We start from the raw sequence: 125804 nt of genomic DNA, 5'->3' as shown, positions 1-125804 counted from the left end.
TAATCTCCATGTCCCTCAGGGCCTGGCACAGTGACTTTAGCAGGCCCTCAATATATAAATATTTAGTGAATTATTGAACCTTTGAAATCCTGGTCTGGCTTTCAAAGACCCATGAGAAGCAGGAATCTGTACTGAGTAACTGCTATGTGCCAGGAACCATAAACATATCATTCCTTTATTTTGTTTGTCTTCTTTTTGTTTATTCACGTATCATTTCCTTTATTTTTGTTTTTTTTATTTTTATTTTTATTTATTTTTTTTTTTTGAGACAGGTCTCACTTTGTTGTCCAGGCTAGAGTGAGTGCCGTGGCGTCAGCCTAGCTCACTGCAACCTCAAACTCCTGGGCTCAAGCGATCCTCCTGCCTCAGCCTCCCGAATAGCTGGGACTACAGGCATGCGCCACCATGCCCGGCTAATTTTTTTCTATATATTAGTTGGCCAATTAATTTCTTTCTATTTATAGTAGAGACGGGGTCTCGCTCTTGGTCAGGATGGTTTCGAACTCCTGACCTGGAGCAATCCGCCCGCCTCAGCCTCCCAGAGTGCTAGGATTACAGGCGTGAGCCACCACGCCCGGCTATTTTTATTTTTTTGAGATAGAGTCTCGCTTTGTTGCCCAGGCTAGAGTGAGTGCCGTGGCGTCAGCCTAGCTCACAGCAACCTCAATCTCCTGGGCTCAAGCGATCCTCCTGCCTCAGCCTCCTGAGTAGCTGGGACTACAGGCATGCGCCACCGTGCCCGGCTAATTTTTTGTATATATATTTTTAGTTGGTCAATTAATTTCTTTCTATTTTTAGTAGAGACGGGGTCTTGCTCAGGCTGGTTTTGAACTCCTGACCTTGAGCAATCTGCCCACCTAGGCCTCCCAGAGTGCTAGGATTACAGGCATGAGCCACCTCGCCTGGCCGTATCATTTGCTTTAAAGAAACATGTCTCATTTTATCCTTACCAACATGCATTACAGTTACTATATTGTTTACAAAGGAGGGGACAGAGACTTAGAAAGATTAAGTCAATTTGTGAGATTTCAGAATCCCATTTCTCTTCCTAACACCCCTTTTCTTAGCTGGAATTTTCAGCCAACATCCAGTAAATAAAACACAATTTCTCAACCTGTGTGTTCTAACCTGGAGTGATGGTTGCTATAAATACGGCCCTTCCCAGCCGCACACTTCCAGCCCATTACTCCACTGTTGGACTTTTTTCTCCTTGTCTTTCCCTTTCTCTCATTTTCCAAGACAATGGAAAAGTCTTCTTTGAGAAGAGGCTTAGAAGAAGAAAGCTATGATTAACACTCTCAGGGCCCAGGGCAAAATGTACATTCAAGGCTCTTTGTTCAAAAATTGTTAAGAATTTCACTGAATGTAGGCCGGGCGTGGTGGCTCACGCCTATAATCCTAACACTCTGGGAGGCCGAGGCGGGTGCATTGTTCAAGGTCAGGAGTTCAAAACCAGCCAGAGTGAGATCCCCCCCCCCCCCCCCCCCCCCCGTCTCTCCTAAAAATAGAAAGAAATTAATTGACCAACTAAAATATATATATACAAAAAATTAGCCGGGCATGGTGGCGCATGCCTGTAGTCCCAGCTACTTGGGAGGCTGAGGCAGTAGGATCACTTGAGCCCAGGAGATTGAGGTTGCTGTGAACAGGCTGATCCCACGGCACTCACTCTAGCCTGGGCAACAAAGTGAGACTCTGTCTCACAAAAAAAAAAAAGAATTTCACTGAATGTGATGCACTATAATCCCAAGGCAGGAGTATCACTTGAGGCCAAGAGTTCACAACCAGCTTGCGCAACACAGCAAGACTCTGTCTCTCAAAAAATAAAAATAAAAAAACGGCGGGGGGAGGGGGCAGGAGGGGGTGGCCTGGCACAGTGGCTAACGCCTGTAGTCCCAGCTACTCCAGAGGCTGAGGCAGGAGGATCACTTGAGTCCAGGAGTTTGAGGTCGCAGTGAGCTAGGCTGATGCCACTGCACTCTAGCCCAGGCAACTCTGTCTCAAAAAAAAAAAAAAAAAAAAAAAAAAAATTAAAAAAAGGAAGAAAGCTCAGGTTAGACTACTGAAATGATGAGAGACCACACAGAGACAGAAGGAACTGGCCATCCCTTAGCTCTTCCTGATACACCAGTTAAGTCACCAGAACACCCATCTTGGTCATTCTCACCCTAGCCAGGCTCCCACCTGAGTGTGGTCACATGAATGACCCTAGCCAACACCACATAGAGCAGAAAAACCACGCAGCTGAGGCCCACGCCATCTCCTCCTCCCACATAACACTTGGTGCGTGGCTGAGTGGGCCAGCCCACACTGGCTGAGCAGGCCCAACAGCGGTTCTCGCCTTGACTGCGTTAGAATCACCTGGAGAGCTTTTCAAGACTTACCCATGGTGAACCCACCCCCCGAGATTTGGATTCCTTGTCCAGGGAGAGGCAGGGCCACTGGGATGGGTGAAGGGCAGTGGGGATGGGCAATAGCTCATAATGGAAAGAAGGAAGTGACTCTGCAGCCAGAACAGCCCTAGGTTCAAATCCTGCCCCTGCCTCTTACTAAAAGTATTAATACATCCCCTCTGAGCTTTCTCTTCTATAAAATGGGTGACTATTGTCTCCCTCCCCAGGGAGCTAAGGGGAGTCAGTTGCAGTAGGACAAAGTGATTAAAAGACCTTGGAGGCAGAGACAGCGGGGTTAAACTCCTGGCTCTAGTACTTCAGAACTATGAGAAATAAGGATAGGTTATGAACAACTATATCAAAAGATTTTGCAGCTTAAAGGAAATAGATCAATTACTTGAAAAACCTAAACTACCAAAACTCACTTAAGAAGGAATAGGCTACCTGAGTAGTCCTATGTGCACTAAATTAAATTTGTAGTTTAAAATTCCAGGCCCTGATGGTGTCTCTGGTGAATTTAACCATAACCGTGGGAGAGTCCAGGTTATATACACATATACTTAAAATCTCAGAAGATGGAGATGATAAAACTTACCCCTGCACTAACTGCAAGGTTCTGGACTGCACTCAGCCTGCTGTGCCTCTGCCTGGAAAGTGATTTTGGGTAAACCCCTTCACTTCTAGGTGCTGCAGGATTTTTAGCAGGAAAACGTTAAGATTCTAAGAATGCTCCGCTGTGCATTATGCACGGGAGAAAAAATATGCCTGCTTATTGCTTGAAGGGGAGGCAGGCAGACCCTGGACAGTAGGACTCTGCTTGGGGCCAGAGCTGATCACTAGTGGCTCTTTCACAAGAGGACACTGGCCCTGGGGGTCCACCTAGGCAAGAACAAGATTTGATCAGTGGTTTGACCATATAATCAATGATAAGGATTTTTCAGAAAGAGAAGATATGCTTCTAAACACTGTTTATATATTACCTTTTTTGGCCGGGCTAGGTGGCTCATGCCTGTAATCCTAGCACTCTGGGAGGTCGAGGTGGGTGGATTGCTCAAGGTCAGGAGTTCAAAACCAGCCTGAGCAAGAATGAGACCTTGTCTCTACCATAAATAGAAAGAAATTAATTGGCCAACTAATACATATAGAAAAAATTAGCTGGGCATGGTGGCACATGCCTGTAGTCCCAGCTACTCGGGAGGCTGAGGCAGGAGGATCGCTTGAGCCCAGGAAATTGAGGTTGCTGTGAGCTAGGCTGACGCCATGGCACTCATTCTAGCCTGGGCAACAAAGTGAGACTCTGTCTCAAAAAAAAAAAATATATATATATATATATATACACACACATATATATTACCTCTTTTAATGACCCAAAATTCAGGCAAAATTATTGTCCCCATTTTAGAGATAAGAAAACTGAAGCTCATGGCTCACACCTGTAATCCTAGCACTCTGGGAGGCTGAGGTGGGAAGATTGCTCAAGGTCAGGAGTTCAAGACCAGCCTGAGCAAGAGCGAGACCCGGTCTCTAATTAAAAAATAATAGTGTTCCGAGGGCGGCAGCAGGGACGACGGACACCGCCCCAGGAGCGGGAGCTGTTTTATCCTAGCCCCTCCTGTTACACTTGCGTTGCAACCAATAAAGGCCATTTCTACCGTAAAAAATAAAATAAAATAATAGAAAGAAATTAATTGGCCAACTAAAAATATACAGAAAAATTAGCCAGGCAGGTGCAAACCTGTAGTCCCAGCTACTTGGGAGACTGAGGCAGAAGGATCACTTGAGCCCAGGAGTTTGAGGTTGCTGTGAGCTAGACTGATAACATGGCACTCTAGTCCGGGCAACAGAGCGAGACTCTGTCTCAAAAAAAAGAAAAAAGAAAAGAAGAGAAAACTGAAGCTCAGAAAATGTAAGTGCCTGCCTGACATAAGGTCACCAGCACTGTCTGACTCCAAGGCACTGCCACCCACCATGGTAACAGTACAGAAGCATTGCTTATTTTTGTTTTCTAAAGTCCAAGGGGCATAACTCTATTCTCTCCCATTGGCTCTGCTTGCTCTTTCTCTACCAGTGTCTGCATGCCTGAGCACCTAGACCTCCCTGCTCAGCCTGGAGACCCTCCAACCCAAACAAAAGCCAATGGCCAGCCATCTTCTCCAGAGAAACCCTTTGATGATCTAACTTTACAACCAATGTTAATATTACCACCTTTCAGACAGTTGCCGAGGCATATTAAAAATTGCTACAAATTCTGCAACATTCCTTCCACGGACAATGTGGGATCTACGCCCCCTCGTCTTGAATCTGGGCGGGCTCTGTGATTGCTTGAACAATAGAACACAGTAGAAGTGATTCTGCGCCAGTTTCCAGGCCCAGGTCATAGCGTCTGGCAGCTTCCTCCTCCTGTCCTTCGGACACTTGCTCTGGAAGTCCTGAGCCACCACAGGAGACTCTATTTACCCTGAGAGCATCATACTGCAAAGGCCACAGGGAGTTCTTGGGTCAATGGCTCCAGCTGAGCCCAGCCTTCCAGCCATCTTCACCAAGGCACCAGAACTGTGACTGAGGAAAGCATGTTTTTTTGTGTTTTTTTTTTGAGACAGAGTCTCGCTTTGTTGCCCAGGCTAGAGTGAGTGCTGTGGCACCAGCCTAGCTCACAGCAACCTCAAACTCCTGGGCTCAAGCAATCCTACTGCCTCAGCCTCCCAAGTAGCTGGGACTATAGGCATGCGCCACCATGCCTGGCTAATTTTTTCTATATATATTAGTTGGCCAATTAATTTCTGCCCGACTCAGCCTCCCAGAGTGCTAGGATTATAGGAGTGAGCCACCACGCCTGGCCGAGGAAAGCATCTTGACCCTCCACACCAGCCCAGTCACCAGGTCAATATACCTGGGTGACCCCAGTCAATGCCACATGGAGCAGAAGAACTGTAGAGCTAGGACTTGCCCAAATTCCTGACTCCAGATTGTGAGATACAACAAAATGATTGTTGTGTAAAGCCAGTAAGTTTTAGGCTGCTTGTTACATGGCAACAGATAACTGAAACAGTTGGGGGGGAAAAAATCTTTAATCTCATTAATTATTTTCTTCAAATCTTTTTACAAGATAATGAAAAAAAAATACATACATATACAACTCAGAAGGGCAGAAGGGAACTAACATTTATTGAGCACCTAATTTGATTTCTGCCTGGCACTTTGACATGAATTATATAATACTGAAGACAAGCCAACTTGTATTTTATCTACATTTTATTTTTTTTATTTTTATTTTTTAGTTTTATTTATTTATTTTCAGGTTTTTTTTTTATTTTAGCATATTATGGGGGTACAAGTGTTAAGGTTACATATATTGCCCATGCCCCTCTCCCCTCTTTATCTACATTTCAAAAAAGAAGAAAACTAGGCCGGGCACTGTGGCTCAGGCCTGTAATCCTAGCACTCTGGGAGACCCAGGCGGGCAGATTGCTCAAGGTCAAGAGTTTGAAACCAGCCTGAGCAACAGCAAAACCCTGTCTCTACTAAAAATAGAAAGAAATTAATTGGCCAACTAAAAAATATTAGCCGGGCATGGTGGCGCATGCCTATAGTCCTGGCTACTTGGGAGGCTGAGGCAGGAGGATTGCCTGAGCCCAGGAGTTTGAAGTTGCTGTGAGCTAGGCTGATACCATGGCACGCTAGCCTAGGCAACAGAGAGAGACTCTGTCTCAAAAAAAAAAAAAAAAAAGAAGAAGAAGAAGAAGAAAACCAAAGCCTAGAGAAGTTAAGGAACTTGCACACAGCTGGAAAGTAGGGGAAATGGAAATCGAACCCCAGCCTGGCCTATCCAGCTAGAAAATCCATATTCTTGTCGCCATCCCACATCCCCACACCTCCTCTCTCGGCTCTGAGGGTAGTCTGCATTCCACCCAACATGACATCATATGTGGTTTTCCATGTTGCTACAAAGCCTTTACTTTTTTTTTTTTTCCCTCATTTTGACATGTGTAGCTACAAAGCCTTTAAAACCCTCCTTTTACAGGGCCATATACTATTCCAACTATAGTTTACATACCAGTCCCCTATTTTAAGTATTTGCATTCCTTCTGAATCTTTTTGCAATAAAACGGAATTCTGAAATGAACAAGCTGTATCATGTAGATATAAAGCAGAAATGCCAGAGGGAGAGGTGGGCCATTCTTGGGTTTCTTTGGCATGGCCAGCAATCTCATCTGGTAATCCCAGCTCTGCCCCTCTCATCTGCCCCTTCTCCACCCTGCCTGCCCTAATGAACCTGGTTGCCCAGTCACCTGAGGGGAGTGTCCTGGCCTTGTTGTGTCCCGGTAAGGTGGAGCAGCAAAGAAGCTGGAGAATAACAATTCCCTTGGAATTTACATGCCATTCAGGCCAGATGAGTTAACCACCCTTTAATGATTTAGTGTAGACCTCATCCGTCTTAAACAGCTTGGACAGCCAGAAAAATTAAGATCATCTCAGGAAGCTTGTTGGCTTTGAAAAGATTATAAATCCTCTTATCTCAGAAAGGCCAGGTGAAGGATTTGTAAATCCTATTAAGAATTTTAAACTTTATCCTTTATCCTGAGGCCAATGGGTAGCCATTGAATGGTTTTAAACAAAGGATGATGGCCTGATCAGATTTTTTGTTTTTTTTTTTTGAGACAGAGTCTCACTTTGTTGCCCAGGCTAGAGTGAGTGCCATGGTGTCAGCCTAGCTCACAGCAACCTCAAACTCCTGGGCTCAAGCGATCCTACTGATCCTACTGCCTCAGCCTCCCGAGTAGCTGGGACTACAGGCATGCGCCACCATGCCCAGCTAATTTTTTGTATATAGATTTTTAGTTGGTCGATTAATTTCTTTCTATTTTTGGTAGAGATGGGGTCTTGCTCAGGCTGGTTTCGAACTCCTGACCTCGAGCAATCCGCCTGCCTGGGCCTCACAGAGTGCTAGGATTACAGGCATGAGCCACCACGCCTGGTCTGATCAGATTTTTTTTTGATCTGGAAAGAACCCTCTGGGTAGAGGCAGTTGTAGGATTTAAACATGTTATGTTTTTTTTCTTTTGAGACAGAGTCTCCCTCTGTTGCCCAGGCTAGAGTGCCGTGGCATTAGCCTAGCTCACAGCAACCTCGAACTCTTGGGCTCAAGCGATCCTCCTGCCTCAGCCTCCCAAGTAGCTGGGACTACAGGCATGCACCACCATACCTGGCTAATTTTTTCTATTTTTGTTAGGACAGGGTCTCATTCTTGCTCAGGCTGTTCTTGAACTCCTGAGCTCAAAGGATCCTCCTGCCTCGGCCTCCCAGAGTGCTAGGCTCACACTTACAGCGTGAACCACCACGCCTGACCAAGTTGTAGGATTTAATGATTAAGAGACTAGAGGGTGGGAAAGGGAGGACTCCAGGTGCCCCTGGGATTCTGCCCAGGACAGCTGGGTGGGGAGGAGGAGGAGCAGGAAGGGGAGAGAAAGACAGGGAAGTAACTCCCTTTCCAACCAGGTTAATTAGCATACCTAAGGGTAAGGCCCAGGGCAGGCTGGGATTTGAGGCAAAATCTAGCAGGCTGACTTCCAGATGCTTGTGCCCCCAGGGCTTTTGCTGGTTGGCTACTTGGTCACAGGGACCCAGGCCCAGGAGGGATGGCCCCACAGGCCAGGCTGGCCCAGGGAATTGAGCATTCTGGGAGGCTGCTGCTGGCCCAGCAGCGGAACTGGGAACACTGGGGAAGACCTTGAGACTGTGGAGATTGCTGAACCCATGAGACCGCTAATCTCTTTCTTCCTGTGTAGGGAGTTCTAGACCACCCCTTCTTCAGGGGCTGTTTGAGTTGGAGGTTATCACATTCCTGGAGCTTTTCTTTCCTTTTCTTTTTTTGAGACAGAGTCTCACTTCTGTTGCCCTGGCTAGAGTGCTGTGGTGTCAGCCTAGTTCACAGCAACCTCAGGATTGCTCAAGCAATCCTTCTGCCTCAGCCTCTCAAGTAGCTGGGACTACAGGCATGCGCCATCATGCCCTGCTAATTTTATATATATATATAGATAGATAGATAGATAGATATAGATTATAGATATATATTTATAGATACATAAAAGATATATATATCTTTTTATTTTATAGTAGAGATGGGTCTCACTCTTGCTCAGGCTGGTTTTGAACTCCTTACCTTGAGTGGTCCTCCCTTCTTAGCCTCCCAGAGAGCTAGGATTACAGAGCTAGGATTACAAGCATGAGCCACCGCACCCGGCCCTGGAGCTTTTCAATTTGACATGTTTTACTAATTTTATACTTAAAAGAAAGTATCATCCCAGGTGTAGCCCCAGGAAAAAAAAATCCCCGTCCTTCCCCTCCCAAAGATCCACAGCCTGCAGGAGACTGGTGCCAAGGTGACTTAGGACAGCATGGGCTGGGACCAGTGCTTTAAGAGCAGTAAAAGACCCAGGCAAACCTTGGAGAGTCAGAGTTCATCCAAACTGTGGGCATCAGGGAAGGTGCAGAAGGTGATTAGTTTTCTGGGCCCTAAAGAAAGGTTGACTTCCACAGGTAGAGAGAAGAGGGCAAGACATTCTCAGAAGAGAGAACAGTTTGTGCAAAGATCCAAAGATAGGAAAACATAGGACATCCTGGAGCCAAGGGAGCTTTGCAGGAGCACAATACCTTCAAGATGTAAAGAGACACAATTGGTCCTATTGCTCAGATTCACAAGATTGTGACACTCTTGGGACAACAACCTAGCCTTGGCCCTGAATGCAAGCATCATCATCAATGGCTGAGATAGAAATTTCCTGGTGATAGAAATTTCCAGCATTTCATGCCTGGAAATGCTAGGAAACTCAGTCCCTAATTGCCTTGTTCCCAAAAAGCAACTTTCCAGATCCTTAAGATGTACATTTTTGGTAGTACCCTCATCTCTCTTTGCAACTTACTTCCTTACCTGTATCTTTCCATTTCCCTTCTATTTAAGCTTTTAGAGGAGAAGATAAGTACAAACATCCCTACAGAACACTAAACTCATCATATTATATTTCAAAAGAAATCTAGTGTCCACCTAATCTTCAAAGAGGCCAAAGGTGCCCCGTGAGTCTCAAAGGTGAGACTCAGATGTGAGCAGAGCAGGCGGGGGCCAGCAGAGGACCTGATAGGAAAGTCCAGTTCCTAAATGAAAGGCAAGAAGGAGCAAGCCTGCTTGAGAGTGAATTGCACTGAAAGCACAGGACCTCCTCAGGGACTTCAGAAGGTTAAAGTCCACCTGCATGCGTAGCTTCAGCTGAGGCTGGTCGGGCAAGATCAGATGGTAATTTCTATCCAAATAGTATCTCAAGGGTTAAGAGAGGAGATTTTCAGGCTTCACATTTTTCACAGCCAAGAAATGAGGCTCCTTTCTCTGTAGGACATCCTGGGGAGAGTGAGTGGCCTTGGGACCTGGGAATTGGGTTGGGATGGGTTGATAAGCAGGCTCCAGTAATTGCAGATTTGCTACAGTATGGCAGGGTGGGGACCGGGTAGGTGGGATCTCTTAGTCCATGCTTTGCCATGGAAGTTGGGAGTCAGGGGAGAGGCATAACACCATTATTCAACTTTTCGTTGACTTTGTTATTTTACTGAGAACCTATAAGTCGAGTTATTATTCTTCGTTGAATAATGAAGTTTGGAAGCAAGTTCAATACATAATAGGTAATTGTAAACTACTGACTTGTAAACATTCACAATTGTTTACAAATACACGACTAGCATTGTGTTCCTTTAGGGCCTCTTGGCCCACAGATCCCCATAAGGACCAGATTTTCCAGCAACAAGAGTGAAAGCCCAGACAGCCTCACAAAAATTTCCAATTTCGGCCGGGCGCTGTGGCTCACGCCTGTAATCCTAGCTCTTGGGAGGCCGAGGCGGGTGGATTGCTCAAGGTCAGGAGTTCGAAACCAGCCTGAGCAAGAGCGAGACCCCGTCTCTACTATAAATAGAAAGAAATTAATTGGCCAACTGATATATATATAAAAAATTAGCCGGGCATGGTGGCACATGCCTGTAGTCCCAGCTACCCGGGAGGCTGAGGCAGAAGGATCACTCGAGCCCAGGAGTTTGAGGTTGCTGTGAGCTAGGCTGACGCCATGGCACTCACTCTAGCCTGGGCAACAAAGCGAGACTCTGTCTCAAAAAAAAAAAAAAAAAAAAAAAAATTTCCAATTTCTATCCTTTGGTGGTCCTCAGGCTGGGCTTCCCATTGCATGGAAAGACCTGCCTGAGGCCAGGGAGGGGTTGGGGGCCAGAACCCAGAATCACCCAATCTAGGATTAAATCTAAGAAGGAGGTTGGGCCATCAAAATGCTTTCTTCCTCTGTAAAATCATTTCACAGGCAGACAAGCAATGATTACCTGAGGCTTCCCTTGTCCCTCCCTCAAACACTTGCCTTGGGCATAGGCCAGTAAGTCAAGTTTTATTTGGGAAAGGGGGAAAGTGAAGCTCCAGCTCCCAAAAAGACTGAGCAAGAAAGCAGGTAGCAGTGAGGTACTTAGGAATGAGCCACAGCATCACTAAGCAGATGGGGTAATAATGTATAGTGGCTGTTTTGAGGTCATGGATGGGTTAGCATGAGGAGTATAAACTATATATAAACAGAGAATTTCAGAAAAGAGACCAAAATACCAAGGTATTTCATATTTAGTAACTGCAAATGCAAAGCATGAACCTTTACTCTGTTTTTTTGTTGGTTTTTTTGAGACGGGGTCTCTGTCGCCTGGGCTAGAATACAGTGGCATCATCATAGCTCATTGCAACCTCAAACTCCTGAGCTCAAGCAATCCTCCTGCTTCAGCCTCCCGAGTAGCTGGGACTACAGGTGTGCACCATCATGCCTGCCTAATTTTTCTATTTTTCTGTAGACATGGGGTCTTGCTCTTGCTCAGGCTGGTCTCAAATTCCTGATCTCAAGTGATCCTCCTGCCTTAGCCTCCCAGAGTGCTAGGATTACAGGCATGAGCCACTGTGCCCAGACGTTTTTATTCTTTTTTGATTCCCGACCAACGTTTACTGATTGTCTACTATGGGGCAGTTATTCAGAAGGCACTGAGGATGCTGTGGTGAATGGGTGGTGGGGTCACAGAGGACAGATGAAAGGACAGTCACCAAAGCCCCTGTGTACTATAAATCAGGATACCTGTCAGCATAAGCATCATCACCATTTTCATCGTGGCTAACACTTATCCTAACATTGTGTTTCCTATTTTGCTGGGCACTGAGCTGAGTGCCTTAAATTCATCCTCTGGTTTAATCCTCACATCTCCTCAAGGCAGGTGTGTTTATCATCCCCACTTTACAGATGAAAAAGTCTGAGATGCAGAGAAGTTAAGACTTGCTAGGAGGAGGCAGAACTGTAACTTGATCCAAGGTCTGACTCAAGAAAGCATGTACTTGACCATGGGGTAAAGAGCAGAATCCCTGAGAGAGTAGAGCACATGCCTTCAGCTAAGCACAGGGGAGATCCCCCAGCCCTCTCCACTCTCACCCTCTCCCTGCTTTTTTCAGCCCAAGAAGGATGACAATACCATTGCCCTACTGACCTGGTAACCTGGACCAGACCAGGGAGGCTCTGAGTCAGAAGCAGAAGATGCCAGACAACTTCACATCTAGTTGTTAGGTCATGAAGTAGGATCAGGAATGGAGTTGAAGTCAGGGACAAGATAATCGTGCCTTCCCAGTATAATTATATCCCTTGTACTCTGTGATGAAAATGATTGAGTCAGAAGGTCTTGCTTTGTGCCAGAGTCACTTGACTGGCTCCCCAAAGTGGCCACCCAGGGTAGCTTTTCCTCGGTAAATTTGCCACACAGCTTAAGCTGGCTCACAGCCAAATCAGTGTCCTGGGGGGCTTATCTGCCTGGAGGATCCTGACTCCCAGCAATCCAACTCATAGGAGGCCAAAGTATATAACCACACGCCAATATAATCATTAGCAGTTGGTGTTAGCTCTTCAGTAACTGGAATGTTCCTCCCCCAACTGGGGCAGTCTTTTTTTTTTTTTTTTTTTTTTTTTAGACAGAGTCTCTCTCGCTTTGTTGCCCAGGCTAGAGTGAGTGCCGTGGCGTCAGCCTAGCTCACAGCAACCTCAAACTCCTGGGCTCAAGGAATCCTCCTGCCTCAGCCTCCCTAGTAGCTTGGGACTACAGGCATGCGCCACCATGCTCAGCTGATTTTTTCTATATATATTAGTTGGCCAATTAATTTCTTTCTATTTTTAGTAGAGATGAGGTCTCACTCTTGCTCAGGCTGGTTTCAAACTCCTGACCTTGAGCAATCCACCCGCTTCGGCCTCCCAGAGTGCTAGGATTACAGGCCTGAGCCACCGAGCCTGGCCAATGGGACAGTCTTTTCTCAACATCAGTGATCCCAGGGAGCCAAATTCGTCATTGTCAGGCTGGTTGGTGAGTGTATCTTGAGAGTTAGGAGAAGCTGACCTTCCTTCTGAGGGTGATTTCACCTAAGTCAGGGTGGGGTCTAGTGAATCATCTCCACCCCACAGCAGGTCACATCTGTGTGAGCACCAATTTCATGCTGCTCTTTCCTGGACAGTGAAGAGCAATAAGTGTGAACTTCTGGCTTTTGGCTTTATCCTATTTCTTTTTCCTTCCTCTTTCTGTTCACCAGCCTCGTCCCTCATCCTTCAGTTCACACATTCCCCATACAATAAAGTTGATGAGCTTGCTGATCATTCAGTTGTCATCACATCCCAGCCCTCCCCCTCAACACACACATCAGGGAAGTCACCTTGATGGGTGGGTAGGTTGTTCCCAAGCTCTTCGTTTCATTTACAAAACTTTTTGGTTTTTCCTCAAATATATTAGGTCGAACCTTATGAGATTATTGTTTTGGTAGATCAAAAACAGTGAAATAGCAGCAGCTTCATGTGATTAAATTAACAGCAAACCAGACCCTCTGGGGTTGGATGTGAGTCTGACTCCCTTCCCCAAACCTTGGTGGTGGGTATGTGTGTGTGTCTATGTCAGGGGGCGGGGAGGGGAGGCATGCATAGCATCCCTTTCCCTCTTATGGAAGGAAATAAGCTCTCCTGGCTAGTATCCGGTGTCTGGGGCCTCATTCCTGTTACTGTTCATGCATCCTCCAACTAGGGCCTTAATGCCAGGGATAAGCTAAGGAGGGACTTGAGGTAGAGGTTGAAGGTTGAATTCTTTGTTTTATGTGGCAGAGTTAGCATGTGTTCAGAAGCCAACAAAGAAACACTTTTTGATAGTCAATGGTTTGTGCATTCTTCTGTTAATGTGGAAAATTGGGGGCCGGGTACAGTGGCTCACACCTGTAATCCTAGCACTCCGGGAGGCCCAGGCGGGAGGATGGCTCAAGGTCAGGAGTTTGAAACCAGCCTGAGCGAGACCCCATCTCTACCAAAAATAGAAAGAAATTAATTGACCAACTAAAAAAATATATACAAAAAATTAGCCGGGTATGGTGGCACATGCCTGTAGCTATGTGGGAGGCTGAGGCAGTAGGATCGCTTGAGCCCAAGAGATTGAGGTTGCTGTGAGCTAGGCTGATGCCACGGCACTCACTCTAGACTGGGCAACAAAGCGAGACTCTGTCTCAAAACAAAAAAAAAAGAGAGAGATAAAGAAAATTGGGGATTCACAGAGACATTTTTCATTTCACAAACATCAGCCAAATGCTTGTGTGATGTAGGCTGTAAGACTCAACACTATTCCTGCCTTCAAGAGTTTTCAATGTGCTGTCATCGTGGGTATACTCAGACATCTGCTTCTAATTGCCAGTTGCTATACAGTAAGCTCTGGGAGGGTAGGACCTGTATCTGACTTACTTTCCTTAACTCCTAACACAGACAGGGTCTTACATATAGTAGGTGCTCATTAAGTAAATGTTTTATATAAATGAAAGTAAATGTAAATATTTTATATAACATATAAAAGTTACTTTTATATGTTATATAACATATAAAAGTTGAAGTAAATGTAAATGTTTTATATAAATGAAATGAATGAATGAAAGTGGTTAAATAATAAACCAAACGTGAATACCCGAAGGCTTCCAATATCATACCAAAGAACAAACTCCGGGCATCGGAAGACCAGGAAATCAAGCTGCCTGTAGAGAATCAGAAGAGACCTTCCCCAGAAAAGAAGGTCTGCTCCTCAGTTGAAAAAGGGTGGAACAGCTCAGGCAGTGGTATAGTCTGCTTCACAGATGTTAGAGAGGAAGCCACAAATGAAAAGAAGGATTTTAGCCACCCATTTCCTGGCTAGCTCTTTGGCCAGCATGAGCTGCATTCCTTTGAGCTGAGCATGAGTGGAATTTCCAGCCTAGGTAGCAGAATGGAACTTGGAACAAATAGCTCAGCAGAAAAGAACTGAGAAACAATGGGGCCGGGTCCAGCTGCCCTTTGCCAGCTCTTGAGCTCATGGAATACTGGAGTTCACAGCAGGCCTTATCGAGGGAGATAAATGATGGTTTGGACTATAGGTCAGAGGACCCAGACAGAAATTCCCATGTTCAGAGAGCATTTTTAGGAACTTTGGATGTGCTGAAAATACCTGGGAATAGTCCTCATCACTATTCAACTTTCCATCTGGCAAGGACAAGTGAAGATCTGGTTTGCTTTAAGGATGGGGAAGATCCAAAAACAATGGAAGATGGAGGGAAGACACCTTCATCAAGAGAGCTGGAGGATGCTTCAGAGATGGGGGCCTGGTGATAGTGAGGGGGGTAGTGATAGCAGGATTCAGTGCACTGTGCAACCAATCTGAAGGAGGGTGGCAGGGGAAAGGAGTAACTGGTAGAAACAGATGCTATCTGTTTCAGGCAGGGGATTCAAAGAGAAAGGGACCAGCTTCACATAGGAGAGAATAATCACATACAATGACACAGACAGACACAAAGACACTGGTCTCTCTACCAGCCTGACCTGAATTTCTTACACTTGATCAAGTTCTGGGTGCATGCCATCAATCACACTGAAAAATGTGGTGGGAAGTTCTGCAGTGTCAGCCCTCAACTGCTGTTCCTTCTCTGCATTTTCTCAAGTCATTAATCCCTTGAAGACAATGATGTACTGATGCATTTCAGTTATTTATATCTAGATCTTCTCTTCTAGATTATAAGGGAACAGAGGGCAGGAGTCACAAATTACTTAACTTTGAATAGAACACATTGCCTCAAATATAGCTAAATAAGTGCTTCATAGATGAGGAAAGAAAGAAAGAGGGGGAAGAAAGAGAGGGAGGGAGAGAGAAAGAAAGAAGGAAAGAAAGAAAAATTTGATTAGAGATGTTAAGGGGTGGTGTTGAGCTGGTGCTTGGCCTACATCACAGGAAGATATGTGGTGTCACAGAAGGAAGTTACCTAGGACCCTCCTGGGCGGTTGGGGGCAGTTTATGTTTGGGGAATAATATATTTTGTTGGCCAAGGCTAGGTCCTTTACTTCTTGGACATATTCACAACTTAGTTCTTTAATAGTATGTGGTGGAAGTGCCCATCAATCCAAGAATGGATCAATAAAATGTGGTATATGTATACCATGGAGCACTATTCAGCTCTAAGAAACAACGGTGATATAGCACATCTTATATTTTCCTGGTTAGAGCTGGAACCCATACTACTAAGTATCCCAAGAATGGAAAAACAAGCACCACATATACTCACCAGCAAACTGGTATTAGCTGAGTAGCACCTAAGTGGACACACAGGTACTACAGTAACAGGGTATTGGGGAAGGGGGAGGGGAGAGGGGGACGGGTATATACATAATGAGTGACATGTGCACCATCTGAGGGATGGTCATGCTGGAGAATCAGACTTGTGGGGGGAGGGGGGAAAGGGCATTTATTGAAACCTTAACATCTGTACCCCCATAATATGCCGGAAAAAAAAATAGTATGTGGTGGGTAGGAAATGACAATCTCTCACAGGGAAATTGTAAAGGAAAAGACAAAGAAGTCACTCCATTTACTGGCTGGATTCAATCTGCCCCGCAAGACTACCAACATCCATTTCCTCAGTGTTGTGATAGCTCTCACCTCTGCCTTTAGAAGGAGGAAATGGAAAGTTAAAAGTCTTACACTAGACCACCATTTGCATACACAAGAATTCATTTCATTCTAAAGGCCCCAAGGGTACTGGTTTCCACCCCTGATAGCCATTCCCCTCCTTTATCAGGGATAGGAACTAAGGATAAACTGTAGTCCTCACCCAGACTCAAGTCAGGGTAGGAGGTGCTCTTTAAATGTATTTTAAAAATCAGGTGGGGGCGTGGTGGCTCACACCTGTAATCCTAGCACTCTGGGAGGCCAAGGCTTGAGGATCGCTCAAGGCCAGGAATTCGAGACCAGCCTGAGCAAGAGCAAGACCCCGTTTCTACCAACAATAGAAAGAAGTTAACTGGACAGTTAAAAATATATAGAAAAAATTAGCCGGCCATGGTGGCACATGCCTGTAGTCCCAGCTACTCGGGAGGCTGAGGCAGGAGGATCGCTTGAGCCCAGGAGTTTGAGGTTGCTGTGAGCACTCTAGCCGGGCAACAGAGTGAGACTCTGTCTCAAAAAAACCCCCCAAAAATCATTTATCTCGCATCCATGCGTGCTGAGCACTGTGCAGGGCAGCAGCTAACAGGTACGTTCTACCTTCCTACTGGCTTATTAAAGATCTTTTAGTAAATGGGATTTAAAGTTCACTGCTCCTCTCACTTTCATAATAACCATCCCGTAAAGATGAAAAGTAATGGTTGCCAGACCACAGGGTGGAAGTACAGAGGCGAGTATTGGGGGAGGGATAATCTTTAAAATAGTTGGCTTAACACAGTGCCCTTCCGTTTCACGAAAGTTCAAAAGAGTAAGAGGCCACAGATCGCTCCGGGCGAGCAGTCACAAGTGTACCGTACGCATGCGCCCAAACAGCACCCACCCGCCCCTACTGCTGGACCGCTTTGGCCAAGTCACCAACCGGCCCTCTAAATGCCCGCCCTCAAGGCTAAACCGTCGGCCAATCGGAAACCGGAGTCTTCAGGCACGTCATTATTTGCATATACCCTCCTCTCCCCGCCCCCACGCCGGGGTCCCGCCCTGTCTGAGGCACAGATTGTCACCTAAGCGCTCCGTCATGACACCTGATTGGCTCTTTTGCCAGCTCCGCCTCCATCTCCTCCCGCCGCCCGCCCCTCCGCGCTCCCACAGCGGCGGGCGGAGCAAAGTACGCAGGCGCGGGTGCTGCCTCTCTCTTCTGGTGGCCCGCCCTCCCTCCTCCCCCTCCCTCCCCTCCCCACCCCCTCTCCCCTCCTCTCCGGGCCTGCGCGCGCGCGTCTTCTTCCTGCACGCGCCGCCGCTAGACAAGCACTCTCGCCGGACCTCTGGCCCGCGCGTTCCTTTTCCTCTCTGGCTGTGAGGCGAGTGAGACCCTGCACCGCCGTCGCGGCAGCAGCGGCATCCCGGGCGGGCTCAGGCGGCGGCAGCGGCGCGCGACCCCCCGGGCGGACCGTACCACCGCTCGCCAGCACGCGGGGGGAGCCGCACGCCCCGCCGCACACGCCTCGGCGACCCCGCGGGGCTGAGGCGTCGCCGCGCCCGGCAGCGTGAGCGCAGAGCCGGCCTCGACCCAGAGCTCGGAGACCCGAGGGCCGCGCACGCCGCCGGCCCCACCCATCCGGGCCGAGGAGGCCGCGGCAATGGCCGAGACGGAGGAGCGGAGCCTGGACAACTTCTTCGCCAAGAGGGACAAGAAGAAGAAGAAGGAGCGGAGCAGCCGGGCGGCGAGCGCCGCGGGCGCAGCGGGCAGCGCCGGCGGGAGCAGCGGAGCCGCGGGTGCGGCGGGCAGCGGGGCGGGCGCGGGGCCCCGGCCGGGAGACGGCGGGGCCGCGAGCGCGGGGGCCGCCGGCCCGGGGGCCGCTACCAAGGCTGTGACGAAGGTGAGGGGCCGGCAGGCCGGCACTCGGGGCCCGGCCGCGCGCTCGCACCCATGTGCCCGCCCCCGCCTGCCTGGGGAGGCGTCCGGGAGGGGCCGCGGGGCCGGCCAGCGGCGGGCGGGCGCGGGGGCAGCCACGTGACGTCGGCTTCCCACGTCGGGCCGGGCTGGCCGGCACCGGGACCCCCCTGACACCCGTCCCCGACCCGCCCCCACACCCCGCGGCGCTCGGCTTTAGCCGCGGCTGAGGCGGCAGCACCCTCAAGGGGCACTTGGCTTGGGGCTGCAGTGCCCGGCACAGCGTTTATCGGGTGACGTCTGCTCTGAGTAATTTGGTGTGCTGGCTTAAGCCCGGTAGTTTGAGCTGAATTTTCTCCTAACAGTCGTATTTGTGGCACTCTGTTGTCATGACTTGGTCTCCAAGTCCGTAAAAGAAAAAGTCTCGTGGCAGTATTGGGGTAGAAATGTAGTTGTGGAATTACTATTGACTTTTTCATTCGCCTTTTTCTAGTTGCTTTAAAGTAACAGCTCTCCTGCGGGAACCCGGCGGAAGTAACAATGTTAGACTACTGAGCACGTTTGTCCTCCATCCAGTCTAGTCTCCTCGGGGTCAAGCAAGGGCTTCAGCTAGAAAATGAATCCATACTTAGTTTAGCCACTTGATCTCCTTTTCATAGTCTGTTATTTGTGTAGTCTTATGTTTACAAATAGCTTTAATTGATCAAATGGTATTTGTTTTACAGGATGAAGATGAATGGAAAGAATTTGAGCAAAAAGAGGTTGATTACAGTGGCCTCAGAGTTCAGGCAATGCAAATAAGGTATGGTCTAGTTACAAATGTGTTTAGGTAACCTTTAGGCTAGGTATTGGATACAAGTTTGCTTTTTTTTTTCTCAGTCCTTTAGTCCCAGAGCAGCATCACAGTAGCCTTGTGCTTTAGATTTGCTTATTAGGACTCTAATGGATTATGTCTATTCTTTCTCACTCCAGGAAGGCAGTCCTTCTATTTGCTCATCAAATTAGCTGCTAGCTCTAAAATCCTGTGAGAGCTTGCCTACTTCAGTTCTAGTTTGGCCTTTTCATTTGAGCCAGCTAAAATAGATTTTGTCACTTCCAATTTTGGTGCCTGAACTTAGTTTTTCTTTTTGTCTCAAAGATAATGTGGATGTTTTCAGATTCTCCAATAAGCAAGTTAATATATATTTTTGTAATTGAAGTATAGCATATTTCCAGAGAACAGATTTTTATGTGTTCACACTGAAATCAACCTGTGTAATCAGCACCCAGGTCAAGAAAATGAACATGACTAGTATAGAACAAGTACCAGTATTCCTAACACCATCACTGTCTTCCTCCCCAAAGATAACCACTATCCTAATATCACAGCTTAATTTTTTCCTTTAGAACTTGATAGTAATGGAACCATACAATATAAGTTGTGTTATCTTTAAAGTTCAAGAAAACATAGTAATTTTTAAAAATTAGATTGGTTTAGGGGATTTGGAATCAAGAACATATTTTGTCAAGTCCAGTCTGTGGTATTCAACTTTAGATTGATGTTAAATAAATGCCATATTTTGAAGCGTTAGTAAAGTTGGGAAAAACCGATGAATGTGTGGTTCTGGTTTAAGATAAAAAATGCTCTACTCCCAGTTTAAAGAAATAAAGGATCTTAATAAACTGCTTCCATTTTTGAAGTTTGCATTTTGTATGCAATGTCAGTGACTTCGTGGCGCAGTGGAATAGTTTCCTTAACTGAAAACTGTCTTTTGGTCTTTCTGGATGACAGTGTTTATGGCCTTAGAACTTCTTCAAAAACCAGGGCTAATTTATATATATATTTTTCTATCCACTCTGCTTCTTACATTGTTGAGAACAGGGCTTCTATTTTTGACATTTGTTGAATACCTATTACAACTAGGCCTTAATGTCCTAGGTGTTTGCACACCATTTTGTGAGTTTAACCAAAGTGAAACCTTCTGATCGATAGTGGGAAACTTTTCAGGAAATGTGGCTTTTCCATTCTTGATTCCTTTATAGTAGTGTTCAGTAGAAGTGATTTGACTGGAGTTTGATTCCCAGCCACTTGTTGGCTTCCTTCATGTATTAGATGTTTTTGAAAAGCTGTAGTTTAGAAAATACCCCTTTTCTTTCTCCCAGGTCTTGACCTATAAAATGGGAGAGGAGGGGATGTGAGGTTCTTACATTTGGGGTTGTGGGACTACCCATGTGTGTGGCTCTTGTTCTGCTGTAAAGATAAGGCTTTTCTTGGTCTGCCTTTTCTTTGTTGACTAGCTGGTGTTCTTACAAACTAGAGTGACAGGAAGAATGGTATTTCACCATGTTGAAATTACTGGGTAGGAGTAACACTTTCTGAAGAGAAAAGGTTTCAGGTTTACTGAATGTTTGAAATTGATTTTGTTAAATTATGGAGAATGCTTAAGCAGAATCTTTGTGGGGGTTTTTTTGTTATTGATTGTAAATCCCATATTCATATTCAGGGTTATTTTAGTCTTTATTTCGGCTACTCCTGAGATAGTGAAAGGTTTCTTAAATAAGTTAAATACTTTACCCTTGCCAGGGGCTTAAGTAAATCTCAGCTAGTATGAGCATTCATATCTGCTTGACCTGAAGTAGACCAGCTTTTATAGTGTGTTTTTTCATTCTTAGCATCTAGTCATTGCTCCTAAGTGGCCATCCTAGAGGTTTTCCAATGACCTGCTAACATTGAAAAATATTTCTTCTTCCCAGTGCTCTTCACTCAGATCCACCAATCTTTGCTACATCTGCTTTATCTTTATCCATATACTGAACATTAGCTGCAGATTTTGCATGCAGTTTTAAAGTTCTTGGCACCAGTACTTGTAGTAGGTTAGCATGTTGGGCCTTTATCAAAGATAAGTGTACGTTTGAAAGGGGGGAAATTTCCCTAGCAACAAACATACCATGTTAAGGTCCTATCTCATGTTTATCAACCAGTTCACGATTTAAGTACCAAGAGTACTTAATGTGCCCAATTATGTGCCTAAATTAATAGATCTTATTCAGGGTCATGTCATGACAGACAAGTTCTTGATGGGGAAGCCATGGAGATGGCGACAAAGGAGCCTGACACTTGGAGCTTAGATAATTGGTTGATGATAGGGCGTGAGGCCCTCTCCCATCTTTAAAATGGATTTTTGGAAGAAAGTTAGATTTCATTTAATTTTTGAGGTTATACAATATGGGCATCTGTCATGTTTCAGTAAAGAATTGGGTTATTGTATTTAAACTTGACTTGGTAGAGCTGGTTAAGTTGTATTTTGAAAAGAAATTACTCCTGAATCCATGCTGGAGTCATTATAGCAACTATTTGTGTGATGACTGTCAGATATTGTGCGCTAGGTTTTCGGGTTGTAAAAATAACTCATGCTCTAATAGACATCAGTAGATAATTTCAAAGAGATATATAGGGTATTCTGGGGCACAGTGGACAGTCTTCCATGAAGGGGTCAGGAAAGATTCTTAGGATGCAGTGCAGTGACATTTTAAGCCACCAGACATAGCTCATCAGGCCAATTTTTATCTCCCCATTTTACTGTTTTAACAGTGGTTGGTATGACAGGGACGGACCTATGGAGATGCCCAGCATTCCAGCAGCTCAGTCAAGTCTGAATTTTTTTTTTCTTAATTTTTTTTATGTTCACCTGCAGTTCCGTGCAATCAAGTCTAGTTTTTGTTTTAGCTGCTTCCCTCTAGTGTTGGGGAAGGGAAGTTAGGATGCATAAATTCTCATGTTATGTCCCTTGAGGTAAGGGAGTAAGAATGTTCAGTTCTTTATAAATATAATCTGTTGCAGGATATGTGATCCTGATCAGCTTTGCTAAAGAAAATGAATTTCTCAAACCTCAAAATGAAGAAAATTTCTAAGATAGCTGTCAAGAGGATAAAGTTAAATAAGAGGCAATGTGAAAGAATATGGGCTCTGGAGTCCCACTGTCTTGGCTCTCCTACTTTGTAGCCTTGGGGAAGGTACTTAAATGTCCATCAGTCTCATATACACAATGGGTTTCCTCCCTGCTTTAGTGTTACTGTGAGGTTTAACTGTGTAAAGTGTACTAGGCTGCCTGGCTTAGTATTCAGTAAATGTTCCTTTTCTAGTATCATTATTCCCTCTTCCCCACCAATAGTACATTATGGACTTACACATATTTTAAAATGTACACTTCCTTCCTTGAATTGTGATGAATTTACCAGTAGGATTGTAGTGTTTAAAAGAGAAAATTTAGCTGTTAAGAAGCTGTATGTTATATGTAGGTCAAACACTGAATTTTAGCCTGTCTTCTGTGGAAGTCACTGCAGCATGTTTCTTGTTCTGGCTTTGGCATTTGGAGAGTTGACACTTTCTGGAATATGTAAATATGAAAAAGTAATAGGATATGTAAAACATTTCTCCCCTGCGTTTAGTAGTGTAGCATTTTTAGGCAAGGCTCTAAGTATCTATGGGCTTTAGTTCCTTCATTTGTTGGATCAACAGTCTTGACTAGATGGTGTCCAGTGTTTACTATAGCTAATATTTCAGAATCTGAACCAAAATATTAACTTTTTCCTTGTACTTTTTATTATACGTATATAGTCCATCTAGTTAAATGGAATTTGTTTTTTCCTGAGAGCAAGGAGGTGGTAGAAAGACACTGAACAGTAAAGGAAACTTCTTTTGCTTCAGATGCTGCTAGTATTCTATTAGACCACATTGGAGTTTTATTTTCATGAATTAGAAAAATAATATGCTTGTTTTTAGAACATTTGAAAAAATTGAAAGCATAGGTATGAAAGATAGGTATAAGAATTATCTATAATCTCTTTAATTTAGGGGTAATCAGTATTAAAGGTTTTTTGCTTTTCTTTCTTTCTTTTTTTTTTTTTTTTTTTTGGAGACAGAGTCTTACTCTGTTGCCCAGGCTAGAGTGCCATAGTGTCAGCCTACCTCACAGCAACCTCAGACTCCTGGCTGGGCTCAAGCAATCCTTTTGCCTCAGCCTCCTGAGTAGCTGGGACTACAGGCATGCACCACCATACCCAGCTAATTTTCTTATATTTATATATTTTTAGTTGTCCAGCAAATTTCTTTCTATTTTTTTTAGTAGAAATGGGGTCCCACTCTTGCTCAGGCTGGTCTCAAACTCCTGAGCTCCAACAGGGCTCAGCACTCCCAGAGTGCTAGGATTATAGGCGTGAGCCACCACACCTGGCTGGTTTTTTGCTTTTCAATTGAAGATTGTTTATTGCAAAGTAATAATTTTGGAGCTTAGATATTAGTCACTAAATATTAAAGTAATTTTGGGGAAAATATATTTTAGAGTCTAGTATGTGTGTGAAAAATTGTGATTTAGTACGTGGGTGAGTTAACAACTGTTTAAAAATGTAAATGACCAATTGAAAGCCATTACAGCTTGGAAGTATAAAAGAGTATATAAGCAGCATGAATGCACTTAAATCCTTGTGGAGGACTCTACCTCTCTGGCATGGATTGGGTTGCGAGACATTGCTAATTAGTCAGTTGTAGCTAGTGACTAGCACTCATACTTTTACCCTTGAACCAAGCAAATCCCATTATAATGTAAGTACACTGGCACTTCAGAATTGTTTTTTTTTTTTTTTTTTTTTATTGTTTTGGGACAGTTCTGATGTTGATACCACTGGTTAGACTCCTGGATAAATTATGACCTTCATATTCTTACTTGGTCATTCATCTAACTTAATAAGCTACCTTTAGAAAACCAGGTCATACTGTTTGGTATTGATTTTTTAAAATCCATTTTAAAAGAACATGTTATCATTTTTGTTATTTTCAAGTAAAAACTATTTCGTGTTATGAAGGTGTGATATTGCTACTTGTACAAAAATTCAAATGAATAATAAAAAGCATATCATAGCAAACAGTGTTTACTATGTGCCAGGCACTGTTCTAATAGTATATCATTTAATCTTCATAAAATGAGGTTGTTAGCTCCATTTTACATAGGAAGAAACTGAGGCATAGAGAAGCTAAGTGTCATACTCAGTCTCCTGGCTAGTAAATGGCAGAGCCTGGATTTGAACCAGGCATTCGGGCTTTAGGATCTGCTCCTAACTGCTTGCTACATGAAAGAAATAAAGTCATGCATTCTTGTACCCAAAACTATTCCTTGTAACATTAAAAAAATTGTTATAGATGTCTTTCTATTTATATTAGGTACATAGGAATATTGTTTCAGTAAGTTGTTGGTTTATGACATGAATATTACTTCCATATCAGCATAGGCTTAACATCATTTTAAATGGCTGCATAGAATTCTATTATGTTGTTAGTCAAAAGGAACACTGAGGATGGCTTGGCCATGTGTTCTCCAGCCTTTTTTTCTCTCATATACAGTCTTCAGTAAAACCTTGCTATAAATGCAGGTCAAACATAAATCTGTTACCCTTTCCTCTTTCTAATTGTCACCCTATCCTGTAAATTCTGAATCACCTCTGGTAGGTGGTTAATTCATATGATACTGCCATTATTTTTGAAAAATTGTTAAAGTATCTTTAAAGAAGACCGTCAAACTGGTCAAGAACTTTAATCAGGACGTGTCTTTTTTTAAATAGAAATGGACATGAGGCATCCTTAAATGTACTTTAGCAGAAGCCAAGAGAGGCTGTGATGTTCCCAAGGTCACACAGTTAAGAGAGTCATCTGGGGTCATCTGTACATTTTTATGGCCATGATTGTGGGTCAGAAGAGGAGAAAATGTCTAAAGGAGTGGAAGGACCAGGAACAGAGATTTGGAGACCAGCTATGTTTTTAAATAGGGGTGGGAAAAGGTAGACAGGTGAAAGAGATTTAGAAGCTGAAGACCTAGGAAAACCCCCCATGGTCGTGAAAAATAATTCTGGGAAAGTTTGGTAATCTCTGCTAGGTGTATCTGCAAGTTCAAAGAGTTGTAAAAAGGACATTTGATTTAGCAGTTACTATACTGAAAATCCTTGCTGTGAAGCCAGCAGTAGAGAGGAAAGGTAAAATGTACTTGGTAATTTAGGACTTAAAAGTTTACATAAAACGGTAATAAGTAATTCAGCAAAGAGAAATAATGAGAGATATCTTGGAGAAATAGATTTGACTCAAATACATTTAAGAATAAAAAAATAAAAACTGGCATTGAATACACACTATAAGCAGTCTTAAGATGGTGTGTTACCACTGCATATCTTTTGCATTTATAATAACTGGTAAGCCAAAGACTGAATTCTTAGATTTTCTAATTTTTTTTAAACAAGTGACAGATACATGTTTGATGTTAGGGGCTAGTTCTATATATTCTCTGTGCCAGACAGTAGAGACTGGCAACTAATGAAATCTGTATCACTTATGTAAAAACTGGACACAGACTTGTTTTCTGTTGGATTGTGAATTCTAATTTGAGAGCATTTTCTTACATGTGCTAAAGGATTTGCAAATAAAATTATACAACTTTTCAGAAACCGCCTATTTGCTTGCTAAAAATATGCTTACATTAAATGCCTGTTTATACACTTAGCTCCAAAATACGTCTTGTAATTGTGCTTTTAATCCTTCAGGTCACTCTTTTCTCTGCATTTCAGGGTTCATCAACCTCTCTTCCTTCCCTAGCCAGTAGCTAGGGTCCTGCTTTTAATTGGGGCTGCTATAAATAATCATACAGGCTGTCACACAGGCATGCCAGTATTTTAAATATTTCTAAATTTTCTTGAGTCATAGTATGAGGTGGTTTGCAAAAAAGGAAGGAGAGACTATCAGACTTAGTGGTTTTCTTCACCTTTTTAAGCAAAGAAATCCTTTTTTCACATGAAATCAAGTATAAGTCCCAATGTATAAGATAAGTAAAATTCTCTATTTCTCTGCCCCTACCCGACCCCCCCCCCTTTTTCCCCAAGAAGTGAGGCATTTTGGCCAGCGAGGTGGCTCACGCCTGTAATCCTAGCACTCTGGGAGGCCCAGGCGGGTGGATTGCTTGAGGTCAGCAGTTCAAAACCAGCCTGAGCAAGAGTGAGACCCTGCCTCTACTATAAATAAAAAGGAATGAATTGGCCAACTAAAAATATATAGAAAAAATTAGCCGGGCATGGTGGCGCATGCCTGTAGTCCCAGCTACTCGGGAGGTTGAGGCAGGAGGATCGCTTGAGCCCAGGAGTTTGAGGTTGCTGTGAGCTAGGCTGATGCCATGGCACTCAATCTAGCCTGGGCAACAAAGCATGACTCTGTCTCAAAAAAAAAAGGTGAGGCATTTAGGTTTCTAAGAAGTTAAGTAACTTCTGCTGGGTCACACACATAAGGATTAAGGATTTGGACTGACAGTTTCCTTGGTGAATCTTTAATTGAATTAACTTGTTTGCTTGTCCTATAGCGAAAAGGAAGAAGAAGATAATGAAAAGAGAGAAGATCCAGGTGATAACTGGGAAGAAGGTGGAGGAGGAGGTGGTGGTATAGAAAAGTCTTCAGGTCCCTGGAATAAAACAGCCCCGGTACAAGCACCTCCTGCTCCAGTAATTGGTAATCTTGCTATTTCAGTTTCAGAAAGATGTCTAATTCATGTATAATTTTAATGTGTGGTCATCTTTCAACTATAAAGACTTTCAAATCCTAAATAAAAGGAATCTGGAAGTTAATAGACATACTTTTGTTCTGTATGGTGCTAAAATTTATGGGATAAATTTATAGATAGACTAGTCAATTAAGTATAAAATTTATAAACTAGTTAAATATTTAAGCATTTATTCCAGTTTTCCTCCCTAAATATTAACTCCTGGCTAGTGGGGAAATAGGTAAGGAAAAGACTTTCATTTACTAGAATTCAAGGTAAGCCTCATTCAGGATATTTAGTAGTGGGTTTAATTCCAAACGTTTTCATAGGAGAGGCAGTTCCCTAAAGGTTTTTGACAGCTGAGTAAGGAATATTGGACCCCCTTGTGTTTCACTTATGCTTGTCTTTTTTCCCCATTCCTTATTTTGTTCCTACATCTTGAAGCATGAATTCTCAGCAGGGCTGATGTTATCCTTCTCAAGGGTGAAAGAAAGTTGGTGGTTCTTTGGAGGTGAAGAAATCTTAGATCTCAACAGTAGCTTGTGGCACACCAAAGAAGCAAAGTACATAAACAGATGTATATCTGTGGTTTTAAAATTTCATAGAGTTGAAATTTAGGGAAAAGATGTCTCAAAGGGCTCCTTAGAAGATAATAATGAAAAAGAAAGCTTGAAAAGCCACAGCTTTAAAATAGTTATATACCTCTTATTTTATTGAATAATATAAAGACAGATCATCCCAAATCTTGCTATCCAGAGATCATAGATTACTACTACATGTTAACATTTTTGCATCCATTCTAGCTTTTTGCTAGGTATATATATTTGTTTAACTTTTTAACTGTTCTGTCAGTGGTCCCTAATAACCCCTCTACATTGCTAAATCCAACCCCCAAGTCTCAGTCCTCATCTGACTTGACCTATCAGCAACATTTGGCACAGTTAATCACCCCCTCAAAACACATTCTTCTCGGCTTCCAGGACACCACATTCATTGTCTTCCTTTGTTGGTTGTTTCCTAGTCTTTGCTGGTATCTCCTCTGCCTCTAAATGCTGGTCTGCTCCTGGGCTCAGTCTTAGCTTCTCTGCTGTCTGTTCTCACTCCCTTGGCAGTCTCTTTTATATGCCAATGACTCTTGTGTTTCCATCTTCAGCTTGGATCTCTTATCTTAATTGTCTACCCAGCATCTTAAACTCATCATGTCTAAAGTTGAACTAATTTTCACCCTTCACAAATCTGTTCCACCCTACAGCCTTTCTCATCTCCGTGTTATTGTTTCAGTCACTTAGACCACAGTTTTGGAGTCATCTTGACACGTTTCTCTTGCTCCACACCTAAATCAAATCCGTTAGTAGATTCTTTCTGCTTTTATTTGCACAATAAATTCAGTCTGTCTTGACTATTTTTCACCAAGTCTACTGCTACCACCCTGGTTTGAACTATCATTATTTCTTGTGGATTATGGAGGTAGCCTCTTACCTGGTCTGCCTGCTTCTACCCTCATCGCATCATCCCACCCACACATATGCTCTGTTCCCAGCATAGCAGCTAGAGTTGGTGATCCTTTTAAAATGTGTCAGAGCATGTCATTGTGCTGGTCACATACTCTAGTGTCTACCCTTGTAGTTCATAATAAAAGCTAAAGTTCTCAGTGATTTAGAAGACCTTGCACATTTGCCTTGTGATTCCCCCCCCCCTTTTTTTCTTTTTTGAGACAAGAGTCTCACTCTGTCACCCTGGGTGGAGTGCAGTGGTATCATCGTAGCTCACTACAATCTAAAACTCCTGGGCTCAAGCAATCCTACTGCCTCAGCTTCCTGAGTAGCTAGGACTATAGGCACACACCATATTCAGCTAATTTCTTTCTTTCTTTTTTTTTTCTGAGACAGAATCTCAGTCTGTTACCCAGGCTAGAGTGCTGTGGCATTAGCCTAGCTCATAGCAACCTCAAACTCCTGGGCTCAAGCAATCCTGCTGCCTCAGCCTCCCAAGTAGCTGAGACTACAGGCATGCATCACCACACCTGGCTAATTTTTTGTATATATTTTTAATTGGCCAATTTCTTTCTTTCTTTTCTTTTTTTTTTTTTTTTTTTAGAGAGGGGGTCTCACTCTTGCTCAGGCTGGTTTTGAACTCCTGACCTTAAACTATCTCCCCGCCTCAACCTCCCAGAGTGCTAGGCTTTCAGGGGTGAGCCACCTCGCCCAGCCAGTTCTCCCTTTTTCTGACTTTATTGTTAACTTGATCCTCACTCACGCTGCTTCTTGAACATACAAGGCACACTGCTACTGCATGCTCTTCATGCTGATGTCTTCAGCTTGGAATCCTCTGCTTTATGTAATATCAGGTATCTGCAGACTTGCTATTAAGGGCCAGATAGAAAATAATTTAGGCTTTGAGGGCCATGCAGTCTCTGTTATAATTGCTCAGCTCTGCTGTTGTAGCATAAAAGCAGCTATATATGATACACCAGTGAGCATATCTATGTTCCATTAAAACTTTATTTATAAAATCAATTGTTGGGCCAGATTCAGTTTGTTTGCCAACTCTAGCTTTCTGTTTTCCTGTCTTTGCTCAATTTTTACCTCATCACTGAGACCTTACCACTTATTTAAAATAACAGCCTACACCCTATCCATTTTGTACTCTCTTTACAAACTCTTCCCTACTTTAATTTTTGCTGCTATAGCTCCTCTCTGTTTTTACTTATTTTGTTTCCTCTCTCTGGAATACCACTGTCTAGTAGAACTTTCTGTGATGATGGAAGAGCACTGCCTGGTACAGTAACCACTAGCCAGCCACATGTGGTAATTGAGTACTTAAAATGTAGCTACTGTGATCAAGAAACTAAATTTTAAATTTTATTTCATCCTACTCATTTTAAATAAAGGTATGGCTAGTGGCTAGAATACAAGATTCATGAAGACAGGGGTTTCTGTTTTGTTAATTATATCCACAGTATGTAGTTCAGGTGCTGAGTAAATAATGAATGCACATATAAGCTTTCCCTCATATAATCAAAAACTATACAAAAACAGTGTTGAAGTGGCTGTCTTATTTCAGTTGGCAAATGTTTAAATAGATGTTTATTTGAAATGACATTTGATAAGTGGAAAACATGTATATAACACTATTTGAATCTATATTGAGGACAGAAAAAAGAAAGATAGGAAAAAACTGGAAGGGGAGCTGTGTGTCCAAAATATTAGCCACGAGGGAAGACTTTGGGCTGCTGAGCTGCTTCATTTTTTTTTCCTGTTTTATCCATATTTTCTAAGTAAATAGTCGTAAAATCCACCAATGATGTAGAAGACAGTGAAATAAGTTATTATTATTATATAGAAGACAGTGAAATTAGTTATTTTTAATTTTTTTAATCTTTAGAATATTTAAATAAAGGTAGGCACAGTGGCTCATGCAAGTAATCCCAGCATTTTGGAAGGCTGAGTCAGGAGCGTAGCTTGAGGCCAGGAGTTTGAGACCAGCCTGGGCAACCTAGTGAGACTCCATCTCTACAAAAAATAAATTGGTCAAGTACAGTGGCACACACTTGTACTTATGTAGCTACTTAGGATGCCAAGACAGGAGGATCAGCTTGAGCCCAGAGTTTGAGGCTGTAGTGAGCTATGATCTTGCAACTGCACTCCAGCCTGGGTGATAACAAGACCTTATCTCTAAAAGAAAGAAAAATTTTAACTACTTTTATTAAACGAGTTCTTTACACATGGCATCTTATTTAACCAGCCAGATAAAGAAGTCATTATCATTATCCATATTTACCGGTAAGTAAACTGAGGACTAACGTGGTCACATTCTGAAAGGCAGCCCCTGATGAGCCGTGTTGTTCAGTTCCAACAGATTCTTTCCCACTTCTAATAGCGAGGCTTACAGTACTCATTCACATAGATTATTAACAATGTTCATGGAGGAGGGGTTAGAACACTATCTTAGGAAAATAGAATGTTTCTACTTTGGGACATTATCTCTAAAAACTTTCCTTTTGTTATTTGACCCAGAGACCCTTCTTACATCAGGTATTGGCTTTTTCTGTAATTGCTAGATGATCAAGAATGCAGGAATAGCTTATTTTAAATGCCCAGCATTTGAATAGTTTGTCTAAACTGTTATAAAATATTAGTTACAGAAACCCCAGAACCAGCAATGACTAGTGGTGTGTATAGGCCTCCTGGGGCCAGGTTAACCACAACAAGAAAAACACCACAAGGACCACCAGAAATATACAGCGATACACAGTTCCCATCCCTTCAGTCAACTGCCAAGCATGTAGAAAGCCGGAAGTAAGTACTATGATTGCATTTTATTTGGGACCTCTATTCATTGGCCAAGGTGTGGGCAAAAGGGCTATAAAATCTTACCTGGGGGGGAGGATTACTCCTAATTGGCAAAGCCCAGGCTGCAGCTGACAGGCAGCTGAGAACTAGCATGGGACTTAATATGTGCCCTGGAGGGAGGAGAGAGGCATTAATAAAAGCCCTGGAATGAGTGAGGGGAGCGAGCTCTGCAGACTTAGTCTGCTGTGTGCAAAAGTTTCTCCTATCCCCAGTTCATGTTTTATAGCAATGACAAGTCTTATTTAGTTAAAATTATTTGCAAGTACTTTAGTAGTGGCTGCTGCTCCTTAAAATACAGAAACTAGAAATGTAAAAGTGGTATTTCATTGTATTCCCAGTTATTGTGAACAGATGAAAGATGTTGGCATTTATAAATCTAATATTAAAATAATCTTATTTCAGCAGGTACTTAAAATGAATGCTACCTGGAGTTAAATGACCACATATGGCACATCTACATCTTATTTAGGGACATGAATTTTAAAAAGTAAATAAAATGGGAAGAAATGTAAATGACATCAGATGGAAATGTTTTTTTGGGGTGGCTTTTAGAGTTAATTTCAGTCTTTTCGCCACTTTGAGAGCACAGCTGGCTTGAATTTAAACCTCCACTTGGACTTACTCCTCTGGTCTGTCCTACAAAATGTGTAAGGGACCTACGTCTGGGAGGGGAGTTGACTCACCACACTCATCTTTCTTTACCTGATCTAATCAGGTCCACTCCCATAAAATAGAAGTGAGGAGAAATTACTGAATAATGAGTAGAGCTTACTTGAATGAGAAAATTGTTACCATTACTTATTCATAAAGAAAGAGATGTATTATCTATTTGCTAAAAGTAAAAAGTGAGTCTTAGGAAGAATGCCATTACACACTTTTTAACTGAACAATTGTCTTCATTAAAAACTGTTCAGTAGAAAATAGGACCATGGAACTTCAGTACAATGTCTTGTGTTTTCTGTTCAATTGAAGCCTTAAAAATGGTTTGGTAAGGATTTTATATACCAGTTCTCCCCTCTTGTCCCTCCCCAAGATTCTTCCAAGTGGTGGCTTTTTTTTTTTAATTCAAGGAAGAATATTTTCAAAAACCCTAGTGAAGAAGAAATATTTACTGATTACATTTCTTTTCCCTTAGGGATAAAGAAATGGAGAAGAGCTTTGAAGTAGTAAGACACAAAAATAGAGGTAGGGATGAGGTTTCAAAAAACCAGGCACTTAAACTTCAGCTAGACAACCAGTATGCTGCACTTGAAAATCAGAAAAGCAGCCACACACAGTACAATTAAGGAATGGTCTTTGCTAACCCTTCTAAGGTATCTAGACCACAGCTAACCACCATGAACAGCCATTCATCATCTGATCTCTGCTGGATCTACAGCAACTGATGCAGACCACTTGATTTAAGGGACCGGCCCTATTGCACTATGGAAGTTTAAAGTGTCACAGCTGCTCTTTATGTATATTGGATTTAGAGGAATTTTCATTGTTATATAAATGTGCGAACTAGATTCCACAGTGTTCTTTCATAATTACTCTGCAAATACAAAAAACCAAAACCTGCAGCCAGTGGTCATTTCAAAATCTTTTTATGTTCAGATACTGAGCCTTCGTAAGGGTTGACTACCTCAGATTTGCTGCACTCATTGTGGACTTCATGTGGATCACAACTTCTGGATAAGAAGGTTACAGCTATTAATTGTCGACGTGAACCTTGAAACCAGCTCTACTGGATTCCTGTCAGAAATCCTGCAGAAAGTCAGCCATCTGGGTTCTGATCTGCTGTAAAAGATGAAGATTTAAGTGACCTTAATTAACCTGTCCCGTGCCCCACCCTTAAGGAATACTCTCTAGTAGGCTGTGGCTATATTAGACTTCCTGGAACACGCTTATCTCAAGAGAACTGATGTGTTCAGATCATCTGTGTAGGGCTGTGATTTGTAATTTAAACTTTTAGTTGTGTTCTGAGGTAACCACAAATTAAATTCAACCAAACTTGGGTCCTCCAAGTGGCAAAGGGGATGGGGGAGAGAATAATCTTGTTTCTCTTAGTAATTTTTTATTTGGATAATGCTTTTTTTCTTTGTTCCACATTAAGGCCTTTTTTGCTTTGACTTGAAATAAGTTCTTCGACAGAGCATATTGCTTGGTTAAGTAACCTGAAGTATGCATTAGAATTGTGAAATGTCTTGTGAATTTGCCAATCCCGAGAGTAGAACCAAATAGCCTTTGATGTAAAGGGCAGTGGATGCCAGAGGCTCTACTTCAGGTGCTGCTAAAGCCTCCTCTAATCAGGTCTAAGATGTGTAGTAAACTGCAGTGGAAAGAGTGGTTTCTGCTCAGGCTAAGGGATTCACTGAATTGTCCTTACAAATTCAAAGCAATGTAAGCAAAAAACCTCAGCTAAAACCCATAAAAGGTAAAGGGATCATGCATGATCTTTAGGAATTCCATATATACTTGTGCCCAAATTTAAGGGATTAGAAGTTCTGTATATGCAACGATTGTCCTAGCTAGCTCTTTTATCAACCTTTTGGTGTGTCTTTATGTTGTTCATTTGGAGTCAGGGTAAAAGACAGGTGGCAGTTTCTTAGTTCTCTCTTGGTTCAACAGAAATATTTCAGAGTGGTATGTAACCACTTGATGGAGTCTGGGTTTCTCTATAATAAATCCCTTTGCCAAATGCAGGAGTTGCAGACTTGCTACTGGCAAGAGTCAAGCAAATGGGCAAGTGAAACTATCCTGATGTGGGGCTATTTTCCTGTAGCAAGTTCCATCTTGATGGACGTGTCAGTGCAGGAATTGACTTCTAGGAGGTTACAGTATCTCCTGACAGGATCTGCCAGCCACATTTTTGCAATAATGTTGGCATTATTGGAGGTGGTGGGCAGGATGCCTTCTGATGTATTTGGGTGGAAGTAACTGAGCCAGCCAATGGGAGGTTGGATGATTAAACAAGAAACGGGATTCTTGGTTAAACTGAAGACTTCATTTGGGAACCAAAACCTTAGTAAATAATCTCTTGGACCATGAGCCACATGTTTTCCCTGAAAAGTATGCCTTTTTTTCCAGCAAAATTTTGTTGGGGTTATGTTACCGAGGAACGAACTAAGGTGAATATATGGAGGTGTTTAATAGCATACTGTACTAGAAATCTGAAGACCTGCAGCAAGCAGATTTAAATTCCAACACTTGTTACAACTTTTTAAAAGATTGTGAAAATATCAAAATGTACATGAATCAAGTTTTAATATACTGTATGATGGGTGGATGAGGCTGTCCATTGTACCATTTCTTTCTTTGAATTCTCAGGCATGGTTTGGCAGTGCAAGAACTCTGTAACATTAACAAATTCAATAAAAAGTAAATATATGGATTTTGGAGTTTAATGGTTTTTATTAAATCTTATCTTTGTACATGATGAGTTGATGTCATGCCTCTTTTACTGTGGGAAGATGATGATGCTCTCAACTCAGGAATGTTCTTTGTGTTTAAGATGTGTGTAGGGCACTTGGAATGTTGGGGGAAACGTGGCTGCAAACTGATAAACACTCTTCATCTTTAAAAAATTATTGAAATATACTTTTGTTCTGGTTACTATATTAAATTTTACTACCTTAAACTATGGCAAGGCAATCTAAGATTTTTATTCTGTAGACCAGATTTGGGGCTTTGTCCCTTGAGAAACTTCACATTTCCCAAAAGAGCAGTAATTTTAAATTTAAGGATTTAGTTTGGATTATAGTCGCTTCATTTCTAAACTAGTGAAAGTATACTTCAAGTCACTTTTGGTAATGGAGTTTAAATGTTTAATGTTCACAATTTACTATTTGAATATTCTTTGTGCTTGAAGTTTTTTGTTTTTGTTAGAATTATTTATAGTAGAACATACACATATAGAAATTTATACTCCCTATCTTCCCTCATTTAATTTCTTCCATAGTTTTTTTAAACCTTTCTTTTAAATAAAAATCACCTTTTTAGAGTGTACAGTGTAAGTAGTTTTTAATAAGTCTCCAAAGTTACACAGCCATCACCACTCTTGATTCCTGAACATTTTCATAACTTAAAAAAGAAATCCTGAACCTATTAGTCATCTTTTTTATCCCCCTACTCTCCCACACACATATCTCAGCCTTAAGCCACCAGTATTATATATTACTCTGGAAATTTCATTTAAACAGGGTCTTCTATGACTGGCTTTTTACCTTAGCATGTATTTGAGGCTCGTCCATGTTGTGGCCTATATCAATACTTCATTCCTTTTTATTGCTAAACAGTAGTTGTCAGGGAGGGAGGGAGCTAGCAAAAAAAAGAGTCAGATGTGCTGTCTTTATACATGCATCAGTTGGACATTGGGTTTTTTTCAGTTTGTCATGGATAATGTTGCTGTGAATTATCATGTACAAGTTTTTGTGTCCACAGGTTTTCAGTTCTCTAGCCATGTACGTAGGGGTGAAATTGCTGAGTCATATGGTAACTTTTGAGGAACTGCCAAACTTTGAAAGTGTTTTCACCACATATTTCCCACTGGCAATGACTGAAGATTCTAGTTTCTCTTGTTTCAGACTCTTTGATTGTAGTTTTCCTAGTGTGTATGAAGTAACATCTTATTGTGGCTTTGGTTTGTATTTTTTCATGGGCTTAGTGGTCATTTGTATATCTGGGAAAATGTCTATCGCAAATCTTTTGTCAAGTTTTAAATTGTTTTACTATTGAATTGTGAGTTCTTTATTCTGTGTATTAGTCCCTTATCAGATGTAAATTGCAAATACTTCCTCCCATTTTTTTCCTTTTCTTAGTAGTGTCTTTTGAAGCACAAAATTGTCAATTTTGAGCAAGGCATTGTGGATTTTGCCTGTAATCCCACCTACTAGTGAGGCTGTGAGAAAGGAGAATGGCTTGAGAACAGGAGTTCCAGACTAGCCTGGGCAATATAGCAAGACCCTGTCTATAAAAATTGTTTTTAATTTTTAAAAACTTTAAAAATTAGCCATGTATAGTGCTGTGCATGTGTAGTCCCAGCTACTTGGGAGGCTGAGGCAGGAGGATTGCTTGAGCCCAGAAGTTCGAGGTTATGGTGAGATATGATTGTGTCACTGCACTCCAGCCTGGATGACAAGACTCTGTTTGTTTGTTTTTTTTAATTCAGTTTTGATGAAGTCCAATTTATTTTTGCTTTAGTTTCTTGTCCTTTGAATGTCGTATCTAAGTAACCATTGCCTAGCCCAAGATCACAAAGATACACTCATTTTCTTCTAAGTTTTATAGTTTTAGCTCTTTCATTTAGGTCTTTACTCCATTTTGAGTTAATTTTTGTATATGTGAGTTAGGGGTCCAACTTAATTCTGCATGTCGATATCTACTTGCCCAGAACCATTTGTTAGAAAAGACTCCTCTGTAGTAATTACTCTTTATTTGGCACACTAAACATTTTGCTTTTGTATCTCCCTCTATTAGAATGTGAAATTGGTTTGGGGTAGAATAGGTGGAGATGTCAGGACGTTGGGAGTGTGAGGTCAGAATTGAGAGGTCATACCATTTATGTAGTGACTAAAAAAGGAACGCAGAGTTGGTCAGAATCTGTAAGGAGTGAAAATAAATTAATAGGAATACTCAGAGATCAGGGAGAGAACAAAGGAATGAGAGTTTTGTTTATTTTTTTATAGGACAGAGTCTCGCTCTGTTGCCTGGGCTAGAGTGCAGTGGCATCAGCTCTCTGCAACCTCAAACTCCTGAGTCCAAGCGATCCTATTGCCTTAGCCTCCTGAATAGCTGGGACTACAATTGTTTGCCACCACGCCTGGCTAATTTTTCTATTTTTTGTAGAGATGGGGTCTTGCTCTTGCTCAGGCTGATCTCAAACTCGGAGTTCAAGGGATCTTCCCACCTTGGCCTCCCAGAGTGGAAGGATTATAGGCATGAGCCACCATGCCTGGCCAGAATGAGAGAATCTTACGAACAGGTATTCTAATATTAATTAGTTCTTAGACCACATATTTGTAATGGTTTTTCATCAACATCTATATATAATAAGTAGGTATTAATGGGGCATGCAGAATGCAAGTAAATTACGAATTCTTGTCCTTGAAATAAAGATTATGAAAGATATATTTAAGAAATAATTGCTTTAAATAATCATATTTGTATTATCTAAAATAAGAGGAATTGTGTCCACATCAGGGATTTAGGATATTACATGAAAGTAATCATTAAGGTAGTTCAAACGTTTTGGAATTGCAGCCCAAGGGGGAGCTGGAGTTCTAAATAGTAATTGAATGTAGTAACACAGAAGATGGAACTTAAGTTGACAGCTTTAAAACAGTCTTTTCAATCCCTTAACTGAACTGTTCAGGGGTTCAAAGAATGCAGCAAGAAACCTGTGTAAAGATAAGATCCTTTGTCTTTAAATATGATGGAAAATAGTAAATATGAGGGAAACAGCATTCACACTGTCTTATTTGTGATTAGAGCAGACAGCTTTAGTATCAGGTGAGAAGTTGGGTTAACTAAGGAGTCAGTCACTTTCTCACTAACAATGGCAGCAGCTATAATAGCGGGAATGACTTAAATTTATTGCAGATAATGAGTGTGTGACATTCTATGTTTTGCATTGACATTTGAGGAAACATGGTTTTCTATGATCAATTTTTGTTTTTCTTCAGACTGGATAGCAATTTTTGACTTAAATATACTAAGTTAAAATCTTAGTACATTTTACCTTTTCTTGCCTTGCTATGACATCGTTGCTAGCAATAATTTTATGCACCATCTCTTTTTACCTTTTTTTTCCCAGAGAACTCAAATTTCAATTTTATATTTTTTGGGGGAAGGCAAGATGTACAAAATAAAGTATTGATTGTTTTGAATGTCAGCATATGGAAATTTGAAATGTTGCCTAAGGACAGAGACTTTATGTCTCTTCCTTTTTAACTTCGAAGTTCAGATAGTATATCATTCTCTAAAAAATACTGCAGCTGAAGTTTTTTTTTTTACCTCATATGTAAGTCTGGGGGGTGGGACGGAGAGGGGAACTGATACCTTCCAAGATTAACCTTTACTTTTTAAAAATTATTGTACATGTGATTTTTTTTTCCTGTTCATACATTTGTGCTGCCCATGTACTCTTGACACTTTTCAATAAAATTGGGGGGAAAAAAAGAAGTGGGGCAACTCTATAAGATTACATCCATGGTTCTTAAACTGCATTTTTGAATAAATCTAGGGATCTTAAAAAAAATACTGATGCCTGATTTCCAACCCCAGACATTCTGATGTAATTGGTATGGGGTGTGACCTGAGCAGAGGGATTTTTCTTGAAGTTCCACAGGTAATTTTAATGTACTACAGAATTTGGAAGCCACTGTGTTATGTCAGAATAAGAGAGAAATTACTTCCCTCATAGGGAGCTGGAAAACAACCACAGGGCTAGTTTATGTAGGAAATCCCTTACATTGCATTCTTACCCCAAAAGGATTACTACATTTCTAAATTTTTGGATACTGTTTTTTTTATTTGAGACAGAGTCTCACTCTGTTGTCCAGGCTAGAGTGCCGTGGCGTCAGCCTAGCTCACAGCAACCTCAATCTCTTGGGCTCAAGCAATCCTGCCGCAGCCTTCCAAGTAGCTGGGACTACAGGCACGCACCACCATGCCCGGTTAATTTTTTCTATATATGTAAAACCAATTAATTTCTTTCTATTTTTAGTAGAGACAGGGTCTCTCTCTTGCTCAGGCTGGTTTCGAACTTTTGAACCTGAGTGATCCACCCGCCTCAGCCTCCCAGAGTGCTAGGATTACAGGCGTGAGCCACCACGCCCGGCCGTAGATACTGTTAAGTGAGGGGAAATGGCTACTGAAGTGGGGAAAAGACCTGTAAACTTAAATACTAAATTCTTTTAGTATTTAAAAGAATAAATGTTGTTGGAGACAGGGTCTCACTTTGTTGCCCAGGCTAGCAAGCAGTGGCATCATCATAGCTCACTGCAACCTCCAACTCCTGGGCTCAAGAGATCCTCCTGCCTCAGCCTCCCAAGTAACTGAAACTGTAGGCTTGTGCCACCACACCCAGCTAATTTTTTCTATTTTTTGTAGAGATGGGGCCTTGCTCTTACTCAGGCTTGGTGTTGAACTAATTCCTAACCTCAAGTGATCCACCCGCCTCAACCTCCCAAAGTGCTAGGCATAAACCACCACACCTGGCCATATGTACACTTCTTATAGTTTTGTAATTGTCAGTATAAGGACCGTTTTTTATATTTCATCTTCATTTCTTAGAAAACCACCTCACCATTGATACAATTTCCATAGCCACTTGCTAACCTTCTCTAACAGTATTTTCATTCTGTTTGACTTGTCTCTTGACAGTAAATCTCTAACCATTCCAGAGTTTACTCACTGTTAATCTGCCCTACATTACTCCTGGCTACTTTTAATTTGCTCTTCCATTATGTTCTTAGTTACAACACCTGGATTTTAATGGTTTCTGTAGAATTCTTCAGTTCTCCCTAGTGACTATGAATTGAACCATGATTAATTAACTTTAGCAGAGATAACCTTGGGCAACTGCAGCATTCTACAGCTCATCTGCTTAGGAATTGGAACTTCAGATGCTTGGACTGCCTTGCACTCTTGGTCTGTGGTTCAGTTTGCTCACCAGTTCCTGTCTTTTAAAGTTCATGTGGGTTGCACTTAAGCATCCTTTTTAATGGGGTTTGGGCACCAACCGGAGTCTCTTAGATATTATCTTTGGTTTTAACTTGCTGAGACTATCGTGGCTTTATTCCTGGATTTCTCTGAGATTTACAGTTCAAATTTACGCCTTTAATTAGAATTTTAATTAAATCTGGAAGTCAGGGACTGTCAACCTCAGTGACACCATGGTAATGGGGGTGAAGAGCAGGTTGCAAGCTTCCATTATATTCCTTTGTTCTGCCCTGACATTCTCTCGTTTTTTAAACTTTAGCTCCAGCCTAGCAAGAGTGTTAAAACACTGGCATGTTTAAAAATTATTTATATATTATTTACATATTAACAGTTTTTAACCTTAGGCTAGGCACTGTTCTAAACAGGTAACAAATATCTCGTTTAACCCTGAAAATCCCTTAAAGACAGGAAAATCGGTTCTGAAAGGTGAAATAGCTTGCTTGAAGTCACAGCTAGTAACGAAGGAACCAGGATTCCAACCCAGGTGTTTTGGCTACCGCATGTTCTTTTTTTTTTTTTTTTTTTTTTTTTTTTTACTTCACTCGTGTTGAGGTTGATATCGCATGTTCTTAACCATGAGGCTTTGCTTCCAGAACTCTTCTCCCTAGATTTAAGGCTAGAGGAGGAAAATGGGAAATGCTCCTTCGAATTTGACTTGAAAGTACCCTTTTTTACCCTGTCGCTTTCCCAGGTTATTGTGGATGCACTAGAGCCTCACTTCAGGCTCCCCCTCAAAGCAGCAGAAAATTCCTAATGTTGAGGTGAGTTGTACTACCCTTTTTTTCTTTTTTGATTGCTGGGGGTGGGATTTAATTTTTTGAAGACTGTTTTATGATGCCATTCTTCAAAAAGTCATAGTATAATAAATACCCTTGAGCCCCTAGCCCAGCTTCAACAATTATCAGTTTGTGGCTACTCTTATTTTACCTGTGAACACCCTCTCCATTTCCTGGATTATTTTAAAGCTAATCCCAGACCTATTTCATACACAAATATTACACCAATGGATAAAGACTTACCAACCAAAACACCATTATCATGCCTACGAAACATTTCTGTAATATCAAATATCCTGTTGATGTTAACATTTCTCTTATTTCTCATGGTGCTTTACAGTTGGTTTTTTAAAAAAGAATCCAGATAAAGATAACCCATTGCTTTCAGTTTTCTAAGTCTCCCTTAATTCTCCCACTTTATTCTTTTTAAACCATTTTAGTTATTGAAGAAACCTGCTCACTTGGCGTGTAGAGTTTTCCACACGGTATTGCCTTTCTACATTTCCTATAAATGGGTAGAGTGCCAGTTATAACGCTGGATTGAGCTGGAATTCATTGGTATGGGTGCCCTTAACTCGAGAGTCTGGATTTAAAGGATTAGCCCATTAAGGCTCTTAACAGCTTGCTTGGTTGGTTGACTGAAACTTGGACTCCGTGGTGGCCTATGTTTAATGAAGTTGTTGTGCCGGAGGGGGAGGAAGGATTAGGCTTAGGGAGATGGATTTATAACGCGCAACCTGCACATCCCAGTCTCCCAAACCACACCCTCTGAGGAGGTCCAGAAGACACCACTTAATTAAGACATCGAGAAGTCTGTTAGTGAGGGGAGTACCCACATCCTTGAAATCTCTGAGGCTGCTCTGCCCAGGGGAGGCACGACTGTGCCAGTGAGATGAGCTCCCTCGTCTCAGTGAGGACTGTGGGGTCTGAGTAGCAGAAGCCAAGTGCAACACTTACCTGGTTCCATTATCAACAGACTGCGTTGTCAATATACGGCGCTGTTGAGACAGTGGAGAGCTAGAGCAGGAGGAAGGGACTTCAGTGTGCTGTTGTCCATAGTGGCCGGAAGTGTTCTCTGTGTGGCCCTTGTGGTTCTGCAGCAGTCCACACCCTCCTGCAAGCTTCTCCCCACTACAGCACTGCTTCCCACCATCAGCTGGGGCCCAGAGCCCCTGGCACGTTTTCTTGCTACCTAGTGGCAGGAGTCTAGGCCAGTTGATGCCTCCAGCAAGTTTCTTCACCACTTCATTTTCTTTTTTTTTTTTTTTTTTTTTTTTTTTTGAGACAGAGTCTCACTTTGTTGTCCAGGCTAGAGTGAGTGCCGTGGCATCAGCCTAGCTCACAGCAACCTCAAACTCCTGGGCTCAAGCAATCCTGCTGTCTCAGCCTCCCGAGTAGCTGGGACTACAGGCATGCGCCACTATGCCCGGCTAATTTTTTATATATATATATCAGTTGGCCAATTAATTTCTTTCTGTTTATAGTAGAGACGGGGTCTCGCTCTTGCTCAGGCTGGTTTTGAACTCCTGACCTTGAGCAATCCGCCCGCCTCGGCCTCCCAAGAGCTAGGATTACAGGCGTGAGCCACAGCGCCCGGCCCCACTTCATTTTCTGAAGTGTGACTATCTTGGGGAGAGGTCCAAGATAGTCACACTTTTATACTCTTTTTATCCCCCTTTAGTAGCTTTTACTAAGTAACAGTTCTTTAAAGTTGCAAGTGTGGTTTTGTATCCTGACTCAGTGTTGACTGATTCTACATAGATCTGGAGGCTTGATCAAATGTGAGTCTAATTAGCAGGAGTAGGGACAAGAATACTTCATAGATGGTGTTCTCAGCTTCCTATCAAATCACACCAGAGCCACATAACTGGTTGTCTTGAGGAATCAATGAGTTTACGTATTGTCAGCTTGATCCATCATTATAAAATTCCTTGTTTGCCTTTTTTTTTTTTTTTTTTGAGACAGAGTCTCGCTTTGTTGCCCAGGCTAGAGTGAGTGCCGTGGCGTCAGCCTAGCTCACAGCAACCTCAAACTCCTGGGCTCAAGCAATCCTCCTGCCTCAGCCTCCCGAGTAGCTGGGACTACAGGCATGCGCCACCATGCCCGGCTAATTTTTTCTATTTGTATTAGTTGGCCAATTAATTTCTTTCTATTTATAGTAGAGACGGGGTCTCGCTCTTGTTCAGGCTGGTGTCAAACTCCTGACCTCGAGCAATCCGCCCGCCTCGGCCTCCCAGAGAGCTAGGATTACAGGCGTGAGCCACCATGCCCGGCCATGCCTTTTATGTAATGTTTTTTGCAGTTACTGATGATCAGTGCCTAGATCTATGATCTCGTTAGGAGCTGTAAATGGTGTGCTTCTATCGTTTATTACCTGGAATTATTCTTTATAGAGAGCTTTTTCCATAACTATCAGATTATACTGAAATGTGTGCAGTTCATATTGATACAGCAGGATAATTGCTCGATTCTTTCGTTTATCAGTGTTTTTTGTTGTTAAGAGATGAGCAGTTGAGAGGCTCTGTTGCCCAGTCTGGAGTGCAGCGGCCACTACAGTAGCTCACCGCAGCCTCAAACTGAACTCCTAAGCTCAAGTAGCTGGGTCTACATGTTCGAGCCACCACACCCAGCTTGTTTATCAGTTTTTATTGCTTTTTTAAATTAATTTATTTATTTTGAGACAGAGTCTCGCTTTGTTGACAGGCTAGAGTGAGTGCCGTGGCGTCAGCCCAGCTCACAGCAACCTCAAAATCCTGGGCTCAAGCAATCCTACTGCCTCAGCCTCCCGAGTAGCTGGGACTACAGGCATGCACCACCATGCCTGGCTATTTTTTTCTATATATATTAGTTGGCCAATTAATTTCTATTTATAGTAGAGACGGGGTCTCGCTCTTGCTCAGGCTGGTTTCGAACTCCTGACCTCAAGCAATCCGCCTGCCTCGGCCTCCCAGAGTGCTAGGATTACAGGTGTGAGCCACTGCGCCCGGCTTTATTGCTTTTTAAATTTTCTTTAACATACTTTTACGGCTTGAAAAGAACTTCCAATAAATATCTGTACCATGGTTCCCCCCTTCCCATAAATACCTCACAAGTTTAAAACAGTTGATAGTTTTCATTGCAGATTCCCAAATGTTAAACTAGCATTAAGTGGCTCTGCCTAATGGCTAGTACTACTCATAGGGTGGTAGAAAAACAAAGAGCTGGGTGCCTTGCTTGTTGGCAGATCTAGATTTTAAAATATTTTTAGGAATATAGAGCAGGGGTCAGTCAACTATGGCCCAGTACCTATTTTTGTATGGCCTCAAGCTAAGAACGGTTTTTACATTTTTAAAAGGTTGGTGGGAAAATGTCACAAAGCTTAAAATGTTTATCATCTGTCCTTTTATAGAGAAAGTTTGCCAACCCCTGATATAAAGCAACCTGTGTATTAAAGCACCTCTTGTTGAGAGGTATATCTGTGAAATAATAGGTCTAGATGAGAACAGTGGGGTTTGTGACTTTTGGGTGGGAAGTCACAGACCTAAACTTTAGAATTATGAGCTTGACCCTAAAAATGCTTGCGTACAAAACTGTGCCTATGTCCATTCACAGGTATCTTGGGCCCCAGGCTAAAAACCTTTGCACTGTAATATTGTCATATTGGTCTGCTTGGGCTACTATAACAAAACACCAAGGCTGAGTGGCTTAAAGAACAGAAATTTATTTTGTCACAGTTCTGGGGATTGGAAATCCAAAATCAAGGAGCCAGCAGGATTGGTATCTGGTGAGGCTTTTCTTTCTGGCGTGTAGACAGTCACCTTCTCACTGTTCCTTACAGCACTTTCCTCTGGGCATGCGTACTCCTGGTGTCTCTTCCTCCTGTTGGATTAGGGCCCTGTTCTTATGACCTCCTGTAACCTTAATTACCTCCCTAAAGGCTCTCTCTGCAAATGGTCACGTTGGGGTCTAAGTTTTAACCTATTAATTTTGGGGAGACACAACCCAGTCCTTAACAATATAAACACTAAATCTAAGTATAATTGAGTACTGTATCTATGTTAAGGATTCCTGTCTCTTTAAGCTCTGAGAGATCAAGTGTTCTAGGCATTTGCTGCTGAATCCCAGGCACTATCTTACAGGCTTGGAGTCCTACTGAGTCAAAGAATGTTGGTGAAATTAGACTAATGCACAAGAGAATTCATGGAGGGATATGTGGTGCTAATTTAAGTATCACAGATTAAAATAGTGTAGCAATTCTAAGAAACTCAAAATCAGAATAATCAAAAGAACCACCCCCCACACACATTTTAAAGGAGAGAATGACCTTTAATGCTTGCATTTATTAGCATGCAAGAGGATATTCTTGCTGGCATTAGGACATTTACAGACTATGAGCCAACACCAGAGTTGCAGTGGTTTTGTAGGGTGTGGGCAGGTAGATGCTGGAGAGTTGGGGAGGACACTGAGATCTGGAGCCCTGGAATTGTAAATTGTAATGCATTTACAATCATGCATCTGAGACCTGAACTGGAAAATAGTTCAGAATTTTGGCAGAAAAGAAAATGGTAGATAAGGTAATTTTATCTGGGATAGAGAGAAATACGATCATAAAATTGATCAATTCTCAAAGAATTTTAAGTGGTGAAATTTAGGGGAAACATTGCATAACTATGGACTGATTCAGCTAACATAAAACAGTTCTGATAAAACCAGGTAGTTTTTGTTTGGGGGAGGGGATAGAGGGCAGTGTGTACATGATAATGCTACCGATTTCTCCGTGTACAATTTGTATTGTCCTAAACTGTGAACTATCTCAAAACTGAAAACTTCCAAGTGCCAGTTCTCTTGAGGGGCTGGGACACCCTCTACTCCATTTTGAAGAACACCTGATAAAAACTTAAAAGGCTTCATGTCCAAGGTGAGGACTCTCTTTTTCACTGTTTTGAGTTTGCTTTTCTTTTTTTTTTTTTTTTGAGACAGAGTCTCGCTTTGTTGCCCAGGCTAGAGTGAGTGCCATGGCGTCAGCCTGGCTCACAGCAACCTCAGACTCCTGGGCTCGAGCGATCCTCCTGCCTCAGCCTCCCAAGTAGCTGGGACTGCAGGCATTCGCCACCATGCCCGGCTAATTTTTTGTATATATATTAGTTGGCCAATTAATTTCTTTCTATTTATAGTAGAGACGGGGTCTCACTCTTGCTCAGGCTGGTTTTGAACTCCTGACCTCGAGCAATCCGCCCGCCTCGGCCTCCCAGAGAGCTAGGATTACAGGCGTGAGCCACCGCGCCCGGCCTTGAGTTTGCGTTTCAAATAATCATTAGGAATTAAACAGTTTACATCAAAATTACAGTCCTAACAGATTCTGGTTTGTCCCTCAAAATGAGATGAGTTGCTTTTATACTTAGAAGATTATGGTAATACACATAGTATCTGGTGTTTAGGGTTACCATAATAAAGGCTAATACAACTAAAATGTTTTTTTTGCCCAATAAAAGTATTTTTTTAACCTAACCTCTATAATTCTAAATAAATTATTCTAAATAAAAAATTTATCTGAACACATTTTAATGCTAATTTCAGTCACAACTTTTATTCTTTATTGTCATATTTTCCAAGTTTTGGCACCCAAACTTGGCAAACATCATGGAGATTTGTACAAACATACATATACATATATACATTACATGTTTAAGTTTAAAGCCCCAGCTTCCTCATTAAACCCTGTGCTCAGGCTCCTGTTAAAAAGAGGTAAAATGGGGAGAAGATAAAAATCGGGGAAAACATTAATCCCAATTGATAACGCTTATCATGAATTAAGGCTGACATTTTAAAGCAAAATCCATCACCTTGCTAAAACTTCCAAGCTACAGCCTCAGATATTTACAACCAAAAAAAGACAGAAAATATCCCCTTTTACACTTAATGGGGTTTAACAACAAGCTAGTTGTACTGTGTTGTTATTTCAGTAACTTTTTATTATTATTTCAGTGATTAAAATTTCAGGTATTCAGAACTCAAATGGGGGGGCATCATTATACTCTATTCTTCAGGTACTCATCTTTAAACTACTACAGAAATCCATCACAGTAACATTCAGGCTTTTTAAAAAATTTTAATGTTTAGTAACTAAAGAGTAGATATAATCAGTGTACCCTAGGTCGTTTGATCTTATTTTTCTCTGTAGGAGCTTTTCTCTTCTGTGATAATCCGGCCTCAGGTTCCTTATTATTCTGAAGAAATGCAACAGCTTCTGGTAGACAGTAATTTTCTACATGAGGAGGGGATTCCTATAAAAGGAAAAATGAACATTTTTTTTTTTTCACATTTCAAACTCTTAAATGATCTGGTAATAGATTCCTTTACTCTGCTTTTTGACAAACTTAAAGGAAAGTGCACATTCATTCCTAGGTTCTTACAAAGAAAACTTCTGTCTTTAGAGGTATGCTAATTAGCATTTGCATTTAGTGAATGAACCCTGTGGGACAAAGTCTCCCCTTTTATCAGAAAAATTAGTGTACAGCTCAGAGTGGGACCAGCTCAGATCTTAATGATTTCATTTAAATACAGAATATGGAGTGGGAAAATATAGTTAAAAACTATCATTTCAGTGTGAAATACTGTGCTTAGTGTAATTTTTAAAAATCTTTTTTACTTTTTACAATAAAGGTGATATGGGTGCTTTTAACACTCATTTTACAGCGAGGTCAATAAAATTACCAATGTCACATAAATAGCAGGTAGCAAAGCCAAAATGCATATCCTTCTCTACCTGACTCCAAAATACTTGTATTTTTCTCCCTCAAAACCATTTTCCAACATGGAAGAAAAGGATCTTTCACTCCTTATAACTATAACACAACTTAATTTTCTGGCAACATGGACTGGATAACCTGAAAATGAATCACCACAAAATACCAAGTAAGTACCTTCTGATTCAGGTCTTCCAGAGATAACTATAAATTCTGACCAAAATATATTAAAAGCAACTACCATAAGACCCTGGAGAATAAACAAATCAAGCAACATTAGAGGGGAGTTGACATTAGAAAGAGAATGGTATGGGGTGGGTTGCCCATGTCATTTGTTTATGGCTTTTGTTCTGTGAAGAGGTCCCAGTCTGTGTCATGTGGGTTGGCTACAACTAACAGAGAAAATCTGCAGTCTCAAAGACTTGAAGAACAAGAGAGGATGGCAACTACAGCCACTGGAAAATGAGGTAGGAAATCTCAGAAAGGCTGTGGGAGGGGGAAGCCCCAAACCTAGTGTCTGAACTCTGCCCGAATCTTTGCTTGACCCCTGAAGGCACTAACACTATGGCTAAAGAAAGTGCGATTTGAGCTGCCACTCACTGCAGAAGGTCAGTCAAGTAAACTGCCCGCTAAACAAACAAGATCTCTATGCTGAAAATTACAAAATGCTCATGAAAAATCAAAGAAGACCTAAATTGAGAGATATGCCGTGGTTCATGACTGGAAGACAACATGGTAAAGATATCAATTTAAACTGATCTGTAAGTTTAATGCAATTACTATGAAAATCCAGTGAGGGTTTTTTGTAGACATAAACAAGCTTATTTTTAAATTTACATATTTATATATTTATATATTTTAAAATTTATATAAAAAGCAATAAAAAGTAAAGGCCCCTAATCTAGCTAATATAATCTTGAAAAAGAAATAAAGTAGAAGAACTCAGTACCTGATATTAGGGCTTGCTTTATATAGCGTAAGTAATCAAGCCACAGTAGTACTGCAGAGGAAAAGATGTATGGATCGATACAACTTAATAGGAAAACCCATAAAATAGACCCACATAATAAATAAGCCCAACTGAATTTTTTTTTTTGAGACAGTCTCACTCTGTTGCCCAGGCTACAGTGCCGTGGCATCAGCCTAGCTCACAGCAACCTCAAACTCCTGGGCTCAGGCGATCCCCCTGCCTCAGCCTCCCGGGTAGCTGGGACTACAAGGCACGTGCCACTGCACCCAGCTCATTTTTTCTATTTTTAGTTGTTTGGCTAATTTCTTTCTATTTATAGTAGAGACAGGGTCTCTCACTCTTGCTCAGGCTGGTCTCAAACTCCTGAGCTCAAGCAATCCTCCCGCCTTGGCCTCCCAGAGTGCTAGGATACAGCGAGCCGCCACACCTGGCCTCCAACTGAATTTTGATAAAGCAACTCAATGGAGTAAAGTTCTTTGAACAAATGATGCTGGCATAGCTGGACGTTTTTTTATAGAAAAAAACCCAAGAAACAACAAAAAAAAAACACCTTTGACCTAAACCTCACATTTAATATAACAGTTAGCTCAAAATGGATCACAGACATAAAACTGTAAGACTTTCAAGAGGAAAAAAACCTTCAAGACCTAGTGTTAGGCAAAGACTTGACACCAAAAGCACAATCTATAAAAGCAAACACTGTTAAACCTGACCTCACCAAAATGAAAAGGTTGGCCCAGCGCAGTGGCTCACAGCTGTAATTCCAGCACTTTGGAAGGCTGAGGTAGGTGGACTGCTTGAGTATAGGAGTTCAAGACCAGCCTGGGCAACATGAGACCTCATCTCAAAAAAAAAAAGAAAAAAGTAAAACTTTTTCTCTGCAAAAGACCCTGTTAAGAGAATAGAGTTAAAAGGATAAAGAGACAAACTACAGACTGGGAGAAAATATTTGCAAAGTACATATGCAACAATGGACTATTATCTAAAACTCTCAAGGCTTGACAGTAAAAATCAATTCAATCAGAAAATGGGCAAAACACATGAACAGACACTCCAATGAAGAAGATAAAAACACAGCAAATAAGCACACCAAAAGATGTTCAACTTCACTAGCCATTAGGGAAGTGAAAATTAAAAGCAAAATGAGATATCAAGAAATACCTACTAAAAATAGCTAAAATAGAAAGTACTGACAATACTAAATTTTGATGAGAATACATAAAAACTAGATGACTCATACATTGCTAGTGGGAAAAATGATACGGCCACACTGAAACACACTCTTGGGCATTTATTCCCAGTGAAATGAAACATTCACATACAAACCTGTACACAAATTCACAGCAGCTTTGTTCAAAATAGCTCAAAACTGCAAACAACGCAGATATCCTTCAACAGGTTAATGGCTAAACAAATTGTAGTACAACTCGAACATAGAGTACAACTCAGCAATAAACAGCAACAAAACTATTGACACAAGCAGCAACCTGGATGAATTTCAAAGAAATGTTGCTGAATTTAAAAAAGCCAATCCCAAAAGGTTACACAATGTATGGAGTCCATCTATGTAACATTTCTAGAATGACAAAACTACAGAAATGGACAACAGATGAGTGGCTGCCAGGGAGGAAGATGGCTATGGTTAACAAAGGGCAACATGGAGCCAGGTGTGGCAGTACATGCCTGCAATCCCAGCTACTTTCAGGAGTCTGAGGTGGGAGTCCACCTCAGACTTGAGCCCAAGGGTTCGAGGCTGTACTGTGCTATGACTGCTCCTGTGAATAGTCACTACACTTGAGCCTAGGCAACATAGTATAACCCCATCTCAAAAAAAAAATGGGGGATGACACGAGAGATCTTTGCCGTGATGGACTATTCGGTATCTTGATTGTGGTGGTAGATATACAAACCTATGCATGATAAAACTGCACAGAACTAAATGTGCGTGTACACATACACACACAGTACAAGTGAAACTGGGGAAATCTGAATAAGCTTGGTGGGCTGTATCAACGACAATATCCTGGTTGTGATATTATACTGGAGTTCTACATGATGCTAACATTGGGGAAAACTGGGTAAAGTGTACAAGGGATCTCTCTGTATTATTTCTTACAACTGCATATAAAACTGTAATAATCTCAAAAAGTTAAAAAAAATCAACAGACCAACCTGTTCATGACCCAGATGTTGGAAATAATAGGCAGTGATTTAAAAGCAGCTATTATGACTGTGCACAGTGATGTAAAGGAAAATATGCTTGGAATGAGTAAAAAGAATAATCTCAGCCAAAAACAGACAAAAGAACACAAGTGCAATTCTAGATATAAAAAATGTCTAAACCCCCAAATCTCACTGGATACACTTCAAAGCTGAATGAAGATAACAGGGAAAATATCAGTGAAGTTGGAGGCAGATAAATAAATAGGAATCAACAATCAAAAGAACACAAAGAAAAAAAAAGATAGGAGAAATGTGGAACACAGCCATAGGAACCTGTGGGACAATACCAAAAGGTCTAAAATGAGTAACTGAATTCCTAGACAAAAAGAATCGAGCAGAAAAAATATTTGAAGGAATAATGGCCAAAATTTCCCAAACTTGGTGAAAGGCCAGGTTTGCAGATTCAAGAAGCTCTGCAGACACCAAGAAGCATTAATATAAAGAAAACCACACCTGGAAGTAGCAAATGGTTGACAACCAAAGATGAAGAGAAAATCCTGAGACCAGCCAGGAAAAATTGCCACAAGGCATACACAAGAGCAACTCAAACTGTCACTGACTTCTTAACAGAAAAATGGAAGATGGCAAGAGAGTGAAATCTTCAAAGTAACAGAAGAAAGAAAAAACTATCAATCCAAAAGTCTAAGTTACCTGCAAAAAAATTCTTCAAGAATGAAGGTGAAACAGACATTTTCATATACAACTAGAATTAAAGGAAAATGACACCAGATCTTCCAGAAGAAATAACACTCAAAATGGTATGTGTCAGAGTAATTATAAAAGACTATTATTTTCTTTTAATCTCCTCAAAATACATAGGACTATTTAAAGCACAATCTATTTAAAATACTGTATTGTAGGGCTATAACATGTATGGGGGTATGTGTATACATATATATAATGACAACTATAGCATAAAGCAGACGTCAGCAAACTTTTTTGTAAAGGCCCAGATAGTAAATAATGTAGGCTTTGTGGAATACTCTTACCATTATAGTGCAAAAGCAGCCATAGGGAATATATAAACAAATGAGTATGGCTGTGTTCCAATGAAACTTTATTTACAAAATAGGCAGCAAGCCTGTGGGCTGTCGTTTACTCACCCCTGGTATAAAGCATAGGGGAAGCAAATGAACCTACTCAGATGCAAGAGTTCTACATTTAATGTAACATAAAACAATATTAACTCTGGATAGATTGGAAAGTTAAGGACATATAATCTGTATACAAACACACCTCCTACCCTCAAAAAGCAAACAGATTTTTGCTTTAAAAAGCTAATGTATAAATGGAATTCTAAAAATACTGAATACCAAAAGCCAAGAAAGGAAGAACAAGCTACATATCATGACAATTAAAAGTACAATACATGAAAATGACACTCATCATAACTGGATAAACAACTAGTAACAGCTTTGAAATACAGAGTAAAAGCTGACAAAGAGAAAAATAAATAATCCACAATCAAAGCTGGAGGGAGATTTTAATGCCCCTCTCTCAAAAATAATTAATAGAACTAAACCAAAAAAACCACACAAAATAGACACAGAAAACCTGATCAACATTATCCCATACTGAACTATTTGATATGTGCAGAACATAACACCCAATAATTGCAGAATATAAATTCTTTCACATATACATGATACATTCATCAAGATAGACTAAGCTGGTCCAGAAATCAAGTCTAACTTTAATTAAAATCATACCGAATATGTTCTGATTACAGTGGAGTTCAAAGAAATCAGAAATTAAAAACACACAGAAAATCCTCTTATATTTGGGAATTAATAGATTCCTAAATAAGGACCTTATAAATGAATATAAACTGCCAATATCAGGAATAAATGTAGGGTCTATCGCTATAGTAAAAGGGTAATAAAAGGTAACAAGAGAATGTTATAAAGAACTTTATGCCAAATCACAATGCGATCCCACTATAAACCTACCAAATGGCTAAAAATCAAATTACTATCAACACCAAATGCTGGGAAGGATATGAACTCTGGCACAGGCTGAGTATCCCTTACCTGAAATGCTTGGAACCAGCAGTGTTTGAGACTTTGGATTTTTTCAGATTTGGGGATATTTCCATTATGTTTACTTATTGAGCACCCCAAAGCCAGAAATCTGAAATCTGAGATGCTCCAATGAGCATTTCCTTTGAGCATCATGCTGGCATTCAAAAAGTTTTGGATTCTGGAGCATTTCAAACTTTTGCATATGGGATGCTCAACCTGTACATTGTTGGTGGGAATATAAAGTGGTAACAATCGCTTCAGGAAAAGGCCTGGCAGTTTTGTAAAAACCTAAATATACATTTATTCTATAACACAGCAACTGTACTCCTAGATATATACCCAAAAGAAATGACAATGTCCATAAAAACACTTGTAGCAGTTTTGTTCATAATAACCAATGGAAAACAGCCCAGGAGTCTATCAATAGGAAAATGAATAAACCGTGGTATACTCAGAGGAATACTACTCAGCAAAAGCAGAATGAACTACTGATATACACTACAACCTAGATGAATCTCAAAACATGTTGAGTGAAAGCCTTAAATAAAGTAGTACATATACTGTATGATACCATTTGTATGACGTTCCGGAACAGGCAAAACTAATATACAGCGGGAGAAATAATCAGAACAGTGGTTAACAATGGAGCTAGGGTAAGGAGTTATTGAGAAGGGACACAAGGAAACTTCCTGGGATAATGATCAGGGTCTGTACTGGATAAGGTTTAGATTGTACAGGTGTATGCTTTTATCATAATTCAAAGAACTGTACAGTTAATATCTACCAATTTCATTGTATTAATGTTAGCTTTATACTAAAATGTTAATTGTATAAATAAATGTTAATGGTAGATCTGAGAGATAGGTATACTGTTCACTGTAAAATTCAGTTTTTCTTAATAAAATGCTGCAAAAAAAGATTTTATAAAGATCAAACTTTTAGAATGAAAAATACACTCAATGAAATTTAAAAGTAATATAAGTTCTTTATAGAGAACTTACAATATGCATAAAAATATTTTGAGGAAGTAGGTAAATAACATTAACAATCTCATCAGAGGCAACCACTATTGGTACTGTGGTATATTTCCTTCTAGTTAGCTTTTTTGGTTTGTTTGTTTTTTTTATTTATTTTTTATTTTTTTTATATATTTTTTTTGAGACAGAGTCTCGCTTTGTTGCCCAGGCTAGAGTGAGTGCCGTGGCGTCAGCCTAGCTCACAGCAACCTCAAACTCCTGGGCTCCAGTGATCCTTCTGCCTCAGCCTCCCGGGTAGCTGGGGCTACAGGCATGCGCCACCATGCCCGGCTAATTTTTTTTTTTTTTTTATATATATCAGTTGGCCAATTAATTTCTTTCTATTTATAGTAGAGACGGGGTCTCGCTCAGGCTGGTTTTGAACTCCTGACCTTGAGCAATCCGCCCGCCTCGGCCTCCCAAGAGCTAGGATTACAGGCGTGAGCCACAGCGCCCGGCCTTTTGGTTTGTTTTTAAGCATGTTTTCTTTATTTTTCTACATAGCTTACTGTGATATTACCAACATAAAGTAAAATATTCTTTTTCATCATTTGCTTTTGTTCATCTGTTTTCTTGAACAAGAATTTACTTCTTCCGAAACTTGAGGTGAAGAAGTATTTTTAAAAACCACAGCTAAAGGACATTCATCCGTAGCTACTTAGACAATGGTGGACCTAGTTTGTCATAGCTATCCTCTTTTTTTTTTTAAGACAGAGTCTCGGGTTTGTTGCCCAGGCTAGAGTGAGTGCCGAGGCGGCAGCCTAGCACACAGCAACCTCAAACTCCTGGACTCAAGCAATTCTCCTGTCTCAGTCTCCCAAGTAGCTGAGACTACAGGCATGCACTACCATGCCTGGCTAATTTTTTTCTATATATATTAGTTGGCCAATTAATTTATTTCTATTTATAGTAGAGACGGGGTCTCTTTCTTGCTCAGGCTGGTTTTGAACTCCTGACCTCAAGCAATCCGCCCGCCTCTGAGCCACCGTGCCCGGCCTTTTTCTTTTTGAGATAAGATCTCACTCTGTCGCCCTGGCTAGAGGCGACAGAGAGATGCCACATGCAGTGGCATCATCATAACTCACTGCAACCTCAAACTCCTCAGGTTATCTTCTTGCCTCAGCCTTCCACGTAGCTAGAACTACAGGTGAGTACCACCAGGCCAGGCTAATTTTTCTATTTTTAATAGAGACAGGGTCTCACTCTTGGTCAGGCTGGTCTCAAACCCCTGGCCTCACACAATCCTCCCATCTCAGCCTCCTAGAGTGCTAGGATTACAGGCGTGAGCCACCATGCCTGGCCAGAAATGAGAGAATCTTACGAACAGGTATTCTAGTATTAATTAGTTTAAGGATATGGTAGGGTTCTCTATGTTCCCCTAACCCCTGCATTTTTTCCCATTGGGTAAAATTTTAAGACCTCACATCTCTATAAATTGAGCTTTTTAATAAGTTATTTAGGTACTCAAGGAGAGCTATTACTGAGTTACTAATTCCTAATCAGTATGCCCATTATTTTATGATAGAGGCTTCACATTTATGTTTTAGGCATTCTTTCTATTAAACCCTCAAAGTCACAAGGCAGGATGAGTTTTGCCTTCCCCTTATTTCTATATCATCCGTTAGAAATCTTTTGTAGTAGGACATTTATAATGATATGTCATGCTCTGCTGACTCCTGGTGGCCTTTCAGGCACTCAGATGTCAGGAAGATTTTTCCTTGCCCGTTCAAATCCCACAATTCTGAATATGAGTGTAGTAAGCCCTCCACATAACAAATGCTTAAATCTACCACAGCATCTAACATAGGTATTTACTGTATATATCAATGCAAAAGGTAAAGAAAACTAAAGAAGGACTTTTGGATAAATGTTTCTCATTGGCCTCCTGGAATCAATTTCTGCTTTCTTTATATTCTAACATTTTAAAGGGCACATCATTTTTTTTTTCTTTTTGCTGTTGATAAAATGGCTGGAAATAAAGAGTACTTTTAAAGGTTTCAGAGGCACCTAGATTTTTATACCCTTCTCATATTGGACTTCCAAGCTAAATGTTCATATATGTGTTCATTTTTGTTTTTAAAAAACAGAATATCCAATGGTTTGACATGTGGTAAAAAAACAAACAAACAAAAAAAAAAACAAAAACAGAATGAATTGAAAGGGGCTGAATAGAGGAGAGTAATAGGAAACTAACACTCTACTAAAAACAAGCTGAGGTTCAATGTGTAGTTACTTATCTATGCATATAAGGATAGCCCTGGTAATGAGGAGGTCAAGGATAGAATCTTACAAACCTGCACGAGATAATCAGCAATGTATTCTGTTTTCAAGCAGTGTACATTCTGGGCAGCGGCTTCTGCTATATTAATTCCTGAGTCATCTGGTTTCAGTTTATTAAAGTCAGAAAAAAGATGTGTGGCCTCTTTAAATAAAGGTACAGAATGGCCAGGTAGCACCTAATGAAAAAACAAGAAGTATCACAATATACCGGTATTCCAAAGAAGTTCAACAGTACACTATGTCCTTAAGGATTACCATCTCAAAAAGCAGAGAAAATGAAGAACAATCATAGTAAACTTGGTTAGGTAATTATTTACATAAAAAATTCAGTAAATAAATTCAGTACAAACCTTTGCTCCTCCTGACTGAAGAAGGCGTTTGAACCCTGCTTCTCGAGAAGGACCAACATGTAAAATAACCTTCCATCCGCTAAATGCCCCCTACAAACAAAAAATAGTCAGTATTGAAATCATTTAGAAAATTATGAAGTAATACAGATAATGCATGATTTTATCTGTAGATAAAATTAATCTAATCTGTATATTAGTTTTATAACCAATGAATTTTACTTTTGCTTTTTTTTTACCTTTACTTTTGCCACAGCGTAATTGTCTTTAGTCAGAATACTCTGAACACACAGCCATGGTTTCTGGCACATAGTAGGCCATTAATAAATACTTGAGGAATGAAAAAAACCATTTAATGATTATGTGACATTAAAACAAAACAGCCTGGCTTATGTTCAGCCTTTAATATTCTTTTTCTTACCATTAACCATGGATACAGCTTAAAGCACAACTTCTTAGATTAGATGAAACCTACGATATATCTTTTGAAAATGTCTGCCAATTGGAAAAACAAAATATTTAAGTAGTAAGTAAAAATTAACAGAAGGCAGTGGAATTTTCTTGAAAGGGAAGCAAAGCTAACAGGATTGGGAGATATCAGAGAACCTGGAATACACCATGAAAGATGATTTAACTCAGGGGTTCTGAACCTTTTTGGGAACCATGGACCCCTTCTCTAAATGCATTTTTTAAAAATAACAGCTTTATTGAGATGTAATTCTCATACCCATACCATATTGGTAATTTTTTTTTAAATATTCCAAATAAAATATAAAGAATTACATAGGAAACCATTTTACTGAAAGTTATCAAAAATTTTTTTTTTTTTTTTTTTTGAGACAGAGTCTCGCTTTGTTGCCCAGGCTAGACTGAGTGCCATGGTGTCAGCCTAGCTCACAGCAACTTCAAACTCCTGGGCTCAAGCAATCCTCCTGCCTCAGCGTCCCAAGTAGCTGGGACTACGGGCATGCGCCACCATGCCTGGCTAATTTTTTCTATATATATTAGTTGACCAATTAATTTATTTCTATTTATAGTAGAGACAGGGTCTCGCTCTTGCTCAGGCTGGTTTTGAACTCCTGACCTCAAGCAATCTGCCCGCCTCTGCCTCCCAGAGTGCTAGGATTACAGGCATGAGCTACCGCGCCCGGCCAAGTTATCAAAATATTAAAAACAAATCTATGATATATAATAATAGATATGTTTTACATTAATGCATTAAATCACAAAACCTAGCGGTGGGTCTAATAACTACTATAATTTTAAAGTACTAATGAACACAAACAGTATTTCAAGATACCTGTAAATATAATGCAAATCAAAAAACATCTAACTTTTGTGCAAATGCAAAGTTACAGGTACTGTTGATAGTGTTGTGATTTTTTGCCTGGATTGACTAGATTTATAATTAAAGGAAATGCTAACTTTATTAACCACAATTAGAGTTTAATAAAAATAAGGATGTATTTTTCCCCCATCCAATGTATATAGTCTTCCCAAATCTGATCTACAAATTCCTTTGGGAGAGTCTCTGGACCCAGGTTAAAAACCCCTGAAAAAAGATGCTAAAAAGATTCTTTGGAAGAAATGTAGTATGGGCCACATTTTACATATATAAATTATTTTTAAAAGAGCCATATCAACATTATATATAGATATATTAATGCCGAACACAATTAGAAGAATTAGGAATTAACATTAAGCTCAATATAGGATACCCAAATTAAAAGACAAGTAGAATTATTCTTACTTGGTCAACAAATTCTCTTAAAAAAAAAATACCGGAATAGTCACAATATGGAATCCATTTATATTACCTATATAATTATTTATGTTAATACCTCAACAACGCCCGATTCTTGTCTTTGCTGGATCTTTTTCCTCCATCTCATTGCTGCAAGTGCTAGTCGTCGTTGCTGTACATTGATTCCAGTTAAAACATCAAGTATGGAACTACTTCCCCATTCATAGTCTTCTTCCTAGAGAATTTGTCCACCAAACTTTTCAGTTTCTACAATATGGGGAGCCACTGTGTTGCATACAGGTTTCTGTCCTCAAGGAACTCACCATCTAATAATAGTTAAAACTACACATTCAATTGTAGTCAAGTATATCTGGCTTTTAATTAAAAATAAAAATACTGCATACATTTGTAAGAAACAATGATAATTACATACTGGCAACTGATAATTATTATGAGATTATTGGGCTTCACTTGCTGTAAGACTAACTTCACAGAAGGACACAGAAGGGTATGATCCCTTAAGAACTATAACTGAAAACTTCTGCAAATACATTGTGGATACTATTGTGATAGTCAGGAACCAAAATACATCAAATAAGTAGTTTCATATTTAATGGGCTAGTAGTAAAGATAAAAGCTTATAATGAGATAATCTTGAAACTTTCTAATGTTAAGAGAATGTTATTTTAATTAAACCACTAACATTAAAATTAATTTTAAAAGTGAATAAAACTGAATCCATTTCTGTGATCTCTAAATTTTTTTTTTTTGCTTTGTTATTGAAAACCTTATAAAGTTGGTATAATCTGGTCATATTTGGTTACTTCAATTATATGAGCAGTCAGTGGAAGTGTAGGAATCTCTTAAAACATTTACTTAAAAAAAACCCAAAAAAACCCTCCATGATTGTGAACACACACCTGCACAAAGTGCCCAGCAGTCCTGCATGCTTCAAGGTAGGAGCGATGAAGCACCCACTTCCCAGCTGCCACGGAGGCTAAGTACTTCTCATTCCGAAGAGGTTGTCCCACAACAATGTGTGTACAGCTGGGATCAAAACTCTGCTTTTCTATCACTAATCCACCTTAAGTAGAGAAAAACTGCTTGTATGTTATTGGTTCTTCTTTCTAGGAAAAATAATCTCAACTGTGCATACAAATCATTTATAAATAAAATGCACCAAGCTATATAAACCAAAAAACCTTGACTGACACTTATTTCCCATATAAAATTATATCTATTATGAAAATTTCCCTTTTTTTTTGAGACAGGGTCAGTGCAGTGGTGAGATCATAGCTCCCTGCAGCCTCAAACTCCTGGGATCAAGCCATGCTCCTGCCTCAGCCTCCTGAGTAACTGGGACTACCAGGGTGCACCACTATGTGCCTGGCTAATTGTTTTTATTTTTTGTAGAGATGAGGTCTCATTTTGTTTCCCAGACTGGTCTTGAACGACTGGCCTTCAGTATCCTCCCACTTCAGCCTCTCAGAGTACTAGGAATATAGGTGTAAGCCACCATACCTGGCCTCTTAAATCTCTCTTAATACCTTAGTGACTGTCAAGCACTGAAGATAACCAGGAAGCTGGAAGTAAAATAGGGGCAATTGCAGAAGAAAAATTTTTGTGAGTGGAAATATGGTCAGCAGACCAACATAGAAGCTTGGGAGGAAAACATACAGATAAATAAGAGATGAAGCACCAGGTCGAGAGCAGCAATAACTGAACCTCTTCTTGGATATACATGTAAAGTATGGCTATTGATTTACAGTTTAGAGGCTAATCTGACTACTGGTTAGGCAGAGTTGTATCAAGGACTTCCTAAGATGTTAACAAAACATTCGAACTCTACTCATGATTTACAGATGATTCTAATAATAGCAGCAACATTTTCTGAGCATTTACTATACCTCAGGAACTATTATAAGTGCTCCAGATTACTAACTCATTTAATCCTCACAACACAATGAAAGTTACTGTTATTATCTGCATTTACATATGAGGAAACAGAGTAACTTACTCAGGATCACAGAGTGACAAAAGAACAGGTATAATTCCATACTAGTTTCAACTTCCAATTCCACATAGCAAATTTACTCTGTGACCCAGATAACACAATAGACTGATTTATTTATGTATCAGTCAGCCACTGTTGCTTCATTTATAAAATAAAGTGCTGGACACAGTATCTGTTATAATGTCTCTTTGCATTCTAATACCAGAAAACCTCTAGAGTCACAGACTCCCAATGCCAACACAATCTGTACTCATCTGCCTCTGCTCCCTGCCCTCTTCTAGATAATTCTCTGCTAATTACTACTATTTTTGCCCTGCCCCAAGTTTGCAGAGATGGAAAAAGCTATAGGAGCTAGACACTTGAAGACTTTTATTATGGTGAGCAAACTTAGCAATTCTGACTTATAACCCCAGCGAATTTGTCAGGCAACTGAGAAAGTGTTCCGTATGATTAAAGTTTCCAAAAAGAAACATAGTTTTTTAAGTATACAACTATATTTGACATAAATCTTTTTAGAAGAAGCTATAGTTCTTCACATTCTTTAAAAAATAATACTAAAACATTTGATGTTTTCTTGATGACTTAGGGCTACTATTAAAAACAACTTATTAATGTTTTCTATGTCAAGCTGTCAGATTAAGTTCTCTTACTATTAATATAATTTTCCTAATTCTATAGCACTGCCTTGTCCAATACAGTATCCATTAGACACATGTGGCTATCAGACACCTGAAGTGTGCCAGGCACAGTGGCATGCCTATAGTCCCAGCTACTTGAGAGGTTGAGGCAGGAGCATCCCTTGAGCCTAGGAGTTTTGACACTGCAGTGAGCTATGAATCCACCACTGCACTCCACCTGGGCAAGAGTGAGAACCCTGTCTTTAAAAAAACAACTGAAACACAGCTGGTCCAAACTGAGATGTGCTGTAAGTGTAAAATACATACTAGATTTCAAAGACTTAGTCCAAAAAAATGTAAAATATCTCACTTATATTTTATGCTGATCACATACTGAATTTTGTATATAATAGGTTAAGTAAAATATATGTTTAAAGTTAATTTCAGGCTAGGCAATTTGGCTCACACCTGTAATCCTACTGTTCTGGGAGGCTGAGGTGGGAGGATTACTTGAGATCAGGAGTTCGAGACCAGCCTGAGCAACAGCAAGACCCCATCTCTACTAAAAATAGAATAAATTAGCTGGGCATGGTGGTGGGTGCCTGTAGTCCCAGCTACTCGGGAGGCTGAGGCAAGAAGACTGCTTTAACACAGAAGTTTGAGGTTGCCGTAAGCTAGGCTGATGCTATAGCACTCTAGCCCGGGCAACAGACAACACATAGGTACATAGTACGTATCTCAAAAAATAAAAAAATAATAAAGTTAATTTCTTTTTTCTTTTTACTTTTTAAAATGTGGCCACTAGAAAATTTAAATGATATGTGGCTCATTCTATTTCTATTGGACACAGCCCACCAGGTTACCCTTCTAGAATGCCAGGTGAGAGCCTGACAATTAGTGGAAGAAGAAGAATGTTACATAAGAAGGAGCTCCTCCCTAGATATTAATATCAAATTCATTAAAATGTGGTTTCATCTATATTCTAAGTCTATAATCTCATTGACTTTTGTCCAAAGTTTCATCAATGAACAAATTCTCAAAGCAGCATGGAAGACTTTTAAACATTAACTACTGGTTTCAATTTTAATCTTTAAATCCCATGACCCAGTGACTTTAGATTTAGATCAGAGTTTTATAAATCAAAGCTCCAATGCTAACTCAATTGTATAGCTTTAGAAACGTTATCCACATTCTTTTCTCAATTTCTGGACCTTAGAAATATCAATATTGACTACATTTGACTCCCAAATAATGTTACGATGCAGGACATTTTTGATTTAAGTAATATATTGGTACCTAGTTTTTCAATCAGATGACAATAATCAATACGTTCTTGAGGATTCAGAGATGACAACTGAAATATGTACTGTTTTTTTAATTCTTCATGAGTCTCTTCTGTTGTTATAATCTGGAATGAAAGAGCTTTATTAGAAAAAATTAATATTAAAATTATCAGGTATGTGGTTCTTTTAGTGACATTTTATTCAGTCTTCTAAGTTATCAAAATACAAGTAAGAATGTAATGCAAAGAAATATAATTTCCAACAACTGATGAACCCATGATAGCAACAGTAACAAATTTCTTTTTTTTTCCATGTCAGACGGGTAACATGCCGACGTCATAACAAGGATTGAGGGAGGCACATCTCACACATGTGCATGAAAACCCAATCATCAATGCTTATGAAGTACAAAAGGACCAACAAATTTCTAACACAGCATAATAGTAAGATCCAAAAGCCATTATCACCATATCAAGATCAACAAACCTTTTCTCTAGGGTGCGGAGCCACAGGTGGGTTGGCGAGAGGGAAGGCAATACTGGGGGCTTGCGGAGTAGGGATAAGGTGACTGTCTTTTATTGGTACTTCCAGTTCTTCAGAGATTGGGTGTTTTGGGGCTTCAGTCACACATATGTTTCCAGGGTCACAGACAGCTGAGGACAATAAAATGCAGTGTGATATTATCCAAATACACCAAGAATAAAGTCTAGGAAATACTCTCATCTGCCTTAGCCAAGATGAAGTTAAACATAGACTCTGGAATGTAAAAAGTACAAGCAAAAAAGTATCCTGTTTCTAGAGCTTATAAATAAATGCAATTAATTAGCTTTAAATGGGCAAATGTGTTATCTGGGGGCTTTCCCCAACCCTTTCCTTAAATACCAAGCTTTAATCAATAAAGTGTAACTCAAATTTGTAAAATGATAACAATTCTACACTTGGAGAAAATTAGAATCAGAGATAAAAGATAACACATAGGAAGCATTTTGTTTTCAATGTAAAGCTCAAGGAAGAGAAAAATAGGAAAATTCAGTAAGAATTTCGTGTAATCTAAGGAACAAATGTAGGTATATGCTGGGCAGAATTCAGAAGACTTACATGAAAATAAGGTGATAGGGATAAAAACCAAGCATTAACTGCATAAATAAAACAGGACTAGAATGAAAGAAAGAACAATGGTGAAAACCGTATCTGGAAAAAATGTCTAATTCTAAATTTCCAAATTTAAGAATCAAAATGTATTTTTCAATTTACTGATAAGTACTTCAATTTATAAATTATTTTTCTAACTCTTAAGTTTAAACCCAAATCAGAAATAGTTAATAAGTTTCTCATTTGCATGTACAATTCAGAGAACCACAACGTGCTTATCTGTTTATTTTTAAGAGGTCAACATGTATACTCAACACAAACAAGTTAACAGTTTTCTTTCTTGTTACCCTGTTTGGCAATTTCCAAAACACGTAAAGGCTCCTGGAAAGGAGAATCTTCCAATTTTTTAGTATCAACCTGAAGCTCAGAGTACTGTGTGGGACAGCTGGGCCACTGCAAATTGCTTGCAAGCCGTGCTCTCTCCTCCCTTGCTGTAGGGTCATCCCAAATGATCTGTTCGTTTTGGGAGGGCTCTGTGTTGACATCAGGTACTGTCTGACGAGACTGCCTAAGGAATAAAAGTGACAATTGTAAATAAGCAGCCATAATAAAATCCCAACTCATAAAATCTGTAAGTTAGATCATAAAGGGTGTGGTTCACCTTTATATGCCCACCATCTAGCACATAACAGGCACCTGAAAATATTTACTGAATAAATGGACCTAGGGAAACTTTCTTTTAAAAGTGTTTAAACGTTTAAACATGTTTAACATTTTAAAAATGTTTCTCTCAGACATTTAGCTGTTTGAGCTAGAATATTAAACACATATTTAAACTAAATGTCTATATATTTAAAACTTCAAAGGTTGGAAAAGTTCAATCTTGTCAAGAAATTTTTAAAAAGTTCTAAAATAACTGCTATATTTAAAAATGAGATTTCTCTTAATTATATTGGTTTGAGAAACATGGTCATGTTTAGAAAACTGTGGTTACTTTGCTTAACAGTGGTTGTATATTTTTAACCACTTGAAATTATAAGCTCTACAATTACATGGAAAGCTTACTGTAAAGGCTGCCTTATAAGAAGGAACTTTTGGTAACCAAACTTTCCAGAGTGTAAGTTAGACCAGCCATATATTGAATTACAGTAAGCGCATTTTATGGTGTAATTGTAACAATACCACTTGAGAAAAAATAGAATTCCTACTATTTTCTTTATATGTATGTGTCTACATATTTTATATATATATATATATATATATATATATATATATATTTTTTTTTTTGTTCTTAGTTAAAATAATTTACCAAATCTGATAGTATCTCCAAAGGGTTCTTTTGCTTCAAAAACAAGGAAGATAGCCTTTTATTCTCAGAGTATATTTATTTTCTATGACTTGACACAGGATTTAGGTTCTCCATAATGATAAAAACTGATCTGAAGTATATTAAACAAAAAGCAACTTTCCTCAGCACTGAAATAAAGAACTAGCCTGATGTAACTCAGTTAATATAAGATAAATGCATAGTTCAATTAATCAATTGAAGATATAAGTCAATAATGCTTATTACACAATTAGAGGTTTTTCTTCTATCAGGAAAAAGATGAAGATATGGTACTAAACTTAAACACTGTATCACACTAAAAACTATAATCATCTTTCCTAGAAGATCAATTTTTAAAAAAAGAATACAAAATACATGCAGAATTCCAACAAGAAATAACCATTTATAATTATATGTATGTACTTACTATTTAAAACTAATACCAAAGAACAAACAGAACTGCCCACTGAATCCATCTCAAACGAGGCAAACTGGATCTTAAAATTAGTTCTCTCAGGGAAGGTAATAAACCGTTTTAATTACACCTCACTCTGAAGCAGGTACTTAGTATGAGACAGACCTCTGTGTCTCTTGCTTGCCTCTGAGTAAGAATTCTAGAACTGCCTGGAGCAAGGGAGGGAAGGGGAAAAGCTACAAAGGAAAATCTAGTCAGCAGAGGGCCAAACCAACAGATAATATTAGAATATGATATTTATTGGTTGGGTTAGAGAAGGCCCAGTAGTTATGACCCTTTCACTGATCTTGATACAATAAGGAGCTACCTTTCTCTCAAGTCATCTAGTCTTTCTGCCATCAGTGACAGGTACACACCTCAGTGCCTCCAGGACTCTACTTCGTCCACTGCGAGCGGAGCGAGTGCTGTCAGGGGTTGAAGAAGCACTGTTACAACCACTTCTTGAAAGGGAAGTCCTCTGCCCTTGGGGTTTCACTATTGATGTGGCAGACATGATCTCCTGTAACTGCTTTTGAAAGTTCTCTCTCATCTCCAAGGTCTGTGTCAGAGCTTGAAACAAACACAAATACATCAATCAAGGTAAGATTCTCTTTTTTATCATATCTTACATTATCTATTTCATCTAGATCTGGCTAAACACACATTTATTGATTTGATATTTACTGAATACTATCAGTTACAGTAAATGCACTACAGCTATGAACACTGCAGAATATCAAGGCAGCCCTTACTATAAGGACTGTGTAGGAAATAATTCAGAAGCTCTCCGAAGACACTGTATCTGTAGTGATTATCCCTTTGTACATCTCCCTGCCTGCGTCTGACACTCTCTCATGGTACGTTCTACACTCTGAAATGCATTACAGTCATTTGTGTATGTGTCTGATTTTCCCCAATGGTTCTTCAAAACACAGACCACAACATACAGTCAGCTCTCTGTATCTGTGGTTTCAATCAATCATGATGGAAAATATTTGAAAAGAAAAAAAAAAAAAAAGGACCAGGCACAGTAACTTACACCTATAATCCCAGCACTTTGGGAGGCCAAGACAGGAGGATGGCTTGAGGCCAGGAATTCCAGACCAGCCTGGGCAATAGAGCAAGACCCTGTCTCTACAAAAAAATAAAAATAAAAAATTAGCTGGTCATGGTGGGGTGCAGCTGTAGTCCCAGCTATTCAGGAGACAGAGGCATGAGGACCACCTGAGCCCAGGAGTTCAAGGCTGTAGTGAGCTATGATCGTATCACTGTACTCTAGCCCGGCAACAGAGCAAGACCCCGTCTCCCAAAAAAAAGAAAAAGAAAAAAATAAAGTATATGGGAGGCTGTGCATAAGTTCTATTCAAATCCTATGTCATTTTATATAAAGGAATTGAGCATCTGTGGATTTTGGTATCCAAAGTGGTGCTGGAACCAATCTCCTGCAGATACTAAGGGATGATTGTATTTATCTTTGGTATAAAACAGTATGTATAGTGGTCTACCATTTATGTATTTTTTTAAAAGTGGGGAAGGGACAAACATTTATGATTGTACAAGCATAAATGGCTCTAGAAAAATACACAGATATTAGTAACATTGGGAGGCTGGAAAATAAGAGTCGGAGAAAGTCTTAATACCTCCTCCTGAAACTTTATATTTTAATAACATATTCACATGGTTTTATTGTACATATAAAACTTTTAAAAAATCATGGAAAAGAACTGCACCAAAGAACAATGTTTAAAAAATCATCGAATCTGGCCGGGCGCTGTGGCTCATGCCTGTAATCCTAGCTCTTGGGAGGCCGAGGCGGGCGGATTGCTCAAGGTCAGGAGTTCGAAACCAGCCTGAGCAAGAGCGAGACCCCGTCTCTACTATAAATAGAAAGAAATTAATTGGCCAACTGATATATATATAAAAAATTAGCCGGGCATGGTGGCGCATGCCTGTAGTCCCAGCTACCCGGGAGGCTGAGGCAGAAGGATCACTCGAGCCCAGGAGTTTGAGGTTGCTGTGAGCTAGGCTGACGCCACGGCACTCACTCTAGCCTGGGCAACAAAGCGAGACTCTGTCTCAAAAAAAAAAAATAGAAAAAAAAAAAAAATCATCGAATCTACTTATTTTTGTTTGTTTTTTTACCATTGTTTTCTGACTACTTTTAATGGAATAAATTATATCACACTAACTCTGTAAAACACCCAGTTCCATAAATCTCACAAGCCTTACACTTAAATCACTCTTAAAGCTTCGCAAATTATCATTTAATGATGGGCCTAGAACTTTGACTCAATCCTCAATACATGCTTTGCTTGTTTTCACCAACATAGAAAATAATTGTATTTTTCCATCTGATAATAAAGGAAGCATTGTGTATGAAAAATATATATTCATAAAAAATTTTTGTAACTTAAAATATTTTACCTCCTTTACAGTCATTCCTTCCATTTCCATTTGGTGGTGCTAATTCCTTATTATTGCTTGTTATGTTGCCTACATCATTTTCTTCTAAAGGCAAATGGTCTGGCTATTGAGAGAGAAAAATTACAATTTCTCAAACCAAGCTGCTGTATAAGTTTTCATAGCAATATATGATTACAAATTCAGCTTTGGAGGGGGTAAATGTATCATCTGTATTACTTACCTCATCATCCTTTGTTGTAGAGGCAGCTGGGAGGAGTCGATTATTACAGAGTCTGCCATCTTGCACTGCACTGATAGCCAAGCTCATTTTGGGATTGTAAGTATGTGGATAAAGAGACTCAGGAAGATGTTTATACTCTTGGGCACACTGCAATATAATGGTATGCTTTAAAACAACTGAAAAATCTTAATAATAGAAGATGTTAAGAAGGATAAAGACAACCAATACATTATATTGTAAGATGGCTAAAGTTCACAAAATTAAAGTTTTAAAAAGCAGTTTACACTGAAAAATTCTCATGATACAAATGACAAATTGTCCTCACTTTTTAAATGTCATATCCACCAAAGTATACAATCTAATTCTATTTCTGTGCTTTTGCCAAGTTATCAATTATATGCCAGGGTATACCCAGAAAAAAAAGAAAAGAAACACAGTTCTAAACTGTATCGGTATGTTAAATTAATTTTCCTCAAATTATTATAAGATTTGTATTCATATCATTTTTAATTAGTGAAAGGAGTTGAGAGAATCAGAAAAAGTATCCCTTAAAGATTTCTTAAGTATTTAAGTACTAAAGCGCTTAAGTTTTTGATGGCAAAGAAATGAGATGTACACAGTTAAACACGATTATAAAACTTGTTTACACACACTGAAACTCTTGAATTTGTGCTCTGAAAAAATATTTGTATACATTTTCAGTTAACAGAGAAGAAAAAGTATTGCTTACATCTAAAAGCCAGTGTTCTGAAACAATGTGTATTCCTCTTTCTTTTACAGATTTATACTCTCGATTAGTGTCATTTGGCCGCCCTTGATAGATAAAATGAGTCACTGTTTCATCAAAACTCCATCTGTAACAACCAAATACAAATAAAGAATAACTAAGAGAAATATCTACATTAATTTAAGATACCATTCAGTATGAAAAGAATATTCTGACCTCCAAAAAACTTTCAGAATTAGAATAAGAACATTAAAATGACAGGCTCTACCTTTTTTGATTAATTTTATGCATATATCCTGTAGGTATATAAATGTAGAAAGAGGTTTAGAAAGATTTCTTTAAAATATTACTTTCTTCTTTATACTTTTCTGAATTGTTTCAATTTTCTTTTATAATGAACATCATTTTATATTAACAACAAAGGATAGATACATTCCTGGGAAGTCTTTTTTTTTGAGACAGAGTCTCACTTTGTTGCCCAGGCTAGAGTGAGTGCCGTGGCGGCAGTCTAGCTCACAGCAACCTTAAACTCCTGGGCTCAAGCAATCCTCCTGCCTCAGCCTCCCGAATAGCTGGGACTACAGGCATGCGCCACCATGCCCGGCTAATTTTTTCTATATATATTAGTTGGCCAATTAATTTCTTTTCTATTTATAGTAGAGACGGGGTCTTGCTCTTGCTCAGGCTGGTTTCAAACTCCTGACTTTGAGCAATCCGCCCGCCTCAGCCTCCTAGAGTGCTAGGATTACAGGCATGAGCCACTGCGCCCGGCCTAAGACAGGGTCTTATATCTATTTTTCCCCAAGAAGACACTCTAGGGCTTATTTTCAGGGGATGTGTTATTTTTTTTAAGTATGGTACAACAATCTACATTTATTCAAATATAGTTAAGTTGTCTTCTTCTGGAACATCGTAACTCTCCAAACCCTGAATTTCATCCTGAATTTCTTGCGACTCTTTCCTTTAGAACCATTGGCTCCAATCTCTCATGTTGTACAACAGAGCTCTCATGCATGGGGCAGATGAAAAGGGCTGGTCATCTTCTTTACCACTCCACAACGAAATGCATGGGTTGTGCAGATACACTGCATAGCCACGCCCATCACTAGGTCTTATTTTCGGGATAGGGCTTATATTGCACAAATGCTTAGAAATCCTGCTAGGGCTTATTGTATGGGTAGGTCTTATTTTCGAGGAAATACGGTACCTGTGAATGGCTGGACACAAGTGGTCAACAAAGCTAGCATTACAATAATGGAGGAGTGCATGCAACTCAGGACAGGATAGGATATACAAGAGTTGCTCAGTCCCTGATACTGATGTCATCTGTGTTGGAGATTTGTCTCTAGTTTAGGCTGTCAGGTTTGAGGGCAGATCTGATAATCTATGTCTCCAAAGTCTTAAAAATGATATTAATACAAACTGAAACATGCTCAAAAAAGACCATCTTACTATAGGAGGTTTGCTAGAATACTTAGTACCACTCACAGAAGGGCTAATCCAAAATTACTAAGGTAAAAGTAAACTTAATTTCAGAACCAGATGTATTACTAGGCTATAAACTCCTTAAAGACAGGAATTCTTTTAGACTGTACTGATCATTTATGGATCCCAAGTTTCTAGATAGTGAGTGGCACAAAAATAGGTTCTCAAATATTTGTTGAATATATTCTAAAAAATACACATATAAGAGTGAACTGATATGTGAGAAGGTCTTTTCAAAGGATGTGGTAAGTTAAAAGTCAACTGGAGAGATTTTGAAGATAATAAGACACATTAAAAACAAATGTTTCATTGTTGATGCTCACATGGGTTTAGGTTTCCTTATAAATTTAGGCTATATCACCACACAACAGAAAAGATGTGCCAACTACCTGTAATCTGCTCCTAGCGAGGCTGCAATCCCATTTAGTTCACTCTGCTTCTTACTGAGTTTTTTACTAACACATACCACTACCTTGTGAAGTGGCTTTGGAGCTTCTTCCTGTCCATGAAAAATAAAAGAACCAGATCAGCCATTATTGTTTGAAATGTTTTATCTAAAGCTTCCTTTTAATAAGAGAGCTGAATCTACCTTCTCTGATCGGGCGTCCTTCAGTTGAGGGCTAGCAGAAACAGCAACAGCATTTCGGGAGCTATTTGCCAAAGCAAGCTTCAAGTTTCTGACAATGACTTCTGAGAGCGGTGTACTCAGTTTCCTTTTCTGTTGGCTATGACTTTTTGGAGTTTCCAAGGCTGCGAGTGCATCCTATACACATGGAGGAGACGGAAAGAGGGAGAAAAGAGGAGAGAAAGGAAGAAGCGGGGAGAGAAGACAGGAGGGGGCAGTAGGGTAGGGAAGAAGAAAAAAGAGAGGGGTTAAAGAGAAAGAAGGGGGATAACCTTCAAAATCAACAGCTTACAGATTAACCTCCTCTAAGTTTTCCTCCAAACAACAATAAAAAGAACAAACTATCATCTATATACTGTGAAAAAAAAATTCCATACTGTCTAAGCATGTTGGTTCAAAGAGAATAACACACCTACGTTTTCAGCAGTGCTTTGCCACATTTTCCTGAATCTTAGAATTGAAGCTGCAAAATGCTTTGCCACATTTTCCTGAATCTTAGAATTGAAGCTCCAAATAAACACGCAAGGAAACAAGTAAGCAAGGATGGATATAAGGTTAAAAAGTCAGAATGACCTGGGAATTGTAAAAAAATATTCAAAAGTACAAAATACATTCCTGTACCCAAGCCACCCACAGTTCCCTCTTGAAAGGAAGCTCCTATTGTCCAAGTGGCTTGTTCATTCTCTTTTACATCTGCATTTTATTCCATGTATATATCAGAATGTTATTTACCCTGTCCCTACTGATGAATATTTAGGTTAACAATCTGTTGCTAGTCTAACAATGCAACGAATAACCTTGTGCACACACCATCATATTGCACATACAAGAGTAAAGGGAAGTTTGTAAGCAAAATATATCTACCAATGTTGACATTCTCATCAGCAGAGTATGAGTGTGTATGTTTCCAAACATGCTGGACAGCATAGTATGTAATCAGATTTTTCTTTTTTGCTAATCTGATAGGCTAAAACTTTTTATCTGTATGCTTGAATTTCCCATTTTCTTATGTTGAATGAGGTTAAATATATTTATGCATGTACAATTTCTGACAACCATGTGTTCCTATCCTTTGCCCATTTTTCCAATGGATTGCTAGTCTTTTAAATATTCACTTATATGAATGTATTTTTATATTACTTGTATGAATTTACATGGACACGTATCTATTGTGATCCAATATCCACATATTTGTCCATAATTTATCATTTGTCAAAGTCCAATTTTTACCATGGAGAATGCTTTCTAATGCTGTCAAATTTAGATGAATTTTTAATTTCTTTTAGGGTGTATGCTACAGTTTGAAAGGACTTCGCCACACTGAGATTATTTAAAACAAATAAATTTAAGACCTGTTTTGGAATTTTTATGGCTTCATTTCTTACATCTAAATATCTGATCACCTAAAATTCATTCTGATGTAAAGTGTGAGCTTTTTTTTTTTTTTTGAGGCAGAGTCTCATTCTGTTGCCCAGGCTAGAGTGAGTGCCGTGGCGTCAGCCTGGCTCACAGCAACCTCAATCTCCTGGGCTCAAGCAATCCTCCTGCCTCAGCCTCCCGAGTAGCTGGGACTACAGGCATGCGCCACCATGCCTGGCTAATTATTTTTTTCTATATATATTAGTTGGCCAATTAATTTCTTTCTGTTTATAGTAGAGACGGGGTCTCGCTCTTGCTCAGGCTGGTTTTGAACTCCAGACCTCGAGCAATCCGCCCGCCTCTGCCTCCCAGAGTGCTAGGATTACAGGCGTGAGCCACTGTGCCCGGCCTAAAGTGTGAGCTTTAATCTCAAATATTTTCTCAGATAGCTACCTAGTTGTCTGATTTGAAAGCCACCTGTGTCACATAAATTCCCCTTTCTAAGGTATATAATCTAGTGCACTGATTTGAATACTCAGGTGACAGTAACAAGCTGCTTTAATTACTGCAACTGTGCAGGAGGCTTTAATAACTGGCAGGGCTAGTGCCTACCCTAATTATTTTCAGATTTTTTGTATTATTTCTGCTTGTATTTTTATTGGATCTATATCACCTTTATAGATCTTTACAATGCTTAATCTATTTTGTAAGAACATGGTAAGTCTTTCTATATGCTAAAGTTTTATTTTTCTAAATTTCTTCAAAGCATTTTAGAAGCTTCCTCATACATACAAATAAGAAGCTCCCTAGCACTCTGGGAGGCCGAGGTGGGCGGATTGCTTGAGGTCAGGAGTTCGAAACAAGCCTGAGCAAGAGCAAGACCCCATCTCTACTATAAATAGAAAGAAATTAATTGGCCAATTAATATATATAGAAAAAATTAGCCGGGCATGGTGGCGCATGCCTGTAGTCCCAGCTACTCGGGAGGCTGAGGCAGGAGGATTGCTTGAGCCCAGGAGTTTGAGGTTGCTGTGAGCTAGGCTGAGGCCACGGCACTCACTCTAGCCTGGGCAACAAAGCGAGACTCTGTCTCAAAAAAAAAAAAAAAAAAAAAAAAAGAAGCTCCCATACCACCTCTACCTGCCATAAACCAGGCACCTGCGCCATAAACGTAAGTAGCACCTGCGCCGTAAACACTTCTGATACATTCCTCCACTTAAGAGCCAGGTCCCGATCCCTCTCACAAACTTGAGCAAGTAGCTCCAGCAATTCTCCCTTCTCATATTTGCATCATTAATTGGATCCCAACTGGATCAGATACAAGGGCATATAAACAGTATTTCTTATTTAAAAGGTTTTTCTATTTTTTAATTTTTTAGACTAGTCAAGTGTAACACTGAGAGTAGGGAAGGAACAAAGGAATCTTTAACTGGTTGTGATCAATAAGTTGTAAACACCACTGCACGTAGACCAGCCTAAACAGTATTTCTTCTCTCTTAAAAACAAAAGCATCTTCTTTTGACCTCACTTTGCCTATAGCTAGGACTCCATTTCTTGGTTCCACTTTAAAGCAAGATTCCTCAAAAGCATTGTGTACACTCAATGTTTCCTGTTCTTCTTACATGCCCTTATGAACCTACACCAGCTTGCACCTCCATAACCCTTGCACCCCACCATAACCCTTACTGTTATGATTACTTCTGACCTCCCTAATGCAAATTCCAGTGGCCAATTTTCTGTTTGCAACTTTCTTGATCTTTGAGCAGCACTGGGCACAGTTAACTCCTCCATCCTCTTTGAAATAACTTTCTTACTTGGCCTCTAAGACAATCTCTAGGCTTTCTTCCTCCCTTCCTGGTGGCTCCTTTTCAGTTTCCCTTGCTGGTTCCTCCCCTAAAGGTGACCATCTCAAGGTGATCCTTAGAACTCTTTTCTTCTTTGCCTTCTCCTACTCTTCTTTTACCACATGGCTTTAAATATTACCTACAAACTCAGATCCCCAAATTTCTATCTCTAGCCCAGACCATTCCTCACACTTTAGGCTTTATATGCAATTGCCTATTTGACAACAGCACTTGGTTATCTAACAGGCATCTCAAACTTAATGTGCCTAAAACATGAACTCTTGACCTTTAGGCTCCAATCCCAACCTGTTCCACTCAACTCAGTTTATTGGCAGTTCCATTCTCCATATCTCTCAGACCAAAAATTTGGAAAGGAACCAAATCTTAAACACTTAAAAACCCACTATGTACTGTGAAAAACTGAGAATTCTTAATATTGTAGACATATTCTTATAAAATTATTGGGCCTTAAAGATAAAAGAAACACCCACATGGCCTCCAGGCAAAAAGATGAAATCATTCACATAGATAAAATAATTAGATTGGCATCATATTTTTTTCAAAAACAACATACAAAACAAGGTGGCAGTGGAGAAGCATTTTCAGCAAACTCAAGAAGAAAAAAAAAACAAACTTGCAGACTAAGAATAGTACATCTGGGCCGGGTGTGGTGGCTCACGCCTGTAATCTAGCACTCCAGGAAGTCGAGGTGGGCAGATTGCTCGAGGTCAGGAGTTCGAAACCAGCCTGAGCAAGAGCAAGATCCTGTCTCTGCTATAAACAGAAAAGAAATTAATTGGCCAACTAATATATTTATAGAAAAAATTAGCCGGGCATGATGGCACATACCTGTAGTCCCAGCTACTTGGGAGGCTGAGGCAGGAGGATTGCTTGAGCCCTGGAGTTTGAGGTTGCTGTGAGCTAGGCTAATGCCACGGCACTCACTCTAGCCTGGGCAACAAAATGAGACTCTTGTCTCAAAAAATAAAAAAAAAGAATAGTGCATCCGAACAATCTGTTGAAGAATCAAGGCCACAGTACAAGTTTTGAAAGTGCAGAACTCACTGCCCTTTAAGGAATCTACTAAAGGATAAACTTCATCCTGCCAAAGGATGCCAGGAAAGCTTCACAAAGGACAATGAGCATTTCATTTATTCAACTGTAAAGTTAAGAGCAAAGCAAAGGTGAGGTCAATGGGTTGAAAAATATATCAACATCTTCTTTTCTGATAAAGTAAAAAAATGCAATTAAAAATAGTAGAAGAGAGAAAAGGGGTGACTGTTATAGAGGCAATTAGTAGGGGTGAAAAAACATTTAAAATTCACAAATAATAAAAGGTTAAGTAAGGAGAAGGGGGATTATGGGAACCCTAAAAAGTATTAATACAATGGTAATGATGAGAACAAACAAAACAAAACCTTTTCCTAATACCAAAAGGAAAAAAACAAGGAAGACACACCAAGCAAAGTGGCATAATATCAATATATATAACATAATCACAAGTTACTTAGAACATAATATATGACAGAAGTGAGACCAAATATAAGTCATATTAAATGTGAGTAGGCTTAACCCTTTGCACTCAGATGTCGAGTGTGGATAATGTTTAGTGGATAATGAGAAAAAAGCAAGCGAGTGCAAAGGGTTAACTTATCTAATTAAAAGAAAAAGATTTCCAACTTGGAGAATAAAGAGAAACCCAGCTCTATGCCGTATAGAGATAAAATTAAAACACAGCAATGCAAAATGGCTAAAAATGAAGGAACACTCAATTTATGAAGTAAATGAAATCTATAAAAGAGCAGGGATTGAAATCCCAATTCCAAAGTAGACTTCAAACCAAAAGCATTAAATGAGGCAAGAGACAATTTATAATACTTTTAGGGTTTTAAAAAAATTTTTTATAGACAGAGTCTTGCTCTGTTGCCCAGGCTACAGTGCAATGGTGTGATCCTAGCTCACTGCAGCCCCAAACTCCTGGGCTCAAGTGATTCTCCCGCCTCAGCAGAGAGACCCAAGTAGCTGGGGTCTCTTGTAGCTGGGACCATAGGTGCTCAACACCATGCCCAGCCAGATAATTTATTATGTTAAAAGCCACATTCCACATTCCAACACAACAAGTTATGCATATCTATGCACCAATTAACAAACAATTACTTATTTAAAACAAAACCCACGTGAGATGCCAGGAGAAACAGAAACACAACAACATAAGAAACTTGAAAACACCTCTTAGTATAAGACAGGTCAAATGAACAAAAAATAGGAAAGGCTATAAAAGATCTAAACAATGTAATCAATAAGTTAGGTCTTTTGGATATATATCCAATGCTACACCCTCATGACAGACAATCCTTCTCAAGGAATATTCCCCCAAATCAGTCATATACCAGTGAACAAAAATAACACTGTTAAGTTCTATCAGGTAAAAATGTTACAAACAACACTCTGACCACAATGCAGTAAAACCAGAAATTTAAAATGAAACAAAAAAGTCCTTCCACCTGGAAATTTAGACTTTGGGTTAAAGGGAAAACACAACAAAAATTTATACTATTTCTAAAAAATGAAAACACTATGTATCTGAGTGGAGGATATAACAGATATTCCTTATAACTATTTTATTTTGCAACTTTTAGTAAGTTAGAAATTATTTTGCAGTAAAAAGTAAAATAAAACTTACAATACCAAGTATCAGAAAGGATAAGGAAGACTAAGGATTATCAATACACTTACTGTGGGAAGTATACACTGACACAACCACTTTGGCAGTCTGTCATTCTCTACTAAAGTTGAAAAATATCCCAGCAATTTCACTTGTAGGTATATACCAAACAGTAATACATGCACACAGATTCCAAGAGACATGTACAAGAAAGTGCACAGTAATATTATTTTGTAAGAGTAAAAAGCTAGTTAGCAACTAGATCCAGCAGTTTCCAAGATAGTGATTTTCCTTTATTTCTTATGGCAATAGCAGTAGACTGGAAAGGGACATTGTATATATTCATACACTGGGCTATAGTTACACGCAGCTATATGGACAAATCTCCTAAATGAAGACTGAACAACAGTAACAGAACATACTCCAAATAATACCTACTATGATTCTACCTATTTAAAAAGTAAAAAAAAATAATAATAATAACAAAACTATAGTGTTAGAAGTCAAGAGTGTTTGTTATCTTTAGGGAAGAGGGAGGAAGCAGTGAAGGGGGCATGAGGAAAGTTCTAAGGAATTGGCAATGGTCTCTATCTGAACACATATAGTGGCTTCCCAACTGTTAACAATATTTCATTTAGCAGAACAATTTATTGTACTTTTCTGATGTGTATCAATTAAAAACTAAGTTTAGGCCGGGCGCGGTGGCTCACGCCTGTAATCCTAGCTCTTGGGAGGCCGAGGCGGGCGGATTGCTCAAGGTCAGGAGTTCAAAACCAGCCTGAGCAAGAGCGAGACCCCGTCTCTACTATAAATAGAAAGAAATTAATTGGCCAACTAATATATATAGAAAAAATTAGCCGGGCATGGTGGCGCATGCCTGTAGTCCCAGCTACTCGGGAGGCTGAGGCAGGAGGATTGCTTGAGCCCAGGAGTTTGAGGTTGCTGTGAGCTAGGCTGACGCCACGGCACTCACTCTAGCCTGGACAACAAAGCGAGACTCTGTCTCAAAAAAAAAAAAAAAACTAAGTTTAAATAAGAAGTAATTTATCCTTTTATGTGTTGAGTAAAGAATTCAATATGCAATATTACATCACTTTGAAGAACCACTGATTATAAGATGAAGCATTTATGTACCATCAAACAAGAAAAAACACTGCTAAATACACTGTGACTCTAAACCAAGGGTCCTCAAACTTTTTAAACAGGGGGCCAGTTCACTGTCCCTCAGACCACTGGAGGGCCAGACTATAGTTTAAAAAAACTATGAACAAATTCCTATGCACACTGCACATATCTTATTTATTTTTATTTTATTTTATTTTATTTTTTGAGATAGAGTCTCACTTTGTTGCCCAGGCTAGAGTGAGTGCCGTGGTGTCAGCCTAGCTCACAGCAACCTCAAACTCCCAGGCTCAAGCAATCCTCCTGCCTCAGCCTCCCGAGTAGCTAGGACTACAGGCATGCGCCACCATGCCCAGCTAATTTTTTCTATATATATTAGTTGGCCAATTAATTTCTTTTCTATTTATAGTAGAGACGGGGTCTTGCTCTTGCTCAGAGTGGTTTCGAACTCCTGACCTCGAGCAATCCACCCACCTCGGCCTCCCAGAGTGCTGGGATTACAGGCGTGAGCCACTGCGCCCAGCCCACATATCTTATTTTGAAGTAAAAAAACAAATGGGCAAAAACACCCGCATGTGGCCTGCGGGCTGTAGTTTGAGGATGCCTGCTCTAAACAATGAAATCTTTACATTTGTTTTTTTATACTGAGACTATTTTTAAAATATCAGCTTTCCACTGCAAAATTTATTGCAAAGTATTGAAAAAAGAATAGTATGAATGGCTGGAAATATTTCTACTATTCTTTTGCCTACCAATATTATTTCATTTATTATTTAAACAGTCTGTGAGATTAAAGACTGTATCATCCAGATTTACTCCATGTGTTATAGAAGTAAATAATGAAGTCCAAGGAGGTTGACTTGCTTTTAAAAGGCAGCAAGAGGCAAAGAAGAGGTTTGATCCTAGATCCAGCAGTTTCCAAGATAGTGATTTTCCTTTATTTCTTATGGCAATAGCAGTAGACTGTTACTCACAACACAAAATGTTACTGTAAAAGAGAGTGCATGTGAAAATGCAGGATTTTAAGTTCATCATAAAAGACAATTTTTTCATGTGGGTCACTGGAATTCTGACCAAAGACATAAATTAGCTTAGACAAAACTGTCCTGGATATCAATTAATATTTATTTTTTGATGATGAATAATCCATAAACTTTGTAATAAGTCTGCTGTAAAACACATTAGTAAAAATTATTAAAATGTTGCTTCTTAATACCCTATGAGCAAAACATCAATAGATGAATGGGTATAATAATTTTGTAAAGATTCATGGATACAGAAGTCATAGACAATGATTTGAACAGCTACCTAAGAGGCCAAAATCTACAAAAGGAAGTGATAAAAATTACCTTTGGGAAATAAAAGAAAACTATCTGGAAGGTTAAATTAGCCCTTGATTTGCAAATGAATTTTTCAGAAAGGGAGCCATACTCTAAAAGTAAGGTGATAATAGACACATTTGAGAAAGTAAACCCCTCAGTGCACTCCTAGAATCAATATATGTGTAGCAATGTGCTTATATTATTTTATAGTTTATAAAATGATTTCATCATACTATTTCATTTGATCCTTGTAATAAATCTGTGAGTTTTCAGAGCAAGTATTACCATCCTCTTTGTATAAAAGAAACTGATATGTTAAAGGCCTAGAGTCATACAGTTCAAGACAGCTCTAGGACTTGAATCCTAATGTTCAGATTTCACAGCATATATGTCTATAGCTCCTACCTCAATCTTGGGTGTATATATTGGGACTCGATAAAGTGAACCTACTTGTCAATGTCTCTGGAAAGTTTTTTTTTTTTTTTTGAGACAAGATCTCACTCTATAGCCCAAGCTGGAATACAGCAGCACAATCATAGCTCACTATAATCTCAAATTCCTGGGCTCAAGCAATCCTCCAGCCTCAGCCTCCCAAGTAACTGAGTAGCTGGGATCATAGGCATGCACCACCACACCAAGTTAATCAAAAGTTTCATTTTGTTTTGTTTTGTTTTTTTTAGAGACAGGGTCTCACCATGTTGCCCAGACTGGTCTTAAACTCCTGGCCTCAAGCAATCCTCCCAAAGTATTGGGATTACAGGTGTGAGCCACCACACCTGGCCTTCTGGAAAACTTACTATTAATACTACACTTTAGAGGTGACATAATTTGGTGCTTTAGCTTTATAAAACTATTAACTGTGGGACCATTTCCTATAAACTTTACCTTCACATCAAAGGAAGGCTTGAAGAGCTTGTCCTTGGACAGAAATTTTGATGGTGTATCCAGGTGTAATGAGGGCTCCTTCTGAAGTGGCTGTCCTACTGCTGGGGAGGCTGCAGCTTGTCTGGTATGTTGTGAGAGCACAGCATGGAAAGCTTTACTCTGGAAGCGGTTCATATCTAACGGTGTAACAGCTGTTTTTCTTTGAGTTTGCAGGTGTATGCCAGGACGTTCTGGAGTGTCTGGATTTAGATTCATCCCATTTGTTATTTCGGTTTCCAAACTTCGTTCTAGAGATTTAAAATGAAAAGAAACAAACATGAGCCATTAATGTCCACTTTTCTTGAGCTCAGGAGTTCAAGACCAGCCTGAGCAAGAGCGAAACCCCGTCTCTACTATAAATAGAAAGAAATTCGCCAAACAACTAAAACTAGAAAAAATTAGCCAGGCATGGTGGCACATGCCTGTAGTCCCAGCTACCCAGGAGGCTGAGGCAGGAGGACCACTTGAGCCCAGCAGTTTGAGGTTGCTGTGAGCTAGGCTGACACCACGGCACTCTAGCCCAGGCAATACAGTGAGACTATGTCCCAAAAACAAAACCACCTATTAGCCAAAAATTACTACATCAGTGAATGTCACGCTAGTCAACAGCAGAGTAAAAAGAAAATTACAGTTACATGTACTCAAAGTTAACTACAGTTAGTTCTTGGAAACTCCTTAGTGGAATTTTAACACATTGACTGCAACACTAGAAAAAAAGATGTTTTCCTTGGGGCCACAGTGTTTTATTCTACAAAAATAGAATAAATACTTTGAAAACAAACTGATCCTTTCTAATTTAATGAAAAATTTGTTATTTTTTGTTTTTTGTGTGTGAATTCTATGCAACTTGAAAAACAGTTCATGCAGCTCCCAAGATGAAGATACGTGTGACTTACATACATGCTTCACGAGGCCCCGGGCTCAAACTAGCTTGAGTTAAATATAACTCACATGGCAGTTAATGTGTTAATATGACCTAAATGTCACTTTTGTCTCTGTCATAAAATTTCTGGTCTGTCTGGGTAAAAAAGTAATGGCTCTGAGAGGAATTTCCAAGCTGCTGATTTGTCCCTGACATTTGCCCAGGGACATCTTCATCCGACAAGAGAGGCTACTACATTCTCCCACCCCACCTTCTACCTTTTTTCAACATTTAACAAAAAGACTTATTAGATGGTTACTCCATGCCAGGCCCAATGTCAGACATTGGAAATACATAATTCATAAGACATGCATGTTCCCTGCCTTTCTGGAGCTTACACTTTAGCAAGGAGACACAAAAGTAAACCAGCATTATAACACTGGGATAAAAGCTAAAAAAGGGATAATACAGGGTGCTACGGTGGAACAAAATGTTATGGCATGATAAAGGTCATACTTGGTGAGTCAAGGATGGCTTCCCAGGGAAAGTGACATCTTAGCTGAAAACTGAAAGATAAGTAGGAAGAGCAGCACAAGTGTGAGGGGGTCTAGAGTAAAAATGCAAGAGCCCAGAGATGAGAGGAGAGAGAGCACACTAATTACATGGTGTGTTAGTCTCAGCCATGGAAGAAACCAACAGTAAATACGACCCAAGCTCACACCTTTAGACTTCAAACACTGAGCCCCTAGATTGCACCTGCTATTACTGTTTATCCTGTAGCTTTCATTTTTTACATCTAACTAGCTTTTCAGGTACTTCCTACACTTGAGAGTACAGATGCAAATTAAACATTTGCACTATGAACACACATTTATTTGATCACTGAATAACAAAGGCCTAACAGTGGCTCACTGCACCCAACATGAAAAGTAGAAATCAATGACCTTTCCTAAAAAAAGCAGCTTTGGTACATTTATATCCCACAAATCATCAAGTTGTAAAAATATATATAAAAGAACAAAATAAAAGTATTAACCTTCTTTAGGTGAATTTTCAATCAGAAAACAGCTTTCATCTGCTTTCTTTCCCATTCTAGCAGTCTCCAACAGCCAACCTATAGTGACCGCCGGTAAATTCCACTTTTTTGAAGCTTCATATTTAGAACCACCTGGCTCTTTCAATACAAGATGTGTACTGGCAAACATTCCTTTTTTTGCATTGGCTTTTCGAACAAAGAATTCTTGAACACTGAAATTTATATTTAAAGAAAAGCAAATCGTCATATACACAATTAGCCATCAAACTTAGAACAAAGTTTCTAATACAACAGTGTGGTTAGAGTTCATGAAAGCGTAAGAAAATATACACTGATTAAAAGTTGATTTATTCTGGCCAGGTGCGATGGCTCACACCTGTAATCTTAGCACTCTGGGAGGCGGAGGTGGGAGGATCGCTCAAGGTCAGGAGTTTGAAACCAGCCTGAGCAAGAGCAAGACCCCTATTTCTTACTCAAAATAGAAATAAACTAACTGGCCAACTAAAAATATATAGAAAAAATTAGCCAGGCATGGTGGCACATGCCTGTAATCCCAGCTACTCGGGAGGCTGAGGCAGGAGGATTGCTTGAGCCCAGGAGTTTGAGGATGCTGGCGCCATGGCACTCTAGCCAGGGCAACATAGTGAGATTCTGTCTCCAAAAAAAAAAAGTTGATTTATTCTATCCTAAATTAAGCTAAGTCCCTTACAAATACTTATTTTAGGATAAAAATGATTGCTGTAATAAACTTTTTACAAAAAAAGTAAATTAGACTTTCAAAGAATAGAAAAATTACCTCCTTAATTAGTCATCACCCGCCCACCTTGTCCTTTCCTTCCAAAAGGAAGCATGGAACAGGAGCAAAATGTGTAAATAACACATTATATATATATATTTTTAACCTACTACAATTTCCCAAAGCATTTTCACATATAATCTCATTCAATTCTCTCAATATTTGAGAAATATTATATTTTACAGATGTAAGAAAAAACATAGAAATTAAGTGACTTACTCAAGATCACAGGATATTAAACACAAAGAATCTGGGGGTAGAAAAAGAAGTCTACTACTTGTGATATATAAACAGAATGTAGCATTTTCTTCTCAGATATCTAGGTTTTATGTTCTAGTTCCTGATTATTAAGGCTTTTTAAATCTCCCACGTCTTTCCTAGCACTTTCTTAGTTTCACTTTTTACATTTAACCCACTGATCCAATTGGTACTTACTTTGGTTTGAGATAAGGCTCCAATTTTATCAAATCCTATTTATCAAATAAGCCATCTTATTTCTCAACAACTTGTTTCTCAACAACTTGAAGTATCACTTTTATGATAAACTAAATTCCTGTTTGTATTTGGGTCTATTGCTAGATTTGCTATTCAAAACCTTCTGCTACACATAACCACACTGTTATTCAGTGAGGTTTCATAAAATATATTTTAATAACTATTAGGGCTAATCCCAATAATCTTACTTCAGAATTTTCATGACTTTCCTGCTTGCTAATATTTTCATATGAATTTTAGAATAAATTTGCTTAGTGTCCTCCCTAAAAATATTTTGTTGGTATTTTCATTTGAATCATGTTAAATTTATATATTAACAAAGGGGATGATGGAAACTTCTTTATGATTACTAGTCTTTTCTAAGAACATGCAGATCCTTCCTACTGTTCAAATCTTATTACATATTTTGTTTCCCTCAACAGCATTTTACAAGGTTTCTGTAGTTCTTTCAAGTTTCATGTTGAACTTGCCTTTGCTTCCATTAGCTTTTTTAACTAGCTGTTTGTATATATGAAGGTCACTAATTTCCATATATTAATTTTCTGCATAGCTACTTTACTGAATTTTTCTCTGAGCATCACTTTGTTGTATCCAATGGAATCTGTTGTCATTTCTATTGTTATTTTCCACAGTTATGTTTTTTTTAAAAAACCTTTTTATTAGGCTGGGCGAGGTGGCTCACGCCTGTAATCCTAGCACTTTGGGAGGCTGAGGCGGGCGGATAGCTCGAGGTCAGGAGTTCGAAACCAGCCTGAGCAAGAGCGAGACCCTGTCTCTACTACAAATAGAAAGAAATTAATTGGCTAACTAATATATATATATATAAAAAAAAATTAGCCGGGCATGGTGGCGCATGCCTGTAGTCCCAGCTACTCGGGAGGCTGAGGCAGGAGGATGGCTTGAGCCCAGGAGTTTGAGGTTGCTGTGAGCTAGGCTGACGCCATGGCACTCACTCTAGCCTGGGCAACAAAGCGAGACTCTGTCTCCAAAAAAAAAAAAAAAAACCTTTTTATTGCTTAATATAATTCAAATACAGAACACAGCAAAAAAGGAAATATACACCTTAATGAATTATTATAAGGTGAAGACCCTTATATCAATCACTCATGTCAGAGGACAGAAGCTTGCTAGGCATCTCAGAACCTCTCCAACATGCCCTACAACTCCTCCTTCCTCTCTTAATAGTAGCCACTAGCTGGACATTTATGATAATCATCTTTACCCTTCTTTAATCACACAATACATCCTTAAAGATTACATTTAGTTTTCTGTTTGTCTTTTAGCTTATAGGTTCTCCTTTCTTTCTCCACCTCCTTAATATGTATTTATTTAAGACACTGGATCATTTATACAATAGAGTTGTTCCAAAGTGTAGATTTTGCTGATTGTATTACTGTGGTATAGTTTAACATTTACTCTCCTGTCTGTATTTCCTACAAATCGGTATTTGGATTAAAAAGCATTATCAGATTGATTATTTCAGCAAGACTACTTCAGGGTATGGTATATCCTTCATCAGGAGGCACATGACGTCCTGCTGTCTCTTTACTGTGTGATTAACTATTGATGTACAATGCCTAGATTTTTTCATTCATTAGGAGTTACAATCCTATCATTTCTTATTTGTTGGAATACCTCTACAGAGGGAAACTTTGCCTCATCAACTATCATGTTAACCTGATGCACACTGTATAAGAAATGCAAGAACCTCATCTTTTCCCTTTGCCAGCTTTCAAAATAATGGGTTGGTTCCCCAGCATCTTGCAAAAGTGACCAATTACCTTAGTTTGTTTAGCATCATTATGAAGTCATGATTTAAGCAATATCTGATGTGTTTAGAAACACTGCAGTTACTGATAGTTAAAATTTTCCTGTTTTGGGCCAGCGGAGATAGTTTTGACATAGCTCTCCTCAGTAGTCTTTGACAATGTCCTTGCTATCTTGTATCTGGTCTGACAAAACATTCCAGACTTACCAGTACATTTTCTCCCCCAGATCTGGAAGTAACCATTTCATGAAGCTTTAGTTTCTTTTAGCAGGAAATGGTATTCTGGTATTTTAAGATTATAATCTAGACATGGGTTGCTTGTTATTATTGGGTTGATAGCTACTTCTAAGCTTAAAAATGGTTTTGATTTCCTCTTTGAACCAAGAGTTATTAAAAACAGTTTTTTAAATTTCCAATCGATAGGGTCTTTTCGTTTTCCATTTTTGCTATTCATTTCTAGCTTTTTGCACTGTGATGAGAGAATATGGTCTACACTCTTTCCACATTAAAGAAATTACTCAGATTTTCTTTGTGGCCAATTTTTTCACAAGCAATGTTTATGAGGGTCCACAGGGACTTAAAAAGGTATGTTCACTGTTTCAGGGTAGATATCTAATTAATTATGCTGTTAAGTCTATATCCTTCCTTGTTTTCTGTGAATCTGACCTGTCATGGAGTAAAAGGGAGGAAGTCTCCTACAAGTAATATGCTTCTGTTGATTCTTCCTTATATCTCCTGTTGTTTTTGCTTTATAAATGAAAATGGTGCTCTACTTGGTGCATATATATTTTATTTTCAGTGTGAACAGCACTCCTTATTTACAGTACTCTTCTTGTTTAATGTTTTTTAACAAAATTTATTTTTTTTAGAGATGGTGTCTTGCTCTATTGCCAAGGCTGGAGTGCAGTGGTGCAATCATAGCTCACAGCAGTCTCAAATTCCTAGGCTCAAGCAATACCCCCATGTCAGCCTCCTGAGTAGCTGGGACTACAGGAATGTGCCACCATGCCTAGCTAATTAAAAAAAATTTTTTTTGCAGAGATGAGGTCTCACTACGTTGCCCAGGCTGTGTTCAATGCTTTTTTATTTGAATTCAAACTTGTCTGACAGTAAAATTGCAACCCTTTTTCTTTCTGTTTGCATTTACTTAACAAATTTTGCCCATTTTTGTTTCTCCCAAAGATTCTGAATCACTTTGTTTTAGGTGTGTCTCTTGTTCAAAAGCATAGTTATGTTTTGCTTTATAATTTAACCTAAAAGTATTTTACCTTTAATATAAAAGTTTAGTTCATTTACATTTATTGATATAATAGGGTTCTACTTCTTTTTAAACAGCCACCATCTAATGTTCAATTAGGGATTGGGTCAATATGGATTTTAGAAGTAACTTTAAATCCATTTTCTTTCTATCAAAGTGTTCATTGCTCCCACTTAACATTTGTATTTCTGGCCCCAAACCAGAGAAATTATACTGAGAAAGAATAAATCATTCATATGGCACATGGAAGAATATAATTTTTAGACAAGCACTTATTTAGTAATGGCCCAGATATCAGCATTAAATATTCCCTTTCCTGGTGGCTAATCCAATAAAGCATTAATGCCTATAGTTTTCCAGGCATCTATCTAGTAGCACCTTCCCCTATGCCATCTTGAGCCTTCAGAGATACACTACACACCACCCAAAAACATAATAAAGACATGGCAAGCAAATTCTGAGTGCTCTCCAGTAAGTCAAAACAAATATACAAAAACGTACACCACAATAGCAGATGTACTGACAATACTACATACCTTGCTCCAAGGCACTTTGCTAAAAATATCAAAGAATCTTTTTCTGCTCCAGCACACTGGCTGAAGGAAATAACACAGTCTTCTAAAGGAGTCATTCCTGTCATCACTGGGACTGGTGTGAAGAGAGGATTCGACTGCGGATCCATTAAAGTCTGATAGTCTATACAAGTAACCTTTTAAAAATAAGAGAAACAATGAAGCCAACCTGAAATAAGCAACCAGGGGTTAACAGTGGTTCAGTTATAGGAGCAGTAATTTTAGTTTTGATGAAAAAAAATTTTACTTTAATACAAACTTACATATGTTCATTCTTAATACATTTCAAATTACAATATTTAAAAATATATATATACATCAATTCATTACATTAGGACATTAAAACTCAGTAATATTTATCAATGAATATTGCTTTAAATTTCATTTCTTCCAATGTATTAGTTTATAATTTTTTTCTTAATTCTTGGAAAATTTTTTAAAAAATCAATAGTAGGACTAGGCATGCTGGCTCATGTCTGTAATCCTAGCACTCTGGGAGGCTAAGGTGGGAGAATCGCTTGCATTCAGGAGTTTGAGACCAGCCTGTAAGAGCGAGACTCTAAAAATAGAAAAAAATAGCTAGGCTTGGTGGTGCACCCCTTTAGTCCCGGGTACCCAGGAGGCTGAGGCAGGCAGATCCCTTGAGCCCCGGAGTTTGAGGTTGCTGTGAGCTAGGCTGACACCATGACACTCTAGCCCGGGCAACAGAGCGAGACTCTGTTTCAAAAATAAATAAAAATAAAATAAAGATCAACAGTGAAGTTTCCAGTGATGAGCTAACAAGGTGGGATAATACAAAATCATGTCATGCTTTGGTTGTGAGAAAATAGGAAAGACAAATAGTATGAGATGACCTGCAATAAACCCTTAAGGAGGAATGTTGCTGGCCCAGCGAGGTGGCTCACGCCTATAATCCTAGCATTCTGGGAGGCCAAGGCGGGTAAATTGCTCAAGGTCAGGAGTTCGAAACCAGCCTGAGCAAGAGCGAGACCCCATCTCTACTATAAATAGAAAGAAATTAATTGGCCAACTAATATATATAGAAAAAATTAGCAGGGCATGGTGGTGCATGCCTGTAGTCCCAGCTACTTGGGAGGCTGAGGCAGAAGGATTGCTTGAGCCCAGGAGTCTGAGGTTGCTGTGAGCTAGGCTGATGCCACAGCACTCACTCTAGCCTGGGCAACAAAGCGAGACTCTGTCTAAAAAAAAAAAAAAAGAAGGAATGTTGCTGCTGTGGCCCTCGGGGGAAACATTAATAGTAACCTCTACCCCACCAGGAACAAAGAAGTTGCTACATTTTTGTATTTTAGAATTTCCCTTGGTAAAAGCAAAATTGAGACAGTGCTCAAATCCAAACACTATTTTACCTAAGTTGAACTGCCTAAGAAATAAACATTAACCCCCCTGCACTGAGGTATCTTTCAATACTGTATTTCAACTGCGACAGTATTTTCATACCAGCCATGTATTTGTGACGACTTCTCCCACAGTTGCTTCTACTTCACACCCCAGCAGGGGAACCACAGCATAATCAGCAACAGTTCTGCTGGGAAGGGATATGATTTTACCAGCATTTTCTTTTATGATGCTTGCAATAGTAGATTCATGTTCATTACTAAAACCCAAAACAAGGAAACTCTTTCGGCTAAATAAGCCCTCTTCAGTAATTGTAGAAGCATCAGGGAGACAATGACTGACAGAAGACTGGTTTTCTTTTGGCAAAATGTAAGTAGAATCATTAAAGGTCTCAATATGAGTAGAATCATTAAAGGGCCCAACTTCAGACTTCTCAGCTTCAGACTTCTTAGCTTCAACTGAAAGAGAAAAGGAAACGTTTTCTAACAGACAGTTTATCTTACAAGGTTTATTTCCTGCCAAGCCTATTAATGTAACATGGATTCTGGGAATTTTGACCATACTTACAAAACTATGGCTTAAATGCACACAATGAAGAAGGGAGGTGGATCCACCCCATCTTCTGGGTTGCCAAGAGTATTACCAGTATTACCATCCTCCATTAGGAAGGACAACAGCAATCATGTTAGTTCTAAGTATTCCTAGTATTCTACAAACCTGAATTAGTTGAAAATTATGAAGCTTCAATAGGACTGTCTTAGTTTCAAAACTGGTTTAGATAATTCACAACAGAATTGAGAAAAATATCATTAAGGGAAAAACAGAATTAATAGGCCCAACTGATATAAATATCAAGCCCTTAACATGGAAATAACTATAAATGTGATAAGAGAATCATAATTACTTCTATTTTTTAAATTCCTAAAATGTATCATATTAAAATTAGAGCTACTAAGCTTCTATGCAGATTGCTCAAGACAACAACTGATCAGGGACCCAAGCAAATAGTCTCAAGGATTTTATTTTAGGATAAAGTTGGCTGACAGATGTGCAGTAAAAGAAAAAACATAGCTACATAAAAATGTCATTAAAATATTCAGTCACTAATATGCAATAAACACTGTCATATTAAGGCTAAAAGTTCAAGAAATAAAAATAGCATGTTTTTGAAAACTCTAGTGGTGCTGTGTTGAAAGGTAACTCTTAATGCCTAGGGTTGGCAAACTATAGCCTAGGGGCCAAATTGGGCCCACAACCTGTTTTTGTACAGTTTGAGAATTAAGAATGATTTCTACATTTTTAAATGGTTGTCAAAACAAAATAGAATATGTGACGAAGACAGGACCAGCAAATCCTAAAATATTAACAGTCAACCATTTTAGAGAAAAAATTTGCCTTACTTATGGGATCCCAACAAAGCTGGAAGCTATTTAAAGATTCATTCATTCACTCATATAGCACCATGCCTAAGTGCTTTACAAGTATGTAATGCTCATATCACGCTAACTATAAGATCAATAGTATCAGTACGTCTTTTTTCTCCGAAGTGAATATCAGGCTTAAAGAGGTTGTGTAACTTGCCTAAAGTCATATTATTAAGTGGTAGAAATATGAACCAAAGTCTGACTCCAGAGTCCAAAACACTGTTATAATGCCACCTTCCTTTATCCTCATGTCCAAGACATTAGCATTTTCATTTTTAAATAAATTACCCCAATATATATTAGAAACTTAGGACTCCTACTCAATTTAAGTATTTAAATTGCTCTTATTTTTTTTTAATTTAAGTAATAGTCAATTACCTGATCCTAATAGATTTTTTTTTTTTTTTTTTGAGACAGAGTCTCGCTTTGATGCCCAGGCTAGAGTGAGTGCCGTGGTGTCAGCCTAGCTCACAGCAACCTCAAACTCCTGGGCTCAAGTGATCCTCCTGCCTCAGCCTCCTGAGTAGCTGGGACTACAGGCATGCACCACCATGCCCGGCTAATTTTTTCTATATATATTAGTTGGTCAATTAATTTCTTTCTATTTATAGTAGAGATGGGGTCTCACTCTTGCTCAGGCTGGTTTTGAACTCCTGAGCTCAAACGATCCGCCCACCCAGAGTGCTAGGATTACAGGCGTGAGCCACCACACCTGGCCTAAATTGCTCTTATTGACACTCTGAGAAAGCAGTTTTGTCTAGAGCATTTACTTATCAGGAAGACAAGACAGTTGGGTTCTACTTTCACAATCTCTTTAACCCTCAGTTTTAGACTATAACGAATAAGGAATAATAGTATATTTACAATTTATAGAGATACTCATGAGAATGAGTAAGTTCAGATGGAAATAAAGATGACATGATACTATAAAACATTCTGGAAAGTCTGTTTTTCAGAAGTTTGTTAAAATGTAAACTGTTTTAAAGGTTAAAAACATTTTTTTTACAATTACAATTATTTTGCAATCATATCTAGGAGAAAAAATAACTTTGTTTGATGTCTATATATTATTGGTGAGATGAGAAGAAGAAATTCATTAGAACTTTAGATTACTACTATAAAAACAAACTAGAGGCTGGGCACAGTGGCTCATGTCTGTAATCCTAGCATTCTGAGAGGCTGAGGCAGGAGGATTGCTTGAGCTAAGGAGTTCCAGACCAGCCTGAGCAAGAGCGAAACCCCATCTCTACTATAAATAGAAAGAAATTAGCCAAACAACTAAAAAAAAATAGAAAAAAAAATTAGCCGGGCATAGTGGCGAGTGCCTATAGTCCCAGCTACCCAGGAGGCTGAGGCAGGAGGATCGCTTGAGCCCAGGAGTTTGAGGTTGCTGTGAGCTAGGCTGACGCCACGACACTCTAGCCTAGGCAACAGAGTGAGACTCTGTCTCAAAAACAAAACAAAAAAACTAGAAATACTAAATTCTCTTTTTTTTGAGATAAGGTCTCCCTCTCTTACCCAGGTTGGAGTGCAGTGGAACAATCATAGCTCACTGCAGCCTTGAGTTCCTGGGCTCAAGTGATCCTCCTACCTCAGTCTCCTGAGGAGCTGAGACTACAGGTGTATGCCACTCTGCCTAGAAATTTTCTAAAAATTTTTTGTAGAGATAGGGTCTTGTTATGTTTCTCAGGCTGGTCTTAAATTCCTGGCCTCAAGGAATCCTCCTGCCTTGGTTTCCCAAAGTGCTAGAATTATAGGCATGAGACACTGCACCCAGCCAATACTTAGTTCTTAGAAACTATAAGTAAAACTCTGAAGTTATTAAGAGACTCATAATAAACTAACATGTTCTATAGCAGTTCTTTCTATTTATTTTAGTAGAATACCTTTTTCAAACAGATCTCACCCAGAAGTCCAACAGACACTACTTGATAAGCCTATTATTGAAAAAGCTCTCTTAAATCAAAAGCAATTTTGCTTCAAGAATTAATTGTGGCCACGCTTGGTGGCTCATGCCTGTAATCACAGTACTTTGGGAGGCCTAGGCATGAGGATCACTTGAGGCCAGGAGTTTGAGGCTGCAATTAGCTATGATTGTGCCACTGCACTCCACCCTGGGTGACAGAGTGAGATCCTGTCTCTTAAGAGAAAAAAAAGAATTAACTGTAAAATATTTTATTATATGCTTTCTAAGGTGCTTGGGGATCCACTGAGATTTACTGTCACCTAATCCTTATAAGGTTAGTTAACCACTAGCTGCCTTACAAATGTAGGTTTCAGAAACTAATCACCAGCCTGCTACCAAGCACCCGTGCTGAAGGACATATATATACAAAATTGCTTCCAGTCAATTTGTGGCTTCTTTATACCAGAGCATCCTAGAAAATTGGGATGATGTCCTGATGGGATGCAATAATACTAAAAAAATAGTTTGATAAAAGTCAATTTGCATCACAAAACAGAAATAGTATGGATAAAAAAGGAATGTGAGGAATTCTTTCTAGCAATATGGTAGGCTAGATTTTTGAAAGGGTTTCATGAGGGTTCAATAAAATGCGCCCCAAATTATGGTTAGCCCAAATCTATTTGTAACCTATACTCTTGGAATTTAAGGGTATCATGCCAGGGATAGGAGCCAAGGCTTTGGTGGAGCAGAGTATACCCTGAGAACCCAAACCCAGAACATTTGAAGGGAAATACCTTTAGTAAATAGACCAAAACCAATCAACAAACAACAACAAATCCACCCTGCAAAGGGACATGACAAGTACAGTTGGCTTTGGTTCAAGGGGAAAAACATATCTCCTAAGAATTTGTCATCATAGTCTGGTTCTCAAAGTAGGTTAGGGTACAAATTCACACTAGCCTGATGGTCTAAGAACCCTCCAGCCAATAAACTAACTTAGAGGTATACTGAATTGGTAAACTCCTAGGCACCTGGCAAACCTATACATGAACCTTTTCTGGAGGAACAAACCCTTAGCCCAGGTTTCTTAGAATTCTTAGAGTCCTAATAAGTACAAGTTCACAATAAAAACGACAAAGCACATGAGAAAACTAGGCACCATAAACAATAATCAACAAAATTAACACCCCCACAAATTCAGATGTTGCAATAGGTTTAATGTGTTTTAAGAAATAAAGAACAAAGCCCACAAATATAATATAAACTATTAAAAGAACTAAAACTTCTAGGAATAGAAAAATTAAGTATTAAAACCAAAAATTCAATGGATGGGTTAAACAGATTAGGAAATAGCAGAGGAGAAAATTAGTGATCTGAGAAAAATCTGAAGGAATTACATATAATAAATCACAGACAAAAAAATACAAAATAAGAAGGATAGATTAAGTAATCCATAAACAGAGCAAATGAGAGTTAATGACTATAAAGAATGAGGGAGAAGCAACATTCAAAGAGATAATAAATGAAAAATGTCTAGAACTAACAAAGAAAAAAGGCAAAGATCCCACTAATTCTCAGTTTTAGAAAGCACAATGAATCCTAAGCAGGACAAATAAAAGGTAAAATTCTAGAACACAAACAAAAAGATCTTAAAAACAGAGGGAAAAGCTAGATTACCTATAAAGGAATGACAGTATGACTGACATGTGACTTCTTTTTTTTTTTTTTTTTTTTTTTTTGAGACAGAGTCTCACTTTGTTGCCCAGGCTAGAGTGAGTGCCATGGCATTAGCCTAGCTCACAGCAACCTCAAACTCCTGGGCTCAAGCAATCCTGCTGTCTCAGCCTCCCGAGTAGCTGGGACTACAGGCATGCGCCACCATGCCCGGCTAATTTTTTCTATATATATTAGTTGGCCAATTAATTTTCTTTCTATTTATAGGAGAGACGGGGTCTCGCTCTTGCTCAGGCTGGTTTCGAACTCCTGACCTTGAGCAATCCGCCCGCCTAGGCCTCCCAGAGTGCTAGGATTACAGGCGTGAGCCACCACGCCCGGCCAGACGTGTGACTTCTTATCCAACAGCCACAGAGATAGATGACAATGAAATAGTATCTCCAAAGTGCTTAAACAAAGTAATTGTCTAGAACTGTACACCCAGCAGAACAGTCTTTTAAGGACAAGGGCAAAATAAAGACATTATTAGGTCAATAGAAAAGGAATTTCTAAAGGATATTATTATAACAAGAAAAGAAAATGATTCCACAAGAGATGTCTCATATGCAAAAATAATGAAGAACAAAGAAATAGTTGAACATGTTAGTAATAAAAAAAATATTAACCATATAAAACAATAATAATAATGCCTAACTGTGAAATTTAAAAAGACAATATAAACACTAAACAACAAAATCACTGAAGCTGAGTATGTTGAAGAATGGGGTGGGCAGTTAGTTGTGATCATTAAATATAAGTGTTTTAAGGTTCTTTTAGTATTCAAGAGGAAGATAAAAATTATGATTAACTTTATATTTTAAGTTATGGTGCATATTAAAGTTCCAAGGGTAATCATTGAAAATATAAATAGTATATATTAACTTTAAATCAATAGAGGGAAAAACATTATACAAAGTTGGGAGTGAGATTCAGGTTGGGAAGGAGCAGCCTCAATCCATCCAAAAGAAGGCAAAAATATTAAAAAACAAGGAAACATAGAGAAATGGTACAAACAGAAAGCATAAAATGAGATAGTAGATATTGTTGTTGCCATACTAGTAGCTGGACAGTGTTTATCTGTTCTTTTATAAAAGCTACTAGTCTATTAATTACACATGGCGCAAAAGTAAGGACTAAGATTAGCATAATGAGTGGGCCTAGTAGGGTGGATAGTAGCATTGTTAACTAGGGGGAACTGTTAAACCAAAGACTCAAACCAACCTGCTTGCTGTTTATATTTTTGTTTGCGCCGGGCAAGCCCTTCTCTGACCTTAGCTATAGATTCTCTAACAACTCTCGTATGGTCTGCATAGAAACGACATTTTTCTTTGAGGGCAGCACACAGTCCTCTTTGCTGGAGGAATACTAGATCTAACCCCCTCCGGTTCTGGAGCACTATTTCAGATAGGGAGGTTAGTGACTTGAGTATTAAACCCTCTTTGCCGCATTGCCAGAGAAGAGATACTAGTTCCTGCTCTTATTGCCCCTAAGCCAAAAAGAGTAGCCAGGGTTATGGCTGTGAAGGGCTCTCTTTCTTTTAAAAATTAGGTTGGTGACTCTTTGCCCTACTGTGCCCTCATAACAATATCAGCAGCTATGGTCAAGTGCTATAAAACTAGAGCACCTAAGAGACCTTGAAGATGAGCAAGAGTGCTCGTCTGCTACCTAGAGAAAGGGGGGAATGTAGGGCAGAGAAATTTATAGGACAGAGGAAGGGCAGAGGAATTTACTTGGGTGGGGCAAGTAACCCCACCCAAGTAAGGTTTGAGCTAACCACAAACCTTTGCTTCTGGTCATTGCTTGCTCGCTACACCGCTGTAACGGGAATTATGGGATGAGGTCATTGAAGCGCGGGCGACTGGCCCATCAGGCAATAGAGGGCAACCAACCCGCCAATTATTTCAAAAGGCAATAGTGGGCAACCAATCATTTTAAAGGTCAATAATCCATGCGTAGTCGGCTTGTGCGCAGCTTGTGCACCATAGGGATAAAAAAACATGCCGTTGTTCCGGTCGGGGTCCTTGCCTGTGAGAGTGGCCACTGCGTTAGTGCTCTGGGGCTTGGACCCTGGCTAGCCAAAAAATAAACCTCCTCTTGTGTGATTGCAAAAAAAAAAAAAAAAAAAAAAAAAAAAAATGAGATAGAAAAGAATCCAAAATATCAGAAAAAACAATCAATGTAAACTGAACAAATTTGCAGTTAAAAGAAAAAAGTCAGTCAGACTGGATAAATAAAACAAAACCTAACTACATGCTAAAACATAAGACAAAAGGGTTGATAGGGCTGGTCCAAAGGTGCTGAGTTGTCTCACTTGATTGTTCATAGTCAGTTATGAATTGAACTCCTTGTTCTACTCTTTTCCCCCTTCTCACTGCTGCACAAAAAAGAAAGAAAGAAAAGCACTGAGAGTATAAAGGATACAAAAAGATATACTGGATATAAGTGTATTTAAGAATATAAATATAGACCCAAATGAAGCAGGAACAGCTATATTAATATCAAAGTAAGTAAAAAAAATTCATTAGGGAAATGTGGATCAACATGTAAATAAAAATTCAAAATATATATATAAAACCAAATTTGATAGAACTAAATGGAGAAACTGACAAAGCTACCATTACAGTGGACAAGTTTAACTAATGAGATAGTTCATAAGTTTAACTATCTCATTACATAGCAGACAAAACTTGATATCATGTACATTTATAAAACTTCCCAAATAATCAGAGAAAACATGTTTCTGAGGCACAGAACATTTATGAAAGCCACCTTCTAACTATGTCATAGGTCAAAGAAGATATGATAAAAGTAGAGAACATTTAGAATTAAATAATTACAAGTGTTATATTTACGATCTGGTGAAACGTAGTTAAATCAGTAGTTTTAGGGAAATTTATAGCAATAAATACATAAGTAAAAAGAAAGACTACAAAATAATAAATGAATCATCCAACTTAAGAAGTTAGAGAAGAAATGAGGGAAAAATGAAATAAAAACAAAAAAATCAAAAGTTCCTTTGTTAAAAAGACTAATAAAAATTGGTCTTTATTTTTATTTTATTTTTTTTTTTGAGACAGAGTCTCGCTTTGTTGTCCAGGCTAGAGTGAGTGCCGTGGCGTCAGCCTAGCTCACAGCAACCTCAAACTCCTGGGCTCAAGCGATCCTCCTGCCTCAGCCTCCCGAGTAGCTGGGACTACAGGCATGCGCCACCATGCCTGGCTAATTTTTTTTTATATATATATCAGTTGGCCAATTAATTTCTTTCTATTTATAGTAGAGACGGGGTCTCGCTCTTGCTCAGGCTGGTTTTGAACTCCTGACCTTGAGCAATCCGCCCGCCTCGGCCTCCCAAGAGCTAGGATTACAGGCGTGAGCCACAGCGCCCGGCCAAAAAATTGGTCTTTAAATTTCCTAGAAAACATAGCTAAGAAAAAGGTGACAAAAGAAGAAACAAAACAATTAAGGAGTCACATATTCATTAACTAAATCAGTACTACAAAATCTTCCCACAAAGAAGCACTATCACCAATTAATTTGACAGGTAATTTTCACTAGACATTGAAGTATCAGAGAATTCCAAGCTTACACAAACTCTTTCTGAGATTAAAAAGAGAGAATAACTCACCAATACATTTTATAAAAAATAAAATCCAACAAAGACAACATGAAAAGGAAAATTATAGGCCAACCTCACATAGAATAGATAAAATTTTAAATAAAGTATTAGTAAATTAAATACAGTAAGGTATAAAAGATTAATATATCTAGAATTTAAAATTGATTTCACAATATAAAATCTATTAATAAAATTTTAACACATTAAAAGAGAAAAACCATGTGATCATTCCAACAAGCACAGGAAAAGTACTTAATAAAATTCAAAGGCCTAAACATAAGAGCTAAAATTATAGAACTCCTAGAATGGTACATAATTTTTAAAAATTCAATACTCAAAACAATTTACAGAAAAGTTTAAATTAAGATCAATATTCAAAATATTAATTTATTCTTCTATATCAGCAGTTAAAAATGCAATTTTAAAAGATATGGGTTAAAATGTCAAAAAGAATAAACAATATAGATAGACAACAAGAAATTAGGAGTAAATCCAATATAGCATTCTATGAATATAGCTATTATACTGTATTGAAAGATATCAGAAAAGATAAAATTATATGGTAATATTCTATATTCATGGATAGGAAGTTTTTTTATTGTAAAGATGTAAATTCTCCAAATTATACATTTAAAAGAATTTCAACCAAATTCCCAGATTGGTTTTGTGGAAACAGGCACACTAATTTAAAAAAAATTCTACGAAAGCAAACAGCCAAGAATAGTTAAGACACTTTGGTAAAAAAAATTGGATAGTCCTTTCATTCCAGATAACAATAACATATTACAAAGTAATTATAAGACAGTTTATCAGTATAGTATCTCAATGGAACAGAACAGAAAGTCTAGACACATCTCCACATTATAGTCACTTAATATGAAAGTGGTGGCAGTTCAAATTAGTGAAGACATGATATACTATTCAATAAAAACTGTTGAAAACAACTGATTATCCACATGGATAAAAATAAAATTAGAACACTTCATGTCAAATACCAAAATCAATATGGACTGAAGACACAAATGTGAAAAAGCAAAAGTTTAAGACTTCTAAAATAATATATAAGCCGGGCGCAGTGGCTCACGCCTGTAATCCTAGCACTCTGGGAGGCTGAGGCGGGCGGATTGCTCGAGGTCAGGAGTTCGAAACCAGCCTGAGCAAGAGCAAGACCCCGTCTCTACTATAAATAGAAAGAAATTAATTGGCCAACTAATGTATATATATATAAAATTAGTCGGGCATGGTGGCGCATGCCTGTAGTCCCAGCTACTCGGGAGGCTGAGGCAGCAGGATTGCTTGAGCCCAGGAGTTTGAGGTTGCTGTGAGCTAGGCTGATGCCACGGCACTCACTCTAGCCTGGGCAACAAGCGAGACTCTGTCTCAAAAAAAAAAAAAAAAAAAAAAGATTTAAAATAATATATAGAATAACTTTTTGAGCTTTGAATAGGGAAACTTCTTATATAAATTAGAAAAGTACAAACCACAAATGAATAGACTGAAAAATTCAAATACTTAAAAGATACTTTAAAATATTATGGGCAAAAAATGCTCAAGAAGATGCTCCATTTTATTTATTAATAGTAATCTTCATATGAAATTAAAACCACAATGAGATCCTACTTTACACCCATCAGAATGGCAAATATTTCAAGTTTTATAATGCCATATGTTGGAAGAATTTGGAACAAGAACCCTTATTCACTGTTTTTTGAGTGTAAATTGGTAAACTAGGTCAAACACTTCAGAAAGCAATTTGCAGTATGTAAGAAAATTGAAGATGTATGTATCCCATGAATCAACAATGCCATTCTTGGGTTTATACGCTTCTTGCTCATGTGCACAAGGAGACATCCGTAAGAACAATCTCTGCAGTACTGTTTGTAATGGCAAAAGAGGGACCTAAGAAAAATGTCCATTCATGAGAAAAAGGATAAACTGTAGCATAGTCACATAGCCATGCGGTTGAGTCATAACTAGTTACTTGGATTAGAAGAATATCTTTCATGAAGGGAGCAAAGGGTAGCAAAAAGCACATACCATGTATCATTTATGTAACTTAAAATATACATAAAATGAAATAATGCATATATTGGTTTTTTTTTTTTTTTTTTTTTTTTTTTTGTTTTTTTTTTTTTTTGAGACAGAGTCTCGCTTTGTTGCCCGGGCTAGAGTGAGTGCCGTGGCGTCAGCCTAGCTCACAGCAACCTCAAACTCCTGGGCTCGAGTGATCCTTCTGCCTCAGCCTCCCGGGTAGCTGGGACTACAGGCATGCACCACCATGCCCGGCTAATTTTATATATATATATATATATCAGTTGGCCAATTAATTTCTTTCTATTTATAGTAGAGACGGGGTCTCGCTCAGGCTGGTTTTGAACTCCTGACCTCGAGCAATCCGCCCGCCTCGGCCTCCCAAGAGCTAGGATTACAGGCGTGAGCCACAGCGCCCGGCCAATGCATATATTGTTTATAGATATATACATATGATGTAAACTACAAAGAAAATGGATAGGAATTCATAGAAGGTTTTTGGCACAGTGGTAATGTACTATTTTTTTATAGCTAGACAGTAGTGCATTGTTACACATCACATTCTTTATATCTTTTTGGATATATTAAATATTTCATAATATATTTTCTTTAATAAGAAATAGTGTTTATAACTCTTCACTGGCAATTTATCTTACTATACTGGTAACACTACATACTGAGGTGATGTCCCCAGTGCAGTGCTGTATATATTAAATAATCCAGTAAGAGGTATCTCTCAAAGTTTTAAATAAAAAGCTCATGCTATTACAAACTCACACACAAACCAAGCAATGCCTGTGTAAGTAACAGATCAAAACAGAACCAGTGAACTGAAGAGAGGAGAGGGGGTTCAAACGGTTCAGGGCCCTATGGCCCTTGCCTGCTCAGAAAAAGGTTACGAACAACATTTTAAAGAAAGAAAAAGGTTTAGTTTAACTTAAAATCTAGAAAACTTGGCAGAAATCATACATGTATGTATTAGGCTACTAAAATATTTCTTACTAGTTGCAAATACTGATCAATTATTTCTTACCTACAGTGGAGCTATTATCGACATATTGAGACAGCAGTTCTTCATCAGCTTGCTCATGCTTTTCATTAGAGAAGCTGCTGTTCTTCTTTTTTAAAACTGCTGCTTTACTTTCAGGTTGATTTGAAACTGGAATTTCCACTGGCTGGTAACTGGCATGGATATATGGTTCTTCAGGAAGCATATAACCTTTAGTGAAACACTCTAGCAACCACTTTGCTCCCACTACATGAGGCCTACAAAAATAACACATATATATTAGCTTAAGCCATAAAGACCATCCCACTTGCCATGCAGTTCCCATACCTGCATGGATATGGAATTTTAAGAAAAATCAGTAGAAATTGCTTTGAACTAAAAACTGACATAACCTGTGGGCTGATTTATTCCAAAACTGCTTCAGTTCGTCATCATAATCTCCCACAATAACATGAGTTACATCTTCATTAAGCTGATTAAAACGAACTCCACCTCCACTGTTAATAAGTCTTCTCAGTTTGTCAAGCTTTCTGCCACTAAAACCACAAAGATAGATCTGCAAAGAAAGAAAATAATTACTTTAGATTAATGTATTTAACATACTTTCTCTTGATAGAAACAAATTTATTAAAAACATATATCTAAGTCCACTGTGTAAATAAGACAACTTGTGTACATCTTAAGATATACAAAAAAATATATTCTGAAACTCCTGAATTTTCAACAATTCCACATCTTCTATTTTTATAAATCACTTCTTTACAATCCCATATATATTATTATCTTCTACAATGGACACTTGATAAGTATTTTGAGGCTATAAATGAAATAAAAGCCAGAATCCAACATCTTCTGAATATTAATGCACAGCAATTTCTGAAATGCAGGTAACTCTGGGTCTCTCTCTTGATGGGGAAAAAAAATAATAATAAAATAAAAATAAAATGCAGGTAACTTCTTAAATTTTGACAGCCTTACTATTTGTACATCTTAAAGTAATTGTAGAAATATTCTAAACTATAGTTAACTGTCTGAATTTTAAAAACCTGGGTTTAAATCCTGGTTTTCAGCTGCCAACGATTAACTACATGACCACAGGCAAGTTGCTTCAGCTCTTTAAACCATTTTTCTTACCTATAAATTAAGGTATCTTTTTCACAGCATTAATTTAAGCAAAAAATATAAGTCAAAGAACTAAGCATGATGCTTTGAGGATAACATGTATGCAATAATTTATTTCAATTTATTTTTAACTATCAGAATGTATATATTTAAACCAATTTAGTCAATACAAAAAGCTTTTCCACCTCTATTTTAGATAAGTTGTCTTTTAAAAAATTTAAGAATGCCAAATCTATTCCTAACTACATTTATAGCCCAACCTAAATTACCTCCATTACTAGAATATATTTTAACAAAAAAGAGGAATCATATACGTCTTATAAGTAAAAAATACCTAAGTCATATCTAGAATGAGTATAGTCTAGGATAAAGATTATGAAAAATACTTTCTGTTCTACCAATAAGTTGGTTAAGTTTTATAAGTATAGAATGTCGTCTACAGTCATACCACACTGAACACACCCAATCTCGTCTGATTTCGGAAGCTAAGCAGGGTGGGGCCTGGTTAGTACTTGGATGGGAGACATATAGAATGTTAAGGTAACTTGCCCAATGTCCCTTCTTAACAATAAAATAGAATTAAATATTTGCTACCCTGTGAGAATTACTGCATAGCTTAGTCATTCTACAAATAGGAGTATATTACGAATTCAGATCTGTGAGATCTAAAAAAGTACAGTATATGATATTTCTGTCAGAAAACATACATGACAGTTATTAATATGCTAAAAATTAAAAAACCCAAGAGATACCAAAACAAAGCAGTGGCTCTAACAGTTAGGAATACAGACTTTGCAGTGAATGCCTAGCCACTTAATGTCTGTCTGTGTGACACTGAAAAAGAATTTTAATCCTCTAAGTCTTAGCCCCAAGATAATATCCACTTTAGAATTATTTGTGGGAATTTAATGAGATCATATATATAAGATAACATATAAAAATAATTAGCACAGTGTCAAACACATTATAAACACTTAACAAATGATACTCATAAATAACAAATGATACTCATAAATAAAAATCCAGTAAGTGGTTCAGAAACTAACTCTCAAAATACAATAGTTGAAACTCTCAAAATATAGTAGTTGGAATTAATGTTGTTGGGAAGGTTCAGAGAAGATGAAGTTTAAAGGACAAAAGATGAAGGTACACACCAGGCAAAGGGATGTTCACAGCCAAAGGATAGACATGGTCTAGTGAGTGCATCTGTTTAGCTAAAGTGGAGGGTTTACATAGATAAGGAGCAAGCCCAATTCTGAAGGGTCAAAGTGAGGCTGGGGAGTGCTAACGTATATTAACACTTACTGCGTTTATTACATAATAAAGACATACCCGACAACCATCTAATAAATCTTCAGGTGCTTGAAATGAACTGACATCCAGATTTTCTAGATTTTCAAGTGTAGGCTCCAATTTGCTATTAATGGAATTACATATTGATTCATTTATGCAACTCGCATTTATGTTGGAAATATGGCTGACATCTGAAAGAGTACGACCTACATAAAAAATAAAAGGTGTATAAATGTATGGAAATAAAATAATCGTGATTACATATTTTCTACTAATTAACTTTTCTTATAAATAAAGGGTTATGAACAACTTCCAAAGTAAGATTCTGAGGTGATTATTGAAATCTTAATGGCAAAGTATGAAAAAAAAATGATATTAACTAAGGCTGGTATATTATTTAAATGAAAATATAGTTCATACATTCTCTTAATAGTGACTTGTTGCCCATAAAAATCTGAAGTTGCTGGCTTTAAGGTCAAAGATACATTTGAAAAAAAAAATTAACAACATTACATCAATATGGCACCTATAAAATAAAAACTAATTTTTATACTAATACAGATAATCTATAGCAATTGCAGTGAAATTGTAAATAAAGAAAATATATTATTAACATTTGTATATCAGTAAATTTTATAAGATTAATTCTTTCATCTTAAGTCTCTATCCACTACTGTTCTTAATTTCTTTGGTCATCTCTTGCCTTATATCAAAGCAATGATTCATTATAAAAAGCATCAGGAGCAGTGCTGGATTTTTTAATAATTTGGCTATCTTATATAATTATGCCTAGAAGCATAATAAAAAAAAAAGTAAAAAAAGAAATTCTATCTTAGTGATCCTTTCTTTTAACACATCAATTCTTACATAGAGGGGGAGGGGCCAAGATGGCAGACTAGAAGCAGCCCACACTCGCAGCTTGTCAAGGAGAAGACCAAAGTTGCAAGTAGATTCCCATCCATGGATGGACTCTCTTGGAGAGAGCAAAGTGCATCAATCATCAGAGAGGAGACAGGGGACACTCAGGGTGAAGGACACAGGACGAGGAGATCTACTCACCAAGATTGGAAGTTACCTAGGGGAGACCCCTAGGTGTGGGAAGGGATAAAGGAGAGAAAACCAGGGCCCAAAGCTCTCCACATGGACACTGTGACTCCAACCATGGGGGGTCCCTCCACCACCATAGGCCTCCCTGCTGATCAGGGAACTACTTGGAGGCTATATAGTAGAGTTCTGTTGGAGAGCAGGATCAACAGGGACTCGCTGACCTCTGTTCCTGGGTTGCCATCCTGATGCCACACTGAGCTTGCACGCCCAGAGCTCTCAGTTTACACCAGGATTGGCATCCCTGCAACTGCCTCCACGTAGCCCCTTGCTGGGCAGGGAGAGCAGGTACTCTGGCAAACCCATAAATGAGAGCCAAGACCCCTCCTCCATCAGGGAGTTTGAATGGAGTAGGCGCTACACCACTGGAGAAGTCCCAAAGTAGCAGACCAAGTGGGACCCGTGAGGACAGAGCCCCAGCCATTCAGCAGCCCAGGCCCCATGAGCTAACACTAACCACCCCCCCCACACACACACACATACCCCCATTACATCTAGACCCAGGTGCAGTGAATGCTCACAACTCTGACACTTGTGGCTACTGCCCAGATAGCCTTTCCAAGCAGCCACTACCACTGTTGTGGGGGGACCCAGGCAGAGCAATCTTCCACAACACCTGCCTCCATGGATAGGGACACCCACCCCCCTGCCCCAGCTGCCAACAGCAGCCTAGGGACCAACCACTCCACACAAAGATCATCCAGCACTGGTAATGACTGTGACAACCACAGCAGAACAGGACAATGTATGACAGCTACATTACAAGATTGCAGTGCAACCACCCCTCTCCTACCAGATCAGTCTTCCAAGAAAAGAGACAAAAGCACCACCAGGGAACTCTCCCTAAGTAGGAGAGTTCCCAGCAAACAACAGGAGTACTGCAAACCTATCTGCCCTAAACTGAGAAGAAACCAGCAAAAGAACTCTAGCAACATGAAAAAGAAGCTAATTCAATACACCCAAAGGATCACAATAGACAGACCTACAGCAACAGATTCCAACCAAAAGGAAATTGTCAAAGTGTCAAAAATGGAATTCAGAATATATATGGCAAAGATGAGTGGAACTGAGAAAGTTCAAAGCCAACACCAAGAAGCTAAAAAAATATTTCAGGACATGAATGAAAAAATGAAAAAGTCACTTAAGAGATAGACAACATAAGGAAGGCTACAAGATAACTTAAAGAAATGAAAGAGTCACTTAGGGAACTTCAAAATATAGCAGAAAGCTTCAACAATAGACTGGACCAAGCAGAAGAAAGAATTTTCACACCTTGAAGACAAGGCTTTCAAGCTAACCCAGTCAGTCAAAGATGCAGCTAAAAGAATAAAGAATAATGAACAATTACTCAGAGGAATATGGGACTATGTAAAGCAAACCAATATATTAATACAAATATAGGTACTCCTGAGAGAAAAGAAGAAAAAACAAAAAGCATGGAAAATCTGTTCGAGAGAATTATTGAGGAAAACTTTCCCACTATCACCAGCGATTCAGACATCTAAATACAAGATAGTCATCAAACACCAGGAAGATTCACAGCAAATGAACATCTCCAAGACACACAGTCATCAGCCTGGCCAAAGTCAAAACGAAGGAGAAAATCCTACAAGCTGCAAGACGAAAGCAGTAACTAACCTACAAAGGAAAGACCATCAGGCTAACAGCAGACTTCTCAGTAGAGACCTTATAAGCCAGAAGGGACTGGGACTCCATTTTTAGTCTTCTTAACAAGAATTTTGTATCCTGTAAAACCAAGTTTCATAAATGATGGAGAAATAGACTTTTCCAAACAAGCAAACACTAAGGGAATTTGTCACTATTAGACCTGCCCTCCAGGAAATGCTCAATAGCGCACACTATACATGACACAGCACAAGAGATAACCGCCAGTGTAAAAACACCTGAAAATTAAAGCTGACAGCTCTTGTAAGTACCCACATATCAATACTAACACAACATGAATGAGCATAATGCTCCAGTTAAATAACAGCTGAAGGGATGAAAAATCACTGCAGAAGTATATGTTGTCTCCAGGAAAACCATCTAACTTGCAAGAATATACACACACAGACTCAAGGTAAAAGGATGGAAAAAAATATTCCAAACAAATGGAAACCAAGAGAAAGTTGGAGTAGCCATTCTCTTATCAGATAAAACTGACTTCAAATTAATAATGATAAAAAGAGACAAAGATGGTCATTATATGATATAAAGGGCAATTCAATAAGAACACATAATAATCCTAACATAGGACCTAACAAAGGAGCTACCAGATTCGTAAAGCAAATTCCCCTAAAGCAAAGCAAAGAAATAAACTGTAGCAACATAACTGCTGGGGATTTCAACACCCCACTAACAAAACTGATCATTGAAGCAGAACATAAACAAAGAAATACTAGTCTTACATGGAACTCTGGAACAACTGGACTTAACAGAAATTTATACAACACTCTATCCAAAAATTATAGAATATACATTTTTCTCATCAGCACTTGGGACATTTGCCAAGACTGATCCTATCCTAGGCCACAAAGCAAGTCTCAGCAAATTCAGAAAAACTGAAATCATACCATGTATCTTCCCAGACGACAGTAAAATAAAACTAGAAATCAATTCTAAAAGAAACTCAAATCCACACAGTCACAGAAATTAAACAACTTGCTACTGAATGATCCTTGAGTTAATGATGAAATTAAGATGGAAATTAATGAAGAAAGATTAAATTAAAGATGAAATTAAGAAGTATCAAAAGATTCTTCAAATTGACAAAGGGGACACAAGTTTTCAAAAATCTATGGGCTACAGAAAAAGTAGCACAAAGGAGAAAATTCATAGACTAAAATGCTTACATCAAAAAGACAGAAACATCACAATGTATCAAACCAGATGTCACATCTCAAGGAACTACAAAAAGAATTATAAACCAAACCCAAGGCCAGAAGAAGAAAAGAAATAACAAAGCTCAGAGCAGGACTAAATGAAATGGAAACCAAAGAAATAGTACAAAGGATCAATGAAACAAATAGCTGGTTCTTTGAAAAGATAAACAAAATCAGTAGACTACTAGCCACATTAACCAGAAATAGAAGAGAAAGGATTCAAATAACCTCACTCAGAAATAAAAAAGGAGACATTATAACTGATACCACAAAAATACAAATTTCATCCATGAGTACTATATAAAAAGCTCTATGCACACAAATTAGAAAATAGATAAATTCATACAAACTAGAGGAAATGGATAAATTTCTAGAAACACACAACCTCCCAAGCGTAAATCAGGATGAAACAGAAATCCTGGACAGCCCAGTAAGTAGGAGTGAAATTGAGGCAGTAATAAAAAAAATCTCCCAACAAATAAAAGCCCTAGACCAGATGGATTCACAGCCAAATATATTAGACCTACAAAAAATTGGCACCTATCCTATAGAAATTATTTCATAATATTGAGAAGGAGAGAATCCTATCTAGTTCATTCTCAGAAGCCAGTATCACCGTGATACCAAAGCCAGGAAAGGACACAACAAAAAAAGAAAACTACAGACCAATATCCCTTATGAACACCGATGCAAAAATCCTCAAAAAGATACTAGCAAACTGAATTCTGCTGCACATCAAAAAGATAACTTACCATGATCAAGCAGGTTTCATCTCAGGGATGGAAGAATGGTTTGACATATGCAAATCAATAAATGTGATTCACCACATAAACAAAAGCAAAAGCAAAGATCATTTCAATAGATGGAGATAAAGCATTCATTAAATTCCAGCATTCTTCAACACCTAAGTGGACATATAGGAATAACATTTACGGGTGTTGGGCAGGTGGGAGGGAGGAGGAGGGGATGGGTATACACAAACATAATGAGTGAGATGTGCAATGTTTGGGGGATGGTCACGCTTGAAGCTCTAACTCGAGGGGGAAAGGGGAGCCTTCCTCCTTGAGTAACCTTAACATTTGTACCCCCATAATATGCTGATATATATAAAAAATCCAGCATCCTTTCATGATGAAAAACTTCAACAAACTAGGAGTGGAATAAACATATCTCAAAATTAGAGAAGCCATATAGATAAATCCACAGCCAACATCATACTGAATGGGGAGAAGTTGAAAGCCTTCCCCCTAAGAACTAAAACAAGAGTGCCCACTGTCACCACTTGTATTCAACATAATAAAGTCCTAGCCAGAGCAATCAGGCAAAAGAAAGAAAGAAAGGGGATCCAAATAGAAAGAGGAGGTTGACCTATCCCTGTTGGCCAAAAATACGATCCTGTATCTAGAAAACCCTAAAGACTCCACCAAAAGACTCCTAGACTTGATAAACAAATTCAGCAAAGTCTCAGGTTACAAAATCAATGTACACATCTCAGTAGCATTTCTATATACAATAACAGTAAAGCTGAGAGTCAAATAAGGACCCAATACCATTTGCAATAACTACAAAGAAAATGAAGTACTTAGGAATATATTTAACCAGGGAAGTGAAAGATCTCTACAAGGATAACTACAAAACACTGATGAAAGAAATCATAGATAACATAAATTGAGAAATATCCCATGCTCATGAATGGGCAGAACCAGCATCGTTAAAATGTCTACTCTGCCCAAAGTGATTTACAGATTCAATGCAATCCCCATCAAGATACCAATAATGTCTTACTTCACAGATCTGGAAAAAATAATCCTAAGCTTCATTTGAAACCAAAAAAAGAACCTGAATAGCCCAAGCAATCCTAAGCAAAAAGAACAAATCTGGAGGCATTACATTCCCTGACTTCAAATTACACTACAAGGCTACAGTAACCAAAACAGCATGGTACTGGCATGAATATAAAAGTAAAGGCATAGACCAATGGAACAGAATAGAGAACCCAGAAATAAAACCATATAGCTACAACCAACTGATCTTTGACAAGCAGACTACAACATATACTAAGGAAAGAATCTCAATAAATAGTGCTGGGAAAATTAGATAGCCACATGCAAAGAATGAAACAGGACCCATCTCTTTCATCATACATAAAAATTAACTCAAGATGCATAAAAGACTTAAATGTAAGGCATGAAACCATAAAAATTATAGAAGAAAATATAAGAAAAACTCTTCTAGACATAGGCCTAGGCAAAGAATTTATGACTAAGACCCCAAAGGCAAATACAGCAACAAAACAAATAAATAAATGGGACTTAATTAAATTAATATGCTTCTGCACAGCAAAGGAAATAACTAGCAGAGTAAACAGGCAACCTGCAAAACGGGAGAAAATATTTGCAAACTATATATCCAACAAAGAACTAATTTCCAGAATCTACAAAGAACTCAAACAAAACTTCAAAAAAAAAAACCACACAATCCCATCAAAAAGTAGGCAAAAGACATGAACAGAATTTTTTCAAAAGAAGACAAACGCCAATAGACATGAAAAAATGTTCAACATCACTAATCATCAGGGAAATGCAAATTAAAACCACAATGAGATACCATCTTACCCCTGTCAGAATGGCCATTATTAAAAAGTCAAAAAACACATACCAGGGTGGATGCAGAAAAAACAGTACACTTATAGACTGTTGGTGGGACTGCAAATTAGTAAAACCTCTATGGAAAACAGTATGGCGATTCCTCAAAGAGATAAAAGTAGACCTACCATTTGACTCAGCAATTCCACTACTGAGTATCTACCCAAAGAAAAAAATCATTTTATCAAAAAGATACCTGCACTCAAATGTTTACTGAAGCACAATTCACAATTGCAAACATAGGAAATTAACCTAAGTGCCCATCAATAGATGAGTGGATAGAGCTAATGTGGTGTGTGTATGTATACATACACACATACACCATGGACTACTACTCATTCATAAAAAGGAATGAAATGATGTCATTCGCAGCAACTTGGATGGGACCCGAGATCATTATTCGAAGCAAATACCTCAGAAAGGGAAAAACAAACACATGTTTTAACAAGTAGGAGCTGACAGAGGAGTGCACATGGGCACAAAAAGACATAAAGAATGTTGGAAACTAAGAAGGGGAAGGGTGGAAGGGGGGTGGGGGATAAAAACTTATCTATCAACACTGTCCTAATGGTGGGTACAATGAAAGCTCTGACATCAGCATTATAGAGTGCATCCATGTAAGAAAAACTTTTGTACCCCCTTAATATTTTGGAAAAAAAATTCTTACATAGAAAAATTATTTTAATCTCAACGAGACTTACTATCAATTGTGTTGATCTGGCCAGTAGGAGTTGAAGTATCAGGCATAGTTTTGGCTGGTCTTGGTTCTGTCTTGTATATGGATTCATCCTGACAAAAACCTTTGTCAACACTGTCAAAAAACCATTGTGTGGTCACACAGTGTACATTCCATCTCTTGGCACATTCATATTTCTGACCTATCGTGTTCATTAAGAAAGAAACAGAAAGAGCAAGAGAGATAGAGAAATGTAAACCATTAAAAATCTATCTTTGCAGAAATATTCAAATTATAATAGGTCATTTAAAAAACCTACCTAAAAGAAAACTAAAGTTACTAGAAACAAAAGTAAAAGTTACTTTTAAACAGTATATTACATAGTATATTAAAAAGTAACATCCTAGATTACTACCTAATTATATTTTCTATTTGTTGTGTAAATACACATGCTGTGTGAGGTGGATTGTCTTTTGTACAAATTGCATGAAGACAGGAGCAACTGTGGGGTAAATGAAATAATACTGGACTTGGTTTGCATATAGGCTCCATCACTTAATTTCTTTAAACCAGTTTCTTAATCTGTAAAATGGAGACAACTCACAGAATGATCATATGGTTTTAACAAGAATGTATAAGACCACTATAAAAATTGTAAGTGCATCCAATATATTTATAATAAATCCCAACTTTAAATAGACTATTCCAATGTCAACAAGATTCTACTTCAAGTCCTGGAAAGACAGGCAAATAGTTAAATTATGTTACAGACGTTTATCTTTTTAGAACTTTAAAAACCTTTAACATAATATATTTTGAAACGGTATCACAGAGAGGTCAATATGTAACATGAAAAGTTTTGTTTGACATTGAGAGTCAACAATAAACTGTCTTCAGCTTCAGAAAAGCAATAGCAATATCAACTCTACTCACAATCATCCTATCATAATTGGCTATATCTGAAGTTCTGACTTAAAGACAACTACCATTAACCTTATTTTTCTTCTCAAATTTTATTTCTCATCTAGGGAGCTTAGTAAAACACAGTACACAGATCTAAAGAGAGACATTAATAATAAAATTAACCAAACTCATCAATATACTTTAGGAGTACTGATAAAAAAATTCTCTAGGCCGGGCACGGTGGCTCACGCCTGTAATCCTAGCACTTTGGGAGGCCGAGGCGGGCGGATTGCTCAAGGTAAGGAGTTCGAAACCAGCCTGAGTGAGACCCCGTCTCTATCAAAAATAGAAAGAAATTAATTGACCAACTAAAAATATATATACAAAAAATTGGCCGGGCATGGTGGTGCATGCCTGTAGTCCCAGCTACTCGGGAGGCTGAGGCAGGAGGATTGCTTGAGCCCAGGAGATTGAGGTTGCTGTGAGCGAGGCTTACGCCATGGCACTCACTCTAGCCTGGGCAACAAAGTGAGACTCTGTCTCAAAAAAAAAAAAAAAAAAAAAAAAATTCTCTAAAATAAAGTTTACAGAACACTGAAATTAATAGTAATTTCAAAGAAGTCTTCTCATTGGTAATGTTTTTTTCCTTTTGTACTGCCACATGTTCTGCAAGGTATTATCTTCAAGTTAAAACCTGTAGTTCATTCAATTAAAAAGTAACACAAGGCTTTTAAGTTAGTCATTAGAGATGTCATTTAGCTATATCTATTGGTTTTCTTGTTATTCACCCTAAGCTGCTTCCTTTTTTTTTGAAACAGGGTCTTGCTCTGTCGCCCAGGCTAGAGGGCTAGAGTACAGTAGTGTCAGCATAGCTCATTGCAACCTCAAACTCCTGGGCTCAGGTGATTCTTCTGCCTCAGCCTCCCAGATAGCTGGGACTACAGGTGAGCACCACTACACCTGGATAATTTTTCTATTTTTTATAGAGACAGGATCTCACTCTTGCTCAGGCTGGTCTCAAACTCCTGGCCTCAAACAATTCTCCCACCTTGGCCTCCCAAAGCCAAACTTCTTTTAAGTATTTGGTAACTGTGTGAGGAATTTTTTTTTTTTTTTTTTTTTTGAGACAGAGTCTCACTTTGTTGCCCAGGCTAGAGTGAGTGCCATGGCGTCAGCCTAGCTCACAGCAACCTCAAACTCCTGGGCTCGAGTGATCCTTCTGCCTCAGCCTCCCGGGTAGCTGGGACTACAGGCATGCGCCACCATGCCCGGCTAATTTTTTTATATATATATCAGTTGGCCAATTAATTCCTTTCTATTTATAGTAGAGACGGGGTCTCGCTCTTGCTCAGGCTGGCTTTGAACTCCTGACCTTAAGCAATCCGCCCGCCTCGGCCTCCCAAGAGCTAGGATTACAGGCGTGAGCCACAGCGCCCGGCCTGTGTGAGGAATTTTTTAAATCAAAAGATCTAATAGTAAGCTTAGATAAAACATCACTAGAAGTTTTTGATTTTTTTAATATTTATTCAATGACTTGGATAAACACTAGGATGTTCAGATAATTTTTCTATAGAATATGACCCAAACTATCTTTTTCAAGATCTTAGGGAAAACAATATCAAACTAGATTAAGGATATGTCAGAAGAAGATATTCTATAAAGATTTTAAAATGTTAAAATCCTGACATATGAAATAATATGGATGTAATTGGAAACATGTTAAGTGAATTAAGCCAAGCACAGAAAGACAAATCTTGCATGTTCTCATTCATATTTGGGAGCTAAATATTAAAAACAATTGATCTCATGGAGATTAGAGATAGAATGCAGAATGACGGTTACCATTGGATAGGAAGGGTAATGGGGAGGGAAGGATAAAGTGGGGATGATTAATGGGTACAAAAATATAGTTACATAGTTAGAATGAACAATATTTGATAGCACAACAAAGTGACTATAATCAACAATAAGTTGGGGTATACTTAAAAAAAACTAAAACACTGAAACTGGAATGTTCCTAACACAAAGAAATGTTAAATATCTGAAATGATGGATACACCAATTACTCTGATTTGATTAATTCACATTCTACGCCTGTATCAAAACATCACATGTACCCCATAAATATATACAACTGTTACATTCCCATAATAATTAAAAATTTAAAAATTTGTTTAAAAGATTTCGAAATGTTAAATACTAGAGATAAATTTTGCATTTGTCCATTTGCAAAGCATAGTTTTACCTTTTGGTTCTTGCACAATGAGGTGTGTGCATTCATTCATTTTCAATTGTCCCATGTATTGACCTCCATGCTTAACTGTCAGTTGCTGAACTGCCTTCCTCTCTGCACCACACAAGCCAGTCACACAGATTATGCAACCAAGAAAAATAGGGCACTTGAAGTCTTCCATGTTTATATCAGTATATCTAGTTATTTTTCTGGGGGAAACAAATGGTTAAAAAAAAGAACATATTAAACTTCCCAGATAGTTTTAAACTTCCCAGATAATGACAAACAACACAAATATCACTACTGTTGTCATCATTTTTTTAAGATTATCATTTTTAAGAAAAGAAGAAAAAACACACTCATAATTCTTACTAATTGCTCATCTAGCTCAATACCACATTTCTAATAAAAACTAATGTTTCAGATAGAATCTCAAATAAAATCAAGAGAAAAATATATATTTCATTAACTCTAAGCCCTTGCTGGTCAAAGTGGTTTATTTTCCAAAATTATAAGTCTGAATCTCAACTTAAAAACCTAAAGGATCTTTGGTTGCCAACTAGAAAATGGACTTTTTAATCCCTCCATTATACTTATATAAGTAAAAGCAATGATTTTTGGCAGAATACCAACAAAATTATCATCATCATTCTGTTGTTATACCAGGCAGATATGCTGACGATGTAGTCAGATTGGGAATGAGGGTTGCCAACCTGGAGACATATTTAAGATGATGTTGAAAACAAGCCCCGAAAAATGACAATTTTGTGGTACTTAGACTTATGGTTGTTAATCTAATTTCAGGGAAAATTTAAGTGTGCCCCTTAGAATAGGTTCTAAGCTCCATAAGTGAAGGGATGCTATCCCTGTTTTGCTTGCTACCTACATCTAATGCCTAGCTCAGGCCAGATGCAAAAAATGGGCTCAATTAACATTTATTTACTGATCACATCTAAGTTGACAGCTTACATATGTTTTTATATGAATACCCTTACAGATACCCCTTTTGGGGAGAGAATACAACTGTCAAAATTTATTCTCTATCTTAATATATAGGTATAGTGTTGGAGGATAATGGAACCTAAGAGCTAGAATCGCCAAACTGTTATTAATTATTTCAGAAACATTTCCTGCATTTATTTTCAAAGCATCTCTTACCCTGTAGTTACTGCTAACACCAATAGCCCATTCTGTCAACTTATATTTTGATAATAAGAGCTTGCAGATTCTGCTCTTCTGTTTTCAATGGAGAAGAGTAATGACCCTATTTCTGTCCTTGAATAACAAATCCAAAGAGGATACCATAAAGCTTCCCCTATGAAAACCCAGAGTATGCAAAAATGACTGAATTCATCATTTCTTCAAATCTAGAAAATAAATATCTTACTTCTCTTGTGACTTCTCCCAAAGTGTTTTTATCCAAGAGGGAAGCAAAATAGGTTTCTTTAGGTTTGCAGCCACTAAATACTTTTTGCTACCAACTTCTCCTGCAATGAGGTGAGTTACCGATACATTAAGGTCTCTGTATACTCGACCACCCATCATTTGTACGTATTTGTGAACTTCATCCTGCAACCCCAAAAGAAAATACGTAAGTATTAAATCAAACAATGTCTCTGCTATTTTTATTCAATATCCCAAAAATATATTTTGTTGTTGATAGCTTGAATACACAAATGTTTCTTACCATTATAAAGTTAATTAATAAACCAAATTATTTTTTGGAAGATGAATATAAATTATAATTTAAAAAATAATTTCCTATATTTATCCCTTTCAACTTCATGAATTGATTCAACTATGTTGCTTCTACAATAAAGATTATATTTTTACATGCTATCCATTTTTAAATATAAATTATATGTAGATAGTACATAAAATTATTTTATATAATTCTTTGAATCCTTTCTTTAAAGATTATCCATCTATGGTAAAAACATATGTATATATATCAGTGACTTAAAAACAAGCTCACTGAAAACGTAGGGAAAACAGGCTTTGTTTTTTTTTTTATTTTTTGAGACAGAGTTTCACTCTATTGCCTGGGTTAGAGTGCCATGGCCTCAGTCTAACTCACGGAAACCTCAAACTCTTGGGCTGAAGCGATCCTCCTGCCTCAGCCTCCTGAGTAGTTGGGACTACAGGCACGCGCCACCACACTCAGCTAATTTTTTCTATTTTTAGTAGAAACAGGGTCTCACTCTTGTTCTGGCTGGTCTTGAACTCCTGACCTCAAGTGATCCTCCCACCTTGGCATCCCAGAGTGCTAGGATTACAGGCGTGAGCCACCATACCCAACTGGGAAAATAGTTTCAAATTAAAAGAAAAAACTTTAATTAGCCAGTGTTCAACAAAATAAATTCCACCATACTCAATTTATTTAAAAAAAACCAAACTCACACAGTGTGGTTGGGTATTGAACTTTGTTAAAAGTCATGACCACTAAATACAAGGTCTTTCAAGGTATCTCCTACTCAGTGAATAAGAGTGGGGAGGGGAGAAGAGAGAGAGAGAGAGAGATATGAACACAGTGACAGATACATAAATTGATCAATCATGATATTCCTCTCAACATCTACCCTTTTTTCTTTTTCCACACTTGTACAAGATATGGTTACATCAGACATAACCATATTATAAACTGGATGTTCAGCTCTTGGAACACATCGTTGGTGCTGCATACAAAATATGACTACTTGAGGACCAACAATTCTGCAGCCAAGCTACAAAAAAAAGAAAAAAAAAAAAGGTTGGTAAGTTAAGAAAGATTAGTCTTACAAAATTACATTTTATAGTATTTACCAATTCCTTACAGAATTTCATGACCACTGCAGAAAAATCAGCAAATTGTCAAAAGAAAGAGATAAAGACCATTATATAATTTTTCAGAAACACTACACACTATACAGTAAACACATACACAAAAAAAGTAAATCAAATAATGCAAGCTGTCAAAATAAACTCCAAGGGTCTCTCTCATTCAAAACTGCCATTAAAATTTTAATCTCTGAAACAAACACAATCTTAATGCAATAATCTTATGCTATAACAATCAGGAAATATCCATATATCTTTTTTAAATGAAGCACCCAGCCAATGAAGAAGCAACTTAAAAGTATAAGAGCCTATAAGTGGCCCCTTCTAAAATATCTATTATATCACAAGAACATGTATAATCCTACGCAATTTCAACATTTGGGTTTAAATACTTTGCACCTCAATGTTTTTCTAAGAAGACCCACAAAGAGTTTTTCCTAAAATACTACAAGTTAAACTCAAAAAATACCTGAATTTTCATTGATACTGACTTAAGAAAGGTGGTGGCCCTGCTCAACTTAGGCATACTCAAGCCAGTCTAAAAAGCCTTCAGTTGCCAAAGTCACCACTGCATAACTGATTTAAGTATCTACAGGTAAAAGAGTATCACTATCTTTTTGGTCAGCCATTAGAAAATGAGTTTTTTTTGTTTTGTCTTTTTTTATTCTTGCTGTGTTGCTCAGGCTGGTCTTGAGCTCCTGAGCTCAAGCAGTCCTCCCACCTCAGCCTCCCAAATAGCAGGCGTATGCCACAGAAAATGAGTCTCAATGTTACTGATTCTGACAAGCAGTGGTATTTCCAAAAGGAGGCAAAGAACAATGTTCTTGGCAAGGTCGACACAGACCTTCCATAAATTATACAAATACTGCATCTACCTACTCTTCTATGTTTTCTTCTCCTTGAAACAATAATCACCTCTGTGTAATCTGGACGGAATTACAGCCAGTTTACTTTTATTTCAATGCTTCTCTCTTGTCCAGACACCAAAAAAGTAATGAGTCAGTAGACTCTAGAATCAACAAAAAGAAATAAGATGGCTCATTGATTAGCAATATTGATCCTAAAAATGCTTCCTTCTAGAATATAATTTTTCAGACTCTACACAACATACAGGTATAAAAATTCTGTGTGCAAGAGCACATAGAAAAGATAAAAGGCTACCAAACACTATGTTGAGGTCTTTTCCTGTTTATTATTTCTCCCTGAAATAACTTACAGCCAAACTGAGCTTAAGTACAGTAAAGTCCATCACTAAGATGCTTCATTACCATAGGTTTATTTATACTAAGTGAAGCTATATCCCCTGAAATATAAAAAATGACATAATAAAGCCTACTGTAACATAATTAGCCTTTTAAAAAATATTATTCTGGTCTCCCAAACCAAAAGAATTCCAATGTAGTCATAATTTGTCTAATATTTCATGATCAGTAAAGATTTTATGTCCACCGAAGCAAAGACAAACCAAAAAACGGACTACCAAAGGAATACACGAGAAGTTAGCAAACCTTTTTGAGGTGATCAAAGGCAATGCCACTAAAAGGGTCACAGATATATAGTGATCTATCATTCTCCTTTATCTTCAATGCCTCTTCTTCTGTAATAACCTGAAGATATTCTTCTGATTGGAATTCTTTTATTGACTGAAAGAAAAATAAACAATGTACCTGTAATTAGTTCCCTGTATTTAGGTCCAATCAACTCTTCAAATTCCACCTCAAGTCCAGCCTTTTCCCTATTGAAAACCACCATGATCTCTCACCTAGATCTCTGCAGAACCCTCCCAAGTAGTCTCTTTCTCCCTCCCACTGTTCTCCACAGGGCAGCTAATAATCTTTTTAAAAACACAAGTCAGATCATGTCACTCTCTGCTTAAAACGCTCTGATGGCTTCCCACCACACTCAGAATAAAATCCACATTACTGACCATGGCCTACAAGACCACACAATCTGGCCCCTGCCTATCCCCCACTTTTACCTCTTACCTCTCATCTCCCTTGCTTCCTCTACTCTAGCCACTCCTGCTTTCTTGATAAGCCTGGAACAAGCTAAGCATAAGCTCATTTAGAGGCTTTGCTCTTGACTCTGCAGCACAGAATACTGTTCTCCTTGGTCTTCACTGACTTGGTCCCTCACTCAGGTCTGCTTAAATGTCACCTCTTCAGAAATGCCTTTCCTGATTATGCTTTCTAAAATACCCTTCCCTATCCCTTTAGTCTATTTTATGAATAAAAATAATATATATTTTTTTGTGTATATATATATATAGTTTTTATATCTCTCCCCTGGAAGTTTCATGATATATCTTGTTTGCCACCATATCCTGACACCCAGGTAAGCACTCAAATATTTTCTGAACCAATTTTGAAGCCCTTATGTTAAATAGTTAGAGTAACCCTTTTAAAATGATAAGTCAGATCATGATACTCTTCTGATTAAAACCCTCCAGTGGCTCTCCATTTCATTGAGAGAAAAAGTCAAAGTATTACATGACCTCTTTACCCTTACTCTCTGAAGCATTCCTTAATACTCTTCCCCCATGCCTTGCTCACTACACACTAACCTTACATAGACACTACAGGCACCCTTCCAGGGCCTGTACATGCCTGTTCTGTCTGAAACCTTCTCCCCTAGATATCTACATGGCTATCTCACCTCCTTCACGTTTACTCAGATATCTTCTCTATAAAGCCTACCCTCATCACATTCTTTAAAACTGTAACCTTCCCTTCTCTTTCCTCTGCAACAAACATCCTCTGGAATCCCTTAACTTGATTTGCTTTTTGTCTTCCCATAACACTTAGCACCTTATAACATACTATATAGTTTGTTCATTAATCGTGTCTGATTAATGTCTATTTCCTCCTACTAGAATGTAAGCTCTGAGACAGCAGAAATTTTTGCTTGATCACTGATGAATCTCAAGTAATAGAGCAGTGCCTATCAGATCGTAGACAATAAATATTTGCTGAATGAATGAACTTTAAGGAAAAACCTGCTACGACTGCTTCTCAAACTTTAATGTGTGCTGGGGATCTTGTTAAAAAGGCAGATTCTAACTGGTAAGTCTGGGTTGGAGCCCAAGATTCTGCATTTCTGACAAACTCCCAGGCCATGCTGATGGCATCTGAGTAGCAAGACTCTACACCACCCCTACTATCATCCCATATTACCTTGTATACAATGAAACATACTTAACAGTTAACCAAAAAATATTGAAGTGTGACCAATCCATGACTGACTCAAATTTTTTCTTTTCTTTTTTTAATATTTGAATCATTTTATTGCATATATATCATGTATCTACTGAAATCAGTCACAACCAAGTAAGTCATTCATTAGTATCCTGATGACAATATTTTTTCTATAGCCTCTCGAGCTGGTATGGGGAAATCACTTACTGAGAATATGATTTGTGCTTACAGATATTCTGTATGAAGCTATTATAGAATCTACATTTAATTAATTAATTGTTACATTTACATTCATCCCTAGATCTGCAAATCTTTTTTTTTTTCTTTCCTTCTTTCTTTCTTTCAGGATATTGTGAGGGTACAAACATTTTGATTACATTTTATATCATTGCCTCTCCCTAGCAGGGGTTAGAGGCCTGCCCTTTGCCCCCACAATGCACACCGTGTCCTATTGTTGTGAGTTTACTTCCCCAACCCCCCATCCCTGGAGAATATTTCTACCAGTTAAGCACCACTGTGTTAATCAGTCAGTACCAATATAGAGTGTGACTCAAATTTTTTCAACATATAAAGGACCACTCTGGTTAGGAAACAAAAGAAAGCAACTTAATTTCCAAGAACTACAGATCAGCCATATTAAACAGAAATATCATAGATTTCAAACCCCTCCCAAATACATAATAATGATATACTTACATAAATTCAAAAATATGTAACAATGATATATTTATATTAATGTAGACTACAGTGAAACTACTATGAAAATAAAATATCTATTTCTCAGACATAAAGCCTAACATCAAACACACTTAAAAACAAAATGAATTCACGGCATCAAACAAGACTTTTTCAATTATTCTTACCTCAAGAGCTTTTAAAAAACATTCAGAATTGTCTGAAGACTTTAAAAACTTCACAAAAAACGGTTCTTTGTCATTTCTGGACATTTCTGAACTGTCAAAATAAAAGAACCATTAACAAGAACAAAAACACGTTACGTATGGAATTAAATGTTTAACCCACCTATTTTTCTGTGCAGACAAGAATGCCTAAGGATAGGCATTCTGGCCTTGCCCATGAATTCATCCATGACGTTTTTAAGAAACCCTGGAATGTGGGTAAAGTCAAGGAAAAAGATGACAACACCAATCCTTGCAAATCAGAGAACGAAATGAATGTCTCTGAATTGAGAACGTTGAGCGCCCTGGCTATGGGGGCTCCAGGCCATGGACGTTCAATTGCACTTGGCCTAAGAACACACAGAGTGCATCTGCCCTGCTGGTACCCACTGCCTGCGAGGTTCCTTCATCCCTCCATAAACGGATTTTTAATGTAAACACGAAAGCCCAAAGGTCGGACACTCCTGCTCCCCAACTCCAGGAAAAGGCCTGGCTCTCGAATCACCGAAGCCACATTCTCTCCCGCGTCAAAGGCCCACCTGCCCGTCCGAGGGCCGGTTACCAGGGCAGGAAACTGGGGCCCCGACGGCCACACTGGGCATCGCGACCCCCAGCTGCGGCGAGGAGGAAGCTAGGTCCTCGCTCCACGCCTCACTCACCTCGATGGAGCCTGGGGGTCTTCTGGCAGCGAGCGGAGGAGGGGCGCGCGGCCCGCAGGACGGCGGCTGGGGTCGGGCGCTAGCCGGGCGCACAGCACCCGCCCCCACTTGGCGGGGCCCCCAGCCCAGAGCAAACGCTGGAGAACCCGGAAATTGCATAGGCCGGGAACTGACTTTCGCGCCAACCGCGCGCCCGCCGCTTCCTGCGGAAGTGACGTGCTCGTCAGCTGTGGCGGGAGGGCGGAGACGTCAAGAGCGGTGGTGGGCGGTCCGCAGCCGGAGGGGGTCCCGGGAAGCCGGCCCCGGGTTTTCTGGGGGTTTAGGGCTTTGAAGGACGGGTCTAGGCTCTGCTGGGGGTTGGCCCTGCGCCCACGGTTCAGGGAATGTGACCACTGGCCAGGAGTACTCCTTTGGTGGAAGTCCTGTTCATTGAAACATGAAGCCAGGGCCAGAGGGGATTTCCTCAATAGATACTTATTTTACACATCAGTCAGTGCGCGAGAAACCACATATTATCCAAATCAACTCCACGAGGCAAATAGTGGTAGCTCCATTTTACAAATGTAAAAACTGAGGCTTAGAGAAGTTAGATGGTGTGTTCAAGGTAACATAGCTAGTAAGTGGTAGAACTAAGACTGCATCCAGGTCTTGCTGACTCTACTGGACTGAGTTGCTATCCTTCCAACATAGCAGGAATATAATCACGACCTACCACAGCCGAAAGATCTGGAGGGAAGAAAGACTTCAGGATGACTTGAATTACACAGCTAATGCCAAGGGATCTTTGTCAATGGTCTCTCCTTCTCCTCTTCAGTGGTCAGCTCCATTTTCTTTCTGTGCATCTGCCCGAGTATTGGGGAGATTCTGAGATCAAACCTAATGTTTAAGCAGCAAAGAGCAGAGGGAGGGGGGATACAATAGGCTTGCAGAACCTTAGCTCATTGATAACCGGTGATAATCTGATTAGTTAATGCTTCTTCCCATTGTATTCTTTTTTTTTTTTTTTTTTAGACTCTGTTGTCCAGGCTAGAGTGAGTGCCCTGGCGTCAGGCTAGCTCACAGCAACCTCAAACTCCTGGGCTCAGGCAATCCTGCTGCCTCAGCCTCCCGAGTAGCTGGGACTACAGGCATGCGCCACCATGCCCGGCTAATTTTTTATATACATATCAGTTGGCCAATTAATTTCTTTCTATTTATAGTAGAGACGGGGTCTCCCTCTTGCTCAGGCTGGTTTTGAATCCTGACCTTGAGCAATCCGCCCGCCTCGGCCTCCCAGAGAGCTAGGATTACAGGCGTGAGCCACCACGCCCGGCCTCCATTGTATTCTTGACTACTGAGATTGAGAGAGTCTGGCTCTGTCACACAGGCTGGAGTGCAGGGGCACGATCATAGCTTACTGTAGCCTCAAAACCCTGGCCTCAAGCAATCCTCCCATCTCTGCCTCCTAAAGTGTTGGGATTACAGGCATGAACCACCACTCCCAGCCTGACTGAGAAAATGATTTTGAATTAAGTATGTGTGAGTTTAATGCCATGTACCTTGATGGCTTTTATTTTTCTTTTTAGAGCCCAAAGATGGTAATGAGCAGCTTGAGTCTAAGTGTTTGAAAATACCCACAGAAAGTGACAAAGATTCTTTGCTTGGCCAAACTTTAGTCAGATTTCTGAAACTTCTCCTAAATTTATCTGTGCACTTCCTTGGAAAATCCAATTAGAACCCCCTACCCTCCATAGCCAATCAAGTTCCTCATTCTCTACCACCCCAGGTGATGTTTGATCACCCTAACCTATCTTCAGGAGAATCCTGTTAGGTCAGTTTAGCCAGAATCCCCTTACTCCTGATATTTCCTCTTAGTAATTTTCCATCCAGTAACTCCTCTTACCCCTCATTTCGCTCCTTCGCTATAAATTCCCACTTGCCCACACTGTATTCAGAGTTGAGCCCAATTTCTCTCCTCCAGTGCGAAATCTCATTGCTGTGGTCACTATACCTATCCTGATGGTCCTGAAAAAAGTCAGTCTTACTGTGTTTTAATAGGTATCACTAAATAAAGGTGAGTCATAATCAGTAACACTGGGGCTCAAAGGTAAAGGCTTATTGCTGGGGGAAGGTGGGGAAAGCTTTAAGAACAAACAAAAATTACTGGAGGTGGGGAAAAAAAGAAGCAACAATTAATTGTTAAGATACAAATCTTTCCTGACGCTGTAATAATATTTGTGGGATATTTAACAGTTAACAAAGGACTCTTGCTTGCACTATTCCTATGTACTCTCTCAGCAACTCTATAGTTATGTGGGCATTATTGTCCCAGGTTATGGAGATGGGGAAAGTGAGGCTCAGGGACTGTGTGATTTACCCAGGGCCACACAGCCAGGAGGTGGCTGCACCTGGGCTTGAGAAGAGGCTGGGTGACGGAAAACCTGAGCCCTTCCTACACACCACACTGCGTCTTGGCATATGCCGCCTGCCCATCTCTATGCGAAGGTCTGTACCGGGGCAGGAGCCCATTCCTGGCATTTCTGGGGCAGAATAGAGGCCTCAAAGAGAAGGAGATTCCTAGGTGCTGCTGATAAAGATGAGGAGGAAAATAAGATCCACCTGTAGCTTGAGCCAGCTGGGACTCGAAAATAGGGACGTTGATCTCATCTCTAGGGTAGGAAACCAGCACTAAGCACAAGTTCTGCCACCTTGTATTTCTAGATAAACAGAGAGGGTCTGTATCAGTCCCTGAAGTGCCTAATCCTGGAAAGTGGGTAGAGCAGTGGGTCTCATGTGTGGTCTCTGGACAGGCAGCATCAGCATCACCTGGGAATTTATTGTGAATGAAAATTCTTAGGCTCCAACCTCAGACCTATTGAGCTAGGAACTCTAGGGTCAAGGCTAGCAATCTGTGTCCTCCAGAGGATTCTGATTCACAATAAATCTTGCTTGGACAGCTATCGTTTGGGGAATGGTGAAATGGTTACAGTCACCCCTTGGTATCTGGGGGGATTGATTCCAGGACTCCCTGCAGACACCAAAATCTGAGGATGCTCAACTCCCTTATATATAACCTATGCACATCCTCCAGTATACTTCAAATCATCTCTAGATGACTTATAATACCTAATACAATGTAAATGCTGTGTAAGTAGTTATAGTATATTTTTACATTTCATTATTTTTTGTTATTTTTAAATTTTCTTCCAAACATTTTCAATCCACTCTTGGTTGACTCCTCAGATGTAGAACCTACAGATATGGAAGGCCAGTTATGTGGGTTTGTGGTCCATGAAGATTTTGGTGAAAATGAGGAATGGTTGCAATGTGCCCTCTGGAGCTGTGTTTTGGGAATTCACTTTCCCTCACCTTCCTTGCACTTAGGGTCACTTTCCTATTTCTCTGGTATTTCTGTCACCTGGAGACAGACACTCCAGACCCTGCCTGGGGTGGGATTAAAGGCAACTTTATATGTATCTGTTTGTAGAATGAAAACACACAGGAAACAAATGTGACAAAATACTTTTAAAATATGTATGATGGGAATATGAATATTTGTTTCTGGATATATTTTGCTACATAGATAATATTTCTCCAAATTAAAAAAAATAGAATTTTTTTGAGTTATAGAGCTTTATGTTTAAGTTTCCAATGCTGTAAATGAATAAATATATCTAAATAAATGAATGTATAATTTACAAGTGAAATGACTAAATGATCTTTATTGCTGTAGAAATAGTATTTGAATTGGTGAAACATTTTCTTAAATTATTATCTTCATTAACCCAGAAGCCAGAACATAGGCCTAGTGAGTCTGCTGGGTTCTAAAATAGGGGGTAAAATAGAATGTCAGCACACACGTTGGCTGCTACTGGCTGTGTTTAATTATAAGAAAGAGACAAGCTCCAAGAAGAATTGGCCTCTTTGCAAACAAAAATAAAAGGGAATTTAGCAATCTGAAAATGTGGGGCTTTGCAAGATTGGAAAAGCTGATTTTATCTAGGTGCTAAAAACAAGAGAGAAACCTGAGAGAGGTATTGAGCAAAAGATGACCATGAGCAAAAGATTCCCACAACTGACCATGTGGGAAAGGTCTAGTTAGCAAGTATGGACTCTCGCCCAAGCTAGGTAAGCTCCATCAATACAGAGAGAGAGAGAGAGAGAGAGAGAGAGAGAGAGAGAGAGAGAGAGAGAGAGAGAGAGAGAGATAGAGAGAGAGAGGTGAGGCCAAGGATAGCAATGAGGCTTGAAAATTATGACTAGGAAAGAACTGGGGGTGGAGGAGGGCTACTACGGTAGGGAAATGTCTGTGCCATGGCTTCCTGACGACCTTACACATATCCACATGGGCAAAGGCTTGAATTGCAGCTTATCTGAGCCTTGGCAGAACACCTTGTAATCCTTACAGAAGGCCTCTAAAGAGCTTCTAGGAGGCCATCTCCCACTCACCTTTCTATCCCCCTGGGAGGCTGTCATGAGACAGTTTCTCATCACCTCCCAGTTTCAGATGCTGCTTCCTGCCCCACTCCCCTCAGAATAGAGCTGCAGGATATAACAGCACCAGTTGCCACCAAGATTTGGCTCCTGAGCAATGGAGTGTCCCACAACTTACACTGCAGTTGTCAGCTCCTTTTGTTTCTGTGTCATCCTTTGTGGTATGTGGGACAAGGTGCCAGGGAACTGGAGCCTTTGACTTATTCTTCTTTTCTTGCTATCTATGGAAATAATAAATGCCCTGAATCTAAGTATTTCATGTATGTTCACTGGTGGAATCAGCTGGGCCTTGCTCTTTACCTTGTCTTGTATATGCGAGGTTGACAGCTAACACATGAAACTGGAAGCAAATAGATCTGAAGGTTACAAAAAATATTTGAGATAATTGCTTTCTGAGCCAAACTAGAAACCCGCAATTTTCAAACTTTGATACAATCATCAACCTTGCACATGGCGAGTTGGGGGTAAGTCGTGCAGCCCCAAGGAGTACAAACTCCTCAATGCCCCATTCAGATGTGGCTAGAGAGGGTAATAGACAAGGAAGACACTCTCAGAAGAAGCTTCTGGGGGCCTTGGGAGAGCAATGAGCAAAGGAGCCCCTTTTGGAGGGCAGAATCTAACCTAATCAGAACCTCTGACTGAGGACCTCTCAGTGCATGCCCAACTTCAAAACTGATACTAACCAGTGACAGTTATGGGTCTCCACTCCTCCCCTGAAAGGGGGTTTTGTTATTCTGTCCCTTACCACCATTGTGTATCAGGTGTGTGCTTGGACAAGAAGGAACAGAAATGTGTCTTTTCAGTCCATGAGTTATTTGTGGATTCTGGCAGAGACCATGTAGCAGACCCTTAGTGTCCCACCCATATCTCTTCACCCTCAGCACTCTTATGCACACTGGGAAACTTCCAATTGCCGGCATCTGTGTTTTTTTGCATGAAGACATTCTCTGGCACCAGGAGTCTGCCCTGCCACCTGCACAGTAGGTGGGAGAGCTAGTGGTTTTATGACCCATGGGGGGGAAAACCCTCAAACAATGATTGACAGGAGTTGGTGCACAAAAATCCTTGTTTGCGCGCCCCTTGGATGGCATACTCTACTCTGGCTCCCACAGTTTGCCAGTGGAATTAAGCCCTGGTCTCCACCGTGGTAACTGACTTGTTAACACATTCTTTGGATGCCTTTCCCTCCAGGTCTCACTTCCCCACTTTCTTGCCTGTGTTTCTTTACTTATCAAATAAAACATCTGAAAAGTCTTGTCCAAATGTCTGTTTTCTGGGGGAACTCAAACTAAGACCAAGGACCCAACACTGTGCTCCCCTTTCACAGTGTTGTCCTGTTGCTGGGAAGTAGTTGCCTGGGCCGGGATTCCAGTTCCATCTTCTTCACAGCTAGCTGGGGTCTTGGGATCCAGTTATGGCTGATCGAATATAAGTAGAAGAGAACTTTATCACTTCCGGGCTTGATTGTGAAAACTTCTTTCACTACCTTCTGTACTCTTCCTTATCCTGTCATCTGGATGTCATACACAGGGCAATC

At 39.1% G+C, this 125804-nt stretch overlaps 2 protein-coding genes and 1 non-coding gene across 10 annotated transcripts; 1 reads left to right on the top strand and 2 right to left on the bottom strand.

Moving 5' to 3' along the window:
* Positions 1 to 17678: 17678 nt before the first annotated feature.
* Positions 17679 to 34589, top strand: CDV3 (CDV3 homolog). 7 transcript variants are annotated; one of them, XM_012766843.2, is made up of 6 exons: positions 17680 to 18304; positions 19044 to 19120; positions 26688 to 26833; positions 31003 to 31162; positions 32352 to 32401; positions 32813 to 34589. In XM_012766843.2, the coding sequence occupies exons 1-6, from the start codon at positions 18065 to 18067 to the stop codon at positions 32827 to 32829; spliced, it is 690 nt and encodes a 229-aa protein (XP_012622297.1). In that variant the 5' UTR covers positions 17680 to 18064; the 3' UTR covers positions 32830 to 34589. The 7 variants fall into 7 exon arrangements, with proteins under 7 accessions (XP_012622295.1, XP_012622297.1, XP_012622299.1 ...); XM_012766841.2 differs by having other exon boundaries at positions 17679 to 18304; positions 32352 to 34589; XM_012766845.2 differs by lacking the exons at positions 32352 to 32401; positions 32813 to 34589 and adding an exon at positions 31622 to 31732 and having other exon boundaries at positions 17681 to 18304.
* An 11644-nt stretch (positions 34590 to 46233) lies between these two features.
* Positions 46234 to 120004, bottom strand: TOPBP1 (DNA topoisomerase II binding protein 1). Of its 2 annotated transcripts, none has more exons than XM_012766840.3 (28): positions 119795 to 120004; positions 119100 to 119190; positions 116551 to 116685; positions 114805 to 114948; positions 113613 to 113794; positions 112238 to 112434; positions 109115 to 109291; positions 101822 to 101988; positions 99760 to 99923; positions 99392 to 99624; positions 87771 to 88126; positions 86277 to 86449; positions 81424 to 81635; positions 79487 to 79773; positions 70254 to 70427; positions 70054 to 70163; positions 68183 to 68306; positions 67453 to 67599; positions 67233 to 67335; positions 65186 to 65378; positions 63375 to 63595; positions 62422 to 62588; positions 61949 to 62060; positions 58942 to 59105; positions 58119 to 58256; positions 56281 to 56370; positions 55945 to 56106; positions 46234 to 46958 (listed from the first exon to the last, which is right to left on the bottom strand). In XM_012766840.3, the coding sequence occupies exons 2-28, from the start codon at positions 119181 to 119183 to the stop codon at positions 46815 to 46817; spliced, it is 4560 nt and encodes a 1519-aa protein (XP_012622294.2). In that variant the 5' UTR covers positions 119184 to 119190; positions 119795 to 120004; the 3' UTR covers positions 46234 to 46814. The 2 variants fall into 2 exon arrangements, with proteins under 2 accessions (XP_012622294.2, XP_075861466.1); XM_076005351.1 differs by having other exon boundaries at positions 119100 to 119185.
* On the bottom strand, positions 62248 to 62352 carry LOC142875489 (small nucleolar RNA U13). The gene has a single exon (XR_012922848.1). It is a non-coding gene; the product is annotated as a small nucleolar RNA U13 (small nucleolar RNA).
* Positions 120005 to 125804: the final 5800 nt, after the last annotated feature.

The sequence above is a fragment of the Microcebus murinus genome, chromosome 1 (assembly GCF_040939455.1).
Source record: "Microcebus murinus isolate Inina chromosome 1, M.murinus_Inina_mat1.0, whole genome shotgun sequence".
NCBI lineage: Eukaryota > Metazoa > Chordata > Mammalia > Primates > Cheirogaleidae > Microcebus > Microcebus murinus.
Note: the sequence above shows the minus strand (reverse complement) of the source record. Positions and strands in the feature narration are given on the sequence as shown.

Coding starts and splice junctions, on each gene's coding strand:
- CDV3 (XM_012766841.2), top strand. CDS start 18,065: ATGGCCGAGACGGAGGAGCGGAGCCTGGACAACTTCTTCGCCAAGAGG. Junction 18,305..19,043: donor CTACCAAGGCTGTGACGAAG/GTGAGGGGCCGG, acceptor TTTGTTTTACAG/GATGAAGATGAATGGAAAGA. Junction 26,834..31,002: donor ACCTCCTGCTCCAGTAATTG/GTAATCTTGCTA, acceptor ATAAAATATTAG/TTACAGAAACCCCAGAACCA.
- TOPBP1 (XM_012766840.3), bottom strand. CDS start 119,183: ATGTCCAGAAATGACAAAGAACCGTTTTTTGTGAAGTTTTTAAAGTCT. Junction 113,795..114,804: donor GTGTGGAAAAAGAAAAAAGG/GTAGATGTTGAG, acceptor TTGGGGTTGCAG/GATGAAGTTCACAAATACGT. Junction 99,924..101,821: donor ATTTATTAGATGGTTGTCGG/GTATGTCTTTAT, acceptor CTTTCTTTGCAG/ATCTATCTTTGTGGTTTTAG.